Source organism: Neovison vison, chromosome X (genome assembly GCF_020171115.1).
Source record: "Neovison vison isolate M4711 chromosome X, ASM_NN_V1, whole genome shotgun sequence".
NCBI lineage: Eukaryota > Metazoa > Chordata > Mammalia > Carnivora > Mustelidae > Neogale > Neogale vison.
Window position 1 is genome coordinate 47,028,952 of NC_058105.1, and position 114,565 is coordinate 47,143,516.

The 114,565-nt window shown below is 38.5% G+C and overlaps 2 protein-coding genes across 3 annotated transcripts; both read right to left on the minus strand.

Moving 5' to 3' along the window:
- Positions 1 to 8,497: 8,497 nt before the first annotated feature.
- Positions 8,498 to 87,274, minus strand: CENPI (centromere protein I). Of its 2 annotated transcripts, XM_044234974.1 has the most exons (21): positions 87,206 to 87,274; positions 85,309 to 85,535; positions 83,921 to 84,058; positions 79,552 to 79,670; positions 79,158 to 79,265; positions 60,956 to 61,004; positions 60,648 to 60,694; positions 56,058 to 56,147; positions 55,330 to 55,458; positions 54,929 to 55,096; positions 54,663 to 54,783; positions 53,088 to 53,179; positions 50,040 to 50,157; positions 49,889 to 49,953; positions 43,837 to 43,931; positions 37,242 to 37,377; positions 36,212 to 36,336; positions 34,743 to 34,791; positions 34,394 to 34,612; positions 10,234 to 10,275; positions 8,498 to 9,537 (listed from the first exon to the last, which is right to left on the minus strand). In XM_044234974.1, the coding sequence occupies exons 2-21, from the start codon at positions 85,520 to 85,522 to the stop codon at positions 9,436 to 9,438; spliced, it is 2,226 nt and encodes a 741-aa protein (XP_044090909.1). In that variant the 5' UTR covers positions 85,523 to 85,535; positions 87,206 to 87,274; the 3' UTR covers positions 8,498 to 9,435. The 2 variants fall into 2 exon arrangements, with proteins under 2 accessions (XP_044090909.1, XP_044090910.1); XM_044234975.1 differs by lacking the exon at positions 83,921 to 84,058.
- A 1,733-nt stretch (positions 87,275 to 89,007) lies between these two features.
- TMEM35A (transmembrane protein 35A) lies at positions 89,008 to 101,276 on the minus strand. The gene is made up of 2 exons (XM_044234441.1): positions 101,024 to 101,276; positions 89,008 to 90,805 (listed from the first exon to the last, which is right to left on the minus strand). The coding sequence occupies exons 1-2, from the start codon at positions 101,141 to 101,143 to the stop codon at positions 90,398 to 90,400; spliced, it is 528 nt and encodes a 175-aa protein (XP_044090376.1). The 5' UTR covers positions 101,144 to 101,276; the 3' UTR covers positions 89,008 to 90,397.
- Positions 101,277 to 114,565: the final 13,289 nt, after the last annotated feature.

Genomic DNA, 114,565 nt, shown 5'->3' on the forward strand with positions numbered 1-114,565 from the left:
TTTATGACTATAATTTTTCTAAATTTGTTATTATACAGTTAGGGTAATCATTATGCAAACATGGTATGTTAAAGATTACTCATTTCATCATTTTCCAAAACAGATTTGAAAATCCTTACACGTTTTTTCAAAACAACTTTGGTGGTATAACTTAGTAAGATAAAATTCATCCATTTAAAATTACATAAAATTAAGTGGTTTTTATTGTATTCACAGAGTTAAGAACACACTTCCATCATCTTAAAAAGAAACGTCATAAACCATTAGCAGCCACTCCCTGTCTTAGTCAATTGAGACTGCTAGAAAAAAATACCACAGACTGAGTTGCATATAAACAAAAACACAGAAATTTATTTCTCACAGTTCTGGAAGCTGGGAATTCCAAAATCAAGCTGCTGGCAGATTCAGTGACTGGTAAGGGTCCACTTCCTGCTGTTCATAGACAGCCATCTTCTTGCTATAACCTTAGTGGATGAAAATAGCAAGGGAGTCCTCTGGGGCCTCTTTTTATAAGGACACTTATCCCACTCATAAGGGCACCACCCTCATGACCTAATCACCTCCTAAAGCCCCACCTCCAAATATCATCACATTGGAGATTAGGTTTCAGTATACGAACTTGGGAGGTGGGGGGACGCATATGTTCAGTGTATAGTATTCCACATTATCTGCTTCCCTTTCCCCATCAGCCCTATGGACAACCATTTTACTTTCTGTCTTTACAGATTTGCCTATGATTGACATTTCCATATACATAGAACCATTCAATATGTGCTCTTTTGTTTTACTTCACATAAGTTTTTGAGGTTTTTCCATACTATAGTATGTATCACTTCTTCAATTCCTCCCCCCCTTTTTTGGCCAAATACTATTCCATTATATGGAAATAGTGTATTTTATTTATTCACTCATCAGTTGGACATTTGGATTGATTCCTGTTGGCTATTATAAATAATGCTATTTGATAGCATTATGTATATGAACATTTGTGCACAAATCTTTGTGAGGACATGTTTTCATTTCCTTTGGGTATATACTTGGAAGTGTAATTAGTCATACAGTATCTCGGTTTAAAATTTTGAGGAACTGTTAAGTTGTATTTCAAAGTGGCTACGCCATTTATAGCCCAGTCAGCAATGTATGAGTTTCAATTTCTGCTCATCCACACTTGTTTTTATTATAGCCATCCTAATGGTTGTAAAGTGGTATCTCATTGTGGCTTTGATTTGGATTTACCTAATGACTAATGATGTTGAGCACATTTTTTAAAATTATCCATTTCCAGATTTTCTGGGGAGAAATATCTGTCTGGAACTTTTGCCCAGCTTTTAATTGGGTTTTTTATTAATGAGTTGTAAGAGTTCCATATATACTCTAGATACAAGAAACTTCTCAGATATATGATTCACAAATATTTCCTTCCATTCTGTGCATTTTCTTTTCTTTTTTTAAATAAAGATTTTACTTATTTATTTGACAGAGAGAGAGATCACAAGTAAGCAGAGAGGCAGGCAGAGGGGGAGGGGGAAGCAGGCTCCCTGCTGAGCAGACAGCCCGATGTGGGGCTCGATCCTAGGACCCTGAGATCACCATCCAATGCGGTAAAGGCAGATGCTTAACCCACTGAGCCACCCAGGTGCCCCCATTCTGTGCATTTTCTGTTTACTTTCTTGGTGGTCTCATTTAAAGAACAAAGTTTCTGATTTTGATGAAGTTCATGAATTTTTCTTTATTGTTTGTGCTTTTGTTTTTATCATAGCTACAAAATCACTAACCAAGGTCATGAAGATTTACAGTTTTTGTCCGTTTTACACTTTTTTAAAGATTTTATTTATTTTTTTAATTTATTTGACAGAAAGAGAGATCACAAGTAGGTACAGAGTCAGGCAGAGGGGGAGGGGGAAGCAGGCCCCCATACACTTCTTTTAAATTTATTTTTGCATGCATGCACACGAGAGAGAGAGAGAGAGAGAGAGCGAGAGCAAGTGAGCACACAAGCAGGTGGAGGGGCAGAAGCAGACTACCCACTGAGCAGGAAGCCTGATGCAGGACTTGATCTCAGGACCCTGAGATCATGACCTGTGCCAAAGGCAGATGCTTTTTTTCTTTTTTTAAGATTTTATTTATTTATTTGTCAGAGAGAGCAAGAGCGAGAGTGAGCACAGGCAGACAGAGTGGCAGGCAGAGTCAGAGGGAGAAGCAGGCTCCCCAAGGAGCAAGGAGCCCGATGTGGGACTTGATCCCAGGACACCGGGATCATGACCCGAGCCGAAGGCAGCTGCTCAACCAACTGAGCCACCCAGGTGTCCCCAAAGGCAGATGCTTAACCAACTGAGCCATCCAGACACTCTAGTTTTACATATTAAATTTTAGTTTTTGATCCATTTGAATTAACTTCTGTCCATGATGTGATATAGGGGTCCAACTGGATTCTTTCACATGGGGATATCCAGTTGTCTGGTACCACTTTCTGAAAAGACTATTCTTTTCCCATTAACTGTCTTGGCGTTCTTGTTGGAAATCAAACTGACCTTACATGAATGGGTTTACTTCTGGACTCTGAATTCTATTCCATCAATCTACGTGTATTCTTATGCTAGCACAAGAGTCTTGATTAGTGTAGCCTTGTAGCAAAGTCTGAAATAGAGAAATATAAGGCCTCCAACTTTGTTCTTTTTCAGTATTTTGTTCATGGCCTATTTCCATTTGATTTTCAAAACCAGCTTGTGAATTTCTGCAAAAATGCCAGCTAGGGTTTTGATAGGGCTCTACACTGAAACTGTAGATCAGTTTGGGGAGTATTGTTATCTTTTCTTAAAAGATTTTATTTATTTATCTGACAGACAGAGGTCACAAGTAGTCAGAGAGGCAGGCAGAGAGAGGGGGAAGCAGGCTCCCCATGGAGCGGAGAACCCGATGTGGGGCTCGATCCCAGGACCCTGAAATCATGACCTGAGCCAAAGGCAGAGGCTTAACCCACTGAGTCACCCAGGTGCCCCGGAGTATTGTTATCTTAAATATTCAGTCTACTGATCTATGAACATGGGATGTCTTTGCATTTATTAGATGTATTTTTAAACAGGGTTCTTTTTTTTTTTAGGATTTTGAGAGAGAGAGAGAGCAAGAGATTACATAAGCAGCAGGGAGGGGCAAAGGGAGGGAGAAGAGGACACACTGCTAGGCAGGGAGTCCAATGTGGGACCCCATCCCAGGACCCTGGTATCATGACCTGAGGCAAAGGTAGACACTTAACCAACTGAGCCACCAAGGCATCCCTAAACAGTTTTGATTACATTGATGTTAAACCAACCTTGCATGACTGAGATAGATCCCAGTTGGTCATGGAGTATAATCCTTTTCATGTGGCTGGATCTAATTTGCTGTATTCCCTTGAGTTTATTGAATGCATAAATTGTTTTCATCAAACTTGACACATTATCAGCATTATTTATTCTAATATTTTTTCTGTCCCTTTGTTTCCTTGTCTGGTATACCCATCATGAGTGTGTTTGTGTGCCTGATGGTATACCACTTTCTCTAAGGTTTTGTTCATTTTTCTTCACTCTTTTTGAGTCCAGAATTTTCATTTGGGGTGTGTGTGTATGCATTCTATCCTTTACTGATAGTTTCTTTTTCATATCCTTATCATCACATAGTCTTTTTAATTATTTAGACATGGTTAAAGTTCTTTAGATGTATTTATAATAGCTGCTTTGAAGTTCTTGTCCACCAAGTTCAGCATATGATGCCCTCAAAGGAAATTTCTCTTTCCTGTGTATGGGTCACATGTTCCTGTTTCTTTGCCTCTTATAACTGAACAGTTCAGATACTATACTGTAGCAACTCTGGATACTGAATGTCCCTGCTCCGGGTTTTATTGCTGTTGTTTAGTAACTTGGCTATACTAATTCTGTGAAGTCTGCTTCTCCACAGTATGCAGCCTTTACTTTTCCTGTTTGGATTTTTTCTTGCTTTTAACTTTAAGCCTGGCATCCTAAGGATCATCCATGGGTCATTACAGTTTAGCTATCAGTCACTGATTGATCCGAGTTGTACTGAAGCCCCTGAGCCAGGAAGGTTTTCATTTTTTGCTGTATGATCTGTGTGGCTTGGAGACTGCTTTCACATTACAGGGAGTTTACAAGTTTATTGCACATTTAGCCAAGGGCTAATAGCAAAGCAGTTTCTTCTCCAGTTGCTCCTAAGAGTGTGGCCTTAGGTAAGAGCAGATTATTCTACACCATCTGGCGTCCTTTGCTATCTCTTTTTTTTTTTTGCTATCTCTTTCTGATCTGCCTCTATTGGTATCATACTATGCTTCTGGCCCCCAGTAGCTGTTAGCTGATTTTTATTTTGAACGATTCCTTTAAGGCATGAATTGCTCCACTATCCAAAAAAATGTCAGGCTCCTCAGGCCAGGGCCAGCATGTTGCCAGTCTTTGAGGTTTTCTCTGACCCCACCCTCACAGAAGCTCTGAATTAAAGAACAGTATCTGGGACTGACAGGAGCTGCCAACTGGCTTCCAAGCCTCCTAGAATAACTCTCCTGAAACAGAGTTGGGTGAGGAAATGGGAGTTGCCTCTACTTCAGATCTTATAGCCTACCACTATTACTACTGAATTCTGTAGATTTTGAATAAATGGTCCTCAATTTGTTATAAATTCTTTTATTATTCTTCAGAAACTTTGAATGATTAGTCTTTCTAATTTTGACCAATGAGATACTGCTCTGGGGAGTTCCACGGAACTCTTCACATTGCCATCCACAAAACCTCCCCATTTTAATTTTCAACTGAATGCAGAAACTGGTGATCACATTTGCAAATTTAACCTACCTACAAAGCTGATTGTAAATAGAAAAAAATCATTTCTAATTTTTTAAAGCTTAAAGTACTATCCAATTTTAAAAATTGTATACTATCTTCTCTCATTACCTCAAGTAACAGAAAATTGTCTACAAATAGATACAAGGAGAAAGTAAAACATAAAAATTGCAGTCTTGTTCAATTTCATGTGATATTAAGTGTTGTTGTATCCAGGGCTGGAATACTCATAAATAAATAGGATGTCAAATTTTTGAATAAATGCTTATTCATATGTTCAACACTTTTTCCAGAAAGGCTCAGGCAACTCTGTTCAATCAGAAGGTAAAGTATAGAAAAATGTGTATTACTTCAGAAAGCTACTATCTTCTGGGGCAGTCTTCAATTACATTCTATTATTCTTTGAATTGATATACTTCAAAGGTAGGAAAAACTTTTATATCTTTTTTCCCTTTTATGGCTTTTCAATGAAATTTCACAGATTTTCTATCATTTTATATACCAAATCTTTGAAATACAGACATTAGAATCTAAATTTTACCAAAAAGGGAATCAAGAGGCAAAGTACTTAAGTGACTTCCAAGGTCACACAATTCATTAATGATAAACCTAGAACTAGAAGCAACGAAAGGACTCCTTAACATCCAGCCTTCAGCTCTGTGCACCAAATCGAGTTAGATAAGCTAATTTTCTTCCTCGAAAATTGAAAAAAACTTGCTTTCCTGGTATATACTTAAAAGTGGACTTTAATTCACAGGTACTTATTATGCTCCTTGGGAAGACATCCTTTTCTGAGTATTATAAAAATAAAGCATTGATGATTCAGGTCTACAGTATATTCTGTTAAACATTGTTGGCCATTGTCTTAGATCAGGCAGCTATAATAAAATACCATAGACTGAGTGCCTCAAAAAGCAAATTTACTTCTCACAATTCTGGAGGCTGGAAGTCCAAAGATCAGGGTACCAACATGGACAGGTTCTGGTGAGAGCCCTCTTTCTAGTTTGTACTTGGTTACCCTTTTGCTGTATTCTCACATGGTGGGAGAGAAAGATCAGTATCTCTCTTGTCTCATGACCTAATTACCTCCTAAAGGCCCTACCTCCAAATTCTATCACATTAGGGGTCAGGGCTTCAAAGTCTGAATTTGGGAAAAATAAACATTCAGTCCATAGTAGCCATCTTTATCAAAAATAGAATGTTTTTACATGACGAAAATATAGTCTTTCTACATTAAAAAATAAATGAAATAAAGTTATATCAATTGAAAAGAAATTTTTAAAATACCAATTTTATTTTTTAAAGATTTATTTATGTGAGCGAGAGGTGCAAGTGGGGAGAGGGGTGCAGGGGATAGAAAGAACACAGAGCGGAGCAAGGGAGGAGGAGAAAAGCAGACTCCCCACTATGCAGGGTGCTCAAGGCAGGGCTCAATCTCACAACCCTGAGATCATGACCTGAGCCAAAATCAAGAGTCAGATGCTCAACTGACTGAGACACCCAGGTGCCCCAATATAATATCAACTTTAGAGAATAATTTTTCTTATTTCTAGTAAACCATTGTGTGATATAAAATGTATCTGATGTAAAGGGAGAATGTCTGCAAACAAATTTTATGTGAAACACCATAGACTTGTCTACTTTTCTTTCTACATTGTCCTTAAGACCAAGAGGAAGAAGTTATTATAAAAAGAAAAATAAAATATTAGAAATCTTTTTTTAAAGATTTTATTTATTTGAGAGAGAGGGAGAATACAGACGGAGAATGAGAAGCAGACTCCCCATTGAGCTGAGAGCCCAGCTGGGGTTAGATCCCAGGACCCTGACTGAGATCACAACCCAAGCCAAAGGGAGCTGCTTAACAGACTGAGTCACCCAGGTGCCCCAAAATGTTAAAAATCTAACAGCAAATTAGTATTGAAACATTATTAAGTCAATATTTATAACATCAACAATTTTATAGAAATACTAGGTAAAGAAAGAATTCTTTCTGTATAATTGGGATAATAAATCAAATTTTCTTTTTCTTTTCTAGGCAACATTTGCTCTAAAGCAAAATAGCTTTTCTTATTTAAATCTTTTTTTCCTTTGCCATGAACAGCCTTCAAAAAAGGGTTTTTAAATAACTAGATTTGGCTTATTTGCACATCTAATCTTAAGTGGGTCAAAAAACTGGATCGAGAGAAGAATATGAAGAGAAAAGAACCCAGGAATGATTACTGAACAAAAAGACAAGCATAAGGGAAAAATATTTTCTTCCTGGAACAAAAACTCAGGTTTAGAAATTTCTTCCATGACTGGAAGATTGTTGGGGATTAAATTTCACGAAAAATAATCAAATCCTTCTCACAAGTAAAAGTTCCACTTGATCTTAATGACCAAAATATTGTACTCTGAATAACAATATGGAAAATTATTTGGACTGCAAACTTAAAAACGAAAGAGAACTCTCTAAGTGAGAAAGGTTATCTATCAGGGACACTATCACATTTACTTCAAAGCAGCTAAAAGTTTTTTACCTGGGTATATAGGCAACATTCCACAACAAAAAAATAACCCCTCTCTCGTTCAAAACACTTTTTTCACTTGGCTTCCAGCACAACCAGTCTTCTTACTTTTCTTCTAGCCACTGGTGGGTCTTTCTCAGTCTTTAGGTGGTTCCTCCTTTTTTCTTCTACTTCCTAATGTTGGCTTATACAACAGGACTCAGTTCTTTGCTGTCTTTATCTTCTTTTTTCTAGCTGCACTAAGTGATCTCATAAGATGTCATGGCTATTCACTAATGATGCCCAAATTAATTTTGCCAATCCCAATGTGTATCCTGAACTCTAGGCCTGGATATCGCCTGTCTACTCAGCACCTCCAACCTAATATGGCCAAAACAGAGCTTCTGAATCCACAACCCTTCAAATCTGTTCCTCCTCCAGTATGCCAGGATGTCAGAAACCTAGGAGTTATCCTTTACTCCTCTCTTTCCCTCTCTTCATATCCAAGCTAACACAGATCCTATCTCCTCTACGTTTAAAGTAGAACCTAAATCCACTCTCCACTCCAACTACCTCCCCATCATCTACCACACTAGTCAAAGACTCTTGCCTAGAACCCTAATAACTTAACTGGTCTCTCTGTTTTAACCCTTAATCTTCTTCAGTATAACCTTCAAACTACAGCTCCACAGAGGTAAATCAAATTATATCACACTGCTCTCAGGCCTAACAGCTCCCTATTATCTATCCATAACACATCATGAACTACTCTCTGGTTTCTCTCCTATTTCATTCTTACCACTCTTCTCTTTTAATTACTATATTGTACCTTACTGGCCTCTCTGCTAGTCCTCAAACATGCCAACTAAGTTATCATTTTTAAGCCTTTTACAACTTGCCTTTACCTCTGCCCAGAACGCTCTTTCCCCAAATTTTCACATGGCTCATACACTTATTTCATTAGGGCTTCTGCATAGGTCACCTCCTCAAACAGGCCTTAAAGTAGCAACCCTCTCAATATTCTGCCCCTACTCCTTGCTTCTTCCTTATAGCACCTCATACTATATTTTTGCTTATATTTTTATTGTCTGCCTTTTCCAAAGGGATGTAGTAAATCTACAAAAGCAGTACTTTGTATTGGTCACAGCTATACAACCAGCACACAAAAGAATATCTGCCACACAGTAAGCTAGATAAATATGTATTGAACCAAAAAATGAATGGGATTCCAGTCTGAACACTACCTAATAATACAGAGTTTTGTTTTGCTTTAAAGGAAAAACAAGAACCATAAGAATGTGCCCTTAAAAACAAAAGTAAAATCAGCATACTTTCTCTCAAGTGGTATGAATTTTACTAGAAGAGAAGTTACTCGGTAGTAGAGAGGCTGAATTTTCAGCAAAATATTCTAGCTACTGTAAAAAAATTTTTAAAGCTTCAGAATTATCCCCGAAAACAAAGTCTGTTTACTTGGGCCTGACCACTTAAAAATGGGCATATAACATATACATACACACACAAAATAGTATAGTTTTCTGAAATCAAACTGGACTAAATAGGAACAATTCCTTCTCTTATCAAATTGCTACTAGTGAAGGCCCAGGAAGCTACCAACGAGTTAGAGTTAGAAATGTTATATCCTGTTAACTTGATGCTGACACTGTTGTTCACAGTAAGGAAAATGGCAATATCCCCAGAGGTTTCAGAGGCAGGGCATTTTGCATGAGTATGTCTGTGGGTTAACTGCCACTATATATTACCTGCTCTCTTCCATCAATGCAACTTACAGTCCACAAGAATATGAAAAATCCTGTCACATAACAGATATATCTACGTATAATTTGGTGGAAGGCAGAGCCTGATGACGAAGTCATTTTTTACTAGTGGGCTAAAGAATCTAGATACTGAAAAATAAAATTAGCCACACTGAGGCTCTCCTGGGGGCATGCATAGAAGGCCAATCCAAGTACTCCCTGAGGATGGCAATCTGTTGATGCAAAGATAATGGAAACTCAAGTTGAACCACTTGGCCTCTCTAGCAACAAGGAAAAGAATTTAGTCCGGTATGGTCAGTTCGTTTCAGTCAAAATTCGCTTAATGTTGATGCTGCAGTTTAAGCTCTCTGATCAGGGGACAGAAGAATGATGAATACTACTTCTTATGAAAAGTTTCAAGCCTTGTAACCCCTCTGAAAATAAATAGTCCAAATACCAGTTCCATTTCTTTCCCTGCAGGCACAAAAAAGGGAAAATTACTCATCAAATATTTACTATGCATATTCTCTACCTCTTCTTCTTTCCCTAGGAAAAGTTCCCAACGTCCTGAATGCACATACCAAGAGTTAGCTGAGAGGGGCCAGGTTCCTAACTGGAACTCAGGCACTAAAGTGACATCCAAACCAGAAAGTACCCAAACTTTAAGGTTTAAACATTCCTTTTATTATGCTGGCAAAAAATGTTAGCTGTTCAACTGAACAAGTATTATGAAATGGGACATCATCCCCATGCTCTAGAAATTCAACATCTAAAATGGATAACACGGGAGCAGAAATTATTATATTACTGCCTTCATTAAATATGTACACAGCAGAGTTTCTGTAATAATGAGACAGCTGTGTTAGGTTTTGTTAAATCACCCTCATTACAGTCACACTTTGAATACATGCAACTATACTATAAAATGAGACAATGCATAGATCCAAGAACAAGAGTCAAACTGTGAATAGTTTTATCTTAGAGAAGACTATAGAGGGTATATTCCAACAAATTCACATAAAGTCACTGGAAATACTTCAGGAGGCAAACATTTCACTCTGACTTTGTGGAGGCAATAGGCTTAAGACTGGGGGAAAGGAAAAGTATAAATTTTTTGATGAAATGAAGCTATAGTAAATCCCTGAACGTGATGAAAATAAATTTATTTACCCGAATAGAGCTCACGCTTACTGTCCTTTCTTCTGGCCATTCCTTAAAAAACAAAAAAAAAAAAAAGTGGGGAGATAGGAGATGAAAATGTTTGGTTACCAAAGATTACCAGAAAATTAAGATGGATCTTCACTGTCTGATTCATTTGCTACATTTTATTCCTACTATCACTCCAGCATTCCTTTTGAGTAAACATTCACAATAACCTTCTACATTTCTCCCTACTGGCATAAACAGAAGGAAAATAAGATTACAGTGAGTAAAGTGAGTACCATTTTGCTAATTTATGGCCTCAAAATCTACTCAGCCACTAGAATGAAGATAAAAGACGTTAGAGAAGGCATCTTCTGAGGTAAAGGATACCTGAACTGAATTTTGAAGCATGAGGAGGATGTCTGGTGAGTCAGTCTGTGTACCAGTAGATTCTATAAAAACTGACATGAAAACTCAGACCTCGTTGATCCCATTTATTTCCCATCTTTAATTATCACCCACTGTATTTCAATGAAAAGTCATCAATTCTAAAACAAACACTTTTAATATATTCCTAAGAATAAACTAGGCCTATTAAGCTATGTATAACATAATGTGTTCTTAACACTTAGAATTTTTTATTTTACTACGATCGAGTTTTAGATGTAGGCAGATTTTGATCATACATTTTTATAAACATGAAATGGTAAATATAAACAAAATTAAGTAGTGAAAGTATTTCTAAAATTTTACATTTGGAGTCCTACTTTTCTGAATTACTTTTCCACTCAAGAGCTGTAGATAACTATGTTTTTTCACACAATATCATCTTTACTGCCAGAGTGTTGGCAATGCAACGTTTCTTAAAAGATACTAGTGTGGGGGTCCCAATTACATAAACCTAACCTACTTTTGGTTCCTGCTTCAAGGAAAGTCCATAACATGTATGATATACTGCTTCCTTCCCCTTTTCCTCTAAGACATTTGGTTTTTGGGGCTTAAAAGAGTGTTCCAATATTTTCTCCAAGTTTTTTCCCCAACCTGGTGACAACATCCTGCAAGGTCTGATTCTGGCAATCTCCCTGGGTACACTGAAAACCAGCAAATGACAACTATATTTTCATTGCTCCCTGGCTGACATCGCAAGATGCATCCTGATCTCTGAGAAGTTAGAAAGTGAAAAGAACATGTGGTTTTACTGATTAAATATACTCCATGCTTACAAATTCCGTATTTATTTCTCTAGTTCCAACTTCTTACCTGAACTCCAAGCCCAGCTTCAAACTGCCCTATACTTAGACTTCCTGGATGTCTATAAGGAATCTCAAACTTAAGGTCAAAAGAGAACTTGAGTCTCAACTTGCCCTCCCACCAAATCAAAATAACCTCTTCTGTTCTTTCATTAGTATTCTTCTTATTAATACATGGAAACACCATCTACATAGTTGCTCAGTTAATACCTCTTATTAATACATGGAAACACCATCTACATAGTTGCTCAGTTAATAAAACTCAGAAATCCTTTTCTTCATTCCTACTTTTTTACTGGTTTCAGAGGTAGAATTTATTGATTTACCAGTCGCATATAACACACAGTGCTCATTACTTCAAGGGCCCTCCTTAATGCCTGTCTCCCAGTTTCCTCAAGTTCAGCGTCTCTTATGGTTTGCCTCCTACTTCTAAAGAAGCATTCATTAAGTCCTGTCTGTTCTACCTCTGCAATATATCTCAAGTCAGTCCACTTCCATCCATTCCACTACCACCATATTTTTTAATTTATTTTTTATTTTTAGCATAACAGTATTCATTATTTTTGCACCACACCCAGTGCTCCATGCAATCCGTGCCCTCTATAATACCCACCACCTGGTACCCTGACCTCCCACCCCCCGCCCCTTCAAAACCCTCAGACTGTTTTTCAGAGTCCATAGTCTCTCGTGGTTCACCTCCCCTTCCAATTTCCCGCAACTCCCTTCTCCTAACTCCCCATGTCCTCCATGCGATTTGTTATGCTCCACAAATAAGTGAAACCATATGATAATTGACTCTCTCTGCTTGACTTACTTCACTCAGCATAATCTCTTCCAGTCCTGTCCATGTTGCTACAAAAGTTGGGTATTCGTCCTTTCTGATGGAGGCATAATACTCCATAGGGTATATGGACCACATCTTCCTTATCCATTCGTCTGTTGAAGGGCATCTTGGTTCTTTCCACAGTTTGGCGACTGTGGCCATTACTACCACCACATTTATACAAATCTCTACCAGTATCTCTGTCCAGACTCTACCAACAGCCTAACTGGTGCCCCTGCAGTCACTGGGCCTCTTATAACTCTATTCTCCACAAAAAAAGCCAAATTGATCTCTATTTTTTTTCCAATTTATTTATTTTCAGAAAAACATTATTCATTATTTTTTTCACCACACCCAGTGCTCCATGCAAGCCGTGCCCTCTATAATACCCACCACCTGGTACCCCAACCTCCCACCCCCCCGCCACTTCAAACCCCTCTCTGCTTGACTTATTTCTAAACATAAACTCAGACCATATTATGACTGTGCTTTAAAAATTTTCAATTGTTTCCCATGGCACTCCCAACAGACTATAAGAGAGATAGCCCCTGAATCTCTGCCATCTTATTTCATTCCATTCTCACTCTTGTTCCTTAAGCTATAAGCCATATTGGCCTTCCTTTTTTTATCTTGAACTCCTTGAGCCACTGTACCATTTCCACCACCTAAAATGCTCTTATTCCAGCCATTCTTCAGGTGGCTTATTCTCATCTTTTAGAAGAAATCTTAGACCAAATGCCACCTCCTCAAAACCTTTCTTGAACACCCATTCCTGGCAACTCCTCAGTCACTCCTTCTCTTACCCCACCCTGTTTATATCCTTCATAGCGTTTCTCAAAATTCAAAATTATCATGTTTACTTATTTCATTACTGGTTTACTATTTGTTCTTATTTGAATATAAACTCCATTTGGGCAGAGATGGTATCTGTCTTCCTAGGTACTATATTCCTAGTTTGAAAAGCATAGTGAATACAGAATAAATAAATATTTGTTGAATGAATAAAGAAACAGCTACTGATTCAAAGGAAATTATGATAATAAAATCTAGAGCTTCAGAATTTCCTGAAATGTAGGCTCTACAAATGTTCAAATATTTTGACTCATTAACTGAGTGGAGCTCTTTGATACTAAGAATGGATTGGCCAAATTAAATTTACTAAATTATCTCTAAAAGGCTGACTAGTTTGAAGTATTTACAATGTTAAAATTCCATAAAGTAAAAATGATTACCCAACTTTTGTAGCAACAGGGACGGGACTGGAAGAGATTATACTGAGTGAAATCAGTCAAGCAGAGAGAGTCAATTATCATATGGTTTCACTTATTTGTGGAGCATAACAAATCGCATGGAGGACATGGGGAGTTAGAGAGGAGAAGAGAGTTGGGGGAAATTGGAAGAGGAGGTGAACCATGAGAGACTATGGACTCTAATAAACAATCTGAGGGGTTGGAATTGGCGGGTGGGTGGGAGGTTGTGGTACCAGGTGGTGGGTATTATAGAGGGCACGGATTGCATGGAGCACTGGGTGTGGTGAAAAAATAATGAATACTATTATGCCGAAAATAAATAAAAAATAAATAAATTTTTTTAAAAAAGTAAAAATGTCAGCATTAAATCATATTGCCATGATATCAGAGGTTATTTTTACCATCTTGAAGGTAAGATACTTAGCAGTTAGTTGGTGACAAGGGCTCAAAAAGCACTCTTCTAAAACACAGCTTGACATTTAAAACCTAGCATTTTCAGAACCTCACAGAAACATCATCAGTTACAAAAATGGCAGTTTCACATTTTGCCAAATGTGCTCTATGCTACTAGAATTTAAAACTTCCAGTCAGAACTAACCTTCCTTAAACATTTTAAAAACTGTTTTCTGATTTAAAAGAATATATCAATCAATTCCTGATCCCCCAAAATGAGCTTGCTTACCTATGTTCAAGTTGGTATTTACTACTTTAGAGACCGAGTCTTCTAACACACACACACACACACACACACACACAGTCTATAAGAAAAATTATTTCATTTAAGAAAACCAATCCCACTCTATATGTAATTCATTACAGGCTTTACCAATTAAGAACTGGATGCAACCACGATGACAGGTATGGAGAAACCAACAAATCAATCATTGTTAGCAGTAATGTAAATTTAAATAACTTCTACTTAAAGCTAAAATTTGATTTTTTTAAAGATTTTTATTTATTTGAGAGAGAGGAAAAAGAGCATGAGCAGGGGGAGGGGTCCAGGGAGAAGGAGAAGCACACTCCCACTGAGCAGGGAGCCCAACATGGGTCTCAATCCCAGGACCCCGAGATCATAACCCAAGCTGAAGGCAGACACTTAACCAAATGAGCCACCCAGGTGCCTATAAAAGCTAATATCTAAGGACACCCAACCAAATAAAAAAAGATACATACTTTGAAAACAATTCCACTTAGAGCAATTTTATCCACACTTACATATGTATGAAATGAAGTTTATGGTTGAAGAACATTCATTAGAGCACAATTTCATAAAAGAACTAGAAACTGCTTAAATGCTCAACTTACATGTTTAACTTTAACATAGATTCATAAGAGAGAATACTATGGAGACATCAAAAAGAATGAGGCAGCCCTTTACATACAAAAATGAAACAAAAGTCTAGACATTAAGTCAAAAATTCAAGAGGCAGAAAAGTAAATATGGTATATGGTGTTGTAAAAGATCATTTACACAGAAATATGCAGTATGTCTCTAGAAGGATATTCAAAAAACTGAATGTGGTTGCTTTTATGATGAAAAGTGTCCACATAGAGTTCCACTTCCAGGATGAGATCATGTGTTCTGTGGACCCACTCCCCCGAAAATGAGAAAACTTGGCAAAGATTATTTTTAAAAACCCAGCATTTAAAGTCTCTGAAGGATGACCTCAATTCAACAACTTAACCTACTGCTTCAAGAAACTAGAAACAGGGATGCCTGGGTGGCTCAGTGTGTTGAACCTCTGCCTTCAGCTCAGGTCATGATCCCAGGGTCCTGGGATCCAGCCCCGCATCGGGCTCTCTGCTCGGGCAGGGAGCCTGCTTCCCTTCCCCTCTCTCTGCCTGCCTCTCTGCCTACTTGTGATCTCTGCCTGTCAAATAAAAAATAAATAAAATCTTTAAAAATAAAAAAATAAAGGTGTTATTATAAAAATCATAAGGAAAATACATTTACAGTACTATGCTGTATTTACTGAAAAAATCTGCATGAAGTGGATTCATGCAGTTCAAACCTCTGTTGTACAAGGGTCAATCATAAATAATAAAGATTAGAGTAAGACCTAAATGAAATAAAGAATAAAAAACAGGGGTGTCTTGGTGGTTCAGTTGGTTAAGCATCAGCCTTCAGCTCAAGTCATGTTCCTGGGGTCCTAGGATCAAGTCCCACATCAGGCTTCCTGCTCAGCAGGGGATCTGCTTCTCCTGCTCCCTCTGCTCCTCCCCCCATTCATGTTCTCTCTCTTTCTCTCTCTCAAATAAATAAAATCTTTTTTGAAAAAGGAATATCGGGGTGCTTGGATGGCCCAGTCGTTAAGTGACTGCCTTTGGCTCAGGTCATGATCCCAGGGTCCTAGGATCGAGCCCCACATTGGGCTCCCTGATCTGACGGAAGCCTGCTCCTTCCTCTCCCACTCCCCCTGTTCATGTTCCCTCTCTCCCTGTGTCTCCCTCTGTCAAATAAATAAATAAAATCTTAAAAAAATATATCAAAACAAAGAGTCTCACACTTCCTGACTTCAAAACTTACCATAAAGTTACAGTAATTAAAACAGTGCAGTACTGGCATGAAGACAGACCTATAGATTGGTGGAACAGAATAGAGAGCTGAGAAATAAACTCTCGTGTAATATACGGTCAAAAGATCTTTGACAAAGGTGTCAAGACCACTTAGGAAAGAACAGTCTCTCCAACAAATAGTGCTGAGGAAATGGGATATCCACAAACAGAAGAATGAAGTTGACCACTTATTTTAAACCACAGACAAGAATTAACTCAAAATTAATTAAAAACTTAACTATAAAATCCCTACAAGAAAACATAGGAGAAAAGTTTTATGACATTGGACTGTGCAATGATTTCTTGGATATGACACCAAAAGCAAAGGAAACAAAAATAAAAACAAAACAAAACAAAAAGACAACAAAACTTAAACTTAAAAACTTCTACACATCAATGGATACAATTAACAGAATGAAAAGGCATCCTATGGAATGAGAGAATATTTGTAAATTACTTATCTGATAAGGGGTAAATATCAAGACTTTTTCTATAAAGAACTCCTACAACTCAACAACAAAATAACAACCTGATTTGAAAAACTGGGCAAAGGACTTGAATAGACATTCCTCCAAAACTATACATATGACCAATAAGCACATGAAAAGATGCTCTATATCATAAATCACTAGGGAAATGAGAATCAGAACAACAATGAGATAACCACTTCACATCTATAGGATGGCTATTTAAAAAACAAACAAACAAAAACAGAAAATAAGGAGTGCTGGTGAGGCCATGGAGAAACGAACCCTTGTGCCCTGCTGGTATGAATATAAAATCAACATGGAAACACTTATGGAAGACACTACAGTGTTTCTTCAAAAAGGTACAAAGAGAATTACCATATGATCCAGCAATTCCACTCCTAGGTATATACCCAAAAGAAATGAAAGCAAGGACTCGAACAGATAATTCTATACCCATATTCATAGCAGCATTATTTTCAAGAGCCAAAAATAAGAAGTACTCCAAGTGTCCATCAAAAGATAAAACAGACATGGGTTGACCTAGAGGGTATTATGCTAAATGAAATAAATCAGACTGAGAAAAATACCACATGATTTCCCTCATGTGGTATCTTAAAAACCAAACAAATGAATAAACAAACAAAAAGCACAATTAGACCTATAAATACAGAGAACTGATGGCTGTCAGAGGGAAGGGGGTAAGGCAGATAAGTAAAATGAGTGGTGGGGAGTAGGATATACAGGCTAGCACTTAAGAAATGAATGAATCACGGAAATAAAAGTTACAGTATAAGGAATATAATCAATGGTATTAGAATAGTTTATAGTGACACATTAGCTACACTTGTGATGAGCAAAGCATAATGTATATAGAAGATGAATCACTATGTTGTACAACTGAAACTAATGTAACATTGTATGACAACTATACTAAAATGTAAAAATTAAATACAGAGGGATCGAGATTTTAAAAAGGATGAACATGGGGCATCTGGGTGGCTCAGTCAGTTAAGCAGCTGCCTTCGACTCAGGCCATGACCCCAGGGTCCTGGGATCAAGCCCCGCATCAGGATCTCTGCTCGTCAGAGAGCTTGCTTCTCCCTTTCCCTCTGCCTGTCTCTCTGCCAGCGTGTGCTCTGTCTCTATCTCTCTGTCAAATAAATAAATAAAATCTTTTTTAAAAAAATAGATAAACAGATAAACAGAATGTGGTAAACACCTACCATGGAATATTATTCAGCCTTTAAAAAGGAAGGATATTTCTACACATGCTATATTAGGGATGAACCCTGAAGACATGCTAAGTGAAGTAAGCTATTTACAAGAGGACAAATACTGTATGAACCACTTACATGAAGTACCTAGAGTAGACTCAAACTCAGACTAAAAATAGGATATATTTATATATATTTATTTATTATTTATATTTATATATATTTACATTTTATATGTATATATACATATATATGTATATATAAATATATAAAATGGAATACTATGCAGCCATCAAAAGAAATGAAATCTTGCCATTTGTGATGACGTGGACGGAACTAGAGGGCATTAGGCTTAGCGAAATAAGTCAATTGGAGAAAGACAACTATCATATGATTTCCCTGATATGAGGAAGTGGAGATGCAACATGGCGGGTTTGGGGGGTAGGAAATAAATAAATGAAACAAGATGGGATCGGGAGGGAGACAAACCATAAGAGACTCTTAATATCATAAAACAAACTGAGGGTTGCCCGGGATAGGGGAGTAGGGAGAGGGTGGTGGGGTTATGGACAATGGGGAGGGTATGTGCTATGGTGAGTGCTGTGAAGTGTGTAAACCTGGTGATTCACAGACCTGTACCCCTGGAGATAATAATACATTCTATGTTAATAAAAAAAATTTTTTTTAAATCTTCCCACTAATAAAAGCCCATGACCAGATGGCTTCACTGGTAAAATTCTATCATATATTTAAAGAAGAATTAATGCCAATCCTTCACAAATTTTCCAAAGGATATGAGAAAGAATGCTTCCCAACTTTTTCTATGAGGCCAGAATTAACCTGAAACCAAAACCAGACAAAGATATCCAAGATAGAATCAATATCCCTTATCATCCACAAGCTACTGAGAAACCAAATCTGGCAACATCTAAAAGGGATTGTTCTCCATGACCAAGTGGGATTTATCCCAGGAATGCATGGTTGGCTAAATATCTAAATATTTAGCAGATTAATATTATCAGGAGAAGAAAGGGCAGGAACCACATGATCACATCTGTAGATACAGAAAACAGCATTTCACAAAATCCAACAGTTTCATGATAAAAATACTCAATGAACTAAAAATAGAAAGGTAGTTCCTCAAGCTGATAAGGGGCATCCACAGGAATTCCTAATATCACACTGCAGAAAAATGAAATTATTTCCCCAATAATCAAGAAAAAAAAAACAAACTTGTCCACTCTTGCCACTTTTCTTCAACACTAATTGTACCTGAAGTTCCAGGGAATGAAATTAGTTAAAAAATTAGTAAATGGGGCGCGCCTGGGTGGCTCAGTGGGTTAAAGCCTCTGCCTTCAGCTCGGGTCATGATCCCAGAGTCCTGGGATCGAGCCCCACATCGGGCTCTCTGCTCAGCAGGGAGCCTGCTTTCTCCTCCTCCTCTCTCTCTCTCTCTCTCTCTGCCTGCCTCTCTGCCTACTTGTGGTCTCTCTCTGTCAAATAAATAAAATCTTTGAAAAAAATTTAAAAAAAATAAAATGAGTTAAAAAAATTAGTAAATGAAATCAGTAAAAAAAATAAAAGATCCAGATTTTAAAGGAGGAAATAAAATCAAAATTATGTTTGCAGAAAACATAATCTTGTGTATAGAAAATACTAAAGGATCCAATGAAAAGCTGTACAAGCTAAAAAATGAATTTAACAGAATAAAAATGAGTTCAACAAGGTTTCAGGATATAAGATCAATATACAGAAAACTGCATTTCTATATAGCATTAAAGAGTAAAATGAACATGAAATTAAGAAAGCAATTCTAAAACATGTCTTTGAGTGACGTATTGGACCAGATGGCCATACACAGAATATTCTAGCCAAAAACAACAGAATACATATTCTAGTGCACATGGAACATTCTGCAGGACAGATCACATATTAGGCCACAAAACAAGCCTCAATAAATTTACAAAGACTGAAATCATATCATGCTCCTTTTCCAACCACAGTGGTATGACACTAGAAAAAAAATCACAAGAAAAAAAACTGGAGAAGACAAACACAGGGAGACCAAACAGCATAATATTAAACAACCAATGGGTCAATGAAGCAATCAAAGAAGAAATAAAAATACATGGAGACAAATGAAAATGAAAACACAATAGTCCAAAATCTTTGTGACACAGTGAAAGTACTGCTAAGAGGGAAATGTATAGCCATGCAGGCCCACCTCAAGAACAAGAAAAAGCTTAAATACATAAATTGAAAAAAAAAAAAGAAGTCCTTAAAATGAAAAAAAAAAAAAAAAAAAACCTAACCTTACTCCTAAAAAAACTAGAAAAGAAGAACAAATAAATCCCAAGGTAAGTAGAGGAAAGGAAATAATAGAGACGAAAGCAGAAATAAATGACAGAGACTAAAAAAAGGAAAAAAAAAGAAAAAAAGCAATGAAACTAAGAGTTGGCTCTTTGAAAAGATAAACAAAATTGATAAACCCTCACCAGACTCATTAAGAAAAAGAGAAAGAACCCAAACAAATAAAATCAGAAATGAGAGAAAGTAATAACTAACATCACAGAAATACAAAGGATTTTAAGAGAATAACTATGAAAACTTAGATACCAACAAAGTGGACAACCTAGAATAAATGGATAAATACCTAGAAACATAAAATTTTCCAAAAGTGAAGGAATAGAAAATCTCAGCAGACTAATTACAAGTAACAAAACTGAATTGATAATAAAACAACTACCAAAAAATGAAAGTCCAGGACCAGATGGTTTCACAGATGAATTCTATCAAACTTGTTTTTTTTTTTTAAGATTTATTTATGGGCCACCTGTGCGGCTCAGTCAGTTAACCGTCTGCCTTCAGCTCAGGTCATGATCCTAGAGTCCTGGGATCAAGTCCTGTATTGGGCTCCTTGCTCACTGGGGAACCTTCTTCTCCCTCTCCCTCTGCCTGCTGCTCCTCCTGCTTGTGCTCTCTCTCTCTCTCACTATCTCTCTTTCCCTGTCAAATAAGTAAAATCTTTTTAAAAATAAAAAAAAAACATTTATTTACTTGAGAGACTGAGAGACTGCAAGGGGTAGGGGCAGAGAGACAGAATTCCAAGCAGACCCCATGCTGAGCATAGAGCCTGTCACAGGGCTAATCTCATGACCACGAGATCATGACCTGAGCCAAAAGTGAGAGCTGGGCGCTTAACTGACTGAGCTACCCAGGCACCCTGATCTACCAAACTTTTGAAGAAAACTCAATACCTATTCTCCTCAAACTATTCCAAAATCTGTAAGAGCAAGGAAAGCTTCCCAATACATCCTACAAGGCCAGCATTACCCTTATACCAAAACCACACAAAGATGCCACAAAAGAAGAAAACATCAGACCAATATCCCTAATGTACACAGATGGAAAAAATCCTCCACAGAATACGAGCAAACTGCATACAACAAGAGATTAAAACGATCATTCCCTATTTCCAGATGACACGATACTATATACAGAAAACCTTAAAGACTTTTCACCAAAAAACTAGGACTGATAAATTCATTCAGTAAGGTCACAGGATACAAAATTAATATAGAGAAATCAATTGCATTTCTATACACCAATAATGAAGTACCAGAAAGAGAAATTAAGAAAGCAACATCATTGATAACTGTACCAAAAAGAATAAAATATCTAGGAATAAATTTAACCAAAGGGTAGAAAGACCTATACTCTGAAAACTATAAAACACTAATAAAAGAAATTGAAGATAACACAAAGAAATGGAAAACCATTCCATGTTCATGGACTGGAAGAACAAATATTGTTTAAATGTCTATACTACCAGGAAGGAGCCCTAATGTCCATCAGCAGATGAATGGATAAAGAATCTGTGGTGTATATATATATACAATGGAATATTACTCAGCAGTCAGAAAAAATGAAATCTTGCCACTTACAATGGCATGGGTGGAATTAGAGGGTATTATGTTAAGTAAAGTAAGTCAGTGAAAGACAAATACCATATGATTTCATTCATATGTGAAATTTAAGAAATGAAACATGAACATGGGGAAGGGAAGGAAAAATAAAATAGGTGAAAATAGGGAGGCAAACCATAAGAGACGCTTACCTCTAGGAAACAACTAGAAGGTTGCTGGAGAGGAGGTAGGTGAGGGGAAGGGATAATTGGGTGATGGGCATTAAGGAGGACACTTGTAGTAATGAGCATTGGATGTTATATGTAACTGATAAATCACTAAGTTCTACCTCTGAAACTAATTTTTAAAATTAATTAATTTGAAAATATTTATACTATCTAAAGGAATCTACAGATTTAATGAAATCCCCATCAAAATGCCAACAGCAATTTTTTTCAAGTGACAACATTTATCAGACTTTGTTTGGTTTATTGATTTCTGATATATATATATATATATATATATATATATGATAATAGGCTACTATATGCAAAGTTTTCAACTGAAAAACAGAAACTTTTTTAAAAATAAAAATTTCAAATTGTTTTTCTAATATTAACCATTTGTTAAGATTCCACTACTATGCACTGAATATTCCCCATAATCATCCAGTTAATATATCACTTTAACACAGTTACTGTTATTTACAATGTGCAAGGCATTTTTTTTAGGTTTTGTGGTATACACACAGAATATACAAAGCATATGTGATAAAGTCTGAAAACACATGGCTCAGTACAATCATAGAGGTAGATGAGATGCTTATAAGAGGAAGTAAGGTTCAATTCTGAGTGGAAAGAAAAAGTTTTGGGAGCTCCTGAAATTTGAGTTTTGAAGGATGGGATTAGAGGCATAAAGACAAGGGAGTAGTCAACAAAGGCACAGAAACAAGAAAGTATGAGAAATGATGTGAAGTATGTGCTTAGTCATTAATTCATTCAATACACATTCAGTGTCAGGCACTATTCAAGGGGAGAGAAAGGGTTCCTGCCCTCACACTCAAGTGCTTTTGCAAATAATGACTAAAACATGTACTTAAGGGAGTAAGAATAAGGTGGAAATCAAAATGAAGTATAAGGAAAGACTGTTAAGGGCGCCTGGATGGCTCAGTGGGTTAAAGCCGCTGCCTTCGGCTCAGGTCATGATCCCAGGGTCCTGGGATCGAGCCCCACATCAGGCTCTCTGCTCAGCAGGGAGCCTGCTTCTTCCTCTCTCTCTGCCTGCCTCTCTACCTACTTGTGATCTCTGCCTGTCAAATAAATAAATAAAATCTTAAAAAAAAAAGACTGTTAAGGAGTATGATGTTAAATGAGCAGGCACTTCAACTTTCTGGCATTTAGTATAATGTAAAATGGAAGAGTACTAGTTCTGATAGGATTGAGTTTCATATTTCTGCATTTGTTCTCAAGGTAATGAAAAGCCATTGAAGTCTCTGAACCAAGGAACAGCATGATATTCTTACTGCCTTCAGAAGAGTAAAATTAAACAAGGAAGAAGCAAAGAGAAAAACTATTTTGGAAGTCTGGATATAAAAGCATGAGGGTCACAAGTAGAAGAGCTAAGAGGCATTGACATGACAATAAGATGATTAAGGGAGTAGGAAAAAGTAAAATTAATCAGCATCTGCTCTTTGGGGAATTAAAAAAGTAAAGAAATAGGATGATGAAATTTATATCAAGTTTACCCCTCTGTCCTGAGGATAAATTTTTTTAAAAAAAGGTTTTATTGATTTATTTTGTGTGTGTGTATGTATATGTTTTATTTTAATTAATTTATTTTTTATTAACATGTAATGTATTATTAGCCCCAGGGGTACAGGTCTATGAATCACCAGGTTTACACACTTCACAGCACTCACCATAGCACATACCCTCCCCAATGTCCATAACCCAACCACCCTCTCCCTACCCCCCTCCCCTCAGCAACCATCAGTTTGTTTTGTGAGATTAAGAATCTCTTATGATTTGTCTCCCTCCTGATCCCATCTTGTTTCATTTTTTCCCTCCCTACCCACCCAAAGCCCCCCTCCCCATTGCCCCTCAAATTCTTCATATCAGGGAGATCATATGATAATTGTCTTTCACTGATTGACTTATGTTGCTCAGCATAATACCCTCTAGTTCCATCCACATCGTTGCAAATGGCAAGATTTCATTTCTTTTGATGGCTGCATAGTATTCGTGTGTGTGTGTGTGTGTGTGTGTGTGTGTGTATACCACATCTTCTTTATCCATTCATCTGCTGATGGACATCTAAGTTCTTTCCATAGTTTGGCTATTGTGGACACTGCTGCTATAAACATTCGGGTGCAAGTGCCCCTTCGGATTACTACATTTGTATCTTTAGGGTAAATAGTAGTGTGATTGCTGGGTCATGGAGTAGCTCTAACAGCAATTTTTAATGGAACTAGAACAAATGATCCTAAAATCTATATGGAACCACAATAGACCCAGAGTAGCCAAAGCAATCTTGAAAAAGAATAAAGCTAGAAGTATCATAATTCCAGATTCCAAGATATATTACAAAGCTATATTAATCAAAATGTATGGAAGTGGCATAAAAACAGACACACAGATCAATGGAACAGAATTAAGAGTCCAGAAATAAACCAACAATTACATGGCCAATTAACCTATGTCAAAGGAGGCAAGATTATACAATGAGGAAGACATTCTCTTCAACAAATGGTGCTGGGAAAACTGGACAGCTACATGCAAAAGAATCAAATTGGACCACTTTCTTACACCATATACAAAAACAAACTCAAAATGAATTAAAGACCTAAATGTGAGACTTTAAACCATAAAAACCCTAGTAGAAAACATAGGCAGTAATTTCTCTGACATGAGCGATAGCAATAATTTTTTTAGGTATGTCTCCTAAGGCAAGGGAATCAAAACCAGAAATAAACTATTTGGGGCACCTGGGTGGCTCAGTAGGTTAAGTGTCTGCCTCCAGCTCAGGTCATAATCTCAGGGTCCTGGAATCCAGCCCCGCATCAGGCTTCCTGCTAAGAATGCAATCAGCTTCTCCCTCTTGCCACCTCCCTGGTTCGTGCTCTCTCCAGTAAATAAATAAAATCTTTTTAAAAATTAAATTAAATTTTAAAATAAACTATTGGGCCACGTCAAAATAAAAAGCTTTTGCACAGCAAAGGAAACTTTCAACAAAACATAAAGGCAACTTAACTAAACAGAAGAAGATATTTATAAATGATATAGCTGATAAGTGGTTAGTATCCAAAATGTACACCGACTTGACACCAAAAAATACAAATAATCCTATTCAAAAATGGGCAGAGGACATGAATAAATATTTTTCCAAAGATATACAGGTGGTCAACAGACAAATGAAAAGATGTTCAGCATCCCTTATCATCAGGGAAATGCAAATCAAAACCACAATGGGGTATCACCTCACACCTCTCAGAAAGGCTAAAATCAAAAAGTCAAGAAATAAGAAATGTTGGCAAGGATGTGGAGAAAAGGAAACCTTTGTACACTGTTGGTGGAAATACAAGTTTGTACAGCCACTATGGAAAGCTGTATGTGAGTTCCTCAAAAAATTAAAAACAGAATTGTCACATTATCTAGTATTTCCTCTACTGGGTATTTATTTACAAAGAAAATGGAAACACTAATTTGAAAAGATATATACACACCCCTATGTTTACTGCAGCATTATTTACAATAGCCAACAGATGGAACCAATCCAAATGTGTATCCAGATGAATGGATAAAGATGTGGGATACATAATGTGTGTGTGTGTGTGTGTGTGTATATATATATATATATATATATAACATATATCACACATGCTGCAGTATTACTCAGCCATAAAAGAAGAATGAGATTGTGCCATTTGCAATAACATGGGTGGCTCTAGAGGGTAAAATGTTAAGTAAAGTAAATCAGTCAGAGAAAGACAAATACCATATGATTTCACTCAAAAGTGGTATCCAAAAAAAACTACAGAATAAATACAACAAATGAATAAACAATAAGCAGAATCAGAGCTATAAATATAGAGAACTGATAGTTGCCAAAAGGGAAGGGGTGGGAGGGTGGGCAAATTAGGTGAAGGTATGTGAGGGATATAGGCTTCCAGTTATGAAAGAAGTAAGTCATGTGAATAGAAGACTAACATAAGCAATATAGTCAATGACAGTGTAATAGCCATATAATGGGACAGATAGTAGTTCCACTTGTGGTGAACATAGCCTAATGCATATACTTGTTGAATCACTATGTTATACATCTGCAACTAACATAACTTTTTGTGCCAACTATACTCAAAAAAAAAGAAAGAAAACAATTCCATTTGTAATAATATAAAAAAATCAGGAATAAATTTAACAAAAGAAGTATAAAACTTATCCTATGAAAACTATAAAACATTGTTAACAAAAACTAAAGGGGACACAAATAATTGGAAAGACATTCTATGTTCACAGATCAGAAGACAACATTTTCAGATGGCAATACTATTCAAAGTGATGTAGGGATTACCTATCAGAATCCCAGCTGGTTCTTTGTGGAAACTGGCAAGCTAATTCTAAAATTCATATGGAATTTCAAGGGAACAAGAATAACCAAAACAATCTTGGAAAAGAACAAAGTTGGAGGTCCCATATTTCCTGATTTCAAAAGCTACAATCAAGACAGTTTTGTACTGGCAGACACAGATCAATGGAAAAGAATCAAGAATCCAAAAATAAATCCATACATCTATGGTCAATTGAGTTTTGAGGGTTCCAGTACATTTTAATAGGAAAAGAATAATCTTTTCAACAAATGGCATTGGGAAAACTAAAGAGTCACATGCAAAAAAAATGGAGTTAAGACATGGGGAGTTAGAGAGAAGGGGGCTGGGGTAAATTGGAAGGGGAGGTGAATCATGAGAGACTATGGACTGTGAAAAACAATCTGAGGGGTTTGAAGTGGCGGGGGGGGGGTGGGAGGTCGGGGTACCAGGTGGTGGGTATTATAGAGGGCATGGATTGCATGGAGCACTGGGTGTGGTGAAAAAATAATGATACTGTTATGCTGAAAATAAATAAATGAAAAAAAATGGAGTTAGATACTTGTATCACATCCTATACAAAAATTAACACAAAATAGATTTTTAAAATCTAAAAAAAAGAGCTTTATTCTTACGCAAAACCTGGGAATAAATTCATCATTTTGGATTAGGCAGTGATTTCTAAGCTATGACATAAAAAGCACAAGTAATATACTAACAATCAGTTATCCACAAAGGAAATTAAGAGGGTGCCTGGGTGGCTCAGGCAGTTAAGCTTCCAACTCTTGGTTTCAGCTAAGGTCATGATCTCAGGGTCATGAGATAGAACCCCACATCAGTCTCCATGCTCAGTATAGACTCTGCTTGGGATTCCTTCTCCCTCTCTCCCCGTCCCCCTCGGCTCCTCCCCCTGGTCACACTATCTCTAATAAATAAAATCTTCCAAAAGGAAATTAAAATCCTATTTACAGTAGTTTTAAAGAGAATGAAATATTTAGGAATAAATGTAACCAAAGAACATGAATGACTTACCCAATGAGAAACTATAAAACACCAGTAAAAGAAATTAAAACATATGCAAAAAATGTAAAGACAGCCTATGTTCATGGATTCAGAGAATTAATATTAGTAAAATATCCGTACTAGCCAAAGCAAAGTACAGATTCAATGCAATCCCTACCAAAACCCCAATGGCATTCTTTTTTAAGATTTTATTTATTTGTCAGAGAGAGAGAGAGCATGCACACAAGCAGGAGGCAGCAGCAGGCAGAGGGAGAAGCAAGCTCGTTCCCAGACCCTGGGATCATGACCTGAGCCAAAGGCAGACGCTTCTGTTCCATAGTCAGACACGTTATCCATTGCGCCACTGGCCCACACCAAAGGCAGATGCTTAACCAACTGAGCCACCAAGGGGCCTCTCCCAATGCCATTCTTTACAGAAAGAAAAAATATCATGAGATTCATAGGGAACTAAAAAAGACCCTGATTAGTCAAAGTAACTCTGAACAAGAACAAAGCTAGAGAAATCATACTTCGTGATTTTAAAATATATAACAAAGCCGCAGTAATCAAAACAGTATGGTATTATATAAAAACAGACACAAACCAATGGAACAGAATAGAGCTCAGAAATTACAAGGGTGCCAAGAATCACAATTGGGAGAGTCTTTTCAATAAATGGTGCTGGAAAAACTGGGTATCCACATGGAAAGAAAGAAATTGGACCCTACCTTATACCATTCACAAAAATTGACCTGAAATAAATCAAAAACTTCTATATAAAGTATTTTATTAAAATAATTAACATTTTAAATAAATAATATTAATAAATAATTAATAACTAATAAGTGGATATTCATAAATATAAAAATTTATAAAATATAAATTTATTATTTATAAAAAATAAAATAAATTTATTAAAATAAATTAAAGACTTAAATGTAAGACCTAAAATTGTAAAACTCCTAAAAGAAAATATAGGAAAAGGATTCTGGACATTGGCCTTGGCAATGATTTCTTGGATAGGATACCAAAAGCACAGACAACAAAAGCAGAAATTGACAAGTGGGGTAACATCAAACTAAAAGCTTCTATATAGGAAAAGAAAAAAAACCAACAAAGTGAAAAATCAGCCATAATGAATGGAAAAGAATTTGCAAACCATATATTTAACAAAGGGTTAATATCTGAAATCCTACAACTCAACGGCCAAAAAAAAAAAAAAACCCAAATAACCCAATTAAGAAACAGGTAAGGGAACTGAAGAGACATTTCTCCCAAGAAGACATATAAATGGCCAGCAGATACATGAAAAGGTGCCCAATATCACTAATCATCACGGAAATGCAAAACAAAACCACAATGAGATATCACCTTACAACTCTTAAGATTAATTTTATCAAAAAGCAAACAAGTGTTCGCAAGAATGTAGAGAAGAGGCAACCCTTGTACACTATTAATGGGAATGTAAATTGGTGCCCTGCTATAGAAAACAGTATGGCGATTCCTCAAAATATTAAAAATAGACTTACCATATGCTCCAGCAATTCTATTCTTGGATATACACCCAAAGGAATTGAAATTAGGATCTTGAAGACCTATCTAAACTCACATCTTCACTACAGCAGTCTTCACAATAGCCTAGACAGGGAAGCAACCTAAATACCCATCAACAGATAAATGGATCAAGAAAATGTGGTATATACATACAATGGAATACTATGCAGCCTTTCAGAAGAAGGAAATCCTGCCATTTATGAGAACATGGATAAACCTGAAGGAAATTATGCTAGACAAAATGAGCAAAACACAGAAGGACAAATACTACATGATACCACTTACATGTTGAAACTAAAATAATCAAACTCATAGAAGCTAAGAGCAGAATGGTGGTTGCCAGAGGCTGGGGGGGATGGGGACATAGGAAATCATTTTTAAAAAGCACAAGAGACAAAAGAAAAAAATTCATAAATTAAAAGTTCACCAAAATAAGAACTTCTGTCCTTCAAGAGATCAATGAAAAAATGAAAAGACAACCCACAGAATAGAAAACATTTGTAAATCATGTATCTGAGAAGTAACTTGAAACTAGAATATAGAAATGACTCTCAGTGAGTCAATAATAATAACACAACCTAATTTAAAAATGGGCAAAGGGTCTGAATAGACATTTCCCCAAAGAAAATACATAACGGGCAACAGGCAATAAGCACACAAAAAGATACTGAACATAAACAGCTATCAGGGAAATGAAAACTGAAACCACAATAAGTTTACTACATCATACCCTCTAGGATGGCTGGAATAAAAAAAAAACAGAGAATAACAAGTGTTGGGAGGATATGGAGAAAATGGAACACTTCCACACTGTTGGTAGGAAAGTAAAATGGTGCAGCTACTTTGGAAAACAGTCTGGAAGTTCCTCCAGTAGTTAAACATAGAGGTACCGTAAAATCTGGCATTTTCACCCCTAAGTATATGCCCAAGAGAAAGGAAAACATGTTCACACAAAACCTTGTATACAAACCTTTATAGAAGATCAATCATAATAGCCAAAAAGTGGAAATAACCCAGAAGTCCATCAACTGATGGATAAGCAAAATGAAGCACATCTGTACTAAAAAGTATTAATTGGCAATAAAAACAGACACTTCTCCAATCAAGAAATACAAATGGCTATCAGACACATGAAAAAATGCTCATCATCATTAGCCCTCAGGGAGATTCAAATTAAAACCACATTGAGATATCACCTTACACCAGTTAGAATGGCCAAAATTAACAAAACAGGAAACAACATGTGTTGGAGAGGATGTGGAGAAAGGGGAACCCTCTTACACTGTTGGTGGGAATGCAAGTTGGTGCAGCCTCTTTGGAGAACAGTGTGGAGATTCCTCAAGAAATTAAAAATAGAGCTTCCCTATGACCCTGCCATTGCACTCCTGGGTATTTACCCCAAAGACACAGATGTCGTGAAAAGAAGGGCCATCTGTACCCCAATGTTTATAGCAGCAATGGCCACAGTCGCCAAACTATGGAAAGAACCAAGATGCCCTTCAACGGATGAATGGATAAGGAAGATGTGGTCCATATACACTATGGAGTATTATGCCTCCATCAGAAAGGATGAATACCCAACTTTTGTAGCAACATGGACGGGACTGGAAGAGATTATGCTGAGTGAAATAAGTCAAGCAGAGAGAGTCAATTATCATATGGTTTCACTTATTTGTGGAGCATAACAAATAGCATGGAGGACAAGGGGCGTTAGAGAGGAGTAGGGAATTTGGGTAAATTGGAAGGGGAGGTGAACCATGAGAGACTATGGACTCTGAAAAACAGTCTGAGGGGTTTGAAGTGGCGGGGGGGTGGGAGGTTGGGGTACCAGGTGGTGGGTATTATAGAGGGCACGGATTGCATGGAGCACTGGGTGTGGTGAAAAAATAATGAATAATGTTTTTCTGAAAATAAATAAATTGGAAAAAAAAATGAAGTACAGATACATGCTATGCCACAGATGCACCTTGAAAACACTATGCTAAGTGAAAGAAGCCATTCACAGAATAACATGTATGAGTTCATTTTTATGAATTTTCAGAGTAAGTGAATCTACATAGATATAAAAATAGGTTAGTATTTGCCAGGATGGGGGCAGGGAATGAGGAGACAGGGGTGACAGCTAAGGGTTTTAGGGTTTCTTTTTGGGATAATAAAAATATTATAAAATATATTATGATGAAGCACAGCTCTGAGAATACACTTTAGAAGACACTGAGCTGTATATTTTAAATGTGTGAATTATAAATTATATTTGAATCATATCTTTAAAAAGCTGTTTTAAAAAGACAAATTTTTTAAAAGTGTCCCTATCTTTTAAAGGCATATAATGAAGCATTTACAGCAAGATTGTATAACATTTGGTTTTTGCTTCAAAATAATTGTGTGGGGTGAGGGTAAAACTGGGTGGGAGTACAGACTGAACTGGGCGATGAGTATGTGGGGGTCTATTATACTATCCTCTCTACTTGTGTATGTTTGAAATTTACAACACAAAAGAAATTTGTAAAAAAAAAATGTAAAAAAGACCTAACTCTATGGTAAGGAAAGCCAAAATCTATGGTAAGGCAAGCCATTATCTAGAAGATGAGAACCCAGATGGCTAAACCTAATTCTCAAAGTCACTTTTGGCTTTTGCCAATTTGCCAATCCAGAGGCATCAGCTGCAAAATTGAGCTGCACTTCCTCAGCTTCAAAGGGCTAAGGTACCTAAAGTCAAAGCACAGGGTTTGCCAAAATTGTGAACTCTTATAAACCAACCCCTACTTTACACCGCAAACCCAAAAGGCTATACCCTCAAGGTAAGAGTTCACAGGAAGTAAATTAGCCTTCTCTCAGTCTAATTACCTATGATCCAAGGAACCTTAGGCAGAGAACTTGGATTAGGGTAGTCCCAGACAAACAGAACTCCTGGGTATCTGCAGGAAGCAAATTAAAGTTCTCTCTGCAGGAAGATCTCACTCTAATCTTCTGATCCTCTCTACAAATAATATTCCAGGTATCCAGCACATGGCCAAAGATAACCAGACACACAACATGAGGAAGCAGCAGCAGAAAAAGAAGGCAACACATGAAAACTTCTGATACTAGAATTATCAAACACAGATTATAAAACAATGCTTACTAAGTTTATTTATTTTTTTAAGATTTTTATTTATTTATTTGACACAGAAAAAGAGAGAGAGAGCACAATCGGGGGAGCTGCAGGCAGATGGAGAGGGAGAAGCAGGATCCCCACAGAGCAGGGAGCCCAGTGCAGGGCTCAATCCCAGGACCCTGGGATCATGACCCGAGCTGAAGATGCTTAACTGACTGAGCCACCCAGGCGCTCCAAACAATGCTTACTAAGTTTAAAGAAAGGAAACAGTTGATGGGAAAAACAAGAAGCAATAAAAATGGCTACCTAAAGATAAAGAAGAGAAAAGGAGAAAGGATGGAAGCGAGATTTCTATAGTTTAGAATTTGGAATCAGGTAAATGCTTTACATATTCTAGGAATGAAATTAAATTTTAAAAAGCAACCTCTAAGACATGAAAAGAAATTGAAACCAGGGGCACCTGGGTGGTTTAGTGGGTTAAGCCTCTGCCTTTGGCTCAGGTCATGATCTCAGGGTCCTGGAAAGGAGCCCTGCATCGGGCTCTCTGCTCAGCACAAAGCCTGGTTCCCCCTCTCTCTCTCTGCCTGCCTCTCTGCCTACTTGTGATCTTTGTCAAATAAATAAATAAAATCTTCAAAAAAAACCAAGAAACTGAAACCAGTATATCTAAATATATATAAAATATAGTACATGCACTGTGCAGTATAAGTAGGATTTAGTCCAGAGGCAAAAAGAACTAAAATTATTTCAAATTTCATCCACTAGTCCCATTATTAATAGTAAATACCATTAATTTGAAACAAGTTTTCAGATATGATAAATCAGACAAGTTATGAAGGTGAAAAAAGAGTATCAGAAAATCACTAAACTACAACTCTGAAATCTCTTTGTGTATTTAAAAATGTAATCTTTACTCCAATACTGAAATCAATCAATATGTTTTTGAAGGCCTGTATAATATTTTTTTCACTATCTGGTCCCTGACTACATTTCAAGACCTCATCTCCTATCATGCTAAAGGCTAGCCCAGTGGTTTTTCAACCCTTGTTGTATATCAGAATAATTATTTTAAAAAGGAGATTCTGGATGTCACCCTAGAGTTATTAAATCAGAACCAGACTCTCAGGGTGGAAGCAATCAAGGAGGTATACTTTGAAAAAGCACCCTGGATGCTTCTGCTCAGCTAGGGTAAAACCCCTGCTCAAGCCCTATGGTTACTACTTCAGTTCCTCAAACATGACAAGCTCTAAATAGAGGCCAGCAAACCATAGCCCATGGCTCACATCCAACCCAATACCTGTTTCTGTAAATAAACTTTCATTAGCACTCAACTCTGTCCATTTGTTTATCCACTGTCTATGGCTACTTTCACACTACACTGGCAAGGATGAGTAGTCCTGACAGAGACAACATGGTTACAAAACCAAAAATATTTACCGCCTAGCCCTGTAACAGAAAAAATATACTGTCTCCTGCTCTATCTTTTTGCACTTTTCTTCAAATATTTCTCCTGTCTTAACAAGATCGTGCTCATCATTCAAAGCTCTGATTAGCATCATTTCTCTAAAGCCTGAACTGGGTGAGCATCCCTATACGTTTTTTTATCATCCTCTGTACTGTCCCTTTATTACTCATCAGTATTTATTCTACGATGTCTATTTAATGACTACCTCCCCAACTAGACTGTAAGCTCTGTGAGGACAACACCCAGATGTGTCTTACTCACCACAGTGCCTGGTTCATTGCATGTACATATTAAGCAATTATTCAATGAGTATCTCCCCCATTCTGTACATTTCTTTTTCATTTTGTTTGATTCCTCAATGCTCCGATCTGTTAAGGGAATTCTGAATCTAGATTCTATCAGTGTATTTGTAATCTCATCCTGTTTTGTCCTCCACATGTTTGAATTCCTCAAGTCACTGATAAAGGAATGAAGTAACAAAGATCTAACACTACAGTAAGGAATGAAAATGACTGGGCTGATGATAAAGTCCCGAGAAGACCACACTCCCTCCCTTCCAGAATACTGATATCCATTAGATCAGCAGTCTTTGGTAAAGATTCCAACTCTAATTATAATATTATCTAGCCTACATTTTCTGTCTTGTCTAGAAGGATTTTTAAGACCTTCTACTTCTCCACAGCTTTATCTTACCTGGTACCATCTCTACCCACGTAGAACTGAATTAATAATCACTCCCCCAGCTTTCTCACGACTGTACCTTTCCTCATTTCACCTCTCTGTATTATAGTAACATTTACAAGTTTGACTCTGCCACAAGCCCAAGCTCTTGAGAGGGCAGAAACTTAAATTAACTTCAAATCTCCAGAACCTAGCACAATACCCAAAATCAAGCTAACACTTAAAAAGGAATGACTGAACATGTCTTATAATTCAGACACACTAAATTTATGGCACTTCATATTTCTGCTATTGTAGTATTCCTATATAAAATCTAACAATCTTTCAAATATCCTTACCTGTAGCAAAAAGGAAACAGCATAACTCAGTAGAGCAGGGTGATGAACTACATTTAAACTGTTTTTATACTCTGCTATTCCAGCTTTTTCTAAGACTTCAGGGTCAATATATAATCCTTTCTGGAAAGGTTTGGATGTCCACAGGCAACCAACCATGGCTGTCAAATAGTGATTAAATTCTTGATAGGTCTTGCTGCTGAAATTGAACTCTGATTTTGTCTATTGGGAAAGAAAAAGAATATTCTCATTACCACCTAGCATCCCTTTCCTTCTTATTCCCAGATCATATATATCCAAAACTCAATTTTTAAACACTGGTGATTTAACACAGAGCTTTAATCAACCATACCTTTTGTACCAACTCATTTTTCTTGGCAGCTGTCAAATTGTTACGATACCTAAAAGGGAGAACAGAATGAAATTCTGAACTTTAAATGTTTTTGAAATGTAAACATAAACAAAAGTGTACATTTTAAATGTAAATATATGCAGATGTACACATACACAAATACCCAGCTGTCTAGTTAAGGATTTTATTCTTCTGTGCTACACTCTTCTCAAAGAATAAAAATTAATAGAGACTCAAACATTGAGTTATATATTTGAGATATGCACTTGACTGCATGTAAATTATACCTGAATAAAAAATAAAAAACAATGAAGAAAATGCTTTTAATGTTTCATTATAAAAAAATTAATAGAGACTCAATACCAGAAACTGATGGGGCACCTGGGTAGCTGAGTAGATTAAACAACTGACTTCAGCTCAGGTCATGATCTCAGGGTCCTGGAATTGAGCACAGTCTAGGGCTCCCCACTCAAAGAGAAGTCAGTTTCTCCCTCTTCCTCTGTCCCTCCCTCTCCCCCCATGCATGCTTTTTATGTCTCTCTCTCTCAAATAAATAAATAAAATCTTTTTTTAAAAAAGAGCAGTCACTGATTTAAAACATGTTTTCTTAATGTTAAAAAAAAGGTACAGTAGAAAGGATAAAGGAGAAACTTATAATTTTTTTTCTTGCCTAGGAACTATTACTTAATTAGTTTACAAAATTCTAATCTTGGCATATTCCTACAAGTTTTGTCAAGTGGTCTACAACACTTGTGGACTAAAAAGTGTAATTTAAGCCTATAAATGAAAGAACTAGAGGGGATTAGAAATAATACTTAGTTTCATATAATTGGCAATAAAATACTTTCCCCAATCTCCCAAAAAATGTTCGTTTTATCAGAGAAACTACATAGACCCAAATCAGTTGTCAGTAAATGACTAATTTTTCTTTAAGACACAGCAACAAGAATGAAAAATGCTGAGTGCACCACTACCATTGCACAAAAAATTCTTTAACTATGAATATTTAATTTTTAAAAATGAGTGTTAGCTGATATACAATGTTACATTAGTTTCAAGTGTACAACACAGTGATTTGACAAGTCTATACATTATGCTATGCTCACCATTCACTGTTGCTATCACCTGTTACCATACAATGTTATTATAATATCACTGACTATATTCCCTTTGCTGTGCCTTTTATTCCCATTAACTATCAATTTTTAAAATCCATATCCCCCACAGTGACACCTCAAAAACACAGTTAAAATAGACTCTTTTGGAAGGTCATTACCAAAAGAAAGTCATGTTTCCTATTTCCATAGATTCTGGCAGAAAATGGAAATAGTTTTATTGTATTTAATATTTTATTACATCTTATATAAAGTTTATTATAGTGTATTTATAAATTATAATTTATTGTACAGTTGAAAAACAAAGACAGAAGTATGATGTGTTCATTTAAAAACACAAGAATTGCTTTGTACCTGTGCATGATATAACATAGCTGATTCAGGATACTGGAATCTAGGCTGAGGAGAGCAGAATAGAAGATCCCCGGAGGAAACAACACCACTAATGGAAGGTTGTAATTTATATATATGTCACACACCTTTTGGAAAGAATGATAACATCAGGATATAGATTATTCCCCAGAACTCCTGAACCAAGTTCACCCAAAGTAGCAATAGAGAATAAGCAATAATAGAACACTAGATTTGGGCCTCACTGATTCATAATATAATTCATATTAGAATATAATTCATAAAGTAGGGAGCCATAAGCCTGCTTAAAAATATACCTCACTAAACATCACACTTGCCGTAGAGGATTATTTCTACAAGGTCATTACTAAAATATCCCATTTTTTTCTGGGAAGAGATCTTTGAATTGGGAAGAAAGAGGAAGGGAGAGCTTCTTTCACCTTAAGTCCCATTAATACTGATTTGTCATATTAGTTAGCTGTCAAGCTAGAAAACAAAGGAGCATACTTCTACATAAATATCTAACACAAAACAATCAGTACAGGGAGGAAGCCAGGAAAACTGGGATTAGTGGGTACTTCTAGGATAATAGTTCTCTTTACATCAAATACTATAAAAAATTGAAGAAGACCAGAATTATAGGTACTATGAGAAATAAGGCAGTTGAAAGGTGGAAGTGGAGAGCTGAAGAAACAACAGGGTATTTTTGTGTTTTTGCCAGGGGTCTGGGATGTACAATGAATTAGCAAAAAGTGATGCTAGAGACAGACTTCTGTCTAGGGTCTGCATTCTTCCGGGAAATGTCTATTAAAGCAGTACCTGAACTCTTCACGAAAAGCACTTTTCTCCACTTTATGAAAGGCAGTTATTCAGGTGAGAATATGATCATTAACTTCAAAATAAGTAGCTTATTTTAACTATGCTAATAAGGTCAAAACCCAACTAAGAGTCATATATAAAATTTAAATAATAGAGCAGTAAAGCAGACCACCGTGACAAAAATCTAAATAGAAAAAACTGGGATGTGTACTACCTTCTCATAGAAATCCAAAATAAAGTGCAGTAAGAAAGTACTGTTGTTTTCCAAGCGCATTGCAGTAATGGACAGCTGCCCCACATAGTGAATCAGTTCAGACACAGAGTTCATGGATCCACCTAAAGTTGTCTCTCTGAAATAAGAAATCATGACATTCAGATCCATATTAGCAAATGTTTTCACAATTTCCAAGCTAGAGGTAAATAATACATAGCAAAAAATTGTTAAGGATTTCAGAAAACAATCAGTGCTCCAATGTATAATTGACTTTTTTAAAAACCACAGTGATCAACCATAAAACTACACAGCCCTCCAGGGAATCATTAAGATCTACTCACAGAACATCTTCAGCAACCATTCTACTAAATACCAGAGAAATAAAGTATTAAGCTCTACAAAGACTTTTGATAATATTCCCTATGTCCAGGAACCACAGCATTTAGCAAATTAGTTTCTAAGTATACAAATCAAGACCCAGCTTTAGCTGAATTCCTGAGCTGAAATGCTATTAAAAATATTTTCACTTTAACTGGAATTCAATTCAATCCGAAAACTGAATTAGAAAAATTTTTGGCATCTTTCTATCTTCCACTTAAAACCAAATGTAGATACGTCATATTCTTCTCAAATCAATGAACTGTGTGTCTTTAAATTATACCTGGGTATAACTGGTTCAATTTATCCATCTACTCACCCCTATCCTTCAATCCACTGTTGAGTGGATTAGAAAAAGATCTAGAAATGTGATTTCACAGCTTTATCCTCTGATCTAGGTAGCCAACAATGGTTATGCACAAGAAATAAAGAACATCATATAGTCTTAGAGCCAGAGAAATGATGACTCTACCACTACCCACCACTGTAATGGCTCAGTGCCAGAGTGAGCAGGAAAGATTAGGAGACCATTCACATAGGTGGGCATCCATATACTCAGCTGGCCATCTGAAAATATATTTAAACTATGATTTTTGGTAGCACCTGGCAAATGTGTCTAAAATAACTTGAACAATAATAACTGCTCAGAACAGCTTCCTTTGAAGTCTTTCTCCACAGGACACCAGAGGCATTTTGGATGAAACAATTCCCTATTCAGGATTGCCTCCTACTCTCCCCACCCTCAGTAGTACATTTACCATCCTTGGCTCCCACCTACTAAATACTGGTATCACACTCTTCCCATTCACTGTATCAACCAAAAATGCCCAATGAAGGACCACTTCTGAGAATGGTTTCCTACCCTACATAATACGACTACAATTCACTCCCTTTGACAGTCATGTGGCATATGGTCATGAGAGGGACATGGCATTACATCAATATGTCCAAAATAAAAGAAGTTACTGAGAACCTAAGAACTGTATTATAGATAGCAGCTCTTTCTGCCCACTGGTCCTGTCCCTGCGCTTTAATAAAACCACCATTTTACACCCAAAAAAACCCCCTGCATTATATAATGCCAAATGGTATTATGACATTAAAGTTACCTACATTTATGTCCATTTGTTTAAGAATTTTAGAAAACAAAGCTCCTTTTATGTTTTTTAAATATTTTTTCAAATTTATTTATTTGAGAGAGAGAATGAGAGAGAGAGAAAGCATGAGCAGGGTGAGGGTCAGAGGAAGAAGCAGACTCCCTGTTGAGCGGGGAGACCAATGCAGGACTTGATCCTGGGACTACTAGATCATAACCCAAGCCGAAGGCAGACGCTCAACTGACTGAACCACCCAAGTGCCTAACAAAGCTCCTTTTAAAATGCCCTGCCATGATGTAATGAGCACCGGGTATTATATAGGGCTGATAAATCTCTGAACTCTACCTCTGAAACTAATCAACACACTATATGTTAATTGAATTTAAATAAAAATAAATAAATAAATGCCCTCCCAAAATTTATGACACTAATTTTAAAACGCTGCTACTGGGTGTGGTGAAAAAATAATGAATACTGTTTTTCTGAAAATAAATAAATTGGGAAAAAAAAACGCTGCTAGGAATTTTGGAAATAAAGGAATTGCAAAGTTCCTATATCAGGGTGCCTTAAGACTCACATTGTAAATTTCCCAAAGATTATAAACTCAAACATACTCTTCGTTTTTTTTTAAAGATTTTATTTATTTATTTGACAGAGAGAAATCACAAGTAGATGGAGAAGCAGGCAGAGAGAGAAAGGGAAGCAGGCTCCCTGCTGAGCAGAGAGCCCGATGCGGGACTCGATCCCAGGATCGTGAGATCATGACCTGAGCCGAAGGCAGCGGCTTAACCCACTGAGCCACCCAGGCGCCCCTCAAACATACTCTTCTTAACAGAACTCAGACATTTGAAGAGGCTAAACATTTAAATTAATTTATGATCATGGTTCTCAAACTTTAGCTAGCACAAAAATCATGAGAGCATTTGTTAAAACATAGATTACTAAGTCCTACCTCCAAAGTTTATTTCAGTAGGTCTAGGTTAAGGCCTGAGACTTTGTATCTCTAACAAGTTCCCAGTGATGCTGATGCTACTGGTCCAGGGACCAGACTTTGAGAAGCACAGCCTTACAAGATGCTCTTAACACTCATAACGCTCCATTTCCTTCTAAAAGTAAAGATGTACAAGGTATACAGACACACTGCAAAAATGAGTATGAAGAACTAAAAACAATTTCCAGGCAACTCCCAAGAAGCTTCTATTCACCATGCTCATCTCAAAGTAAAAGATCACTATGGGGGTAAGAACATAGAGAAAAGTAGGGGCTAATCTTGGGGTGCCTGGGTGGCTCAGTGGGTTAAAGCCTCTGCCTTCGGCTCAGGTCATGATCCCAGGGTCTTGGGATCGAGTCCCACATCAGGCTCTCTGCTCAGCAGGGAACCTGCTTCCTCCTCTCTCTCTGCCTGCCTCTCTGCCTACTTGTGATCTCTCTTTGTCAAATAAATAAATAAATAAAAATCTTTAAAAAAAAAAAAAAGAAAAGTAGGAGCTAATCTAACCAAGCTAACCACTAACTACATGCAACTGAAGCTGAGGGATCCTTATACTTTGTATAAGGAAGATTATGTAAGATTATGTATAAATAAGATTAAGATTATGACTGATAATCTAGGGAATTTGAATGTTGATTAGATATTTAAAGATATTAAGAACTACTTATTTTTTATACATCAGAGAAAGACAAATACCATATTATGTCACTTATATGTGGAAAAACAAATGAATAAAGAACAATAAAACGAAAAGACTCATAAATACAGAGAACTAATGGCTGCCAGAAGAGATGGAGGTGGTGGGGGCAGGGGGAGACAAAACAGGTGAAGGAGATTAAGAGATATAATAACTTCTAGTTATAAAATAAGTCACAGGGTTGAAAAGAACAGCATTGGGAATATAGTCAGTAATATAGCAATAACTATATTAGCAGCAGATGGCAACTATACTTATCATGGTTAGTGACATGATGGCAACTACACTTATCATGGTTAGTACTGTGTAGTATATAAAATTGTCAAATCACCATGTTGTACACTAATATAATATTGCATGTCAACTGTATTTCAATTAAAAATATTTTTAGGTGGGTGCCTGGGTGGTTCAGTGGGTTAAGCCTCTGCCTTCGGCTCAGGTCATGATCTTAGGGTCCTGGGACTGAGTCCTGCATCGGGCTCTCTGCTCAGCAGGAATCCTGCATCTCCCTCTCTCTCTGCCTGTCTCTCTGCTTAATAAATAAATAAAATCTTTAAAAAAAAGTTTTTAGGGCACCTGGGTGGCTCAGTTGGTTAAGTGTCTGACTTCAATTTGGATCGTGATCCTAGGGTCCTGGGATCAAGCCCCATATTGGGCTCCCTGCTTGGCGGGGAGTCTGCTTCTCCCTCTTCCTCTGCTTCTCCCCCTGCTTGTACTTTTACTCATTCTCTCTCACTCAAATAAATAAATAAATAAAATCTTTTTAAAAAATTAGAACTTTTTTAAAATGATGATAAAATAAAGCTATTTCATGTGGGTTGAGTTTGAGGAGTTCATTAATGAACTCCTCAAACTCAACCCACACGAAACAGACAAACACATCAAAAAATGGGCAGAAGATATGAACAGACACTTCTCCAATCAAGACATACAAATGGCTATCAGACACATGAAAAAATGCTCATCATCATTAGCCCTCAGGGAGATTCAAATTAAAACCACATTGAGATATCACCTTACACCAGTTAGAATGGCCAAAATTAACAAAACAGGAAACAACATGTGTTGGAGAGGATGTGGAGAAAGGGGAACCCTCTTACACTGTTGGTGGGAATGCAAGTTGGTGTAGCCTCTTTGGAGAACAGTGTGGAGATTCCTCAAGAAATTAAAAATAGAGCTTCCCTATGACCCTGCAATTGCACTCCTGGGTATTTACCCCAAAGATACAGATGTCATGAAAAGAAGGGCCATCTGTACCCCAATGTTTATAGCAGCAATGGCCACAGTCGCCAAACTATGGAAAGAACCAAGATGCCCTTCAACGGATGAATGGATAAGGAAGATGTGGTCCATATACACTATGGAGTATTATGCCTCCATCAGAAAGGATAGATACCCAACTTTTGTAGCAACATGGATGGGACTGGAAGAGATTATGCTGAATGAAATAAGTCAAGCAGAGAGAGTCAATTATCATATGGTTTCACTTATTTGTGGAGCATAACAAATAGCATGGAGGACAAGGGGCGTTAGAGAGGAGTAGGGAATTTGGGTAAATTGGAGGGGGAGGTGAACCATGAGAGACTATGGACTCTGAAAAACAGTCTGAGGGGTTTGAAGTGGCGGGGGGGTGGGAGGTTGGGGTACCAGGTGGTGGGTATTATAGAGGGCACAGCTTGCATGGAGCACTGGGTGTGGTGAAAAATAATGAATAATGTTTTTCTGAAAATAAATAAATTGGAAAAAAAATAAAGCTATTAATTCTTTTGGTGTTATACTGGTTATCATTTTTCAACAGCTGAAATGATGTCTGGGTTTTGCTTTTTGCTTAAGAAAATCTAGAACAGGGCGCCTGGATGGCTTAGTAGGTTAAGCAGCTGCCTTCAGCTCAGGTCATGATCCCAGAGTCCTGGGATCGAGTCCCATATCAGGCTCCCAGCTCCATGGGGATTCTGCTTCTCCCTCTGACCTTCTCCCCTCTCATGCTCTCTCTCACTCTCTCTGTCTCAAATAAATAAAATCTTAAAAAAAAGATTAAAGAAAATCTAGAACAATGAATCTCGAAACACTATGTCAAAAACTAATGACGTATGGTGACTAACATAACACAATAAAAAAAAAGATATGCTGTGAAAAGAAAGAAAGAAAGAAAGAAAATCTGGAACAGAGGAAGAGAAAGTGAGGAGTGTTAGAAATTTTTAAAAAATTAGGGGTGCCTGGGTGGCTCAGTCAGATAAGCATCTGATTTCGGCTCAGGTCATAATCTCGGGGTCCTGGGATCAGGACCCATGTCAGGCTCCCTGCTCAGTGTAGAGTCTGATTGGCCCTCCCCCAACCTGTGTGTGTGTGCATTCTCTCACTCTCTCTCAAATAAATAAATATATAAAACCTTTAAAAAATTAATCATGACCTGGTAACTGTTGAAGTTGGATGATGCACATATAGGGGTAACTCTGTATCATTTTCTATACTTTTTTAAAAAAGATTTTATTTGGGGGCACCTGGGTGGCTCAGCTGGTTAAGTGTCTGCCTTCCACTCGGGTCACAATCCCAGGGTCCTGGGATCAAGTCCCACATTGGGCTCCCTGCTAGGTGGGAAGTCTGCTTTTCCCTCTCACCACCCACATCCCCCTGCTTACTCTCTCTCGCTCTCACAAAAATAAATAAAATCATTTAAAAAATAAAATAAAAGATGTATTTATTTTAGAAAGGGATTGGGGCAGAGAGGGAGGAGGAGCAGAGAGGGAGAGAGGCAGAGGGAGGGGCAGAAAAGGAAAGAATCCCACTATTTCCTACACTTTTGATTATGTTTGCAGTTTTCTACAATAGAGGATTTTTAAAAATAAATGTTAAAGAATAATGTGGCTGCTAATATAGGGGAAACCAAGGATTTTAGTAGAAAGAGTCAAAACACACCTTTAATATTAATCAACATAATGGAAATCTGGGGCTCTTTATTCCAAAGTGAAAATACTATACATAATCAAGCAATTAAACTGATTAATGTATATAATCAAAAGACATCAAAGAAACAACAACCAAAAAACCCCCAAAACTGTACTGCAAAATTACAGATTTTCCTAGCCATTATCAGACTGATTTTACATATAAGTAAGAACATGTTTTCTAAGGTGAGCTAAACTGAATGGAAGTCAAATATGTAAGTTCTAATGTCCCCTCTCCGATATTTTGCTACAATAACTCTTGCAAGTCACTTAAGAGGCTTAAGGGTTGTTTACTGATTTACAGAACTGAACTTGTGGAATTACCCTTCCTCACAGGATTGTAGGGAAAAGAGCAAAAAGTTACAAAAAAAATTTTTTTAGAAAACTATGATTAAGCATTTACAATAAGGTTTCATGACACACTATTAAACTCTACATGCAAACATTTTTGTACAGGTCGTTTTTTGTGGAGTGTTGTAAGACTCACAGAGGACTGTTCATCACAGGTTTCATGTGGATATCTGCAGAGAGCCACAACAGCCAATTCTGCAGTAGTTCTTTCAGACACTGGAGAACACTACACTGAGAAGGCAAAAGAAAACAAAAAAAAATCATTCATAAAATCATTCAGACACACTTTAGTGTTGAGAACTAAAAAATTAAACCAGAGGCTTAAAGATGGAAGGGACCATGGGGATGATTGCATCCAGCTATTGCATCTTGCATCAGAGCCCAATAGCTACTACTCCAGCCTGATCAGTCTCCAAGAGATAGATGAATACGAGTACAAGTTTACTGCTGTTTTCTCTACAAGACTGCCCCCAGCTTATCAGCCCAGGAACAGACTCTTGTTTCTCTAAATTACATTCATTTATAACATATATCACATCTTCAAATACAGTATCACCCACTACTTACTATCTCCCCTCAGAGATTCTTTGAAGTTGCTATGGAAATGAGCTGCCTATCCTTTTCACCCTGTGTCACAACTATAATTTACTCCCTTTTTGATAGTCAAAAAATTTATCTTACCTTCTATAACTGGAAAACAAACAATTCTGTTCTTTCCTTTCTCAGGCTTTGCCTTGATTTCTCAGGGCCTCATTTACATAGAAACACAGTCTTAACAGAGATGTGCTCAGAGCATTCATGAGGATAAATCTATAAATTTGAAAGCTCTCCACATCATCCCAAAACCTAATACAGGAAACCTTTATTACATATCCTTAACAAATACTGGCCTAGATGCTATCTGAGTATTTCCAGTGATAGGATGCTCACTTCACAGAACAGTTCAATTAATACTTTTTAAAGAAACTGACACCTTGAATTCAATCCACCCATTATTTGAAAGGACGCACAAAATCTTAGTCATTTTCCTCCAGGCAAAATATCCCTGTTTCCTTTACTATACCAAGCTAGAAATCATAAAAGTCATCTTGTGTCCTTCATGCTTTTCTTCGTCTCAAAATCCTATCATTTTTCTTTCTTTTCAAAATGTCCAATTTTTCCATCTCCAATCGCACCGTAACTACCCTTGCCCTGGCCTTCACATCTCTGAGATTACTTTGTCCTCCTAGTCAGTCTTCTTTACTCTAGTCTCATCTTCCAAACCCCAATTCTTTCTCCATGGCTGCCAGACCCTTGTTATTTAAGTACTCTACCCAGTATATCCATCTGCCCTCAAAGAACTGTGTATGGCAAAGGAATACCAGCATGTAACAAGGTCATGAAAAATATTCAAACTCTTTCCTTTCATCCAGTAACTTCATTCCTGGAAATGTATGCCAAAAGAATGAAGAAATCTTTACTACAAAGATGATCAACATAGTTATCTACTCCTACAAAGAAACAAATTAGAAATAATAATAGAAAAAAATTCACTGTGGTATAACATCTATGGACCATGAATAGATTTGACTATATTTGACAAATCTTGTATCTTGGTTTTTAAATTTTTTTTTCAGTATTTCATTTATTTATTTGCCAGAGAGAGAAGGAAAGCACAAGCAGGAGGAGCGGCAGGCAGAGAGAGAGGCAAACACGCTGCTGAACAAGGAGCCCAATACGGGACTCAATCCTAGGACCCCAAGATCATGACCTGAGCCAAAGGCAGACGATTAACTGACCAAGATACCCAGGCATCCCAGTTTTTAAATTTATGTACACTCTTTTTGTAATTATACAGGAGACATAAATCAATGTGGACAGAAATGAGAAAATTAATATGCCATAACGAAAATAGCATTGTTACAGTAGATTTGTAGAATTTTCTCATTCATAATTCTTCAGTGAGAAAAGTTGTTTGCTGATAGACATAACCAGCTAAGCACAAACAAAAGCACTGAAATGTTTTAATAGACTTTTAAAAAATATTATTTATTTGTTATATTAAGCTAAATAATCAAGTTATACAACAGCTAAAATAATAGTAAGTCATTAAAAATCCTCATAAACTATACTCTGGTTCCTCTTCAGATCATATAAATCTTTTACCTTTTAAAATCCTCATAAACTGGGCCAACTGGGTGGCTCATTCAGTTGAGCATCTGACTCTTGATTTCAGCTCAGGTCACGATCTCAGTCAGGGTGCGATAGAGCCCCACATCAGGCTCTGCGCACAGCATGTAGTCTGCTAAGGCTCTCTCCCCCTCTTCCTCTGCTCCTCCCCCCATATGATTTTAAAACAATAATAATAATAATAAAAGCCTCATAAACTAACTGAGTCTCTAGCTAATTCTACTACCATGTCACACTGCTGTTATCCTTAGCCACCTACCAAAATGAAAGCCCCATTCATCACTTGTCCTTTCTTATACTCTGTACTTCTCTGTGCTTCTTTCCCCCTTTCATCCTCCTTTCCCCCTTCTCATCCTTCCCAATTCTTTCTGGGCTACAAGGATGGTTCAACATTCGCAAATCAATCAATGTGATAGAACAAATTAATAAGAGAAGAGAGAAGAACCACATGGTCCTCTCAATTGATGCAGAAAAAGCATTGGACAAAATCCAGCATCCATTCCTGATTAAAACGCTTCAAATTATAGGGATAGAGGGAACACTCCTGAACTTCATAAAATCTATCTATGAAAGACCCACAGGAAATATCATCCTCAATGGGAAAAAGCTTGCAGCCTTGCCATTGAGATCAGGAACACGACAAGGATGACCACTCTCACCACTCTTGTTCAACATAGTATTAGAAGTCCTAGCAACAGCAATCAGACAACAAAGAGAAATAAAAGGTATCCAAACTGGCAATGAAGAAGTCAAACTCTTTCTCTTCGCAGATGACATGATTCTTTATATGGAAAACCCAAAAGACTCCACCTCCAAACTACTAGAACTCATACAGCAATTCAGCAACGTGGCAGGATACAAAGTCAATGTACAGAAATCAGTGGCTTTCTTATACACTAACAATGAAAATACAGAAAGGGAAATTAGAGAATCAATTCCATTTACTATAGCACCAAGAACCATAAGATACCTGGGAATAAACCTAACCAAAGAGGTAAAGGAACTGTACTCGAGGAACTACAGAACACTCATGAAAGAAATTGAAGAAGACACAAAAAGATGGAAGACCATTCCATGCTCTTGGATCGGAAGAATAAACATTGTTAAAATGTCTATACTGCCTAGAGCAATCTATACTTTTAATGCCTTTCCGATCAAAATACCACTGGTATTTTTCAAAGAGCTGGAGCAAATAATCCTAAAATTTGTATGGAATCAGAAGAGACCCCAAATCGCTAAGGAAATGTTGAAAAACAAAAATAAAAACTGGGGGCATCAAATTACCTGATTTCAAGCTTTACTACAAAGCTGTGATCACCAAGACAGCATGGTACTGGCATAAAAACAGACACATAGACCAGTGGAACAGAGTAGAGAGCCCAAATATGGACCCCCAACTCTATGGGCAAATAATCTTCGACAAAACAAGAAAAAATATACAGTGGAAAAAAGACAGTCTCTTCAATAAATGGTGCTGGGAAAACTGGACAGCTACATGTAGAAGAATGAAACTCGACCATTCTCTTACACCATACACAAAGATAAACTCAAAATGGATAAAAGATCTCAATGTGAGACAGGAATCCATCAGAATCCTAGAGGAGAACATAGGCAGTAACCTCTTCGATATCAGCCACAGCAACTTCTTTTAAGATATCTCCAAAGGCAAAGGAAACAAAAGCGAAGATGAACTTTTGGGACTTCATCAAGATCAAAAGCTTCTGCACAGCAAAGGAAACAGTCAAGAACACAAAGAGGCAACCCACGGAATGAGAGAAGATATTTGCAAATGACAGTACAGACAAAAGGTTGATATCCAGTATCTATAAAGAACTCCTCAAACTCAACACACACAAAACAGACAATCATATAAAAAAAACGGGCAGAAGATATGAACAGACACTTCTCCAATGAAGACATACAAATGGCTATCAGACACATGAAAAAATGTTCATCATCAATTACATTTTCCAGAACTTCTATTCCATGGTAATCTAAACCTATACCTTCAATGTTCTTCAAAGTATGCTTTCTGTCTTATTATAGTCATATCCTGGCTCTCCCTCAACACCCAAGGACACTGTTTTCTCTGAATACATTTTCTTATTCCACTTCAACATCTGGAGGTAAGCACTGCCCTTGCTTCCCACTGCTAACATGAGAATATAAGCCTCTTCCTTGAGAAGGTAAATAAAAACCAGAATGACTCTCCCTTTAAGAAAAAAGAAATCTGGTTCTGCCCCCCACCTTCCATTAAAACTGCTCACAAAGGTAGCACAAAACTTCTGTATTATCGATTTCAAAAGAAACTTTCTTTGGTCCTCATTTTTCTGGATCTTCCTGGGATATATGGCAACATTATTTCTTCACTACTTCTTTTTTTTTTCCAATTTATTTATTTTCAGAAAAACAGTATTCATTGTTTTTTCACCACACCCAGTGCTCCATGCAAGCCGTGCCCTCTATAATACCCACCACCTGGTACCCCAACCTCCCACCCCCCCGCCACTTCAAACCCCTCAGACTGTTTTTCAGAGTCTATAGTCTCTCATATCCTATATTCCCTTTTCTTCCTTGGCACTACTGTTCTTCTGGTTCTTTTCATACCTCTTGAGAAGGTTCTTTCACAGACTCATCTTTTTAGCTAAGAATACTGAGTATTCCCGAGTTCTGTCCTTGGCCCACCAACTATTTAATTGCCTCTATCCCTTTTTCTCCTCAGACTCCTGTTCTCAAATATATGTATATGTGTATAAATGTATACATAGTTATTAGGTTAGATCATATGAAATTGCCATTGATCAAATATCTTTGACCTATAAAAATGGCAATTTCGGGGGCACCTGGGTGGTTCGGTCAGTTAAGCCACTGCCTTTGGCTCAGGTCATGATCCTGGGCTCCTGGGATCGAGCCCCACATCGGGCTCCTTGCTGAGCAGGAAGTCTGCTTCTCTCCTGCCTGCCACTCCCCCTACTGTGCTTGCCCTCTCCCTCCCTCAACCCCCTGTCAAATAAATAATACAAATCTTTCAAAAAATGGCAATTTCGTATGGTCTGATCTAATATTTATAGATAAACAGCTCTCTAGATTGGTGGAGTAAGAGAAAAGAAAAAAATAACCCAATTGTAAGATAGGAAGAAAATCACAAAAGGCTGCAAAATGAAGTCCCTAAAAATGCATTGGCTTGGAGAAGTGGTATGTACTGTCACATGAATGATGCTATTGGTCAGGTAGTAAGTACAAGTAATATAAATAAACCTCAAATCCAAGTTATTTTAACAGGTAATTAGTAAAGTGCCATTTGAACATGACAAACACTAACCAGGACAAAACATCTTCCTGTAAATGGGGCCAACAGTAAGTGATTTAAGGTGAAAACAATGTTACAAAAGAAACATGGCTTTTATTGTCTTCTGGAAAAGGAATAACCATTCTATACAAAATGGTTCTCCAACTAACTTGGGTAAAACTCTTGGAAGCCACAGTAGTCTTTTTGGGGAATACCCCAAAATGGCAACACATTTTAATTTTATCATATAAGGTTGGAACAATGTTATTAGCAGAAAATGAGTATGTAATAAATATACAATATGAATGTCACAGGGGTTTTGTTTTCTTTGGCCATTACTGTATTCCCAGTGTCAAGAAGGGCATCTAGTACATGGTAGGTTCTCAATAAATATCTGTAAAATAAGTCTATCTATAAAAATACCACAACAATCAAAGTAAGGTTAAGCACTTCCCACTTTTTTTTTATTAACACAAATTTGCCACCTGTCCATTCACTTTGTCATCTGCTACAAGTGAAAATAGTCCAGGAAAATTATATGCAACAAAACCTTTAAAACAGAAAATTCTGTGCATTTACTTTGATCTGAGTAATGTAGTACCTCAAGTCCAGGTCCAAGGGAATCCTGCTGAAAAACCACCACTTCAGTGTGGGTTTGGAATCATGTACCACTGGCCATAAAACAGTACTTCCTATTCAATTTAAACAAGACAGTGTTTTTTTTTTTTACCTTGAAATAAATGGTTGATGTAAAGAAGAGCTGGGCCAGATGGTCAAAAAGAAGTGGTTTCATCTCTAGGAATTAAAAAAAAAGATTATTCAAGATTCCTTTAATTAATATTACACTGAGTTAAAAGACCCCAAATTTTCATGGTACATACCAGAGAAGCTACTAAAAGGAATCCAGGTCACAAGTTGAAGGAACTGTGATCGACAACAGAAGCCATCCCAGAGAGGAAGGCTCTTGTACAGGAATGTTTCACAGGAATAAAACCCCTCCTATAACAAAAGTCAATAGTAAAAACTCATATGAAACTCCTCAAGGGGCACCTGGGTGGCTCAGTCGTTAAGTGTCTGCCTTCCACTTGGGTCATGATCCCAGGGTCCTGAGATTGAGCCCTGCATCGGGCTCCCTGCTCAGCGGGAAGGCTGTTCTCCCTCCCCCACTCCCCCTGCTTGTGTTCCCTCTCTGGCTCTCTCTCTCTGTCAAATAAATAAATAAAGGGACGCCTGGGTGGCTCAGTTGGTTGGACGACTGCCTTCGGCTCAGGACGTGATCCTGGAGTCCCGGGATGGAGTCCCACATCGGGCTCCCAGCTCCACGGGGAATCTGCTTCTCCCTCTGAACTTCTCCTCGCTCATGCTCTCTCTCACTGTCTCTCTCTCAAATAAATAAATAAAATCTTAAAAATAAATAAATAAATAAATAAATAAATAAAATCTTTAAAAAAAAAAAAGAAAAGAAACTCCTCGGTCCATAACTACTCTCTAAACAACCAGTTTAGGGGCGCCTGGGTGCCTCAGTGGCTTAAGCCTCTGCCTTTGACTCAGGTCATAGTCTCAGGGTCCTGGGATTGAGCCCTGCATCTGGCTCTCTGCTCAGCAGGGAGCCTGCTTCCCCCTCTCTCTGCCTACTTGTGATCTCTCTCTCCGTCAAATAAATATATAAAAGTCTTTTAAAAATTAAAACAAACTGTTTATTCTGTGCTATAGTTGTTTTACTCTTAGACTAAATTTTTTGTCATCAATATAATAAAAGCCTTGGGTTAGGTCCAGAGTTTCTCACAAAAAGGACCAGATGGTTAACATTTGAATACGTTACCATCTTCATCAACATACTTCTCAAATACCATAAAATAGCAATTAGAAAGAAGGTAAAAAGTCAAGCTATGGAACATTTTTAAAGATAAATAAAATGGTACTACTCTGGAGTATATGCAGTCATGTATACAATGTTTGGACGCCTGGGTTGCTCAGTCGGTTAAGCGTCCAGCTCTTGATTTTGGCTCAGGTCATGATCTCAGGGTTGTGGAATCAAGCCCCCATGTCAGGCTCTGTAATTTGTGCAGAGTCTGCTTGTCCATCTTGCTCTGCTCCTCCCCTCTGCTCACTCTCTCTCTCTCAAAGAAATAAATAAAATCCTTTTAAAAATGTATGCAATGTTATAATAGGGTTATAATTTCTTTAGAGGCCATAGACCAAATCCAAACTCTGGGCAGCTCCATCTGAAGGAACACTTGAGTGTGTAGACTGCTTATATTTTCACCAAAGATTTAGGGCTTTCCTTTTTTCTTCCTTGTATTGCCCTGAGCCAAGTGGTGATGCAACATGGGGGCTTAAGTGGGTAGGAGAAGAATCCATGAAACAAGATGGGATAGGGAGGGAGACAAACCATAAGTGACTCTTAATCTCACGAAACAAACTGTGGGTTGCTGGGGGGAGGGGGGTTGGGAGAAGGGGGGTAGGGTTATGGACATTGGGGAGGATATGTGTTTTTGGGTAAATTGGAAGGGGAGATGAACCATGAGAGACTATGGACTCTGAAAAACAATCTGAGGGGTTTGAAGTGGCGGGGGGGTGGGAGGTTGGGGTACCAGGTGGTGGGTATTATAGAGGGCACAGCTTGCATGGAGCACTGGGTGTGGTGAAAAAATAATGAATACTGTTTTTCTGAAAATAAATAAATTGGAAAAAAAATTAAAAAAAAATAATAATAAAGGTTTTTATTTTCTCCTCTTGCTAAAAAAAAAAAAAAAAAAAAAGAATGGCATGCACCAGGACTCCATCCTAGACTTTCTTTTCATGACATGAATTCTCTAGATAATCTCATCTACAACATAGCTAAAACCACCACCTGTATCATGAGGAGTCCTAAAGCTATATATCTAGCTCAAATCTCATTCCTCAGCTCTAGACTCATTATCTATCTATTGGATATGACCTTTCAGATATCCCACGGGCATCTTTTAAGTCAAATTTCTGAGCCACCTGGGTGGCTCATTCAGTTAAGCATCTGACTTCGGCTCACCTCAATGACCCCAAGGTCCTAGGATTGAGCCTGTATTGGGCTCCCTACTCAGCAGTGAGTCTGCTTGTCCCCTACCCCTCCCTCTGCTCATGTTCTCTCTCTCAAATAAATAAAATCTTCAAAAACAGAAGTCAAAATCCTTTCCTTCCAAGCCTGTTCCTTCTATATCCTCTTTCTTACCAAATGCCAAGCAGGAAACCTAAAAGTCAACCTAAAAGTATCCCTTTATCATCATTACCATAATATACAACCAACTTCCAATTCAATGGTTTCACATCAAATCCTTAAGATTTAGTCATTTATTGTGCACCTCTTTTGTACCAGGTACCAAGCTTAACACTTGTACAGGAAGAAAAGTTAGACAAGGTTCCCACCGGCTGGGAGCTCATAATATGTGGAAAGACAGATACTGAAAGTGCCAGGATACAGGTAAGCACAGTGAACTAAGGAAGCACATAATATAAACATCTAAACCAGACTAGGGCAATGAGTATAGGCTTCTTGATGGTGCTGATAAATGAGCTGCAGCTTAAAGTACAACTAGGGTTACTTACGTACACCAAATAATTAATTGGCTAAAACATTAAAAAATATTGTTGATTATGAGAACACAATTATTAACCCTATGAGGTCTATGTTACCAGCTAATTCAATTAGTTGAATGCATTCAATTACAACTTCAGTTTGTTCTCTTATAGACCTTATTTGCATAAATTAAATTATTTCCTCAAACCCAACAGTATAGAGATAAATGTCAATTCAACTCTATTTATAACGAGCTTTGAACTGAGCAAATACTGTTTACAAATTATGCCACACACCAACAAAGGGTATTCAGTGGATATCTAAATAAATTTTAGTAAGAGGTGGTGGAGTATATATGAAGAAAGTGGAATCTTACTTGTAAGAAGCACTGTGCCCTGATGATAGTGTCTAAGAAGTTGGTAAATTGTTTTCCATGTTCATAATTATTCATCTTGTACCAAATGCACTCTGGAACAGAAATATTAAACATAAGTATCTGGGTGAATAACAATAAAAACTATACAAATAATTACCACTATTCTAAAGTGATGTGACAAATACAAACAAGTAATTAGTCTTATACACCCTAACCAACTTGCACTACAGACTGTAACAGGTAGGTGGAAGTGATAGTGAGATGTTTCTCAAGAACTTAATGATATAGAAAAAGCTTACAGTGAAAAAATAAACGAGTAAAACTGATATATAATAAATGTGATTAGCGGGGCGCCTGGGTAGCTCAGTTGGTTGAGTGACGGCCTTCAGCTCAGGTCATGATCCTGGAGTCCCAGGATCGAGTCCCACATTGGGCTCCCAGCTCATGGGGAGTCTGTTTCTCCCTCTGACCTTCTCCTCACTCATGCTCTCTCACACTGTCTCTCTCTCTCAAATAAATAAATAAAACATTAAAAAAATAATGTGATTAGCTTAAGTCACATAGTAGTCCAAAAGACTATACAGGTATGAGTTTTAGTAAGTGGTAATCTAATTATATCATATCCAATCTAAAGAAAAACTGAGCAGGAAAAGGAGAATTAGCCTGGAATGAACTAAAACCAACTTTAAATGCTTCAAGACGGGGCACCTGAATGGCTCAGTGGGTTAAGCCTCTGCCTTCAGCTCAGGTCATGATCTCAGGGTCCTGAGATCAAACCCCACATTGGGCTCTCTGCTTGGTAGGGAGCCTGCTTCCCCCTCTCTCTCTGCCTGCTGCTGTGCCTACTTGTGGTCTCTCTCTCTGTCAAATGAATAAATAAAATCTTTTTTAAAAATTAAAAATAAATAAGTAAATAAATACTTCAAGAGTCAGGAGTTGCTTACCCAAGAAAGAAACAATCCAGTCAACAGAAATAAGATCTCTAGAGAAACTGTCCCCCTTAGAGGAATACAATGATCGGGCTTTATTTACTACGGCCTGGATGAAAAACTCCCTTATTGCTCTTTCCTTCAATTCTGTAATTAAGAAATCTTCTAATGACTAATTTGGCTCTCATCTATACTGATGGCAGAGAGGGGATACTATTGTTGGCAGACATGAACATTTTGGTCACCAAAAAGAATTACTTCTATTATAAAATAGTAAGTTGATATTCTGACTTATATATTAGTCTTCTCTGAGTGTGTTTAGCATTAGTCTGATGATTCTGGGGCCTGAACAGTAAGTTTCTAGACATATATAGATGGAGAGGCTTTGGACTGTGATGGTCATTAAAATGGAGAAACGCAGTGAGTTTAGGTGGCCATCCAGCAATGTTTCCTTAACAACATACCTCCTTTCTTATTGTCTCCTAAAATTACAAGGAAAGCATACCAGCTCTAAATATATGATTATCAGAGAAATAGTTACAGCATATAAAGCCTCCTCCTGTTTAGAATTTCTTACCCTTATAAAAGATATGAATTATTTTGTTCCTTCCTCATTCACCTAATGCTTTTAAGTAACAATTTTTACCTTCTTGTAATGTTTGACTCAACCAGTGATAAAGCCTCAGTAAGATAGACTCATCTTTGACACAGTTAAGATAGTGAAGTAACAGAGAGTTGTTCAACACTGCACCCATCTGAGAAGGCAGCTGCAAAGAGAGATCAGTCAACTGTAAGTATATGAAAAGTAAGTTATAGCAACAAGGAAATTATCAGAAAGCAAATATATAACAAAAATAAAGGGTATGAAAATCAAATGAAAAATGCAGATAAGCACATGGTCCAGTCACATACCTCTAAGCAGTGGATGTTCTGTAAGAGTTGAGGGAAGCTTTTAAGTTGTTCTAGTGGAAACGATTCATTGCTACTGAGATAATCAGAAAGAGTCATCTCTTTTTTCCCACATTCTTTAATGCAGCTACTAGAATTTAGCACTGGTATAACTGAGTAGGAATTCCATTTCTAAAGAAGAAAGACAATAAAACAATCTATCAATAGACTAAACAGACTACAAACTAAATGTAAAAGCAATTGTTGGGTTTGTTCAATTAATGAGGTCTGAATGTGGTTTGCATAGAATCCTGGGCAGTTGAAATGTATTTAAATATCTATAATCTCTTCATACATCTGAATGTTTATTGTTTGGATTTAAGAAAAAAAAACTGCACAAATCATCTGCACTATTAAATACTTACTCTTTTTAGAGGACGGACTTGACCTGGACCTAACATCAATTTTAGAGGTTCAGGAGGGGGTCCCTGATTCCTTTGCCTCACAGCAAATAGAGCTGCCTTCCACAAATTCTCTGAATTCTTAAAATAGATCTATAAAAAATTGGATTAAAGTACATGAGTAGGTACCCATAACCCAAAGCAATATAAAATCCCAAACTCTTCATTAACTGAAAGCATATTAATTATGAAACATTTTGCAGCCATGCAAATCCATTTAGGTTTTTTTCTGATCAAGAATCTATTAAATACATCAAATAGAATCAAAACAAAGTGCCAATCCCTAAAAAAAACTTTCCAGAGGGGGAAAAAAAAAATCATTAAAAAATTAAAAAAAAAAAACTTTCCAGAAACAGTGCTGCAATACTAGATCTTTTTTTTTTTTTAAAGGTTTTATTTATTTATTTGTCAGAGAGAAAGAAAGAACACAAGCAGGGGAATGGCAAGCAGAGGGAGAAGCAGGCTCCCTCCCTGCCAAGCAGGAAGCCTGACATGGGACTCGATCCCAGGACTCTGGGATTATGACCTGAGCCAAAGGCAGATGCTTAACCGAATGAGACACCCAGGCATCCCTGCAATACTAGATCTTAAAACAGTATGCTGTAAACATTTCAGTTCAAATCTGCAAATTGACTTAATCAAAAATAACACATTTTAATCTCAATATGACTTACCACTCCTTAATCCCTTACCTTCTTCCTTGCAGGCAAAGATACAGAAATCAACGTAGGAGCAAAGAACTTATACAACGACAACAAAGCCTGGAGGTGAGGCTGCATTCCCTGAAATGAAATAGGAAAATTGAAAATTTTCAATTTTCAACCCTATGGCATAAGGAAAAAAAGTAATGATAAAGTAAACATATTAAGTATATTCAGACCCTAATTTTACTATGTGATATGGTATAGGAAGATGATATAGAAAATCAAAGAATAGGGGTGCCTGGGTGACTCAGTCATTAAGTATCTGCCTTTGGCTCAGGTCATGATCTCAGGGTCCTGGAATCGAGACCTGCATCAGGCTCCCTACTCAGTGGGAAGCCTGCTTCTCCCTCTCCCACTCCCCCTGCTTGTGTTCCCTCTCTCACAGTGTCTCTCTCTGTTGAATAAATAAATAAAATCTTTTTTAAAAAAAGAAATCAAAGAGTAAATAACCAGACATTTAAATCAACGGTCATAAAACTACCCTCGCCAGCCTGTGGACTTCTCTTTTATGACCTTTTCTCCTACTTTACTTCTTATATTTTCTCTCTTCTCTGTCCATGCCTTAGGTCTACCACTTATACTGCTAGCATGGCTTACGTTCACTGGTAGCATACTCAGGACTCAAAGTTGATTCATTCTTGACTTAGACAGAAAAGTGGGAAGACAAAAAGGGAAGCCAAGAAAACAGGGCAAAAGAAATATTCAAATCTTATTATAATAGTTCCTGGAAAATTAACTAGGAAATCCAACAACTGCAGTGGTCAAGCACCTTGATAGAACTAAAACAAGTCTTAATATAAACATTAATATTATAATGACAGAAGTCATTACTGCTGGATACCTGTGTTAGATATATCTGGCTATCCAGAGAAAGCATACCACTAAAATGAATTCCAAGAAAATAACCAAACTGCTTTTATTATATTACAATTTTGTTGAATCAAATACTGTTCAAAACAAGGAAGGCAGAAATGGGGCTTAGAAATACAGTATTCTTATTTTTATAACAGCTTCTTTTTAAAGATTTTATTCATTTATTTGACAGAGATCACAAGTAGGCAGACAGGCAGGCAGCAAGAGAGAGGGAAGCAGTCTCCCTGCTGAGCAGACAGCCCGATGTGGGGCTCGATCCCAGGACCGTGGGATCATGACCTGAGCCGAAAGCAGAGGCTTTAACTCACGGAGCCACCCAGGCGCCCCTATAACAGCTTCTTGAAATTAAATTTATTATAACAAAACCAAAATAATCCAGTTTATCTATGCTGAAATACTTCTAATTTCTATACTCATTGTCAATTAGTATCAGTGTTTGTTTTGACTTGGAACGTTTTTTGATAGAGCAAATATTTAGTAGAGGAAAGACCTTTAGCATTTATTGTCTAGTTAAATGAACATATCTTAGTTGTTAAAAAGTTAACATTCTCTGCTTTTTTTTAAAAAGAATTCCAGTTAAACATGGCATATTGAACATATGGACATATGGATTTAACTTTGGGTCCTCCCAAAGCCCCACTGAAAACTAAGGGAATGAAAAAGGCATAAAGCACACATTCAAAGAGAACAAGAGAAGACACAACAGCAAATGAAAAGATCCCTAAAAGATTTTAGAGCCTAGAATGAAAAGAAAATGGACAAAGAGTAGTGAATTTAGCAAAACAGAGAAAACAAAACCTAAAGTAGCAACAGAAAAAGGCTCGAAAGCAGCAGATTCAGGTTTGAGAACTCTCAAAAAGGCTCAGGAATTTGAGGGACCAGATACCTCTGAAAAGTGGAGGTAGCAGAAGTACAAGAGAAGCAGAAAACAGGATTGGTTGAAAACCTAAGTAAGAAGTACAGCCCCAAATTCCTTCCTCACCCCCTTTCACTGCTTACATCCCATGGGGCTAGTAGCCAAGTTTATAACCTATGATGGTAAATTTTATATGTCAACCTGGCTGGGTCCCAGAGTGCCCAGATATTTAGTCAAACATTATTTGGGGTGCTCCTGTGGGAGTGTTTTACATGAGATTAACACTTAAATTGATGGACTTTGAGTAGACTGCCCTTCATAATGTGGGTGGCCCTCATTCAATCAGTTGAAAGCCCTTACAGAACAAAAAGACCAGCCTCCCCCAAGCAAGAAAGAATTCTCCAGTAGCCTACTTAAAAGAATCTGTAACACCAGCTCTTTCTGGTTCTACAGCAGACTGCCTTTGGACTCAAACTGAAACATCAGCTCTCCAGGGTCTCCAGCCTGTTGGCCCCCCCACAGACTATGGACTTGCTAGCTTCATGATCATACAAGTCAATTCCTTATAATAAATACCCTTCTATATATCTATACATGTATCCTATTGGTTCTGTTTCTCCAGAGAAGCCTAATACAACCCCTAGGCAGGAAATAAGAGAATTCTTCTCCAGGGAAAGTAACACAGCCATCTATGGGGCTCCCTAGTGAAACATCAAGATCCTACAATGAACAAGTCCTGCTCACATGCAAAACCTTCCAATCACCATTTTAGTTCTTTACTATTAAATATGGAAAAACAAGGTTTGCCAGGCATTTGAGAAGGCCTCTACTATGAAAGACCAAACTAACTAAAGAAAGGAATTCTGAGGAAGCAGAGATAAAGATGGAAATAGGGGGGGGAAATCATAGCCCAAGTCACATAGGCTCATGCTAGGCAGAGAGGAGAATCCTAGAAACCATTCTTACCAGCCCTCAGGGGAGAGCTAACTCCCCACCTCTGTTCCAAAGATTGGTCTCAACGAGCCTGCTGTATGTATGATAACAACATGCCTGCTCCACTTCCCACCATTCATGTTTGCCTCCAGAAAGACATTTTCTGTATTTTGTTTCATTCATGGATCAGGAATTATAGGGTATGAATGGGTATAGAGGGGATACATGCCATTGCAGGTGTCAGAAATTCACATATTCAATTTATTTGTTCTAACATGCAGATTATGCCACTAGACATGTTGGGTTACATGTAAGCACACTATTCTTTCTTGGTTTGATATTGTTGGACTTAACCAAATTCACCAAAATTCAGCTAATTAAAACAATTATAAATGCATCTTTATAGGGGTGCCTGGGTGGCTCAGTTGGTTAAGCGTCTGCCTTTGGCTCAGGTCATGATCACAGGGGCCTGGGATGCAGCCCCACGTCGGGATCCCTGCTCAGCAGGTAGGCTGCTTTTCTGCTGTCTCTGACCCTCCCCCTTGTCCATGTTCTTGATCTCTCTTTCTCAAATGAATTAAAATTCTTTTAAAAATGCATCTCTATAAATGGCCATTGATAATGGCCATTATATAGATATATAGATATATATACTATATACTATATATATACTATATAAGATTATATAGATATAATATACTATATAAAATGTTATTAATGAAGTCATACATTCAATGTCTGGGTTTAAAATTTTTATACAATCATGTACTAAATCATTTTCTAAACTTGAACATATGCTGTTGTTTCAGTTAATACAAATCAGTAAGATCTTATTTATGCTAAGAATTTTCAGTAGTCCTCTGAAATACTTTGCTGTTCACATGGAAAAATGTACAACTTCTTCACCATTCATATTACTGTGACATACAATTCAATTTGGACAGAAACATTATCACTGACATCTTCAGAGAGCTTAGAGAAGATATTGTACTGATAGAACCAAAACAGGGAGCTATGAAACAAGAATGATCGTTGAATTGTCCTCACAGCAAGGCCTGTTACATGCACTGGAGAAGCATGAATGTGCACATGTGTTTGTGCTTTTCATTAAATTTGAATGCCTTCAGGTAGATCATGCAGGCTCTAACAGTTAGGATAGACACTACAACTTCCTACTGTTTCATACTCAAAGCTTCATAGACTTCTGTTACCTGACAAGTGTAGTGGAAATAACAATGTAAGAAAGCTGTAAGGACAAGAGATAACAGTCAGGGAATATACTGAAGTTTATGTGTCTAGAAAGGAATGCTTTCCTAGATCATATCCACAAAAACTTAAGCAAACAAACAAACCAGCCATGTTACTTAAATAGAGGAAGTTTTTTTTTTTTTTTTAAAGATTTTATTTATTTATTTGAGAGAGAGAGTGTGAGAGAGAGCATGAGCGAGGAGAAGGTCAGAGAGCGAAGCAGACTCCCCATGGAGCTGGGAGCCTGATGTGGGACTCGATCCCGGGACTCCAGGATCACGCCCTGAGCCGAAGGCAGTCGTCCAACCAACTGCGCCACCCAGGCGTCCCATAGAGGAAGTTTTTAATTACTCCCTGACACTTGTTTTCTAGCCGTGGCAACCCAGTTCCCTAAACAGTTTTGCTGTTTGCCATCTATGTGTCTTTATTTATGCTGTTACCTCTGCCCTTCTCTTACTTCTTGGCCTAGTTAAATCATATTAATTCCTTAAAATTTCTCTCAAGCATCACCACTCCTTCTTGAATCCAATCTTACTGATTTTTTATTCCATTGACCAAGCTCCCCAGATAGTAAGTTCCTTGAAGATCATGACTCATTCAATTTTATATTCCCCAAAGCCCAGTAACACAGAGTACACTGGCCAATTTTAGGGCTTTTTAATACTCACCATTTTGGCCTGAAGATCAAGCAATTTTCTCACCCGAAATGGTTTGACTAGAAAAGGTAAAGAAAAGTACAATACATGGGGTTCAGAATAAAAACAAACTATGTGGTTCATATAGCACCTTCTTACAACACATCAAAAATATAAACACCCTCTTCAGTTAAACCAGTAAGCAGATGCTCTAAAAGTACTCAAATACAATTCCCACAAAATCTTGACATAGAACTAATGCTACTAGTTAACTTTGTAAAGGCCAATACAACGCTAATTCTACAGAGTAAATGTAATATAACTGGAATGAAAATACTCACCATTCTCTTTTTTGGTAAGTAAGTATAACAAATGGCAGACATAAGGGCACTGTTAAAATATGAAAAATTTAAAAAGAGAAATGACAATATATCTTGAACAGAGTGGCAACACATTTTCCTCAAATGTCAATCTTCTACTGATTAAGTAAAAAGGCTTCAGGATTTTGTTGAACAATAGTTCTAAAAGCTTCTGTTTTTCATACTACAACATAGTGGTAAAAGCCAATATTGTTCATTGGTATCTCATTATACCATTTTAAGGTACTTTTGGAATATAGAAACACTGCAGACAACTTGAAAAACAGAAAAAGATCCTCCAATCTAACAAAAATTCATGTATTCGCCCCTCCAGTAGTCCATATTTATTATGACATAAACTTAAAACTTTTATCTTGATTCCCCAATTAAAAGCATTTTCCTGGGACGCCTGGGTGGCTCAGTTGGTCAAGTGTCTGCCTTTGGCTCAGGTCATTATCCCAGGGTCCTGGGATAGAGCCCTGCATCAGGCTCCCTGCTCAGCAGGGAATCTGCTTCTTCCTCTCCTTCTGCTCCTCCTTCCTGCTTGTTCTCTCTCTCTCTCTCTCTCTCTCTCTCTGTCAGATAAATAAAATCTTTTAAAAAAAAGCATTTTCCTGGGCGCCTGGGTGGCTCAGTGGGTTGAGCCTCTGCCTTCGGCTCAGGTCATGATCTCAGGGTCCTGGGACTGAGCCCCACATGGGGCTCTCTGCTGGGCTGGGAACCTGCTTCCCCCTCTCCCTCTGCCTGCCCCTCTGCTTACTTGTGATCTCTCCCTCTCTCTCTCTCTGTCAAATAAAAAATTTTTTTAATCTAAAAAAAGAGCATTTTCCCAAGTTGTTTAGTCTTCAAATGATAATTTTCAGTGATGTTAGTATTCCAGGGAGTGGATACACTATAATTTAATTAACCATTTAGCTCTGTTTGGCAAATAACACACATGCAACAAATTTGTTACTTAGGTTACTAAATGATTGGTTCCTTTGTATGGTTTCATTTTGAGGGTCCACTTGTTGAGGTTTTATTCTAGACCATGGGTCAGCAAACTACAGTTCATGTTTTAGTGAATCAAGTTTTACTGGAACATAGCCACACGCATTCATTTATGAATTATCTATAGCTGCTTTCTGACTACAACAGCAGAGCTTAGTAGTTGTGACAGAGTAACAGTTGTGACAGAGGTGTGACAGACTCTATGGTCCACAAAGCCTAAAATATTTACTATCTGGCCCTTTACAGGAAAAGTTTACCACTACCTGTTCTAGAAAAAAACATAAGAGAAAATCTTTATGACCAGAGGGTAGCAGTTTTTCTCTTTCAGAAAAGAAAATGATAGCCACAAAATAAAACATAAAAGAAAAACCCTCCATAAATTAGAGATCATTAAATTAAGAACACCTGTTTATCAGACAAGGAAATAATCTACCACAGTGATGAGTAAACAACCTGTGGGTCAAATCCAGCCCAGCACTGGTTATTATAAATAAAGTTTTATTGAACACTGTCTCAGTTGTTTATGTATTTTCTATAGCTGCTTTCACACTACACCAGTGGAGTAAGTAGTTGTGAGAGATAGTATGGCCCTTATATCTGAATATTTACTTCCTGGCACTTTAAGAAAAAATTTGCCAACACTTGCCTTAGATGTTAGGAAATCAAAAAAGTAAATTATGTATTGGAACTAGAGAAGACAATGAAAGCAAAGACTTTCTTTATACAAACTTGTATCACGAATCTAAACTTTAAAGTCCAAAGTACAGCATTCTATATTGCCTATCCTCTACTTAGAAATGTTTTCAGATTCTGGACATACTTGTAAGAAGCATGAATTTAGATACAGGATTTTTTTTAAAAGAGAAGAGCATATACTATGATCAAGTTTGATATATTCTACACAAAATACAGTTAACTATCAGTAAAAAAACTCACAACCTTACATCCCTGGAATATAAACCATTAGCAACACAATCTGTCATGCTGGATATAAAACGAGTGTCACACAATCATTTGCTCTAGGCTCCAGCATTATAGTAAGTCTGATGTTCTCTTTTAATCACATCATACACATCTAATACTTTACAATTGCCTTTCTGACAAATAGTAACCATTGCTTCTGAGTCACTAAAGAGTCAGGCTCCCACAAAATTACATGAAAATGACTTTATGAAGGAACACATCTGGCATGTCTGGCATGTTATTAGAAGTAACACTTCTAAAAGTTAGGTTTCCTACTTCTTGATCAGGGTGATATTTATACAAATGCATTCAGTTTAGGATAATTAATTGAGCTGATCACTTATGATACAAGCTATTTTCTTTACATATATCATACTTCAATAAATATTTCCGGGTCCTGGGATTGAGCCACTTATCGGGTTCTAGGCTCATTGGGGAGTCTGCTTCTCCTTCTTCCTCTTCCTCTTCCTCTGCCTCTCTCTCTCAAATGAATAAATAAAATCTTAAAAATAAATAAATAAATAGTCTTAAAAGGAAAACATGAGGTTAAGAGAGATGTCAAAGTTAAGGAGGAGTCAATCACATACTACTCATCATTCATCCATTCCTGTGTATCACAGGGTAAGCAGGAGAGATGAGCATCCTTACATTCTCTCGCTACTTCAAGGTACTACTCTTTCATTCTTGTATACAAAGAGACTTCCTTAGTCCACCCAACCTTACTTCCTCCAACCAACCTACACCCTATCTATTCACTACTAACCTCTCAGTAAATTCCAAAAATTTACACAGAGCTTAGGCATCTGATCCAGTCTTCCACTCTAATCCCAATAACATGCCAGAATATTTTAATATCTATATCAACAAATCACCTTGGCCTTAGAACTTACTGACCTTCTCACCTGATTACCATTTATAAAAATAATGTATATTAAAAATAAATAAATAAATAAATAAATAAATAAATAAAAATGGGCGCCTGGGTGGCTCAGTGGTTTAAGCCTCTGCCTTCAGCTCAGGTCATGGTCTCAGGGTCCTGGGATCGAGCCCCATATCGGGCTCTATGCTCGGCAGGGAGCCAGCTTCCCCCTCCCTCTCTGCCTGCCTCTCTGCCTACTTGTGATCTCTCTCTGTCTATCAAATAAATAAATAAAAAAAATAATGTATATTAGACAACCTGAATGACCCTACCTTTCTTGCCAACTCAGCAATTTTTTTTAAACCATGTAACCAGTTGTTTAAGTACATTTCTGAGCTGGCATGAAAGCAAAGAAACTGCAGTTCCCAAAAACAAAGTTTAAAAGTAAACACTGAATACTGAACAAGCTCTCTCCCTAAAATTTTTACCAAACCTTATATATATTGAATTTATAGCTTTAATAGCTACAAAAGGAGGTAGGAGCTGGGTAGCTGATGGTAAAGCTTAGGGCCCACCCTGGGAACAGGCACACGTGGGCGGTTCAGTTGGTTAAGTGACTGCCTTCACCTCGGGACATGATCCCAGGGTCCTGGGATCAAGCCCTGCATCGGGCTCTCTGTTCGGCAGGGACCCTGCTTCCCTCCACCCCTGCCTGCCTCTCTGCCTACTTTTGATCTCTGTCAAATAAATAAATAAAATCTTAAATATATATATATATGTATATATATATTATAAAAATAGTTCAGGTGGTAAATTTTAAGTTATGAAACAATATAACAGGTTAAAAAATGAAGGACTGTTATATGCTACATGGACGAACCTTGAAAACATTATGTTACAAAGCCAGTCATAAAAGACTACATATGATTTCATTTAAATGAAATGTCCAGAATACACAAATCTCTGAGACAGAAAATAGATTAAAAATAGGCAAATATTTAAAGACAGAAAAAAGATTAGGTGTTATTTAGGAACTGCTGAATAGGAAGATAGGGGAATGATAAAGGGTTTGGGGTTTTTGAAGTGATGAAAATGTCCTAAAATTGACTATTCTCATGGATACACGTATCTGTGAACATACTGAAATCCAGCTGAATTGTATACCTTAAGAGAGTAGATTGTATTATACATGAATTACATTTCAATAAAGCTGTTCTTAAAAAGTATCCAGAGAGAAAAGAAAAAATGACAGATTACAATTAGACTGAATCAACAACTGTGGAAAGGAACCAGTGGAATAATATTGTCAATGTCCAAAAAGAATTTAACTGTTACCCTAGAGTTCTACACACAGCAAAACCAACTTTCAAAACAAGGGCATTGTAAAGACATTTTCAGACAAAGACAATTTACTAGCAAAAAATTCTCACTGAAAGAATATTCTAAAGTATATATTTCTATACAGAAAAATGATCTCAGATTGAAGGTCTAAGATACAAAAATAAATAGTAAGCAAAGATATTGATAAATATGAAGGCAAATCAAAACAAACACAAACTGTGAAGATAATAATGATGCCTACTTCACCTGTATGTGGAGAAGGATGGAGAAGAACCAGCTAGAACTAAAACAAGATAATAGCATGCAATCTGGGAGGGCTGTGATCAAAGCCAAAGCATTCTAAGGTCTTTGCCTCATTTAAGATGAAGGTAAAGATACTGGCTACCCTTACACCCTAGAAAAACCGTATTAGGGCACCTGGGTGGCTCAGTCGGTTAAGCTTTTGCCTGTGGCTTGGATCATGATCTCGGGGTCCTGGGATCAAGTCCCACATCAGGCTCTCTGCTCAGGAGGGAGCCTGCTTTCCCCTCCCTCTCTCTCTCTGCCTGCCTCTCTGCCTACTTGTGATCTCTCTCTCTCTCTCTCTCTCTCTGTGTCAAATAAATAAATAAAATCTTTTTTAAAAAAAGAAAAACCATATTAGAAATTAAAACTGAGGGGGTAGGAGCCAAGATGGCAGAGAAGCAGCAGGCTGAGACTACATCAGGTCCCAGGAGATCAGCTAGATAGTTTATCAAACCATTGCAAACACCTACAAATCCAACAGGAGATCGAAGAGAAGAGGAGCAACAATTCTAGAAACAGTAAATCAACCACTTTCTGAAAGGTAGGACTGGCGGAGAAGTGAATCCAAAGCGAGGGGAAGATAGACCACAGGGTGGGGCACTGGCTCCCGGCAAGTGGAGGAACAACAGAGCACAAAATCAAGACTTTCAAAAGTCTGCTCCACTGAAAGACATCGCTCCAGAGGCTAAACTGGGGTGAAGCCCATGCAGGGTCAGCGTGGCCCCAGGTCCCATGGAGTCACAGAAGGATCGGGGGTTCTGAGTGTCGCAGAGCACCCAGGTATTACAACGGGGAAGCTGGCTACAGAGACAGAGCCAAGGAGTGAGCTCTCAATTTGGGATTACCTTGAACCCTAATCCATGGCACAGGCCACTGCTCTGTGAGTAGGGACCCCACAAGATCCAGGGAGACACCCCCTGGAAGAGCTCAGGGACCTGCGTGATCGGAGACTGCAGGCAGAACTGTGTGCCAGAGACAGAGACGCTTGGTCACAGCCTGGGTGAGCTTGGAGTGCAGCCAGAAAACAGGGAAATGGGAGCGATTGAGCGCTTTTCTCTGAGGGTGCACTGAGGAGTGGGACCCCAAGCTCTTGGTTCCTCCAGGCCAGACACTGGGAGGCCACCATTTTCATTCCCCACCTCCAGAAGTCTACGGAAAGCATCCAGGGAACACAAGCTCGGGAAAGCAAACACTCGGATTACTTAGCCTGGCCCCTGGTAAGGGCGGTGCAATTCTGCCCCAGGCAAAGACACTTGAGAATCATTACAAAGGGCCCTTCCCCCAGAAGATCAACAAGAAATCCAGCCAAGACAAAGTTCACTTACCAAGGGGAACAGCAGAATTCAGAAGAGGAGAACGCAAAGCATGGAATTCATGGCTTTCTCCCCATGATTCTTTAGTCTTGCAGTTAATTTATTTTTTTAATTTTTTTTTCTTCTGCTAAATTTTTTTTTACTTTTACCCTTTCCTCTTTTAACGTTCTTTAACCAGTTTACCTTAACAATACCTTTCATTAAAAAACAATAATCTTTTTTGAAACTTCATTATTATAGTCATATTTTATCCTTCATTGTACCTAACTTTATTTTTTGTATACACCTAAGGTTTTTCCGTCTAAAAAATTTGGGGTACAACTTCTTCTAATAGAATATACCCTAAATCTAGTTCCGGGCTTGTTCTAGTCTCCAGCCCGAGCAAATTTTCTCCACTTTCTTTTTCTTTATACTCCCAACCAACTCACTTTATCAACTCCTTTTTTAGAAATTTAAAAAAAATTTTTTTCATCTTTATAGGCATATTCCATCACTTCATTGTGTTTACGCTTATATATGTTTTTCATTCTTTAAAATTTTGGGAGGTAGTTTCTTCTAAGAGACCAAAATACTCCCAAAATTAAGTGGGTAACCCTGTTCTAGTCACCAGTCTAATATATATATATATATATATATATATATATTTCTTTTTTATATTTTTTCTTTATTTGTTTTCCTTCTTTAATCTTTTTTTCCTGAACTTCTTCTTATCCCCCTTTCCCCCCCATGATTTAGGGTCTCTTCTGATATGGTTAAAGCACATTTTCCTGGGTTTTTGCCACCCTTTTAGTATTTTATTTGCTCCTTCATGTATTCTTATATGGACAAAATGACAAGGTAGACAACCTCACCACAAAAATAAGAATAAGAGGCAGTACCAAAGGCTAGGGACCTAATCAATACGGACATGGGTAATATGTCAGATCTAGAGTTCAGAATGACAATTCTCAAGGTTCTAGCCGGGCTCAAAAAAGGCATGGAATATATTAGAGAAACCCCCTCCACAGAGATAAAGGCCCTTTCTGGAGAAATAAAAGAACTAAAATCTAAACAAGTTGAAATTTAAAAAGCTATTAAAGAGGTGCAATCAAAAATGGAGGCTCTTACTGCTAGGATGAATGAGGCAGAAGAAAGAATTAGTGATAAAAAAGACCAAATAACAGAGAATAAAGAAGCTAAGCAAAAGAGAGACAAACAACTACTGGACCACGAGGGGAGAATTCGAGAGATAAGTGACACCATAAGATGAAACAACGTTACAATAATTGGGATTCCAGAAGAAGAAAGAGAGAGGGGAGCAGAAGGTACATTGGAGAGAATTATTGTAGAGAATTTCCCTAATATGGCAAAGGGAGAAAGCATCAAAATCCAGGAGGTGCAGAGAACCCCCCTCAAAATCAATAAGAATAGGTCCACACCTCATCACCTAACAGTAAAATTTACAAGTCTTAGTGGCAAGGAGAAAATCCTGAAAGCAACCCGGGAAAAGAAGTCTGTAACTTACAATGGTAAAAATATTAGGTTGGCAGTGGACTTATCCACAGAGACCTGGCAGGCCAGAAAGAACTGGCATGATATAGTCAGAGCACTAAATGAGAAAAACATGAAGTCAAGAATACTATATCCAGCTAGACTATCATTGAAAGTAGAAGTAGAGACAAAAAGCTTCCAGGACAAACAAAAACTGAAAGAATATGCAAACACCAAACCAGCTCTACAGGAAATATTGAAAGGGGTCCTCTAAGCAAAGAGAGACCCTAAAAGTAGTAGATCAGAAAGAAACAGAGACAATATACAGTAACAGTCACCTTACAGGCAATACAATGGCACTAAATTCTTATCTCTCAATAGTTACTCTGAATGTAAATGGGTTAAATGCCCCAATCAAAAGACACAGGGTATCAGAATGGATAAAAAAACAAAACCCTACAAGAAACTCATTTTAGACCGGAAGACACCTCCAGATTTAAAGTGAGGGGGTAGAAAACAATTCACCATGCTAATGGACATCAGAAGAAAGCTGGAGTGGCAATCCTTAAATCAATTAGATTTTGAGCCAAAGACTTATAGAGATGAAGAAGGACATCACATCATACTCAAAGGGTCTATCCAACAAGAAGATCTAACAATTTTAAATATCTATGCCCCCAACGTGGGAGCAGCCAACTATATAAACCAATTAATAACAAAATCAAAGAAACAGATCGACAATAACACAATAATAGTAGGGCACTTTAACACTCCCCTCACTGACATGGACAGATCATTCAAGCAAAAGATCAACAAGGAAATAAAGGCCTTAAATGACACACTGGACCAGATGGACATCACAGATATATCCAGAACTTCCATCCCAAAACAGAATACACATTCTTCTCTAGTGCATATGAAACATTCTCTAGAATAGATCACATCCTGGGTCATAAATCAGGTCTCAACAGGTATCAAAAGATTGGGATACTTTCCTGCATATTTTCAGACCACAATGCTCTGAAGCTAGAATTCAATCACAAGAGGAAATTTGGAATGAACCCAAATACATGGAGACTAAAGATCATCCTTCTGGGGTGCCTGGGTGGCTCAGAGGGTTAGGCCTCTGCCTTCAGCTCAGATCATGATCTCAGGGTCCTGAGATCAAGCCCTGCATCGGGCTCTCTGCTTAGCAGGAAGCCTGTTTCCCCCTTTCTCTCTGCCTGCTGCTCTGCCTACTTGTGATCTCTCTGTCAAATAAATGAAAAAAATCTTAAAAAAAAGACCATCCTTCTAAAGAATGAATGGGTCAACCAGGAAATTAAAGAAGAATTGAAAAAATTCATGGAAATAAATGATAATGAAAACACAACAGTTCAAAATCTGTGGGACACAGCAAAGGCAGTCCTGAGAGGAAAATATATAGCAATACAAGCCTTTCTCAAGAAACAAGAAAGGTCTCAAATACACAACCTAACCCTACACCTAAAGTAGCTGAAGAAAGAACAACAAAGAAAGTCTAAACCCAGCAGGAGAAGAGAAATAATAAAGATCAGAGCAGAAATCAATGAAATAGAAACCAAAAAAACAATAGAACAAATCAACAAAACTAGGAGGTGGTTCTTTGAAAGAATTAATAAGATTGATAACCCCCTGGCCAGACTTATCAAAAAGAAAAGAGAAAGGACCCAAATAAATAAAATCATGAATGAAAGGGGAGAGATCACAACCAACACCAAAGAAATACAAACAATTATAAGAACATACTAGGACCAAATCTACGTCAACAAATTCGACAAACTGGAAGAAATGGATGCATTTCTAGAGACATATAAACTACCAAAACTGAACCAGGAAGAAATGAAAAACCTGAACAGACCCATAACCAGTAAGGAGATTGAAACAGTCATCAAAAATCTCCAAACAAAAGCCCAGGGCCAGATGGCTTCCCAGGGGAATTCTACCAAATATTTAAAGGAGAATTAATTCCTATTCTCCTAAAACTGTTCCAAAAAATAAAAATGGAAGGAAAACTTCCAAACTCATTTTATGAGGCCAGCATTACCTTGATCCCAAATCCAGACAAGAATCCCATCAAAAAAGAGAACTATAGACCAATATCCTTGATGAACACAGATGCGAAAATTCTCACCAAAATACTAGCCAATAGGATCCAACAGTACATTAAAAGGATTATTCACCACGACCAAGTGGGATTTATTCCAGGGCACAAGGTTGGTTCAACATCCACAAATAAATCACTGTGATATAATACATTAATAAAAGAAAGAACAAGAACCATATGATACTCTCAATAGATGCTGAACAAAGGTTTGACAAAGTACAGCATCCCTTCCTGATCAAAACTCTTCAAAGTGTAGGAATAGAGGGCACATACCTCAATATTATCAAAGCCATCTATGAAAAACCCACCGCAAATACCATTCTCAATGGAGGAAAACAAAGCTTTTCCACTAAGGTCGGGAACACGGCAGGGATATCCATTATCACCACTGCTATTCAACATAGTACTAGAAGTCCTAGCCTCAGCAATCAGACAAAAAGAAATTAAGGCATCCAAATCGGCAAAGAAGAAGTCAAACTATCACTCTTTGTAGATGATATGATACTATATGTGGAAAACCCAAAAGACTCCACTCCAAAACTGCTAGAACATGTACAGGAATTCAGTAAAGTGTCAGGATATAAAATCAATGCATGGAAATCAGTTGCATTTCTATACACCAACAACAAGACAGAAGAAAGAGAAATTAAGGAGTCAATCCCATTTACAATTGCACCCCAAACCATAAGATACCTAGGAATAAACCTAACCAAAGAGGCTAAGAATCTATACTCAGAAAAATATAAAGTACTCATGAAAGAAATTGAGGAAGACACAAAGAAATGGAAAAATGATCCATACTCCTGGATTGGAAGAACAAATATTGTGAAAATGTCTATGCTACCTAAAGCAATCTAAACATTTAATGCAATTCCTATCAAAATACCATCCTTTTTTTTTTTCAAAGAAATGGAACAAATAATCTTAAAATTTATATGGAACCAGAAAAGACCTCGAATAGCCAAAGAAATATTGAAAAAGAAAGCCAAAGTTGGTGGCAATACAATTCCAGACTTCAAACTCTATTACAAAGCTGTCATCATCAAGACAGTATGGTACTGGCACAAAAACAGACACATAGATCAATGGAACAGAATAGAGAGCCCAGAAATAGACCCTCAACTCTATGGTCAACTAATCTTCAACAAAGCAGGAAAGAATGTCCAATGGAAAAAAGACAGCCTCTTCAACAAATGATGCTGGGAAAATTGGACAGCCACACACACAGAAAAATGAAATTGGACCATTTCCTTACACCATACACGAAAACAGACTCAAAATGGATGAAGGACCTCAATGTGAGAAAGGAATCCATCAAAATCCTTGAGGAGAACACAGGCAGCAACCTCCTCGACCTCAGCCCCAACAACTTCTTCCTAGGAACATCGCCAAAGGCAAGGGAAGCATGGGCAAAAATGAACTATTGGGACTTCATCAAGATCAAAAGCTTCTGCACAGCAAAGGAAACAGTCAAGAAAAAAAAAAAAGACAACTGACAGAATGGGAGAAGTTATTTGCAAACGACATATCAGATAAAGGGCTAGTATCCAAAATCTATAAAGAGCTTAGCAAACTCAACACCCAAAGAACAAATAATCTAATCAAGAAATGGGCAGAGGACATGAACAGACACTTCTGCAAAGCAGACATCCTGATGGCCAACAGACACATGAAAAAATGCTCCACATCGCTCAGCATCAGGGAAGGACAAATCAAAACCACAATGAGATACCACCTCACACCAGTCAGAATGGCTAAAATTAACAAGTCAGGAAATGACAGATGCTGGTGAGGATGTGGAGAAAGGGGAACCCTCCTACACTATTGGTGGGAATGCAAGCTGGTGCAACCACTCTGGAAAACAGCATGGAGGTTCCTCAAAAAGTTGAAAATAGAGCTACCCTATGACCCAGCAATTGCACTACTGGGTATTTACCCTAAAGATACAAACATAGTGATCTGAAGGGGCACATGCACTTGAATGTTTATAGCAGCAATGTCCAAAATAGCCAAACTATGGAAAGAACCTAGATGTCCATCAACAGATGAATGGATAAAGAAGATATGGAATATATATACAATGGAATACTATGCAGCCATGAAAAGAAATGAAATCTTGCCATTTGCGACGTCATGGATGGAACTAGAGGGTATTAGGTTAGCGAAATAAGTCAATTGGAGAAAGACAATTATCATATGATCTCCCTGATATGAGGAAGTGTAGATGCAACATGGCAGGTTTGGCGGGTAGGAAAAGAATAAATGAAACAAGATGGGATCAGGAGGGAGACAAACCATAAGAGACTCTTAATCTCACAAAACAAACTGAAGGTTGCTGGGGGGAAAGGGGTTGGGAGAGGGTGGTGCGGTTATGGACACTGGGGAGGGTATGAGCTATGGTGAGTGCTGTGAAGTGTGTAAACCTGGCGATTCACAGACCTGTACCCTTGGGGCTAATAATACACTATATGTTTATAAAAAAATTTTAAAATTTTTTAAAAAAGAAATTAAAACTGAGAAAAATTTATGTTTAATAATTCATTAAAAAATAATATACCCATGACATGCTAGCATAAATGACATATTCTATGAAAAATAACTATATCTGCTAAAATAAAAATAGTAAGAAGAGTGGCATTTTTGTATATTTTTACATTTAATATTTAGCATGTTAAAATATGCATAGTAACACCTAAAAGAACATATACAGAATGTATAACTTACTTCCAAACTAGAATAGGGGGCATCAATCCAAAAATAAGAGAGAAAGAAGGGAAAAGGCAGGAAAAAAGCAGATCATTTAGAAAGCTCAAAATAAGAGATTTGAAAAAAAAATTTTTTTAAAGATATTTGAATTTGTTTTTATTATTTCAATAATCACTACATAGGTAAATAAACTAATTCGCCAGGTTAAGCAAAAATCCTCAAACAGGATTTAAAAATAAAATCTAGTTATATGCTATTTAAAGAGGCATCTATGGGATGCCTGGGTGGCTCAGTGGATTAGGAAGGCTCTGCCTTCCGCTCAGGTCATGATGTTAGGGCCCTGGGATCGAGCCCCACATTGGGCTCTATGCTCAGCAGGGAGTCTGCTTCCCCTTTATTCTCTGCCTGCCTCTCTGCCTACCTGTGGTCTCTCTCTCTGTTAAATAAATTAATAAAATATCTTAAAAAGACATGAGGACATGAGGACAAAAGAAGATTAAATAAAGCCCTAAACAATGGAAATATACCAAGTAGCTACCAGCCAAAATAAAGCCAGAATAGTAATGTCAATCCTGCACAAAACAGACTAAAACAGAAAGCATTTCTAACAACAGAGTTGCTCCATGATCACAGGTTTGATTCATCAGAAGTGTAAGAAAACTCTAATTCTGTACACACCTAATAACAGATTCAAAATATATAGCAAAAATTGACAAAACTTTGAAGAAAAATTGACAAATACTTCACAGTGAGATTTTCAACATTTTCATTCAGTAATTGGTAGATGGGTAGCAACAACAACAAATCTATAAGAAAACAGAAATTTTCAGTTCCAGTAATCTTCATTTCCTCACTCTACTTCAATTCTCACCCCATGGTCACTCTGAATCTTGTCATTACATTGAACCATCCCCTCCTGAAATCTTAAATTTCAAAGCTGTAATTTCATATTAGTCCAGCTTTTAATCCCACTACATACTGTGACAATCACCAAGGCATCCCAAACCTCAGCTGTATGTGTATGTTCCCAGTCTGCAATCTTCTGTCTTCACCTTCTTCCCTTTTCAGTCTCAGCTCCCTGGTCCTTCAACCCAATCACTCTCATGCATCCTTGTTCAACCCTAGAGGGACTGCCTGTCCTTGCATGTTAGTAACATCACATATCCATGTTCTCTAATCGCATCTGGGCCTTCAAAACTTGTCTTTAATCATCTCCTATTCCCATCTCCATCAGGAGCTATTTCAAAATTTATACTGTCTCCTCAAAATATATTTTATCATCCTGGGGCGCCTGGGTGGCTCAGTGGGTTAAAGCCTCTGCCTTCGGCTCAGGTCATGATTCCAGGGTCCTGGGATCAAGCCCCACATCGGGCTCTCTGCTCAGCAGGGAGCCTGCTTCCTCCTCTCTCTCTCTCTCTCTCTCTCTCTCTCTCTCTACCTGCCTGCCTGCCTACTTGTTTTCTGTATCTGTGAAATAAATAAATAAAATCTTTAAAATATTAAAAAAATATATATATATATACATATATATATTTTATCATCCCCTCCTCGTTGTTAGCAGAAGACTTTGCCTCCTACTTGAGTGAAAAATTGAAAAAAAAAATCACCAAGACCACTAGGCAGGAACTCCCTCAATTGTATCCCTCATTGACCCACACATTTATTACCATCAACGCCCACACTTTTTGCTTGTCAGAAGAGGTATCTCTCTTCCTATAGAGAGCAAATTCCTATAGTTTTTAAGAAAATTTTTTTAAAGATTTTATTTATTTATTTGACAGAGAGAGAAATCACAATTAGGCAGAAAGGCAGGCAGAGAGAGGGGGGAAGCAGGTTCCCTGCCGAGCAGAGAGCTGGATGCGGAGCTCGATCCCAGGACCCTGAGACCATGACCTGAGCCAAAGGCAGAGGCTTAACCCACTGCACCACCCAGGCACTCCTAAATTCCTATAGTTTTAACTCTGATTGCTAGTCTTATTTTGTTACTTCTCTATACTCTCACAGAACCCTGGGTATTCTATCATAGGATTTATCACAGTGTACTCATCTTCTCCCCTGCTACATTTAAAAGATCCTCTAGGTTAGGGATGTCTGGGTGGCTCAGTCAGTTAGGCATCTGCCTTCGGCTCGGGTCATGATCACAGGGTCTTGGAACTGAGTCCCACATTGGGCTCCTTGTTCGGCAGGGAGCCTGCTTCTCCCTCTGCCTGCTCCTCCCCCTGCTTGTGCGCTCTCTCTCTCTCTGACAAATAAATAAAATCTTTGGGGTGCCTGGGTGGCTCAGTGGGTTAAGCCGCTGCCTTCGGCTCAGGTCATGATCTCAGGGTCCTGGGATCGAGCCCCACATCGGGCTCTCTGCTCAGTGGGGAGCCTGCTTCCCCCACTCTCTCTGCCTGCCTCTGCCTACTTGTGATCTCTCTCTCTCTCTATCAAATAAATAAATAAAATCTTAAAAAAAACAAATAAATAAAATCTTTAAAAAAATAAAATAAAATAGGGATAGAAGTGTATACTTCACAAGGTTGCCAAGAGGTTTAAATGGGTTAAAACCACATTTTATCAAGTGTGTATTTTGTACTTATAGCACATGTCAGTTTGGCCCAGCCATATTTCCATCGTTCACTACTCACATGAAATTAATGGCTACAATTCTGGACAGCATAAGTACAGAAACTAGTAGGTGCTCAATAAATATTTTTTTAAAAGTAAGCTCTACACCCAACATGGGGCTTAAACCCACGACCCCAAGATCAAGAGTTGCTACTGAGTTCTACTGACTGAGGCAGCCAGGAGAATTCTCCCCAATAAATAATTTTTAAAGAATACTGGTGTCAGAACACAAAGAACTTTCAGAATGCCAGGACCAGAAAAAAAAAACTTTACAAAGTCTAACACTTTTTTTTTTTTTACATTTTAACATCTCTGAAAATAATAGTCTTATAATTGATGTCATCTGAGAGTTTCAATGACAGTATTGTTTTGTAGTGGTTCAAAAGATAAAGATGCATCTTATAACTGATGGCACCTGAGAGTTGATAAAATAACTCTGTATATAAAGCACCTAGTACCTGGCATATAGGCCTCACATAAATTATTTATTATGGCTTACTCATATTTCCATTCCCAATACTAAATCCACTGTCAGGCATAGTACACAGTTAATAAATATTCACTAAGTGAACTTCTACAGGATACCCTTTGACCTTTGTACATCTAAATCCAAATATATTATATGCCTTCCAAAACTACCTTCTTCTCACAAACTTCCTTTTATGGTCAAAGATACCATCATTCTGGGCCATACTGACTTAAAAACCTCAGATCTTTATCTCTTGACCCTTCCCTTAATCCAGTTTAGGGATCAGATCCTGTCAATTCTTCCTTTATAACTTCTCCCCCAATTTACCCTGAGAAACTTAAAAATGTTTATTAATCCATTAAAAAATAATAAACCCATTACATGTTAACATGACATATTTGATGAAAAACTATATTTTCCCAAAAAAATGACTAGAATAACATAGTTTTACATTTCTAAATTCTATTTAATGTTTCTGACTTAATAGAATACAGCTGGATTCTCTGCTTTAGCACTAAACCTGCTATGTTGTTTTAATTGAAGTACATGAAGACAATCCAGCCTCACAAAGATATGTGTAGTTGGAAAAGAAAGCAATATTTTAGTAGCTTTTTCAGAAAACTGTATATTAGTCTTGATAAATGGTAGTCTTTTAAGGGTTAGCCACAATGTAGAATCTGAAACCTTACCAATGGACTCTCTTTGTACTATTCCATTACAGTTCATTGCTATAGAAAATTAAAGTCTACTGAAAAAAATGTTAAATAAATACACACATATCCACATAAAATTCATTGATATATCTTTCATTGTGAATTGATCTTTTACCCATTCATAATTTTACAACATCATACTTGGTCATCTGGAAAATATCGGTTCATTGAGTTACACCAACCTTCCAAATATTGACACATTTCATTATACAATATCTAAAAATCACATTCATTAATACTGTTACCAATTTCATTTGAAAAGTTTAAGTATTGGGAAGTTGTCAAGTTCACAGTGGTAGATACAAATTTTCCAACCTCATAATTTTCACTTGAAAGCTCAAATCTTATCACTGGCAACAAATACTGTGAGCTGTTTTCTTTGAAATGACAGGCTGGCTTTTCATTCTTGAAAAAAACATCTGCCAAATACCCATGTCTAGATAATCATAGTTTATATGTCAGTCACTCTTGCAAGTAAAAAATGGTTTTCCATGAAGAAAGCAGCTAGTTTAGCTCACAACTCAGTAACACAAGTGCTTTTCCTAAGGACAACTGCAGTTTAGTATACAGAAGGGATTTATTTGTACTCCCCACTTTATTACACAGAATATTAAAGACATGTCTCAAAGGCTGAAATTTAATAAAATTAATGAATTTTTACTACTTCATTTGGGACACTGAGAGAAACTAGCTTTTCTTTTTTAAACTATAGTGAAGAATAAAATGACCATTAATACAGTTTGGCCCCATTGCCCTGATTCTTGCTAAGGCACCAGCACTTTTATTCACCACTACTTTAGCGCTATCAGTGCAAATGTCAACTCAATGAAAATACCAGATATCTCGATATTGCTATGAAAATAATTTTAACCTCTCAGAACTCCTGAATCAGAGAGCCGCAAGAGGTCCACAGATCAAATTTGAGAACTGCTAGTCTAGGACTTCATCAAGTTATACCTGGATCATCATGATAGTCTCCTATTTTTCCCAACACTAGCCTCTCTCCTTGTTCATATTGTTTGGCATTACTAAACACAACTTCCTTACAATTCCGCTTTCAACATGTTCTGCCCAAAAATTATGTGATTTCCCCCGCTGGATAGAGGATAAAGTTCAAATCAGCTAGCAACACCTTCAAAGACCTCTACAATCTTTCCTCATCTAACCTTTTCAGCCTTACCTTCCACCACTCCCAGACACAACTGTAAGTCAGTCTGATCTATTTAAGGTCTCTGGAAACAAAATTTACACAGCTCACAACTTTGCTTGAAATGTTCCCATTACATAAAACACTACTTCCTTTTATCAAATCTTAAATCCTATTCCATCTCAAGGCCTAGCTCAATGCCCAAATACTTTATGACACTTTTTCTAATCATTGGTTTACAGTGCTTCCTTCCTGGAAATATCACCACAATTACTCTCCTCACGTTATCATATACTGTCTTTGATAATTTAAGTTCTGAGTTATTTAACTTTACATGCTTTCCTTAATCTACCAACTGGATTAAAAACCCTAGAATACAGGCACTCTGCTAAACTTCATTTTTTTTAAAAGTAGGCTCCACACCCAGTGTGGAGCCCAACATGGGGTGTGAACTCACAACCCTGAGATCAAGACCTGAGCTGAGATCAAGAGTCAGACACTTAACCAACTGTGCTACCCAGGTGCCCCAGCACTTTGAGTCTTCTACAGCACCTAGTACAATGTAACAAGCAGAGTGAAAACATCAGTTTTTAAAAATGAAATCAATGAATGAATTCCCTTTCCAAAGGCAAGAGGAATTTGGTTAGATGAATGATTCACATGGTCTATGAACTACTGATGGTTCTTGAAAGTCTTCCAGGTGGACAATAGATTAATTTCTTAGAGTTATTAATGTTTTCAATGGGAATAATTATGCTATTTAATAAAAATCAGCCCATTGGCATCTCATCAAAAGCAATCCTCTCTTTCTCATTAATTCTGATGAGGTTTTTGCAGTGTTAATCAAGAAAATGTAGAATAAGTGACCCATAGGACCTGTTGAAGTGGTTTTAGAGAGAAGATGGTAATCATTGCTCTAAATTAGCAGAGACTCCAATGTGGAGTCAATTCTATCCATAACATTTTTATTTCCTTAAAAGAAGATATAAATAAATATGATAAAAACATTACATTTATTAATATGAGAGGTGCAAGGGTGTTTGTTATGTTATGCTTTCTCCTTTTCTATATGTTTGATGTATTTTAAAATAAGGAAAAATGCATTGTGTGGCTCTTTGAAGTATACATGGTATGTCAACATACAAGAACATGCCATTTGACTGATAATATGGTGTTGTCCAGTTTTTACTTACCAGTGCATCATCTTGCAATGAAGCAAAAAAGAAGCCATAGAGCAAGTTAATTTGATCCTTGTGATCAATGAAGTCAAACATTGCAACCAGCCAACGATAAAAAAGTACCTATTGAGAGACAAAATGCTTATCTTTAGAGAAATATAACTGGCACGGGAGAGAGTTTAATTCCCCACTCAGGGCTGTTTTAGAAGCTTCTAGCACAAAGTAGGATAATAGATTTTATTTCTCAGTAAAAATTTATGCTTGAGCAAAGTCCCTGCATCAAGCTATATTGTTCCAAAACTACAGCCTTTGCACAAAAGGCCACTGCCATTACTTCATAAGTGGCTTTTCCTCGCCAGCCCTTAAGTGGTTCGGAAGGGCTTATCATCAAACTGTTTAAAAAGATTACCTTGGTGCTACCAGAACACTTGCCCACACAAAGCCAGGAGACCGCCTTAACCACAGAATCTTCTGATATTAGAGTTGTTGGAATCATACACTTCAATATCCGAGTATTTACAGCACTCCCTAGAAAGCAAACTCCAAATTAAACTACATTTTAGAAACTTGATTGTTCCTTTACTATTATTCACTTAGTCCTAAAATCTCACTTAATACTAAAGGCAATAAAAAAGTAGTATTAGGTATCTCTTAACATCTTTACAAAACAGTTTCAAACAAAAATGTATCTTTAAGTTCTAATATAACAATAAAGCAAATTCTTAGGTTCTGTATTTCTATTTAAAAAGGAAGGATGCCTACAAGGTTTCTTTTTGGCATGATGAATATGTTTGGGAATTAGAGAGTGGTGATGGTTGCACAACTCTGTGAATAAGCTAAAAAATATCCTGAATTGCATGCTTTGAAAGAGTGAATTCAGGGGTGCCTGGGTGGCTCAGTGGGTTAAACCTGTGCCTTCAGCTCAGGTCATAGTCTCAGGGCCCTGGGATCGAGCCCCACATAGGGCTCTCTGCTCAGGAGGGAGCCTGCTTCCCCCTCTCTCTCTGCCTGCCTCTCTGCCTACTTGTGATCTCTCTCTCTGTCAAATAAATAAAATCTTTTTTAAAAAAGAAAGAGTGAATTCTATGGTATGTGAATTATACTTCAAAAAAATCTTAAGAGGGGTGCCTGGGTGGCTCAGTGGGTTAAAGCCTCTGCCTTCGGCTCAGGTCATGGTCTCAGGGTCCTGGGATCAAGCCCCGCATCGGGCTCTCTGCTCGGCAGGGAGCCTGCTTTCCCCCTCTCTCTCTCTGTCTGCCTCTCTGCCTACTTGTGCTCTCTGTCTGTCAAATAAATAAATAATCTTTAAAAAAAAAATCTTAAGAAAATTTCAAGGTTTTTTTAAAAGATATATTTATTTATTTCAGAGAGAGAGCATGCGTGTGCCAGAGCAGGGGAAGAGCAGAGGGAGAGGGAGAGAAATCCTCAAATTGACTCCCTACTGAGGGCAGAGGCTGACAGGGGGCTCAATCCCAAGACCCTGAGATAATGACCTAAGCCAAAACCAAGTCGGATGCTTAGCCAACTGAGCCACCCAGGAATCCCAAGATTATTTCTTATTTCGTTATTATTTTTTAACGGCACCATAGATTCTGACTTATTTAAAACTACTGACAGACATCCTGCATGAGCTGGTTCATTTAAGAATAAATAAACTAAAGAAATACATTTGTATTCTCCATCCCTCCCAAAAAGTGGGGAGGAAAGCAGAATGGAATAGCTATTCTTGGAATTAGCTGGCAGTAATATATTTTATACTGGTCCAATCTTTCCATCATACTCTCTGGGCTTCCATGGAATTCTCCCGTCTGGTAATAGAAGTGATGTTGCAAATAACTTTTTATACACCCTGTATCAATTTCTGTTTATTAAATCTCCAAGAATTAAATGTATATCTCATCAATATTTTTGGTATGTAAGCATTGTTTCATTTACATTATAATGTGGTAATCACAACCACTCACTGAAAAAACATTTTTCTCAACTTCTCATGCAAATAGAATTCTCAAAAACATCTTGGATCCATGCATCTTTAACCACTGTTTAACATGCATTACAGTGTGCTGATCACATCCATTCACTATAATAATACTGTTCTCAACTTCTGCAAGTAGCATTCTTAGAAATATATGTGTCTGTAAATACTGTTTTATATGTATTATAGCATGATGATCACATCCACTCACTGAAATAGCACTGATCTTAACTTTGCCTGCAAGTAGCATTCTCAGAAACATCTTATACACATCTTTTTTCCCCCTGAGGGTAAAGACTTCTCTTTATTTTTTTATTTTTGAAATAAAAAGTGTGTAGGCAAGCCTAGGTGGCTCAGTAGGTTAAGTGTTTGCCTTTGGCTCAGGTCAGGATCCCAGGGTCCTTGGATCAAATTCTACATCAGCAGGGAGCCTGCTTCTCCCTCTGCCGGCTGCTCCCGTTGCTTGTGCGTGCTCGCACTCACTCTCTCCAACAAATAAAATCTTTAAAAAGAAAAATGAATAAACTTTGCCAAATGTAAAACAAACAAACAAACAAAAAACCTACCTAAAATCAAGAAGAAAAGAAAAGAAAAGAAAAGAATTCTAGCTACACATCTTGACAAGCTGTGTGATCTTAAACAAGGTTCTTCAGCCATCTGAGCCTTGGCTTTTCTATAAGTAAAATGGGGATAAAGTATCTACCTCCTAGGGTTGTGAAATGGTAAATGTCCATCACTCAGCCTATGACTGACTATGAGATAGTAATTTCCTAAGGAACTGTAGCTACTGTTATTACCCAGTCAAGGATAAGTAGGATGTTCCAGATTTCCTAGCTCAATGCTATATATTATAGACTCAATAAATGCTATTAAATTTTAAAAATTTTTAAAATAAAAAAAAAATAAAATTTATATTTCAGATGTACATGATGACATGATATACATATACATAGTGGAAATGATTATTATAGCCACACTAATTTACATATTATCTCCTCACGTTGTTACCATTTTTTGTGTGGTGAGGGCACCTGAAATCTACTCTCTTACCAAATTTCCAGTATTCAATACAGTATTAACTATAATCATCATGCTGTACATTAGATCTCTAAATTTGTTCATGCTACATACAGTCTCAATTTCTACCCCATTATTCTGCAGAGAAGGAAGAAAGCAGTAATGGCAGGTAATGAATCATAAGAATAAAAATTTCTATATTCCACCATGGTTTCTTGTTTTCATTTTCTTTTTTTCCCCCACTCCCATCCCCTAACCCTTCTAAAGCTTAAAACAGTCTGACCACTAACAATTCACACATGTACCAAATTCAAGGGGTGAATTCAATACAGACTAAATACTTACTTCCCCGTGACTTTTTAAGTTCTAAGTGTCTGAAGTCCTTTTGTACTTAATATGACATTTCAAACACACCTGCCCCTGAATATGAATTTAAACTTAGCAAAAGATCTACAGATAAAGATACAGTGGTGATGGAAGATCTCACAGAAATAACTAAAAGGAGATAAAGAATTAAGGGGGCCCTATCTGACATCACCAATTCCAGCTTAAGGGAAAAATGAAAAGTAAGAAAAAAAAGCCAGAGATTTTGTTTAAAATTGTCATATATAAGTTTCCAAGGCTGAGGCATGCATTTGCCACAAGACCTGGTAAACATCCTGAAAACCTTTTAACCATTCATTTCTGAGATATCAAAAAAGAGAAATTCCAATATAGAAAACACTTGTTTATCCCGTACATGTTTTAAGAGAAGGGAGAAAATTCTCAATAGACACTCACCAGTTAAACATGGGCCCCTGGAAAGATAACAGAACCAAACAATCTGAAACCACTTATAAGAGCCAATTCAAATTTCACTTTGTAGGAAAACACAGAGAACTAATCTAGTAAAAGTAGAGAACTAAAATACCTGAGAGTCATACTTTGAATTCGGCTAGTAATGTGTTATTGCTTTAAAACACACACCCCTGCAAAACATGATGTTAGGGTATACACAAAGGAACCCCATATGCAAGACCCAGGAAAGAGTATATAAATCATCCAGTTTTGATAGATGTCTTAATATTTCAAAAAAAAATAACCAGTAGAAAACCCGGTAGTAGTATGATGTGGTATAAACACTAGAAGGGGAGTTATGAGATCTGAGCTCCTCAGTTCTAGCTGACATTAAACAAGTCTCTTTAACAACTCTGGGTCTCTGTTTCCTCACCTTTAAAATGAGAATAGATGTTCAAGACCTAAAATACCTTCTGAGTCTGAAAAAATAAATAAGAATACTGGCCAGGTGTTCTTTCTTTCTAAGAACGTCTCCCTCTCCATTAAGTCCTCCCCAAGACACTTAGAACAGGAAAGGAAGCATTTCCACAAAAGAAAAAGCATCTTTACTGTTAAGGTCAAACACAATGGAATGGAGACAGTTTCAGAAGGGACTTGCCATAGTAAGTGATCCTGAAGCAATGAAAGAGACTAAGTGATCTCTTAGGCTGTCTTATCTATGCTTCTTAAGAGAAATACTAAAAATGACTCCCATGTATTTGGTGACAAGAGTCTATACATTCTATTTGTAAAGACGTAATAACTAACCATTCTCAGTATATGTATACAGAAACTTCTGGTTCATAAGATAACTTAAACACAAAAAAGGCCCACTTTATGATCTTACCAGATTGGTTTTATGAAGAAAATAATACAAATAAAGTACTGCAACTAATTCCAATAATCTATTTCAAAGTCTGGAAGGCAAAATTAATAGCAAACTGATGACAAATGTATCCCTTTATCATACCAAATTTGCCATTGAGTGCCACATTTAATAAAACATCAATTTCTTCTGGAGCTAACCCATTCTTCCACGCCACATTTTCCACAGTTTTCAAGTGCTTTTCCAAGATTTTATCTTTACTCTGTGAAGTTTTAGCGGAATCTGGAAAAAGGAACAATATTAAATAGTGGGACCTTTAAAATTTTTTCAGTCCTCACTCCAACAGTTACAACTTAGGATACTTAAAAGAAATTTTTTTTTAAGTAGGCTCTACACCCACCATGGAACTCAACATGGGGCTTGAACTCACAACCCTGAGATCAAGAACTGTGCTAAGATCGAGAGCCAGACACTTAACCAACTGAGTCATCCAGGTGCTCCTAAACAAATAGATCTATGTTAAAAATGCCTTCCCCGGGGCACCTGGGTGGCTCAGTGGGTTAAAGCCTCTGCCTTCAGCTCAGGTCATGATCCCAGGGTCCTGGGATCGAGCCCTGCATCGGGCTCTCTGCTCCTCGGGGAGCCTGCTTCCTCCTCTCTCTGCCTGCTTCTCTGCCTACTTGTGATCTTTGTCAAATAAATAAATAAATAAATCTTTTTAAAAAAATGCCTTCCCCAAAACCTTTCAAAGCCTTTAAAATTCTAGAATATTTAACAGCAATATTGGAACAGCACCTTCAGTAAGGAAAACTGAACCATGTCCTGGCATGTCTGCTCTAAACTAACTAAAAGTACTGAACTTAGACTATAAGCAGATTCAATACTAGGACTGTAGTTCCCAAACTTCCCTGCAAATTGGAATCACCCAGGGAGCCTTTTGAAAATCCTGATGCTCAGACTGCATTCCATGCCAATAAAATCAGAATGTCTTACAGTGGATGCCAGGCATCAGTGTTTTTTAAAGATTCCGAGATAAGGGGTTCCTGGGGGCTCAGTGGTTTAAGCCTCTGCCTTCCACTCAGGTCATGATCCCAGGGTCCTGGAATGGAGCTCTGTATCGGGCTCTCTGCTCAGCAGGGAGCCTGCTTCCCCCCACCCTCTCTCTCTCTCTCTCTGCCTGCCTCTCTGCCTATTTGTGATCTCTGTCTGTCAAATAAATAAATAAAATCTTTTAAAAAAAAAGATTCTGAGATAATCCCAATGTGCAACAGCTTGGAAACTACCTTGGAGAGAAACAACTCTCCAGGGTAATATTCACCAGGTGAACAGGACTTCTTGTGGAAAAAAATTTTCTTTGTTGTTGTATCCCCAGTACCCAGAATACTGATATTAGGAAGCACTTAATAAATGCCTATTAAATAAAGAAAAGCATGGATTGAGCAAAAATATGCTTTCCTTTAGAAATCCTTAAGAAAAAGTCTAGGACATTTTTACAGCAATAGAACTTTCATAAGGAAAATTATCTGTCTTACCCTTCTCAAAGTATCTCACTGCTATTTGCAGAGCATCTTCTCCTTGATCATCAGCATGTCCATAATCCTCTGGACTGTCTTGTTCATCATTCAAGCTGTGCTTTGAGTCATCCAGGTCTTTTTCTTCCCCCGCCAGATTAGTCTGATAACTATCATTAACTTGTGAAGTCCTCTTTTGAGCCTGAGGGTCCTTAACTCTCTTTTGAGATGACATTATTGCACATGCTCTATACAGAAACAAGTGTCAAGTTACCATTAAACAAACCATCCCTTTTAACTCCACAAAGACAGGAAGCATATATATCTGCTTTGTATTCCCAACATTTAGTACACAATACCTAGGATACAAACAATACAGACTCACACAAACACAAAAACCCTAACAAACATCCAGGCAACAAGAAGGCTAACTTTCACAGAAGTCCTTGACCTAAACAGGAATAGGGAGAAACAACTCTCCAGGGTAATATTCACCAGTTGAACAGGACTTCTTGTGGAAAAAAATCAGCACAAGCAACATAGCAAGTTCTCTTAAAATGGCTCTACCACAAAATCAAGTCCAAAACTAATCCATCTCATACATTCAATCTTACTTTTTCCACTCACTCCTATTTTTCTCCACCCCCCCATTTTGTTTTTAATCTTTTACACTCTCCACTTCATGAGTGCTAAGTTAAAACAGCTTAGTTCAAAAGTGAAACTGGTGACCAAACTAAGGACTCTCACAACAGAATCATTCCCCATTAATTAAGTCATTTATCCAGTAAATAATTATTGAACATCATCAAAAGCAAAGCACTGTTTTAGTTACTAGGGATTAAAAAAAAACAGTCAAGGTCTCTGATCTCCTGAAACTTATGGGAGTAGGGTGGAAGGAGTGTGAGAGAGGGGAGTGACACCATCTGATTTAAGACTTTGTAGCTGCAGTGTGGAGAACAGAATGTTGGGAGTCAAGGAGTGAGAACAGATGAATTTTTATTTTTTTAAAAAGATTTTACTTACTTATTTGACAGAGTGAGAGAGTGCAAGAGAGGGAATACAAGCAGGGGGAGTGGGAAAGGAAGAAGCAGGCTCCCAGCTGAGCAGGGAGCCCCATGCAGGGCTCAATCCCAGGACCCTGGGATCATGACCTGAGCCAAAGGCAGATGGTAACCCACTGAGCCACCCAGGCGCCCCGAAGGCTTTTTAAAAAATTTGTCTGGGGGCGTCTGGGTGACTCAGTCGATTAAGCGGCTGCCTGTATTCCGTCTCTTGCTGTCTCTCTCTGTCATATAAATAAATAAAATCTTTTAAAAAAATAATTAGTTAAAATTTAAAAGCCTTCACCATTCCAGAAAAAATATGACTGTAGTCTGAACTAGGCCTAAGATAGCGGTGGACAACGTAAAAAATGACTGATAAGTTTTGGAGATATACTGGGCAAGGCCGTGATAAAAGAACAGGATGTACGGAAAAGGAAAGAGAGGAACCCAGAAAGACTTAAGTTTTGGCTTCAAATGGGAAAAACTAAGGAAATCGTTGGAATGACTGTTCCTCAATCACACCTCCCTAGAACATGAGGCCAGAGCTGGAGAGCGATATGTGTATCTAACCCAATGGGAGGTTCCGAGTTCCAAGTAGTTTCCTGGGGTCCGAAAAAAGGACGGTAGAGCAGCTTCTCACCCCATCCAGCTGAACTGTCCCATCGCCTCCCAGAAACCCAGCCCCTCACAGACCGCCACTGCAGAGAGCGAGAGCAAAATCGGCCAGGACGACCGACCCACTGGACAGTTATCTGAGCTGGGGAAAAAGCCCGATCCCTGCCACATCTTGCAGAAGAGTTGCTCAGAAATCAGGAGAGTCCCTCTGCTCTGAGAGTCCCCACTTCGCGCGGTCTTTAAAAGTAAAAGTACCTCACCTAACACACTCCTCAGTCGCAAAGCCTCAGTAATCCGAACGCCGCCTCTCGGATTCAAAAGACTGGGCCCCGCCCCGCGCATGCGCTTCTTCAGAGACCCAGGCTGCCCTAGGCGGAGCGGCGTGCTATGCTGAAGCCTGATTGGTTGGGTTACAACTCAACGGCGCGAGGAGGCGCGCGCGCGCCGACGCTGACGCGGATCCAATCCCGAGAATCTCTTGCCCCGCCCGCCCCGGGTAGGGGGACCCACGGTTTGTGGACCGTTGCTGCTGGAGCTAGCTGATTGGCTGGCGTATCCACGGTCCTAATATTGTTCGCATTCGTCATTTTGCGTAATTTGAGGTAATTAGTGTCCTTATTCCTGAATTTAACAAGAGTAATTACAGTGATAATTTTGCTCAGATTGACCCTCAAGTATCAGAACTTTACAGGAAAATATGAAACTGCAAACTTCGCAATAAGGGCTGTTTATCTCTTGCTGAACAAGAGATTTAGGTTATTGAGTCTCTGACTTCTGAAGCCGTCGCTTTTCCCAGGCAAAGTTCCGGGGTGGGAGGAAAGGACGGCTGGATCTGCCCTCTTTTCACTGAGGGCGGGCATATATATCTTCCAGGATTTGCCAAAAACCTGCGTCTTAAACTAGATGTGGCACCTTTCACGTAACCTACCAGGCAACACATACAGATTTCTAACTTTGAGGAATCAATGAGTCTTTAAAAAACTGGCTGAGGGCGCCTGGGTGGCTCAGTGGGTTAAGCCGCTGCCTTCAGCTCAGGTCCTGATCTCAGGGTCCTGGGATCGAGTCCCGCATCAGGCTGTCTGCTCAGCAAGGAGCCTGCTTCCTCCTCTCTCTGTCTGCCTGCCTCTCTGCCTACTTGTGATCTCTCTCTGTCAAGTAAATAAATAAAATCTTTAAAAAAAAAAAAACTGGCTGAAACAGCAACAAGGGTTTAGTCTGAGACCTGAGCCTAGTCCCTACTTTAATCTCTTACTGGGTAGGAATTAAAGAGGAAAGGTAAATTAAATGGCTCTCACTGATTTTTTGAGGCCAAAACATACCCATGAACTGAGCAAAACTGTAGAAGGAAACTGCAATCAGGGAGAAATGAAGAATCAAAGATTAAGTTGTTATATTTGGGAAAGACTACACCAGAAATTACTATTTACCACATCTTATATGATTTTCAAAGTACTTCAATGAACTCTTGTTTAATCAGGCATAAGAACTGAATGTTTGAGATTTTATCTAGTACATAAACTGCTCTTATCTAGGAAAACGGAAAATTTCTCAAGAGTCATTTTCCATACTCTTAATGATTTCATAGACTCAACTGTGTATTAGAAGGGATTTTAAGCCTTCAATCCCCTTGTCTTTTGTAGATGATGAAATTGGGGCTCTGAGTGGTGAAATAACTTGCTTAACATGACAAGTATGTGGCACTGGAACATGTGCCAGTTTGTGGATACACATATTGAGAGAGCACTGGTTCGCCTTTGTTTCCTAGACCTGCAATTTTCTCTGAACTCATTCTTCCACCTTCCCTTCGCGTCACCTAGTGAAGCAGAACTCCCTAAACCTGAAAATTGTATTGATCCTAATGCTCTGGATTTCTGTCTTTATATGCTGACATTACTGAAGTGTGGGGGAACTTAAATGAGATTGGAAAGTTGGTAACCTCGTTGGTATACTATGTGATATACAATTCCTTCTCTTTCACTTCCTCATCCAGAATCAAAAATAAAATGGCATGAATTCCTTCATATAAACTTTTCTTCCCAGATTTCATTACCTGTCCAGACAATTTCCTCCAAATTTCAAAAATGTTTATTTTGAAATAATGAGAGAAATAAGACAGAGGTATCAATTAACAAGAACAATGGCACTGAAGAAAATACAATAATATGTACTCCCCCCACACACAATGCCCCACCCCTCTCCCCATCCCTGGCACAATAGTAAAACCATCAAAGCACATCAAACAAGGAGAAACAGCAGTACTGAATGAAGAAAGCAAAGTTTCATACTGCTCAATCCAACCAACCCATATCAAATATCCTTCCCCCAACTAGACTCCAGCCACTGTAATGATAAAGAGGTGTAGAGGAGACAACCACAGGAGTAACTGCGATCTCGGTTTACACTAGCAAAGTTCAGTGAAGATTCAATAGGAGTAATGAATCTGTTTGGCAGGGAAACACTGGATACAGCTCCTCTGTCAAGTTTCAGATGATTTAAGAGAATAACTAGAGTTTAAGATTCACAAATTTCTAATGGAACTAATCCCTGCTCCCTCAACTGTAATGGAGCAGCTGCCAAATCCTGCTTAGTTGCTGAGAATAGTAGGAAGTGAGGCAACTTTTGGCTTAAGAAAATCCAAAAAAGATGTCTGGTAAAAGTTTACTGCTTCAATTTCAAACTGTGAGCAAAGGCGCTTAGTAGGTTGAGTTGGGGCAAAGGCAAGGTGAAACTTACAATTTTATCACTTGAATTAGATTATGTATTGACTGCATATATCCCTTATTTTAATTAAACTCAATATGGAGTATTTAAAATTTCAACAACTGTTACAGTGGAGGCTAACCAGTATAACTCAGTGTCTCGAATTGAAGCAACTGTCTCCTAAAGTGGTAAATTAAAGTTTTCAGCTCAATTTCCCTCATCCCACAGGAATACATCACTTGATTAATACCAGAAGTAAGTAGGATTCTCTTTAGAAGAGGTTTATTTTATTCTGCCCTCACTAGAATCAGTTTGTAAAGGGAAGGATACCTGTGCAGGATTAGTTCAAGATCAGAGCCTTATCCTCACACCTGCGTGCACAAGTGTGCACGCGTGTATGCGCACACACACACACACAGACAGTAAATACATTTTCCCACACATAATCTTATAGTCACATGCTTGCTGGAGTCCTTCTCACAAATACACTTCAACAGTTAGCCATATACATGTACATGCAGCAAGATGTGAGTTGCCCCAAAGTGATTAAAGGTGGTGCACATATGTCTATGTGGGGAAGTCATTTTAGGGTATAGGTGTACACAAGCCAATAAGACCATTAACTTGCAGATTATATTTTTCCCTCTCCCTCAAGATAAATAAATGAAAAAACACACACACACACACTGACATCTTCCTGGGTGTCATGGAGGCAACTGCCTGGAAGGTCCACTTTTTGCACTTCTGCTTTCCTATGACAACTTCATTTTGCCTTGAGGGGCCTTCTCATATAAGGAGGGCTGCTCCTCTGCATTCCCGGCATTCCCCGCTTGCCCCGGCAGTGGCAAGGGCTTCTTCTCAGAAGACCGGTCTTCAGGCTTGCGGGCAATCAGCAGGCGGCAGGTGAGCAGGATTCCAAACACCAGAGCATGGGCGTAGCGTTTGAGAGGATCACCGACTAGCTGATGGAAGAAGAGCACAGCCAACACCAGCAAGAGTAGGAAGAAGTTGGCCACATCTTTGGGACGCCCAGGCACAAGGGTCATGACAATGCCACAGGCCACCTCAAGAGCACCAATGCTTTTGCGGAGGAGAATGGAATTGATCCCCATTTTCTTCAGCAGAGGGAGGGCTCGGACATAGCTCTTGTAAGCACGTTTCTAGAGTGAAATACCACAAGGAATGCCACATTAACGTTGATTTTAACATTAGAATGAAGAACATACAAGAAAGGGCTTCCTTCTGTCCCCACCAGATTCCCCCCCCTTTTTTTTTTACTGTAACTCCTAAATAAAAGCCTTGTAATGAAGATAAGAAAAAAAACAAGCGGTCTTCTGAGATCCCTATGATTTAAACCTTGGTAACAGCAGAGCACCTGGGTGGCTTAGTTAGTTGAGGGTCCAACACTTGATTTCAGCTCAGGTCATGATCTCAGGGCCATGGGACTAGGCTCTGCCCTCAGCATAGAGTCAGCATGACCCTTTCCCTCCGCTCCTCCCCCCACTCACACTCTCTTTCTCTATCTAAAATAAATTTTTAAAATAAATAAATAAATAAAACTTAGTAACAACACCAAAGAGAATTTGGCTTTATAGTTAAAAATTATTTTCTGATTATAAATCATAAACAACACTAAAAGCATTTATAAGAAAATTTATTGGGCCCGTAAAATCTGTTACAGATTAGCCACATTCACATTTTCTAGTGCCTGTCTCGTTCAAACCCAGATGCATACGAACAACAACAAAAATGAAACAAGGCAAGGCACAGTATGATAAAGCCTCACTAATTTGGACTTCCCAAATTTGGAATCTGTGATAATTCGAAAAAAACTGAGCAGGAGTTTACACTTGCAGAATCTGCAAAAATTAAAAAGTGAGTACTAAGTAAATAGAAAAATTAAAATGTGTGCAAATGTTAGCCCCTTATATATCTTTAAAATATAGTAAGATAAAAACTAGTCTCATTGTCAGTGAGATAAAAGTCCCAGGCCTTTACAAGATGCTACTTTGTTAGCCTGGTGCAAGTTCATTAATTTTAATCTAACAAATATATATTGAACACCTACTATGGATTATGCAATGGAGATAAAAAGGTAAATAAGCCAGGGTCAAGAAGCTCTTGGTCTGGTGAGGGGAAATGGATACACAAATCGCCAGTATAAAGCAATATGGTTAAGGACACATAATAGACATCTGTACAAGGTCTAATTGTAGCCCAAAGGGAGACATCATACAACAGAGGAGGGAGTCACAGGATATATTGCAAAGTAATAAGGTTATATTGACCTTAGGGTAATAGATAATCATATTTTTCACTGTATTCAGATGGGCCTGATCCTCATTTTGTAGTAAATCGATGAGATTTTATCAAGTGTCTTATTAGGTTGGCCCACTGCTTTGTTTTCAGTAAGTATCCATTAACCCATTCAATATTTATTAAGTGCTTCCTTGCACTAGGCACTGTCTAGGTACTTTGGATACAGATATCAATCATTCAAAGGCTCTTCTTTCCTGAAGCTTGAGTTTATATGAAGAGAAGTTATGGGTGCCAAACAAAATTATGCAGTAGAAACAGTGGAGGCATACCAGAGTGGTCAAGTCTCCCTAGATGGAAACAGAGAAAAGCTACAGTGGAATATTAAAGGAAGAGCAGGTGTTGGCAAATCAATAAGCAAAAGGCATTGCAGGCAGAAGAAACTGGATGAGCAAAGGCCCTGAAGCACAAAACAGACTTGTGTGTTTCAAACACTGCCCCAGTTCAGCATAGGTTGGGAGAGGGAGGGGTGAGAGTGAGACATGAAACAAGGGAGATAGATATGAATCATGGATCATGAGAACTATATACATCCTCTTATATATGTCTATATATGTGTCACCAGGACATCTTGGAGAAATATATATGTTGTGCTGTGGAGGTGGGTTTTATCCTATAAGCCGGGGGGAGCACCATAATTTGCTTTTGAGGAAGGTCCTTCTGGAAATAGTGTGGAGGGTGCATTGAGAGAAGTATGCCTGGAAGCAAAGAGACCAAATAAAAGACTTAGATTAATCATAGGAGGGATAGAGGGAAGGGGACAGAGTCAAGAATATTTTTAATGCAAAATCATAGAATTTATTGTTATACTGGATGTGGACACTGGGGGAAAGGGATAAGTCAAGAAAGATTCTCTGGTCTCCGACTTGGGTATGTGGGTAGAAGGGTGTTACCATTCACCAGGTTTGGGTATGCATCTGGAAGATCATATTGGGAGTGGGGCAAGGGGTAGGAAGGAGTAAGGGATTCAATTTGGGTTTTTTAGTTGAAGTATCTCTAAGACATCTAAGTGGAGATGTCTGGTAGGCAGCTCAGTAATAGAGGTCTAGAATAATGATACAGAATGGATAGTCATCAGTATCCATCCTGATGTATATATACATCAGTATGTATATATACAGTCTATATACAGCAGAAGGTATAGATATAGTATAAATACAGCAGTATATGTATATGTATATATACAGTATATGTGTATATATATGTATGTGTACATATATATATATATATATATATATATACAGCAGAATGTATATATACAGGGGGAAAATTGTGTGACTGACATTTAAGAAATGGAAAGAGGAAGATGGTCCACAAAGCAGACAGAAGAGAGTGTGGTCAGAAAAGTAGAGGGAAAAACCAAGAAAGACAGGGTCATGGGGGCCAAGGTTTTCAAGAAGAGAATAATCGAAAGTTCCAGATGCAAGGCAAGTATCATAAGAATCAGGCAGAAAGCCAACTTGACCTCTTAGAAGCATCTGGCACTTAGAATAGTGTTCACACACTCTAGATTTGGAACAAACGTCGTCATCTCTCTCACTTCTGTATCAGTGAATGCAACTTATTTCATGGATTAATTATCATAAGTGGCACAAGATAATCTTCTATGAGGACTGTTAAAAGACCAATGGTTTAGTGGGGGAAAAAACATAATTTTTATTCAGACAGACTTGGCTTTAAATCTCATCTCTGTCACTTTCTAGTGGGGTGTTCATAGGCAAATTATTTGACCTCTCTGAGCCTCATTTTCCTGAGCAGGGTTAAGAATAAAGTGAAATGAGCCAGGCTATTTGCCTTGAATGTAAAATTTAAGAGGGCACCAAAAGGATTTCTTGAGTAAGGTAAATGATATCATTAATGAGCAAAATATCAAAGCTTCAGATAAAGGCAGGATCCAGCTCTGCATTTATACAACCCTGCATCATTTATCTCTTCCCAGTCCTGGCCTTGTCAGATCCTGTTTTTAAAATTTCACCTCACCCTAGTCCCTATCCTATTCCTGAGCACGTAAAGAAACACGGAGGGTTAGTCATTCTTCCTCCCTCTTCCCATTTTAGGTTAAATCAGGGAGTCCCAGAGAAATTAGGAGAGATGTTGATGAGTTGGCAGAGTAAAACCCTGGGTTGAACTTCGGGAGACCCACATGGAGCAGAGCAGAGGTGGTGAGGAGAAGTGTACCCATTTCCTCTCACTATTAAACTAGATGCCACCTGCCTACTCTCTCCCTCTCTGCACTCTAGTGAGAGCAGGGCAACATCAGGGAAAGGTCTAGACACAAGAGTCTTCTTCAACACTTTTAAATGACTAATTAACAACACAAAGCTTCCCAAGAGGCAGTTCCTCAATCGTAAATGTAAGCTTCTGACATGATGAACGCAGGAGGCAAGATGAGTTTCTTTTTTTTTTTTTCCAATTTATTTATTTTCAGAAAAACAGTATTCATTATGTTTTCACCACACCCAGTGCTCCATGCAAGCCGTGCCCTCTATAATACCCACCACCTGGTACCCCAACCTCCCACCCCCCCCCACCCCCCCCACCCCCGCCACTTCAAACCCCTCAGACTGTTTCTTACAGTCAGTTCAGAGCCAAGACTTCCGGATGCTGGCTAAATGGCTTCTGGAAACGCTCCTTTTTTGGCTAAGGCTAACCACTCATCATTCAAGAATAGATTCTTAACTATACTATAGTGGAATTCATAGCCTGGGGCCAAATTCCAGGTCTTTAAATCAAGTTCCCGTGATGTAAGTGATCTTTTTTTTTTTCTTTACATTTGGTGTAACTCCATATTACTTTTTCAGTTGTTTATCTAACTTCTTAAACTACCACTGTGGATCTTTAATGCAACTGTTGCCTCTTTTTCTTTCCCTTTTTTTCTCCAGAGGAAACTGCGCATGGATAAGCCATTTTATCAAATCTTTAGTGCAAAGCTGAGTAGGTACAGATAGCATCTATTCTCCAGGACTCCAGACAGGGAATGTTTAATTTGTTAGAAATGGTACTAAGCTTGGATGGAGTCTTGACATTATAGGAAGGCCTTTATTCTTTCTCCTGTGGAGTAGGATGGAGACATCAAAAGAATCCTACTATTGCCAGCCCCATCAGGGTTTGGTCTGCGCCACATCAGTTCTAACAATAGAAGGGTCACATGTCTTGAATCTATAGTAACTAGAGCTCTAAAGACTTTAATTGTCCTGATGGTAAGAATAAAGAGAGTTGACTGAGTCACTCTCCCAAAAGGCTCTCACAATGCACTTTGTTAGGTCTGTTTCCCTTCCATTGCAATGACCCAGACCCTGTAACCATAGTTTCCTTATAGGGCAAGGAAGCAGGGAAGAAGAGTGTTTAGTCAAATGTTTCAAATCCCTTTCATAGAAAGCAATTGTCCAACAATATCCTTGGGCTGAGATTCTTTTATTTATTTATTTATTTATTTATTTATTTATTTGTCAGAGTGATAGAGCACAGGCAGGCAGAGTGGCAGGCAGATGCAGAGGGAGAAGCAGGCTCCCTGTGGAGCAGGGAGCCCCATGTGGGACTCGATCCCAGGATGCTGGGATCATGACCTGAGCCAAAGGCAGCAGATTAACCGACTGAGCCACCCAGGCGCCCCTCCTTGGGCTGAGATTCTTAAGATAAGCTTAATTTCAATTTTAGTTTTGCCCCTAAATTGCTTAGAGAAAATCACTATGCATTTTACTATCTGGGTTTCCCCTTTTGTAAATTAAATGAACATTTTGGAGATTTAGTTAAAAAAATCATAACATCATGGTATCAGACAAGGGCCACACACAGACACACACACACATTTCATTATCAGTGAACTATACAATGAGAAGTCCGTGCATTTGCAAGCAAACCATGGTGATTAATTTAATGATAATAGCGGTGAATCAAACAGGTCCGTTCTTATGGTATGAGAAGATACGAGTCAGACATGAGTCAAAAGCATATGGAGCCTTTCTTTAGTCATACCCTTTCTCTTTTTGTCATTTACTCTTCAGAACACCGTAGGGTCCATGATCTCATACTAAGGGCATTTATTTGAAGAGCTCAAAACTATCTTATTGCATTTATCTTCAATTGCAGTTAATTACTGATCCAAGTCAGCTAACAGGACAAAATGGGAACAGAGACCAAGCGGTTTGATCCACTTCAGTACACCTATGCCAGTTAGGTAAAGAAAAAAAAATGGCTAATCCACTATAAATTCCATTTATATAAAGTTCAAAAACGTAAAACTAACTTATGTTGTTAGAAGTCAGGAAGATAATAACCCTTGGGGAGGTAGTAACTGGAAGGAGCCATGGCGAGGGCGGGTTTCAGGAGAGCTGGTGTGTTCTTGATAATGGGTGCTGGTTACACAGGAGTATTCTGAAAATTCCTTGAGCTGTACATTTACGTTAGATGCACATTTCAGAATGTATGTTACACTTCACTAAAATTTACAGAGGAAAAAAACTATGAAAGCCAAAGAGGGCATTGACAAAAATACATTTTGGCTAAAATTTTCAGCTTTGTTGATATCTTAGACCATAAAGGTTCATAAATGCTGCAAAATTTACTGACTCGAATATGATTTCCCTGCATCTTTGTAGGGGAAAAAGCCAAATGTGAGTTACTGATTATTTCTTCAATGCAATAAAAAGCCATCACATGTTTAATTGCCAAATATGTGAATTATAAACACATTTTAAGCAATTCCACTTTCTGCTGTCATATAGTACCAACCTACAGAGGAAGCTGGCGAATCTCGTCCTACTGACCAAAGTGGATCCTTCCCAGATTGCATTTTAGGGCAGAAGACGTCAACTAATAGTCAAAGGTCACTTTGAAACAAGCATAGCTCTTGGCCATTGAGAAGCTACACGTTCCCTGGCATCACCTCCAGTGGAGTTTAGCCTGAGATGGTTGACTGTAGGAATTAAGCAAAGTCACTTTCCATCTCAGGGTCAGTTTCCTCTCTGATGGAATAAATGTACTGTACCACCTCAGAGAGCAGTCTAAGCATCAGTGAATTACTATCTTATTACCTAGCTGGAAAGCAATTAATGGCAGTGATTGGAAGCATAAAAGATTACCTAAGGACATTAAATAAACTACCCAAACATCTGGAGTGTTTCCCCAAGGATATACAAACCCTAGGGCATTTAACTCTAGATAAGCCAATCAACCAAATAACAAACCTTCACTTTGAGGGGATAAGAAGAAGCAGAGCCTTGCCCTGTTCTTCTTAGCGCCAAAATCCCTTGGCTTCATTGTGATGGGATTTTGGTGTTTTCTCACCATTCTGCGTGTAGCCCCTTTTGATTACAGAATGGAACCACTGCCTCAAAGAGCTGAATACCAAATTTAGAGCAAGTCAACCATTTGTTTGTTCCCCATCACTGCCCAGGAAACTGCTTAGCAGCATTTGTATGTGCTGTCTCCCAATTTCAAGTGAATTAATGAAGGCATTTAGTCAAGGGAGTGATCAGTCATGTTGAGTTCATGTGGGCTTTAGAGTACTCTATAATGACATTTGCTAAATCTGGAGGAGGTATGGGGCGACACACACCAAATGGGCAATTCAGAGAGACATCTGGAAGTTCTGCATGGAATCCACTGTGCATTAACAGGCAGCAAGTGTGGAGCTTTCAAAATTAGCTAATTGCGTAAAGGTCTGTTCACCAGGGCACATGAAAATAGCATCTTGCTCTTGTAAGTGCCTGATTTCAATCCCTTAAACTGACCGTTCAGATTAGTCAGGAAGCCCCCGCATAATGCAGAATCAATTATTATCATCACTTCACCCGGAACATTTCTTGAACACTGGCTATATGTAAATTACCACTGTACCAGATGCTTCCATATATAATCTCAACTAATATTTACAACAACCTTCTAAGGGAAAAATTATTATCCTCATCTCACAGATAAGGAAATTGAGACACTAGGAATGTCAGGACTCAAGCACTAACCTATATGACTGAAAGTCTGTGCTCTTTCTATTAACCATTCCTGGTTTCTGCAGTATACAGGAAAGAAGTTAATAGTCATTGGTCTGTAGGGTTTTCAGCCATGATTCCTCACAGAGGGGACAACACCTAAGCATAACACTAATGGTTTTAGAACAAGAAAAATTAAAAAAAAGAGAAAAAGAAAAAAAACCAAAAATCTAAAATTTGAAATTGGTTTCAAAGTAAAGGTTTGAATTGGTGTAGTTGAACGGTTATAAAGAAGAAGTGAGAATGTGCCAGATATGTTCAAGAATCAGTTGCAAGTTCTGACATCCAAAAAGGCAGTTGTAATCATTAATGACCCCTCTACTCCCCAAGTCATGGACTTGGTTTCTAATCTCTGCTCCCACAACAGCGTACCCTATGATATTGGATTAGTTTGATCCATCAGTAAAATAAGAATAATAAGATGAATTTACCTCACTGATATGTTTTAAAGAACAAATAATCTTTAAACAACAATACTTTGAGATCTTGTAAGAAAAGCTGCTGCAGGCAATGAATGACTGTCAATGCAGAGGAATCACTCCTAAATGGAAAACAGAAAATCCCAGATAATCAGCCTAGCTGATCTAGAGTTGGGGTCCTAAGGGGCCATACCGCCTTCTGAGAGCAAGAAATGGCTCCTGAACTACGTAATCAAGATCCAACCAGACAACTCTGAAGGGTGGTGACCAGCCAAGACAATGCTCCAATGACTCATTCATTCACTCATCCATTCAACAAATATAAATCGAGTCCCTTCTTTGTACTAGAACTGAATTTTTCCCATTTCCTTTGGACTTAAGAATAAAGCTTGGCCAGCCCAGAACTGGTGCAGTGGCCCCTATGCTGGACAGCCCTCCCCAGCCTGGAGCCAATGTTCAGTGAAGGAGGGGACCCTGAAAAAAGCAATCTGAAAATCCTCCTCAAGCTTCATACTACTGTGAAGTCTACCTCCCAGCTAGATATAGTTCCTCCATTCTTTCCAGATACCCCTGAACACATAAGCACAGAATTGTGCCTGTACACACACACACAATACACACACTCACAATGGTTCTATACTGCTGTATTAGCGTATACTTATATATAAATATGTTCCTTTGTATGATACGAAATCTTGACATTGGTTTCTTCTGCCTTTCAAGAGACTGCAAAACACAGCTCCACTCCCTAGGAAGAAACCTACTGTAAACCCATTTGTGGCTGATCCTCCTCGTGAGCTCCTGCCAAGCTGGTAAGAAGCTTCCCGGTGACTCCATTTTAGCTGGATTTCCTGCAGATCCTAACAGTGTACTTAGGGTACAGGTTGGGGGGACCTCTAACACAACTGAGGAGGGTCTGGGGGCCGGGGAGTATACTGAAGAAGGCTACTATGTTTTAAGGAAAAGGAAAAGTCAAAAATACCTAAGGCTCACACACAAACATATTAATACATGTATCTCTGAAAAAGTAAAGTAAAGCAATAGCATTTCATTTACTTGTAATCTAAACTAAACTACTACACTGAAACCAAAATATAGTGGCGTTTCACCTCCACCCGGTCCCTCTGCACTTGATGGCATCTGCTACCCCACCTCCCCTCCCCTCCCCAGTGCAGGCTGCCTTGGATTCTCATTTTGACCTGATTTCAATTCCATCTGGCCAAACACGCTGGGAGGAGGGGAAGGGAGAAGGAGAAATACATTAGTATTTGCCACTGGGGCTAGACCTTTGCCACTGGCGCTGGAGTCCCAGCCACCCTCCCCCACCCCCAGGGTGATCCTTTGGTGAGAGAGACACGGAAAGCACCAGCTCAAACCCTGAGTCAGAAACCAGAGCTGCCTGAAAACATTTTCTGAGCATCTACAATTCACCAGTCTCCATCTATTTGCAGCTCACGTTGAGGGGCTCTGGAAGGCTCCCCAGTGGGCTCCAGGAGAGCGCTATTTATTCCTTTCAACGTGTGGGGCTATTCCTCCTTGACTCAGCCCTAATGGAGAGACCCTCTTCCCTCTTTTCTCTCTCCCTTCCTGTTCCTCCCCTAAGCTCCTTTCCTTCTTGACCTTGAGAGCCCAGTAATGGGTTTGGCAGTCAGGCAAAGGCAGTGAGAAGCAGGTTCTCTTCAGCCGGGGCGGGGAAATGAAGAGGCAAAGTGACAGGGGGAGAGACAAGAGACCGAAAGTGCTGGAAACATACCCTGCCATCTCCTCACACTCTACAGCATAAGAACAAGTCCTCTTCACGCCGAACTGGGGAGAGCAGCCCAGCCCCCAGGTTGCAGAGGAAATGTTTTGTCCAGTCACCTTCGGTGATTCCAACTCTGCAGAGGGGAAAAACTGCAGAGGACCTGACCCCGGGCATCCACAAGAGGGAAGGTGGGGATTATGGACTATTTTGCAGGACAGCAGAGGCACACTTTGCAGATTTTGCAGATTAGCCCACAAACAAAACAAAACAAAACATCAAGGTCTCCCTTGAGAGAAGAGAAAGAAGCAGGCACTCAATGACCTTTATTTGGGCCAAGACTGCTTTGTCTCAAGGATAGAGACACACACACCCAGGCAGCTAGGGATCCGCTCTCAGCCAGGGATGAGGAGTGCCTTTCCCGCCCCTAAGAAAGGCTTGTTTTAGTAGCCTGTTCTCCCCCAGCTCTTTCCGTCCTTCCCCTTTGTTCTTCCCAAAGATAAATAAACTCTCCAGCCTTCTAAACTCTTAGCTCCAAGGGAAGGAATCAGACTTGCAGACTGCTTGCCCGGACTTTGGGTGTGCTAGAAGGTGGGAAGGATTCCTGCCAATGACAGGTGTTACGCAGGTCTCAGCCTTCTGGTTTACTTGGAGGTGGGGGTGTACTCGCTGGGCAACCCCTCCCCCAACTGGCATCCAGTGGCTCCAAAACAGTTGCTCCCAGCATAGCCTACAAATGAAATCGCTCTTGTCCAGCTGCACCTCCGAAGCTGCAAAGTTGTTGGGGAGAGGGTGAGGTCTGGGGTGGGGGGTAGGGGTTAAGGGGACGGGACCATGGACTGGGAAGGAAAGAAGGGGAGAGGTACTCGTAGTCCCTGGGGGGTGCGTCCCTCGTCACCCTTTTGCTTCACTTACCATCTCAGTGTAGGCATCCTTGCTGAGCCTGGGGGTCAACTTGATAGTTCCCATGAAAACAAAGAAGAGTCCCAGGGCCACTGAGAGGGCCACAACAGTTACGGTTCTGGGGGATGCCATGGGGTCACCAAGGCAGGTCCCAACTAATCCTTCTGCTTTGCGCACCCCGTCTGTCTAAGGCGCAGGCAGTTAGCACAGAGAGAGCTAGAGGGACGCTGCGGAGGCAGCAGGCAGCTAGAATGACAAAGGGAGAGGAGGGAGCTCGAGAGAAAAATTGAGAGATCGAGATTCAACCTCTCTCACTACAACAATTTCTGGGTCCTAATGCCCTACTCTTACTCCTGGCCAAAAGCACAGTCTGGAAGTTAAAGAAGATCTAAACTGAGGTGGGAATTTCACGTCTTAAAATGGGGGGAAACTAGGTTATGCTTCGAGTTCATTCCCTGGGCTGCCTCTGGAATGAGGAATAAGGGAAGACCTCCTTCCCACCACTTCCCACCAGGCGCACTTTTCATCTCTAAGTTATTTACTCCCCTTTTGCCACCTCCCTCGTTTTCTCCCCTTTTCCTTTCCCTCAGTCAAAACAGGAGTCCTCAGTTTGCTTGTTTCTGCAGTGGGTAACACTCGAGGATAAAACCACAAAGTTGTCAGGCTCCATTGCTACTGAAGAAAACTTTATCTTTCTCTTCCTGGAAAACCGTTAATGGCTCCCATTGCCCAGCGATTAACTCCAGAGTTTTAAATTTGGCATTTTGACCTCTGCCTCTCTTTGGAAGTTTATCTTCCAGTAGCTCCCATGCCACCCTTTGTCTCCTATCTCCTCTGGGCCCCAGACAACCTGAGCTTTCCCACCTCCCCTACGTTCCCTTTCCCTAAGCCATCATTCTTCTCTAACGTTTAATCTTGTCTTCAATGTTATCTCTTCCATCAAGACTTTCCTGATCCATTCCCAGCTGGATATGGTTTCTCCCTCCTCTGATTTCCTGAAATAATAACCAATATCTGTTTACTAAGTTTACTAAGTGCCAGACAACCACCCTTTACCTGTATTAACTCATTCAGTCTTTACAGCAACACTGTGAGCTAGGTATGAGCTCCCACTTTATGGATGGACCTCTGAGGCACAGGAAAATAACTTGCTCAAGAGTACATGCTAACTAGAAAGTGGAGAGCCAGAGTTCAAACCTAAGCAGTCTTAACCTGAGTTAAGAGACCAGGTTCTTGGGCACCTGGGTGACTCAATCACTGGGCGTCTGCCTTTGGCTCTGGTTGTGATCCCAGGGTTCTGGGATGGAGCCCTGCCTTGGGCTCCCCGCTGGGCAGGAGGCCTGCTTCTCCCTCTCCCTTTGCCTCTCCCCCTGCTTATGCTCTCTCTCTCTCTCTCTCTCTCTGTCAGATAAATAAATAAAATCTTAAAAAAAAAAAGAGGGGTGCCTGGGTGGCTTAGTTGTTAAACATCTGACTTCAGCTCAGGTCATGGTTCTAGGGTCCTGGGATCAAGCCCCATATCAGGCTCCCTGCTCAGCAGGAAGCCTGCTTCTCTCTCTCCCACTCCCCCTGCTTGTGTTCCCCCTCTGTCTCTCTCTCCTTGTCAAATAAATAAAATCTTTAAAAAAATAAAATAAAATAAAGAGCCCAGGTTCTTAACCATTGCTCTATTGTCTCCTCATATACTTCATACTCTGCATTGTAAGTATGGCACTGACCTGATTCCGCTTTACACTATAATTATACACACACACCTTTTTGATGAGGCACTGTTCATTAAGTGAGATAATAGTCTGGAGTCAGGTCCAGAAGGTCCAGGGTTTAAATGCCAGCTCTGCCACTAACTCTGTAAACTTGTCACTTAAGTTCTCTGAGCCTCCATTTCCACATGTATAAAATGTCTATGAAAATTCCACCTCAAAAGTTTGTGGTAAGAATTTGATATAAGTAAATCGCCTAGCACAGTGTCTAACATAAAATGATGTAGTTCCCTTCTGTGTCTTTTGCCTTCCTAATCTGTTCCACAGTTTAGCTTATAAGCATTTCAAAGGTAGGAACAACTTTTCTATATCCCATAGAACCTAAAACAATGTCTTTTGTGCACCAGATCCTGATAAATTTTCCTTGGAGGGGGAACTGAAGAAATTTAAATACATATATTATCCCTGGGAATGGTAACACTTGAAGGTTTAGCAATCATTTACATCTTATTGTGAAAGATTTTCAGCCTTTGTGGTTATGATTCGACCTATAAATTACTGAGTTCTACAATGCACATACAAGTGAATTAGGCACTATAGGAATTATATACCATTTTGCTTTCAAATTACATGATAACAGGAATAATAATATTCCTCATAAAATGAACAAAATACTGAATAATAATACTACTAATAAATATAAGGGAAAAATAATTCCTGACCCCAACATGCTGAAATGAACATTGTTATTCTGATTGGTCAACATTCTAATTGACCTTTTTCTTAAATATTTCTCTATGTACAAAATATATACAAATTAGTTTTTCAAAATTTGATCTTACTATAGAGTCAGTTTTATACTCTGCTTTTCTTTTTTCACTTGTTAGCATTTTTCCATATCATTAAACCGTCTTCATAAACATTATCTTTCTGGGCGCCTGGGTAGCTCAGTCAGTTAAGTGTCTGCCTTCAGCTCAGGTCATGATCTCGGGGTCCTGGGATGGAGTATCAAATCCAACTGGGCTCCCACCTTGCTCAGTGGGGAGTCAGCTTCTCACTCTGCCCCACCCCCCATTTGTGTACACAGGCGTGCACACACTCTCTCTCTCTCTCAAAAATAAATAAAATCTTAAAAAAAATCTTTCTGAACTGATTGTATAATACTTCAACATCATTGGAATGTACTATATATATTTCATGTGACTATTCTCCTATTGCTAGGTATTGTTTTCATGGTTTTTGTTTCTGCAAATGAAGTTTCAGTGCATACCCTTATATATCAATCTTTGTCTAAATTCTTGAATTTTTCCTTAGGATAAATTTCTAGAAGTTGGATGGGTCAAAATTGTGATCTTTTTATATGTGCATATTCTTTTTTATATGTATATATTTAGTAAATGGATAACATTTACCTATCACCTAGAGGATGCCAGACATTACGCTAAGTGACTTGCATGTATTGTGAGATTAGTACTATTAATTCCCTCCATTTTATGAATGAGAAAATGAAGCAAGGAGTGAAGCAGCTCCCCAGATCCAGAGCAGGGCCACCACCTATTGGGGTATTCAACTTAAACCTCTGCTGTTCCTCCATTTACTGTTGCTGCTCCTTTAAATCATTTAAAGATACGAATGTTTAAAAGACTCTTTTTTTTTTAAAGATTTTTTATTTATTTATTAGACAGAGATCACAAGTAGGCAGAGAGGTAGGCAGAGAGAGAGGAGGAAGCAGGCTCCCTGCCGAGCAGAGAGCCTGATGCGGGGCTTGATCCCAGGACCCTGGGATCATGACCTGAGCCAAAGGCAGAGGCTTTAACCCACTGAGCCACCTAGGCGCCCCTAAAAGACTCTTGATACATATTACCAGTGGGCTTTCCAAAAACGAAATTTACCTTCCCATCAGCAGTTTAGAAGTATGTACATATCACCACATCCAATCTGCATTAAGGACTTAAGTGTTTTTCATCCTCACCAATTTCATTCATAAAAATTTGTCTTTTGTGGATTATTAGCATTAGAACATTTTTTCATATATTCATTGGTCAAATGTATACCTTCTGTTTATGTCCTTTTCCATTTTTATTCCATTTCCATTTTTATTTTGAGCATTGGTGTTTTTTTAAAGATTTTATTTATTTATTTGACAGATACAGAGCACAAGTAGGCAGAGAGGCAGGCAGAGAGGAAGGGAAGCAGGCTCCCCGTTGAGCAGAGAGTCTGATGAGGGCTCAATCCCAGAACGCTGGGATCATGACCTGAGCCAAAGGCAGAGGCTTTAACCCACTGAGCAACCCAAGTGCCCCGCGTTGGTGTTTTTTGATCAATTCATAAGAGCTCTTTATGTCATACTGACATGGATTATCTTTTAAATATCTTTCCCAGGAGCCCTGTGTGGTTCAGTCGTTAAGCATCTGACTTTGGCTGAGGTCATGATCCCAGTGTCCTGGGATTGAGTCCCACATTGATGAGGAGAAGCAGGGATGAGTCTGCTTCTCCCTCTCCCACTCCCTCTGCTTGTGTTTCCTCTCTCACTGTCTCTCTCTCTCTGTCAAATAGATAAATAAAATCTTTAAAAAAAATTTTAAGAATAAGTAAATACCAGGGTGCATGGGTGGCTCAGTGGGTTAAGGCCTCTGCCTTAGGCTCAGGTCATGATCCCAGGGCCCTGGAATCGAGCCCCAGTAGGGCTCTCTGTTCAGCAGGGAGCCTGCCTCCCCCTTTCTCTCTGTCAGCCTCTCTGCCTACTTGTGATCTCTGTCTGTCAAATAAATAAATAAAATCTTTTAAAAAAAGAATAAATAAATATTTTTCCCAGTTTATGTTTGCCAATAAATTTAATGGAGTCAAGTCTAGCAATACTTTTATGGCTTTTCCATTGCTTTTTTGTTTAGAAAATTCTTCCCCATCTCAAAATTTAACATTTGCTTCTACTTTTTAAAGCTGTTTTATGCTTTCTTTCTTTTTTTTCCACATTTCATATGTTGATGAATTCTGTCCTTGTTGGTTTGTGATGTCTCCTTTATTGTATATTGGATTCTTACCTTTTTACTTGGTCTGTCTGAAGGCTTCTAGTCCATTGATTTGTTTGTTGATTCGTGTGACAATATAATAATGTGTTTTTTTGTTTTGTTTTTAAAGATTTTATTTATTTATTTATTTGTCAGATTGAGAGAGCGTGAGCACACACAAGCAGGCAGAGGCAGAGAGAGAAGCAGGCTCCCTGGCAAGCAAGGAGCCCGATGTGAGACTCGATCCCAGAACTCTGGGATCCTGGCCTGAGCCAAAAACAGTGGCTTAACCAACTGAGCCACCCAGGCACTGATAATAATGTTTTAAGTGTTATAACTTATGTATACATTTTAATATCTTGTAAGCCAAGTATCTCATCATTGTTCTTTTTTTGAAAATTTCTTTGTTATTCTCTCTATTTATTCTTTTAGGTGAACTTAGAATCACTTTATCGCTGTAAAATAACTTTGAATCTTGACTGGATTGACTTAAACATATAATTAATTTTTAAAAGCTGTCATCTCACAAAATTTAGCTTTCCCATCCAGAAATATGGCATCAATTTCCATTTATTCAAATCCTAGCTGCTCAGAGATATACAAATATCCTTGTTTTCTTTGTGTAGAGCAAATGCCTTTTTTAAAAAAGTTATTTCTAGGGACACCTGGCTGGCTCAGTCAGTTGGGCGTCTGCTTTTGGCTTAGTCATGATCTCAGGCTCCTGGGATCAATCAGGGTCCTGGAATTGAGCCCCACATTAGACTCTTCTCAGCGGGAAGCCTGGTTCTCCCTGTCCCTCCTGCTCCCCTGCTTGTACTCCCTCTCTGTCAAATAAATAAATAAAATGCTTTAAAAAGCTATTTCTCGGGTTTCTATACTATTTTTCGTCATCATCACAAATGGATTTTTTTCCTCCATTATATCTTCTGACCGGTTGTTGCTGTCTTACAGGAAAACTATTGACTGCCATTCATTCCACCACTTTGCAGAACTCTTTCCTGAACTCTCTTTTCTGAGTTAAATCTGAGTGTTTCAACTGATTCCCTTGGGTACTCTCTGGAGCGACAAACGCATCAGCTACAAATAATGGTGGTTTTTGTTTCCTTTCCAACAGTTATACCTCATTCCTTTTTCACATCTTACTGTGTTAGTTACAGGCTAGCTTCTAAGATTTGCCTGGCCTGGGCCAAGAGTACAAATGGAGGCCCACTTACCACATCTCAAGGAGCCATGAGTTGGAAAGTAAAGAGAAGCCAGAAAGCCAATGCTTGTTACTACTGGGAAACAATAATTGTTATGGAAGAATCTATTGCTATTGAGAGAGGAAGGGCTTGACAAGTTGATTTATCTTTTCTCTTACTAAGCACTTCTGTTGCTCAAATTCTCCCTGCACACTAAAGCAGTGTCTGATATAAGCAGCAGCATAACACAAACCTTCACGGCATTTGGATGCATTGGCCCTTTGTTTCTAGTACACAGGGCAAGCAATATGAAGTACTGCCCTTGTATTTGAACGATGTTAATTATGAGAGCAGAGGGTTAGGGTTATGTGTTCTGCCACACTGAGCACTGCATCCTGAGTGACACAGATGCCCATGTCTTTAAATACATTTATTTTTATGTGTATGTAATATGAGGGACCCTCCAAATTATGGGTGCCAGAGCAGAAGCCCCTCTTGCCCCAGTCTGAGAATAGTACTGGTTACTCAGAACATTTTTTTTTAAGATTGTATGTATTATTTGTCAGAGAGAGGGCACAAGCAGAGGGAACAGCAGGCAAAGAGAGAGGGAGAAACAGTCTTCCTCCTGCGCAGAGAGTCAGATGCAGGGCTAGATCCAAGGACCCTTGGATCAAGACCTAAGCTGAAGGCAGACGCTTAATGACTGAGCCACCCAGGTGCCCACTCGGAACATTTCTAAGCACTTTTTTTTTAAAAAGATTTTATTTATTTATTTGACAGGCAGAGATCACAAGTAGGCTGAGAGGCAGGCAGAGAGAGAGAGAAGGAAGAAGCAGGCTCCCTGCTGAGCAGAGAGCCTGATGTGGGGCTCAATCCCAGGACCCTGGGATCATGACCTGAGCTGAAGGCAGAGGCTTTAACCCACTGAGCCACCCAGGCGCCCCCATTTCTAAGCACTTTAAAATGGCAGCAGCCTAGCTTTGTCTTCAATCCTAGTAAGAATGCTTTTAGTAATGTTTATCATTCACTGAGGGGTTACCATGTGTCAAATGCCATTATAAGTGCTTTACATACATTATCTCATTCATTCCCTACAGCAACGCCCCAAAATAGGAACTATCATTACTGGGCTTTGTTTGGCTAAGTAACTTGCTCAAAGTCACATGTCTGTATGTTACTGAGCTGGGTATGTTACTGTTTGAAACCCGGGTATGTCTGAAAAAGTCCATTTTATTAATGGCTACATCATGCTAACTCCTATTTTATCATTTATCATAATGTAAGCTGTTGGTTTGAGATTATTCTTTATCCTTATTTGGCTCTAGAGGCAAAATAGAATACCAGATTTTTTTTAAAGATTTTATTTATTTATTTGACAGAGAGAGAGAGAAATCACAAGTAGGCAGAGAGGCAGGCAGAGAGAGAGGGGAGAAGCAGGCTCCCCGCTGAGCAGAGAGTCCGATGTGGGGCTCAATCCCAGGACCCTGAGATCATGACCTGAGCCGAAGGCAAAGGCTTAACCCACTGAGCCACAGGTGCCTCAGAATACTGGATTTTTTAAACTTGAACTTGAAACTGAACTGAGATCCAGTGCCTGGTTCCTAGAGAGAGTTGGCCCTCCTTGTTTTCTCTTAGGGAATGAGATATTCTATTATCTTTTTAAATATTTATTTATTTATTTTTAGAGAGAGAGGGAGAGAGAATCTCCCGCAGACTCCCCACTGAGCATGGAGCCCCATGTGGGGCTCAGTCCTAAGAATCCTGAGATCATGACTTGAGTTGAAACCAAGAGTCAGATGCTCAACCGACCAAGCCACCAGGCACCCAAAGAAATTTTATTCTTGATCTATACCATTCCTTACATCCTATCATTTGCATATTTGTAGGTTTTTTGCTCCACCTGTGGAGGACTCTCGGTAGTGACTATACCAGGGGTCATGTACTCACGTGCCTACAGCGGGTGAAGAGTTCATGTTAATATGTAAATCTCATGAGACATTAGACAACAGATACTAAGTTTTTTTGTATAGTGATCCCCGAATGCTCTGAAAATTCTGTCCAGTGAGTTCTGTTATTGGGCCAATGTTTATAGATGGGAAAATTGAGGCTCAAGGAGGTTAGGCCATTTGCTCAAGGTCATCTTCTCATGAGTGGCAGAGCTAGAAATAGAGCATGCCTAACAGCAGAGCCTATTTTTTGGACCATTATTAGTTTTTAAACTTGGCTGGCCTTAGAATTACCTGGAAGTTTCTTTCTTTTTTTTTTTTTTAAAGATTTTTATTTATTTATCAGAGAGAGAAGGGGGGGAGAGAGCGAGCACAGGCAGACAGAATGGCAGGCAGAGGCAGAGGGAGAAGCAGGCTCCCTGCTGAGCAAGGAGCCCGATGTGGGACTCGATCCCAGGACGCTGGGATCACGACCCGAGCCGAAGGCAGCTGCTTAACCAACTGAGCCACCCAGTTTCTTTTGTAAGGCATCTGCAGAGATTCTAATTTAATTGGTCTGGGGCAGGGTCCCCAGCCCTGGTATTTTTAAAAAGCTTTCCAGCTGATTCTTATGTGGGACCACACTAATGAACCCTGGACTCTGTTGCCTCAAAACTCAGCGACCTCAGCGGTGTCTCAGGGAAACACAAGGCACGTGGTGGGAAAAGAGCAAAAAGTGAAAAGAGAAACAAGGTTATGGTAGGGTGAGTGCCTCTGTCTACTGTAGGCAACATATGGTCTTTATAAGGCAGGTATGAACAACGAACTCTGAGGACAGCTTGCACGGTAATGGCTCTTTCCTCAGCTTCGCAAGTAGTGCTAATGGAGACCCTCTACAGCACTGGACTGAATGTGTCAGTTATATCAAAATCCCAACTGACAGGTAGCTATAGTCAGCAAATGTAGCTCTTCGATTTTAACTCTTTGAGTTACTTCCAAAAGAGAACCAGCTGTCAGAACCAAGTTAAAAAAACTGAGCCTAATCCAGGATGTGTCCATTTCCAGCAATCCTGTGTTCTGTGAGCACAGCCCCCACACTGAGTTCTCCTCCATGGTGGAATCTCTTGTCTGGTCTTCCTGGAGAGGCTGAGCCCTGAATAGAACCTGCAGTTCAGAACATCCCCAGGGTCCTTGAGCACCGAGCCATGTGGAGCAAGCAAGATTTCTGCCTGTCCTTACAGCTAGAGGCTTTCCTATCCTTGATGGAAGGCCATAGAGGGCAGAGTACAGGTCCTCTGCTCTCGCAACAACAGCATCACTAGGAAACTTGTTAGAAATGTAAATTTTCTGGGGTGCCTGGGTGGCTCAGTGGGTTAAAGCCTCTGCCTTGGGTTTGGGTCATGGTCCCAGGGTCCTGGGATCGATGGATCCCCACATCTGGCTCTCTGCTCAGCGGGGAGCCTGCTTCCTCCACTCTCTCTCTCTCTCTGCCTACTTGTGATAGCTGTCAAATAAATAAAATAAAATCTTCTTAAAAATGCAAATTTTCTGGCCCTACCCTATACCCACTGAATCAGAAGCTCTGGAAAGGGGCCCCAGCAATCTGTTCTATCAATTCTTCCAGGGAATTTGGAGGAACACTAAAATTTGAGAACCACCGATGAAAAGCTAAAAGATTAAAAGTGGAGACACAGGCAGCAGACAACTGAATGCAAGTTCTGGTTGCACCATTTACTGTGTGACCTTGGGCAAGTTGTTTCTTCCTCACTAAATGTCAGTTACCTCATCTGTAAAATACAGCTACAATTTTCTTTTCTGTAAAATAGGTACCTACATAGGATAATGCACATAGAACACCAAGCACAGAGTGAGGCACACAGAATAAGGATTCAATACATGTTGAATACTTATTCTTCTTCTTATTATTATTAGGGATGTTCTGGAAAAGCACTTTTATTTCCAACATATTGGATTCCTTTGGAAAAGATCTTAATAAAAGATCAGAAGCCAAGCAAAGTTTCTTAAACAACTCAGTGGGGACAGGACACAAAGTATTTCAGGTACTTTTCATCGCAGAATCATGAAACATAAAAGCATAGGGGAGTATCTTAAGAAAAACTAGTCCTACCATTCCATTTAACTTGATAATGGCTTTTGAAAGAAATATAGGCATATAGCATCAGAAAAAGAAAGTAGAGATGAGTGTCATTATTATTGAAGATTTGCTGGAGATGGGGATTTGGAGAGCATGGAAACTCTAACCCTTAGGTTGTTGTAGAATTTGTGCCCTTGGGTTGAGTCCGAGACATGAAGCCAAGGCTCATGTACTCATGATGTTCCAATGTGGATCAGGACATGGGAGAGGTGTCCCCATGTTATTTCTCTATATCTAGCTTTGAGGGAAGAGATGCCAGTGTTGGAATGCTACTAATATTGAATTGCAAATTCCAATATTATAAAAAGCAAAGGGTTGGGCCATATTAAGTGAGAAAATGAACATCAGCACCAGTCATATAAATGCGAGGTAGTAAATATCTTTGTTACCTTAGAAACCAGAAGATAAAGGTAGCTAGGTAGTTTGGTGACAGTTTCCAGGGTAATTCCTCCCACATACAACATGAGAGCTTTCCTATTATGTTAACTCTTTCTCTACAAGCCCACGGGACCCTCACTCAATGTTCCACTATCATCTCTCTCTCTCTCAAAAAACTCCCTTTCTGACTTCCCTATTTTTGTAAGTGCCAATGCCATTCTCCTAAGTACTCTCTTCAAAAACCCTTGATGTTTATCAGAGAACTGAAGGGCCCCAAAAGTAATATGTATTTCCAAACCTAAGAGATACAGTTTAGAAAAAATTAGAAACATAAATCGGGAAATGATAGACTTTTCAATTGAAAAAAAAATTTTTTAAAAAGCTCACAGTGAATGAAACTAACCATCTGTGACTCTTCCCTGAAGCAACTTCTTGTAAATATAATTTGTAGATATACTGCAGATGAGATTAAGATGCTTCCCAATATCTCACCTGGGAGCAACCAACCCAGAATGTAATTCATGTAAGATGAGCTGTTACCTTGGCAACTGTGACACGAGGATAGGAGGCAGGTAATATTGTAATGACAGAAAATTCTGGCAAGTAGTTAGATGTGATGGAAAAAAGAACAGTGGAGAGTCAGCGGCAAGTAGTTAGATGTGATGGAAAAAAGAACAGTGGAGAGTCAGCGTTTATCCAACGCTGTTCAAGTAACAGGAACGCCAGTCTGGAAAGTATGTTACAATTAACCCAAGACCTCTCTCAAAACCATTCAACTCTGTCTGTCTAAATTGCAAGTGACCTTCTGATTGCTAGTTTGGTTTCTCCAGTACATATAGCTGATAGTTATAACCCTAGATAGGAGATATGAATATTTCAGTCACTAGAAACTGGCTTGTAAGCCAGTATCCTACAAATCTGCTTCGTGTATGTTAGTCCTTCAGACTCTAAATCACTTTCACAGGAACTGATAAAATCTGGTTCTCAGTTTCACAGTCTGGACTATGGGGGATTTACCAAGATGCATCCATTCGCTTTTTTCTCTGATATTTTACTCTTTTTCCTTATTATCAATGTAATGCCTGTCTATTGTAAAACAAAATTTGAAAAGTACAGAAATGAAAAGGAAACTGACAAATGATTCATTCCTAGGCCTGCTATATAGAGGCAACAATTATAAATAGTTGGTGTATTGCCTTCTAATGCATTTTTTGCTTTATACATATAGAATCGTACTGAACGGGTAATTCTTTATCCTGTTTTTTTCATTTAAGGTTGCCTTCTACACATATTTCGATGTCATTACAAACTTTTCAAAGACACAATTTTAAGTTAAATTCTTCCTGAAGTGTAACACACATACAGAAAAGTGCACATATCAAGAGTATAGACTGATCATTTTTTGCAAAGTGAACACACCTCTATAACCAGCACCCAGATGAAGAAATAGAATATTATCAGCACCTCAGAATACCCCTCATTCCCCCTGCCAGCTACTCTCCACACCCTAGAGATAATGCCATTCTGACTTCTAACACCATACCATGGGTGTCATTTTTAGTATCTCTGAAATTGTCTATGGATAGACCATATTTTAGGTAATCATTCCCTGTTTTCTAATGTTGGACCTTAAAGATGTTTTTTTGTTTATTTTATTTTATTTTACTTATTTGAGAGAGAGACAGAGATAGAGAGAGAGAACACAAGTGGAGAGGAGAGGAAGAAGCAGGCTACCTGCCCAGCAGGGACCTTGACCCAGGGCTCCATCCCAGGATCCTAGGATCATGATCTGAGTAGAAGGCAGATGCTTAACCACTTAACTGACGGAGCCACCCAGATGCCCTGATGCTTTTTAAATTTTTAACTGTGAGACCCTTTAGGCACATCTTTGTTCACATCCCTATCTCCTTAGAATAAACTCCAGAGATGAAATTTCGGGGGCAAATAGTGTGATAATTTAAAAGATTCTTGATTCTGGGGTGCTTGGGTGGCTCAGTGGGTTAAGCCTCTGTCTTGGGCTTGGGCCCTGGTCTCAGGGTCCTGGGATGGAGCCCTGCATCGGGTGCTCTGCTTCACAGGGAGCCTGCGAAGGAAGCCTTTGCAGGAGGGCCCCCTCCCGCCTCCCCGCCTCTCTGCCTACTTGTGATCTTTCTCTCTGTGTCAAATAAATAAATAAATAAATAAATCTTTAAAAAAAAGATTCTTTTTTTCAATTAATTTATTTATTTTCAGCGTAACAGTATTCATTATTTTTTCACCACACCCAGTGCTCCATGCAAGCCGTGCCCTCTATAATACCCATCACCTGGTACCCCAACCACCCACCCCCCCGCCACTTCAAACCCCTCAGACTGTTTTTCAGAGTCCATAGACTCTCATGGTTCACCTCCCCTTCCAATTTACCCCAACTCCCTTCTCCTCTCTAACTCTCCATGTCCTCCATGTTTTTTGTTATGCTCCACAAATAAGTGAAACCATATGATAATTGACTCTCTCTGCTTGACTTATTTCACTCAGCATAATCTCTTCCAGTCCCGTCCATGTTGCTACAAAAGTTGGGTATTCATCCTTTCTGATGGAGGCATAATACTCCATAGTGTATATGGACCACATCTTCCTTATCCATTCATCCATTGAAGGGCATCTTGGTTCTTTCCATAGTTTGGTGACCATGGTCATTGCTGCTATAAACATTGGGGTACAGATGGCCCTTCTTTTCACTACATCTGTATCTTTGGGGTAAATACCCAGGAGTGCAATTGCAGGGTCATAGGGAAGTTCTATTTTTTATTTCTTGAGGAATCTCCACACTGTTCTCCAAAGAGGCTGCACCAACTTGCATTCCCACCAACAGTGTAAGAGGGTTCTCCTTTCTCCACATCCTCTCCAACACGTGTTGTTTCCTGTTTTGTTAATTTTGGCCATTCTAACTGGTGTAAGGTGATATCTCAATGTGGCTTTAATTTGAATCTCCCTGATGGCTAGTGATGATGAACATTTTTTCATGTGTCTGATAGCCATTTGTATGTCTTGATTAGAGAAGTGTCTGTTCATATCTTCTGCCCATTTTTTGATATGATTGCCTGTATTGTGTGTGTTGAATTTGAGGAGTTCATTATAGTACCTGGATATCAACCTTTTGTCTGTACTGTCATTTGCAAATATCTTCTCCCATTCTGTGGGTTGCCTCTTTGTTTTTTTGACTGT

Bases quoted from the DNA above. Each gene is read 5' to 3' on its own strand.
- CENPI (XM_044234974.1), bottom strand. From the start codon at position 85,522: ATGTCATCTCAAAAGAGAGTTAAGGACCCTCAGGCTCAAAAGAGGACT. The intron at 55,097-55,329 runs GTAAGTATTTAA...TTTCTTCTTTAG, and splicing joins AAGTCCGTCCTCTAAAAAGA to AAATGGAATTCCTACTCAGT. The intron at 54,784-54,928 runs GTATGTGACTGG...CTCTCTTTGCAG, and splicing joins AGAACATCCACTGCTTAGAG to CTGCCTTCTCAGATGGGTGC.
- TMEM35A (XM_044234441.1), bottom strand. From the start codon at position 101,143: ATGGCATCCCCCAGAACCGTAACTGTTGTGGCCCTCTCAGTGGCCCTG. The intron at 90,806-101,023 runs GTAAGTGAAGCA...ATTTCACTCTAG, and splicing joins AGGATGCCTACACTGAGATG to AAACGTGCTTACAAGAGCTA.